Genomic DNA, 144,179 nt, shown 5'->3' with positions numbered 1-144,179 from the left:
CCAAGGACTACCCTCAGAGGATCCCTCGTCTACCGTCCTCCCGGACCTCGCGCCTCTTTCAGCGACGCCATCGCCGACTTCATCTCCCCGCACGCCCTCGCCTCACCGGACTACATCCTCCTAGGCGACCTCAACTTCCATCTGGAACAAAACAACGACCCCAACACCACCACCCTGCTCGACAACCTCGCCAACCTCGGCCTCAAACAACTGGTGAACACCGCCACCCACATCGCCGGACACACGCTCGACCCTATCTTCTCCGCCAGCAAACACGTCTTCTTCAGCCACACCTCTGCCCTACACTGGACCGACCACAGCTGCGTCCACTTCACATTCCGACGCGAGACCTCCCACCTCCGCACTCAACCCATCCCTCATCGACAGTGGAACAAGATCCCTGAAGAGCAACTCTTCTCCGCTCTCGCCGCCAACCAACCCACCCTCACCACCGACCCCAACGACGCAGCTCTCAACCTCACAAACTGGATCTCCAACTGCGCTGACAACCTTGCTCCCCTCAAACGCACGCATCGACAGACCAACACCAAAAAACCTCTCTGGTTCTCTGACACCCTCAAAGAATCAAAGAAAACTTGTCGTGCCCTTGAGAAGGCCTGGCGCAAGGACCACACCGCTGACAACATGACCGCCCTCAAGAACGCTACACGCGAACACCACCACCTGATCCGCACTGCCAAAAGGAACTTTTTCACCGACAGACTAGACAAAAACAGCCACAACAGCAGAGAACTCTTCAGCATCGTCAAAGAGTTCTCCAACCCCAGCGCCAGCGCCAACGCCGTCACGCCCTCACAGGATTTGTGCGAATCCCTCGCCACTTTCTTCCATCGCAAGATCAGCGACCTCCACGACAGCTTCGGACACCAGACCCAACCATACACCACTGAACCCGCTTCCCCGGACATCACCCTCAACAACTGGACCCACATCAACACGGAAGAAACCAAATCCATCATGAACTCTATCCACTCCGGTGCCCCTTCGGACCCCTGCCCGCACTTCATCTTTAACAAAGCCGACGACATCATCGCCCCGCACCTCCAGACCGTCATCAACTCTTCTTTTTCTTCTGCTACCTTCCCCGAATGCTGGAAGCACGCTGAAGTCAACGCCCTACTAAAGAAACCTACGGCTGACCCAAGCGACCTGAAAAACTTCCGCCCCATCTCTCTTCTACCTTTCCCAGCCAAGGTAATAGAAAAGACCGTCAACAAACAGCTGACCACCTTCCTGGAAGACAACAACCTGCTCGACCCTTCACAAACCGGATTCCGAACCAACCACAGCACGGAAACCGCCCTCATCTCAGTCACAGACGACATCAGAACCCTGATGGACAACGGTGAAACAGTCGCCCTCATTCTCCTCGACCTCTCGGCTGCCTTTGACACCGTCTGTCACCGCACCCTAATCACCCGCCTACGCTCCACCGGGATCCAAGGCCAGGCCCTGGACTGGATCGCCTCCTTCCTCGCTAACCGCTCCCAAAGAGTTTACCTCCCTCCGTTTCGCTCAGAACCCACCAAGATCATCTGCGGCGTACCTCAAGGCTCATCGCTCAGCCCGACACTCTTCAATGTCTACATGAGCCCCCTCGCCGACATCGTACGCAAGCACGACATCATCATCACCTCCTACGCCGACGACACCCAACTTGTACTCTCCCTCACCAAGGACCCCGCCAGCGCCAAGACCAACCTACAAGAGGGTATGAAGGACGTCGCAGATTGGATGAGGCTCAGCCGCCTAAAGCTGAACTCTGAAAAAACGGAAGTCCTCATCCTCGGCAACACCCCGTCCGCCTGGGACGACTCCTGGTGGCCCACGGCCCTCGGCACCGCACCGACCCCCGCAGACCACGCCTGCAACCTCGGCTTCATCTTGGACCCTCTTCTCACCATGACCAAGCAAGTCAACGCTGTGTCCTCCGCCTGCTTCCTCACTCTCCGCATGCTCCGCAAGATCTTCCGCTGGATCCCCGCCGACACCAGAAAAACCGTGACCCACGCCCTTGTCACGAGTCGCCTGGACTACGGCAACACCCTCTACGCCGGGACCACCGCCAAACTCCAAAACCGCCTGCAACGCATCCAAAACGCCTCGGCCCGCCTCATCCTCGACGTACCCCGCAACAGCCACATCTCCGCACACCTGAGACACCTGCATTGGCTCCCAGTCAGCAAAAGGATCACCTTCCGTCTTCTCACCCACGCACACAAAGCCCTCCACAACAAGGGACCGGAATACCTCAACAGACGCCTCAGCTTCTACGTCCCCACCCGCCCCCTCCGCTCCGCTGGCCTCGCACTTGCTGCCGTCCCTCGCACCCGCCGCTCCACGGCGGGTGGGAGATCTTTCTCCTTCCTGGCGGCCAAGACCTGGAACTCCCTCCCCACCAGCCTCAGGACCACCCAGGACCACTCCGCTTTCCGGAGACTCCTAAAGACTTGGCTATTCGAGCAGCGATAACCCCCCCTTTCCCCCCTAGCGCCTTGAGACCCGCACGGGTGAGTAGCGCGCTTTATAAATGTTAATGATTTGATTTGATTTGATTTGATTCTATCCGTGGTGAATTACGACTCTTTGTTAATGACTTAAATGGAAAAGCAAATTGCTGACTATATTCTATCATATGCTGCTTGAACAATATGAACCTTACCAACTTCCTCTTATTTTCTGTTGTACTGAGGTAAAATGCTCAATAAAAATCATTTAAACCAAAATATGATTGAAAATGGCACAATTTCCATTATATTTTTAGTACATTGTCAATCTTAATCTTTTTATATATTTCTTTTAAAAGTCATGTGTTTCGGGGGGGTTCAAATGATCTATCTCTAAAATTCCCCACAGCCCTATACACACTATGCACAAAAGCATCTTCACATTAACATGCCTGCCCAAGCCACGGAAAGAAGAGTGCAAAAAATGGAAGCCGGTGATAATGGCTCTGAGGCAAGCAGCACAAAACTGTAGTGCAGCCACCAGTGGTGCACATGCTCAGCATCCATGTGAGAAGATGGAACGACCACAAATTACAATGAACGAGAACACTGCATAATTCTTGCTCTCTGTCTGTGCTGTCGCACAAACTGCTGCCTAGCACCAATGCAGGCACCCTTACACCATGGTTGAAGGGTAGCTGAGTTACAGGCATGATTATTTTTGTGCAGGAAGGACAACTTCCTGCACAAAAACAATCCTCTAAGGCTTTTTCATCTTCGTACGTGTGAAGCAGAATGCAGCATATATGGAAAGAGGAGAAAACGAGGAGAAATAAAGAAATTTCTTCTCGTTATGCCTCTCCTGGGATGGTATGCATTCTGACACATTTCCAGGTCTACCAGTATTGGTAAATCTGGGAATGCTTCAAAAGCCATGGTTGGATTTGTGGAAAACACCCATGCTCCACCCACAAAGTGCCTCCATAGGGCAGGGTAACTCAAGGCAGCGGCTTGTGCTGCCTTGTATTCCTCCATATTTGCCAAGCCACACAGGATTACGCAAAGTGGCCTTACATGGCTTGGTAAATCTCATGATAGGTTTTGCATCACCCTGCACCCTCGATGCAGTGTGTGCTCTGATAGTGGGACAGTGAGACATAGTAATGACTCTGGGCCTCATTTTGAGTGTGGCAGGTGGTGGAGGCCGCCCGCCAAACTCTTTAGGATGGAAAACCACCACTCTGGTTTTTCACCCGCTAGCCCTAATATGAGTTTCCAGCTGGTCCAGCGGGAAACAGGCCACAACATTGACCCTGTCTTGTAATCGAACCGGCAGCAATGCTGCGGTGCGTCTGGTGCGACAGCACCTGTTGCGCTTTTCACTGCCAGTAAGTCAGGCAGTGAAAAGTGCGATGGGGTTGTCAATGGGGGCCTCTTCACTGCCCATGCCAAATGTATGGGCAGTGCAGGGGCCTCTATGGGACCCCCAGCAAACTGTCTCCGCCAGCCTTTGCATGGCAGTGGGACTGCCATGCAAAAGCCGGCAGAGAGGAAACTCATAATCCCCATGGCAGCACTGCTTGCTTGTAAATAGGAAGCTAGTAATGGCTTCTCAATGAGCCTCCTAAGGCTGAACCACCACTACACCAACTGGCAATTGGCATCCAAGAAACTGCTACTAAATCACCATCTTGGATGTGCCTCTGACTAAAAAAGATGACACTAGTCCCATAATGTATCATTGAGGTGAAGAGAAAACTTGCCACATGCAGTTAAGTGTCCATGTGCAAATTCAATTTTTATGAGAACTGCATTGTCAGGCCATAACTATGACATTCAACAAAGATTTTGATTGGAAAAATATATAAATGTTACATCACGGGGAACGTTTAACGTTCAAAACACTAGTAAACATATAGACGTACCTAAGATACCAGGATTTGAACCTTCAAGCTATTGAGTGACAGTCCAATAGCTTTATCTGAAGGTTACAAGTGACTCTGTTCTGCTGTGCATGGAAACGTAACTATAACTTTCGAACCAAGTATCTTGCTAGTGTGACGCTTTGAAGTCATTGTATGGAGAGGCCATTGCAATACCAACCTCTCTTTCTCTCTCTCTTCTATCCCATTATGGAGAGAAGGAGAGAGATTTATTGAGGACTGCGGTGGGAGCCTGAAAGCCCTTGTGGTCCCAACCGGCTCACAGCATCCTGAAGAAGCCAGCATTGCTCCCGCACAAAGGGAGCTGCTAGAAATGCAGTTCCCCGCATACAGGAGCAATCCCTGACTGCGGGCAGGGAAACAGATGAAAACTCTGCTTCCAGCAAGCGTGAGCATTTTGACAGCTCTCGCTTGCAGGAAGCGGAGTTAGTATTTGCTTTTGCTTGGCAGGAGCTGTCACAGCTCCCACCAAGCCAAAGCAAGCAGCTATTTACCAAGGGTGGGCACATTGGGAGGTAGCAGGAGCCGGCGCTGGTCTCCAGTGCCATCCATGGCTCAGGGGCCTCATGCCCCCCTTCACACATTATTAGAGTTTGCCCCGGGGAGGTAACGGTCCCGGGGGCCCGGAGGGTTGCATGCCCCCCTGCACAATATATAGTACTTTGCCCCTGGAAGGTGGTGGTTCCTAGGGTGCAGGGGGATGCAGTGTGGGCACCCCCACACAGTTAATAAATAGTGCCTGGGGGACCCCGGCACTGAGGCTAGGGAGTCAGGGTGCCCCTGCCCTGGCCCCTTCTCTTTTTTAAAATCTTTTTTTGTGGGACTCAGCTGAAGCAGAGTCTCAAAATGGCTGCCAACACTTCCTTGTTGAAGTGTTGGCAGCCAATCAGATATTATCCCGGAAACAGTTGGATCTGCGAAGCATCTGTGTCCCTAGATATCTATATTTTTAAAACACTAATATCTCAAAATCTACTGAATGGATTTACACCACATCACATAATCACACTTTCTGGACAAAGGGCTAGCTTTCTACCACGTTTGGTGTAATTCCGTCCAGCGGTTCAGGCTGTAGTCATGCTCAAAATCCCTCTTGGAAAGTGCATGGGGAAAAAAATGTTTTGGACCCCCTCTTTTTCTGGGCCCCCACTTGACAGATCACCCCGAAACTTTTAAAACAACAGCTGAACTGACTAAAGTGTACGTTTTGAAAATTTTATGAAGATTCGTCAAGTTGCACCAAAATTATTGGAAAAACTAAATTCTCTTCCTATGGAAACTAGGTCCTAAGTATAACTACCTACTGGCAAACCGCAATATATGCACACATGGGCAGAGCCGTCAGGCAGGATGTATAGGAAAAACCTTCTCGTACCATCTAACAGTGGTAGATGATATCTTTCTAATATAATAATCACGCAGGAGCACAACTACTGAGTTGAAACACTTGTTTTATGTTGAGTTGGAATATCAGCAATCCTCCTTTGGATATAAATGTCTCTTTTTCTGTAAGCAAATATAACATTAGTAGATTAAATATGGTCAGTATTCATTTTTGTTAGTACAGAATGCTGGAAGAGAAATTTAAAGCTTCAATGCTATACCATAATGATTACATCAGGCGGAGCGTTACAAAGTAATGATTTTGTTTATCTAGCCACAGTTTAAAATGGCTCTGCCTTTAATTTTTGAGTTTATAACCGTCCTTTATATTTTATTGTAAAACGCACCAATGAGTTTGTTTATATATCACCAATATGGCTAACAAACAATGTTGTGACAAAGGTGCAGAGCTCACCGAAACATGTTGACAATCATGTGCCGATAAATAGATTCACTGCAAAATCCAAAGAGGAGCGCGATTTCTTTACTGTCTGAAGTAATCAAATGTGGATTTTTAAAAGGTGTGAGGCGCTGCACCTTCTTCTACACCACTGGTGGTTTGGAGCCCGTAGGCAAACGTGCCAGTTGGAGAGAATATATATATGGGCGGCAGGAGCATATATACACCCTTGCACACATATACATACACGCACAATGGCATTTCAGGCATAGAGTGCTGTGTAAATTGTTCAAAAAGAGCAGGGATCCCTGGGTAGTTCCCATGTTTTAGGCAGAGAGCAGTTTATTTATTTAGAAAACTCAGTTATCTAGTAAAGAATGTGTGGTAAGCGTAAATACCCAATAAATATACTTACCTGATTGGTAAAGACTGTGGAATAAAGGTAATTTGGAGTAACGGTTGTGGTGTAAAGGCTACATACCATTCTATAAGTAGGGCAGTTTCAAAAAGCTGTGATGTACTATTGGCACATAGATCACAGGGAGGTCATTGCGATGCACTTATGCCAGAAGTTAGAATGCGCTTTATACGGATGGGGCATCAGGTCGCTTGGACATGGAGAGACAGTATTGAGTAGCTGATTGAAGACCATGTGAGACAAGCTGAAAGTTTGCTCTGTTGCAAATAATCCATATGCCTGACATCGTCCCCACATGTTGAAATAGTAACTGCAACCTGAAGTAGTGTTGCGGAATGTTTACTGCCATAGCCAGAAGAAGCACATGCGTCTTCATAATTTTTTATTGCTAGAACATGCCCTGGCTGCTGGTATATGTCCCTGTTCCTGTATCAAAGAGACATATATGTGCATGTATTTGTATTTATGTAAAGTGCAAAGCTAAGAGTGGGCCACATATATGCCTGGGATAATTAACATGTTGGAGACAGTCAGAATGTAGAATACAGAAACAGGTGTGTTTACACATAATTATTAGCTTTTGTGTTCACAAATGTATTTATTGCATGCCAAAAGTAAAATGGTGGTTGTCCATCATTGGGATGATGACTTGAAAATCAAACTCCATTCAAGTCAAAACACCACCCTCTTTGGGCGTGTGGTGCAAACAGAGCCACATTGAGTAAAGGACTATAGGAAGAGCATACTCCAACCCTCTCTCTAGCAGGCTTAACTCCCATCAAACGAGTGAGCATAGGTTTGCTGAGAAGTTCTTTGAAAGATCTGCGTAAAATGGCATTTTGGTTGGTGCTGTAATTGTATCATATAGCACTTACTACCCCTGATGGGGCATTGAAGTGCTTTTGGACGAGTAGCACGCTACTCCAGAACTCAAAAAGGATTAGTGGTGGATTAGTCTAGGGAAATATGAGTTATTTGAGTAGGATCTGTTAGTTGGATTGACTAGGATGATGGAGGGATGGAAGAGGGAAGAGTCTAGAAAGTGTTATTTGGGAGATCATAGTAGTAAGATGAGGTTTGGGATGAGCAAAAGGAAAGATGTAGGAGGGAAGAGTCTCTAGAAATGGATTAGGGAGATCATATTAGTAAAATGAAGTTTGGGTTGAGTCAAAGGAGTGATACATGAGGGAAGAATTTAGAAAGGGTTGTTTGGGAGTTCATAGTAGTAAAATGAGGTTTGCAGTGATCCAAGGAGGGATAGAGCAGGGATGAGTCTAGAAATGTTTTTTGGGAGATCATAGTAGTAGAATGAGGTTTGGGATGAGTCAGAGAGTGGAGGCAGAAGATATATTGAGAGAGGTATAGGGTGAGGCATCGGGTACTGCATTGAATGGAGGTTTTTTTCTACAGTAGGAGTGAAGTAAATATATAAATAATTACATAGAGATGGAATTCATTTATAAGGTAGAGAATATATAGAGTATTTGATAAACTTAGACTTTCAAGTTTTGCTGTACTTTAAGCTAATGTATTTGTGAATTTTCATAACTAAATTATTTTTTAATTGTATATGTTCCTCAATATTTAAATAGTGAAGCACTTGTAGAAAAAATAGTTGTGATACTATTTACATATTGTGATAGATAAATAGAACAGAGACCCATAAGCATCTATTCAAATAACTTATATAAAACTATGCAGTGACCTATACATGGTAAGCATAAAATAATATTTAACATATATACATATATATATATATATATATGTATATATATATATACACACACATATATATATACATACATACATATATATATATATATATGTATGTATGTATATATATATGTATATTAAGCATAAGTAGTAATATATCCATTTGTTAAACAGTCCTAAAGAGTATCTATGTATTTACAAAAACATAATTATTACACATATTTGGACAAGGAAATACACACCTAGATACATACATATAATCAGATTATGGATATTTAAATACACAGGGAATGCTGTACATTAGTGTTTGAGTATGGTGGCTATGTAGGAAAGAGCCAAACCTTGAGTAGTCTTTCGAAGGTAAGATAGTTATTCGTGGATCTTATGTTTTGGGATAATGAGTTCCATAGTTTGGCTGCTGGACGGAGAAAGATGTGCTGCCTAGGTTTCTTTTTCTTGTATGGCGGGATTGTATGGCGAGGTGCCAATCTGGAGCAGAGGTTTCATTGTTGAATATATTTGGTGATTTTATTCCTGATGAAAAGCAGTTCTGCTTATTCTATTCATTGGACTAAAATATTTGCACTCTTGTCATTGGATATACACACTCCTCTGCAGATAAGTACATACTTTGTTTTAGTGCATGCACACAACATTGATTTACTTATGTATACTGGTGATTTGTAAGCTGCTACATGTTGTGAGAGGGATGCTTCAGAGTGTCAAGAGAGGGAAAAGAGCAGTAAATAGGGAAACAGAAGAAGGGAATAGGAGCAATTCTCTGCATTCAGAAGGAAACACTCCATTTCCAGGTGTGGAAGGTAGATGATCATTGACTTTCGGTGAATTCTAAAGATCAGTACAGCATGAGAAAAATTCAATCCTGTCAAAAGGGAGGGGATATTTGAGAAGGCAGGAGACTATGTGATCTTGGCAGAAAGCATCTGCGAATACCTTTTGGACCAAGATGATATTGAGCTCGCTTCTGAATTTGAGGTGTTGTCTGATAGCAGTTGTCAGGTTTTTCCAAGCTTCTGGAAAACAAACACAGGTGATCACATTTTCCTTCCTTTTAAGGGAGCAGGGGTGATCCTGTTGTCAGATGATGATCTCAGGAGAGGAGAGGGCTTGTAATTAGTGTAGCTTCTAGTTAGATATGTTGGTCCTCAAGGCTAGTACAGTTTGGTAAAGATAAAAAGTATCTTAAAGGCTACCTGCTTTTAAACAGGCAGCTAGTGCAGGTGTAGAAAGAACAGATTGTATTATCTGAATTTGTGAAACGTAAGACTAGTTTTGCTGCTTGATTTTGAAATTAGTGGAGTTGGTGAAAAGTCCTTTTCTGGTGATCTTTTTACATGCTATCACAGTAGTCTACAGATATTAATACCAGTGTATGTACCTGGTCCACTTTGTATTTGAAGCAAAACATGGGTATTACTTTGCTGACAACATTAATGTGCTAGCGTGCACTCTGAGTCACTGCATTCACTTGAGGAATAAATGAGAGTTCATACTCAAAAGTGACACCCTAATGTCTCAGTTTGAGCACAGAGGGCCTCATTTACAACTTTTTGGTGCTGGCTAGCACCACAAAGCTTTTTCCTGTGCTGCCCTGTGTCAAAAGGAAAGGACAAGAATGCACCATATTAATGAAATACAGTGCATTCAATGGAGGTGTTGTCCTCTTTCTCTGTGTGCTGCAGAATGGAGCACACATAGAAAAAGGGAAAAATGAGGGAAAATCAAGATATTTCTCTTTGTTACTCCTCCCCTGGGGAGGTGTAGTTTTGATGCATTCCCAGGTTTACAGATCCTCAAAAATGTGGGAATGTGTCAAAATGCATGGGTGTTGCATGGGAAACCCCATGCAACGCCCATGGAATGTCTCTCTGGAGCAGAGTAACGCAAGGCAGCACTTTGTGCTGCCTTGCCTTGCTCCATATCTATGAGGCCATGCAAAGCCACACAGGGTGGCTTTGCGTGGCCTCATAGATATGGCTGAGAGGCCTGCGCCACCGGAGCATCATAGAAAAAAGTGATGCTCCGGCAGTACAGGCCCCTTGTAAATAAGGCCAGGGGCTTCACTCAGTGAGTTGGGCCATTGAAAAGGTAGGCATCTGGAAGCAAGCTCACCAAAAAGAGAATTTACATTTTTCAATTTTTGATCCATTGAGGAATGGTTACTTCTACTCATGCACTCCTGAGCAGGCAGAAAGTGGTGACTGTTTAGTTTCCCCTGTCTACGCCTACTCTCAGATTTCTCAATGACTGCAGTCATGGGTATTGAAGTGCAATGGGGATGATGAAGGTGCTTGGGAGACCCTGCAAGGAAGAGAGTCTTCTCTATATGTCCCCAGTGGTATTTACTGAGTGTACTCATCGAGAAATGATTTAAACCAGCCTGTGCTAGCACTCCTGGTCCTCATATGGTTTTAAGGTAATAGGCAAAGAAGTAATGCAGTGCTGCAGGTAGGATACATGAAGGATTGTCAGAATCTCGTCACTGTTGTCAAGAAGGGTTTGTTCAGTGCTTCTAGTCAGTCTAAATCTGGATTGTCATTCATGACAAACGGATCCCTCTTTGCTGTGTGTTTGCAGTGGGTAGCTGATATATTTTATGGAACTTTTGCATCGATAGGTAAGTTAGCCATAGGGTGGTAGCTGGACAGTTCATTAAGGGTGTAAGACACTTTTTAAGTGGGGGTTGATGGTCTTTTTTTCAGGTAGTCAGAGATGATGCTGAAGTGTAGGGAGGCATTCACAAAGTCCTGGCCACTGTTTAGTATATGTTTTTTACAGTTTCCTGTGGTGAGAAAATGCATCTGGGTTGCTTTGGACGTTACCTTTACTTTGTACAATCTTTGTTGATACTGTTTTGGTAGCCATCAATCTTCTCATGGTCAGCCTATTATAGCATTCTAGATTAGAACACGTGAAAATGAACATCTACGAATCGACCACCAAATTGTTTGATATCAAAGCCTGTACAGCATATTAAGCCATATTGAACAACTTATCTGACGTTTTTTGGTGCTCACTGCCCAGGTATGCAAATATAGTTTATTATAAATGGTGAATTGTTTCCCTTTCCCCTGCTCACTATGTGACAAGGCACATGACTCTGAATACAGGTATATGCATATATATATATATTCTTTGGACCAGAGTCACAAAGGGCCTCGGCACTCGTGGCAGAGGCCACACAGTCGTGGCGGGGGATGGGGCCCACACTCATTGCGGGACCTCTGTACCCATTGCTGAGGCTCCGCCACATGTGCGGTACTTTGTGAATTGGCCCCATAGTCTGATGCACTTACATGGCTCCCCTTTCATCAATAATTAACAGTTTCGATATCTTGTTAGATAATGAACATGTGGCTTTTGGAACCCATTATATGATATTTGTTTTCAGTATATGTGTACAACAGGTGTTAGGTCTTTTACATTTGTAGGCATACTTGGTGACTCCTTAGACACCACCTCTCACTAAGTACACTAAGTTTATATATATTGATACAGAGTGCAAACCTTTTTATTTGTATTGAAATAACTTATGCAGTGAAAAATGTCTACTCTCACTGAACACGTCAACACAAATAGTGCGATAGATGCAGTCCCATTTATTTGCTAGTTTATGGTGGTCTTTATGAGTCAATTGGGCAATGTTGCTGCTGTGTGTTTCATGTGTGTTTTTTGATTCACTCTGGATCTTTCACACTAGGTGATGCAATTTTACTGGCACGCATGCCCAGAGCTCTCCGACTACTGGTACATTCATCTGTGGAATTCATGTGCAACTTTGATTTTGTGACTAACTTTTTTAAGTCTTTTGTTATGGCTTGTGGACCAAAATGCATTCCGCTAACAGGCATTTCGATAGAATCATATCACCTTTCCAGTACTACTACATTTTCATACCTGGGGGTGGTTTTCAGCACCAATGGATCAAAGATACCCAATATAGTTGAGCGGGCAACAAATCTCTCCAGCGAGGTTGCATCGCGTATTAGCCTGCATTCCCTACTGGCAGTCGAGCATTTGCCCCAATGTTTCAAATATATACCATGCAATGTGTCCTGGTTGTTACTTATGGGGCCAGAGTTTGGGGTATTAGGCACCTCTTCTGAAACAGAGGAAAATTGCTTCTGCCGAAAGCTTTTATCTGTCCCCCTCTCCACCCCATATAACATTTGCCATAGTGAGTTGGGTTTAAGCTACAAAAGCGATAGCATTCAAATTAGCCCACCGTTGCTGTGGCTATCGGTTTGCAGAAATGAGGCGGCATCCCTAACAAGAGACATAATAAAGGATTGTTTGGTGTGCAATAAATGCCTGGATGTTCCATGGCTAGCATCTGTAAAAAAATCCTTAGACTCAATTGGCCTCTCTCAGGCAATCACTGACACTGAAGTATGTGCTACAAGGGGTAGGAAGCAAGTTAGAATCTTACTGTTATCTCATGCCCAAGCAAGAAGGCTAAGTAGTGAAACTTTTAAAACCTCCATCTCGACTTATCTGGTAGTGAATCATGATAATACTCTTAATAACTACTCACACACTGGGAGAGGAAGGTGGGAATGTTCACTCATGTTTCCCTTTCGTGCTGGTACAATCAAATATCTACTTTGTTTTCCGGCAGGCTTCCAGCACAATTTAGAAATACTTGTAGGCCCGTGTAACACATTTTTAAACAGTCTATGGTGCACTTTACTTTCTTTTGTGCTTTTTATCAGCAATATTTTTAAATGTTTTTGAAATCCTTGATCAAACCAAAACAATTGATGCATTGTAACCAGGAACTGTTATATTTAAACCAACACTGCGGTGATGGACCATGTTTTTATGTAGGTTTGTTTTTACGGGCTGCAGTTCGCTCAAGACAATCAATGCATTTTCATTAAAATTAGTGTACACTATCTTTGGGGGCGTCTGCCGAGAGCAATGCATTTTAGCACTGTGTTGGATGCACATAGCAATTTTGGGAGGACTTTGGAAATGTGTTTCATCTTGTATTATTTTTAAACTTGCATAAGACTAATTGCAATCAAGTGGTTCAAAGTTCTTCGTGCCGGAACTATAGCAGACATGTCCATCATTAATAATTTTGTACTTTCATGGTTGCAAAGCAACTGAATAAAGTTTCTTTGAATTAAATTAAATTAATTAATTAGTAATCGTAATTAGATTTGTATTTTTGCTATGTGGAAATGTTTTGCTATTTTATCCCAGATTACCTGCATTGGATTTTAATTATTTAAATTTTTATTCACAATATATCTGTACTTTTATGGCATTCTGCCGAATAAAGAAAATTTGACTGACTGACTGACTGACAATTAATTAACCTGCATGGAGCATGTCAAAATGACATGATGTGCTGCCCATTCCATGACATATTGCTTTATGTTCCAGATGAACACAGATATCTTGCATGAGGGGTGTTACCTCTGCATTCAGCTCCCAGGAGCCACTCCTTGGGTAACAGCTAAAACTATCAGTCAGGGCATCAATGTACAGTGGGCTGCGTGTAGCTTACAGTGTATTACATATTGAGATTGAGAGTGATGGAAGATTGTGTTCCTAGGATATATTGATTGTTGGCACAAGAGTTGGGCCCATTCCTGGGCCGACATTGGTCCTTATTTCCAGTGGAACATTCCAGTGGATGACGCATATTGCAGTTTGCAGTCTGTGTGCAGTGAACCCAGTGTATGCACCCAGCTGAACACAATTTCCATGGTATCGTTTTCGTAAGTACGTTTTTCTCTTTACTCTTATGTCTTCATTTGTCTGAATGAATTACCTTGTTGTGCTAACCCAAGAGTTGATTATCAAAACTATTCAAGAATACACTGCTGTAACGTTACGCCTACTTTTTGAGGACATTTCTATTTTATTTTTTTATAATTCACAGATAATTCCTTGAACATTCTTGGAAAACTTCGATACTTGCAGCTTGCTTGGATTTCTCTCATCTGCAAGTGTTTTACATCAGGTATTAAACCTGAGTGGGGTAAACAAAAACATTGTCCGTTTAGGCACATGTAAAGAACATGAATAAATGCATCTTCAATTTAAAATAATTTTTCTCCACATGGAAACTATATGCTGGCATTTAAACCTTTTTGCCTACACCCTCATCAGCTTTGGAGATTGTTCTCCCTCACCTCCCACTCTGCCCGCGACTGAAGCAACAATTCTAATCCAATCATGGTCTATATGTATATTATAAGTATATATATTTAGATTTCATAATGTGCTTTATGGCTATTAGCCGCAATAAAGTATTTTTGACTGACTGACAAATAATACATTTTATCTAGTGAGGGAATGTTGCTGGCATATGTTTGTGAACACTCACACATTTCCAAGTTCACCTATTTTTAGCATAACTTGGGTTCAGAAATGGCTTTGAGAAGCACGCCACGTGTGTGTATGCCCATTGCATCAATGTCGGTGAGTATTTCAGGGGAATGGAGTAGGTTGACAGATTACATATATGTCACTACATCAAACAATGTTGTGTATAGTGAGTTCTCGAGTACATCTTGTTCCGTGCTCCTGTGTTTTTAGAGTTACGCAGTGATAAGTTGACCAATGGCATTGTTTCTGCCAAGATGATACTCCTTACTCCATCAGTTCCTTTATGCGCAGTAGAAAATCCGAGGAAAACTGTACTGTGTAATTTAAAAAACCCATCAGTTGAATGAATTAGAGAAATTTTATCCGCAGCAGTTTATTACATCCAGTTGCTTAATTTGTGAAACAGTAGGTTCCAGGGCTGATGCCTCATGAATCCACCAAAAGACACTTCCTGCCTCTTTATCTGTCTTTTGCAGATTCATTTTTTAGTCCTCCTTTTCCATTTGCCACACTTTCCCGCCTTTCTCTGCTTCCTTCTGCCCCCTCTTATGCTTTTCTCTCTGAAGTCTTAAGGAAAAAGTAAGTGCCGGTCCTCAGAATTGTGTGCTGGTGCTTTCCCGCAAATACCGACTCAAATTAAACCCTTAACCCAAGCCAGTGATAGGATCCTGTAGAAAGTATTTAAAACTGGATGTTTCCCTAGAGTACCGACAGCAAGAAATTCAATAAAGTCAATGTTTGCGGAATCAGAGCTTTGCTGTCAACTCATTAGGCGATTTTTCATTTTAATGCGGAAGTAAACATTCCTTTTGCTACGTGACAAGCACACCTCACACAATATTCGTTCCGCTGACACTTTCAATAACTAGCCCATATTTATACTTTTTTAGCGCCGCATTTGCGTCATTTTTTGACGCAAAAGCGGCGCAAACGTGCAAAATAAAATTTTATTTTGTAAGTCTGCGAAGTTTTTGCGTAAAAAAGCGGAGCAGATGCGACGCTAAAAAAGTATAAATATGGGCCCTAGGTCTCTGCTTTGAGCACAGCACTTCAAGTAGCAGTTTCTGTAAAGAGGCGGGAAAACAACTCGATTATTTTTGCTTCTGGGAATATTACATCGATGACTCCCCGCCACAGCGCCTCTTGTGTTGCTGTTTATAGATCTGTTTCTAAAGTCACACACCACACGCCCAGTTCCCGAAAGTCGAGTTTTCCATTTCTTTTACAGGCATACATTTACTCGCACGGTTTCCACAAGATTGCTCATGGCACGTTTGGAGTTAGTTTCCCTCAGCTAAAAAGCACACACACTCGCTCATTTATAAGCAGACTAACAAAGAACGGTGTGTTCATGTTTTCATGAATAGCTTGCTAACTCTCAGCACATTTGGTAGCTACCTCGGTCTCCTGCAAGTAACAGTAAACCTGAGCCTCCAGCCAGGGGTATTTTAAAATATGCTTTTGAGCTCGTGTTGATATCAGCCCCCGCCCCTCCCAGAGTTTGCGACCTTCAGCAACCATTAGCCTCAGGGAGCAGTTTTCACTTTTTCTGGAAGGTCGTTTACTGGCAGGCAGCCTCTAAAATATTTCATTGGTTCAGTGGTCGAAGTTGGACGAATCTGAGGGGCACAAGGGACCCATACTTATTACTTTTAGAAAACCAGTTCCCTTATTTCTTGTGTAACTCCTCAATTGTAATGCTTCAGTTAAAGTTTAAGGCAGGGAGTGTCCTGTGCTGTGAAACTGAGGGTGTGGCAGACAGCTAAACAAGCCTTCCTGCGGAGTGCCCCCTTGTTTCATAGAAATGTAAGTGTGTGCACCTAGGCAATCTGCAGATAAAAGGGTAATTGGTTGCTGCTTTGCCTTTAATTGATGGACTCTCTTGAAACTTCCTGATAACAGTTTTATTATTTTTGAGAGGTACTGCAAAGAAGTTGCCAGGTGAGCTCTGAAGTGTATGCTTTTAAAAGACAGTTATACAAAAATGTGCTTCTTCGTGAGTTGTGAGGAAGCATTTTTTTATAACTGTCATGACACATTATTCTTTTTTAGAGGTATTAGAAGGGAGCTACCAGTTAAGCTGCAAAGTTTTTGCTTTTAAAAGACAGTAATGAAAAAAATTGCACTACGTGCAATCTGGATATATTTTGGAAGCACTTTTTTTATCCTAACCCTTTGTGGATATTTTGTAGCAGCCTATCTCATACCGTGTGTAATGCAAGTTTACAATAATGATTTACATGTTCACAGACTGGGACCTTGTAGCACTAAACATACACACGTCACTATTCTCCATTTCACCAACCAGGATTCAATTCTGTGGCAGCGCATTAACTAATAGAGGTGTGATCATGTACAATAGTGCATTTCCCACTAATTAACATAACTTGCATTTAATGTTTAATTATGCTGTGCGTTATTTGATATGTAGTTACCTAAAGGTGAAAGACTGAAAAAAGTTACTGTATATTTTCTCTTTTTTAGCCACACCTTTGATCACGCCCCCACACTCACTCACTCCACTCCCATTGCATGCAGCATCACAGCTCTCATATATTTTTAAAATGCACTTTAACCACTGCATTGGTTAGAATGTTCATGTCTGTCCTGAAAGAGTGTGTTTAAATAATTACTGAAGTAAACAGCATTTCTCTAGCAAGAAACATAAACCATAGTCTGATATCTTCTGCTGCAGAACTCTGAGAAGATGGATGGCATGTTACTTCCCGGTAGGCAGCTTTTATCAGTAGTCGAAGACCTGTTGTGAACAATGCCAAACTTATAGTGGGCTTGGGTGAGCTCATTGCTTTCATTTTCATTTTCATTTGCTTTCATCTTACTGGATGGCTTTGCTTCTCCTTCTTGTGCTTGTCCCTCCGGTGTGGCATAGCTTCTTTACCATGCTTTTGATTGCATGAGTTGTAGTCTTCCGTTGCTTATAGTCAAGGAGCTACTTTTTTTCTTTTGCTTTCAGACATCCATGGGAGAGCTTTTTTACTTTTTCTCATTGTGCTGTTTCCTCAGTTCCACCCACACTTTCCATGTTGCTCCCTCCTAATCCCCGAGCTTGTCTTCTTCTTCCTCACCCCCAACCTGCCTTGCTTTATTTTTATTAAATATCCCTTCCCACTCTACTTCTCCATTGCTCCCTGCTGCTTCTGCTGTCATCAAAGTTTACACCTTCCACCCTCTCCCCATCACTCCTACCTCCCTGTGACATTTTGCTGTTTTAGGTCAAGCCTATGAGACAGCAAAACTGTCTAGCTGTAAAAGACCTATAATCAGTTTACCCCCCAAAACATACAGTGAGCTTAAAGCATGCCCATGGATTAGCATTGGTTGGCTTTATTCTCACTCTCATTTGCTTGCTTTGTTCATCTTGTAAAAGTCACTTCCCTCCTTTGGAGCATAGCCTTTTTCTGTGTCCTTCCACTACTCACTTTGAGCTAACTACTTTTGTTTTGCTTAAGCACTCCCTCTTGTGCTTTTTCCCCCACACTTTGTATTGCTCTCTCACCTCTGTCTTTCTCTTTCACCCATACTCCACATTGATCTCACCCATGTCTTTTTACCTCATGTTATTCTCTCCCTTGTGTGCTTCTCCCTGACCCTCATTGTTGCTACCTCCTTTATGTGATTCTTTTCCTTTACTTCCCACACTGGCTACCGCAACCTGCTTTGTCATTGCCTCCTTTTACACCCATGTCCTAGAGCATCAGCAATGTACAACGTCAACAAAAGCCATTTGCCAGTGCTTTCATTAAAACAAGCTTTTCCATCATTTTTATATATTTTTAATTTACTGCTTCATGATAGGTGTCTGCCATCTTGAAACAGTAAATTAAAACAAAAGGGAAATGCCCATCACGTCATGTTCAGCACCAGCAATAACCATTTTTGGGTTTTTGTTGATGCTGACTAGCATCAGCAAAAACAAAAGCAACTGGCAAAGTCAAAAGGTCCTACTGATATTGCCAATATTTGTTCTATGTTCCTATGGATAGGGATAGAAGTGCCTTCCGCACCTCCTTTCATTACTTACTGCAACAATGCAGATCCTCCTGCTTTCTGAAGTTGTACCTCTGAAGTTAGTGATTCAGCACGAGTGGGAGAAGAATAGGGAGTTAGAAGGAACAGGGCTGAAAGAGAGAGTAAATGGAAGTCTACAAGCTTCAATGTAGCAACCCTTTTTGGTGTCTACTTTTCTTGACAAGTCCTGATAGTTCGGGAAAGTGGGACAGGTGGAAGGAGTATGAAACCAACAGAGGGAAAAATACTCATAGACTCAGTATGGAGTGCACTGATAGGGAGCTGGCCCAACATACTCTATCCGTTTCCAGGTATTGACTCACACCATTCCAGATGGAATGAAGGTATTAGGGGGGAAAGAGAGAGGGAGGAAGACCTCTGACAACATGGAGAATGGGGATGTGGAATTGAGTGTAGAGCGAGAGCAGAAGCAATGGAGTGTTACTGAAAAGACACTATGCATGCAGTGGATTAGAAAGGAGACCAAGGGCCTGATTTAGATCTTGGAGCCCGCACCACCAAGCCACGTTGACCTTGGACCCGAGAAGATCATCATGTTGACGATCTTCTGCCCGCCATATTTAGATGTTCCAGCTCTGCTAGTGGATTGACTGGTGAGTTATTGCTGATGGAGGGAGATGGCATTGGGACTCAATGGACTTTGTACAATGACAGGGGCTATGGAAGAGAGGTAAGTGACACACACACACTGTCCCTTAGCCATAGGTGTACCCACACACTACACCACACAACACAACACATTCACACAACAACCCATTGCCGCTCGGACCCAACACAACCCGTATATGCCACAAACACACATTGACATACATCCATGCCACAACATACACACATTTACACTGAGCCCGCACACCACACAACCACAACAACTGACACAACTACATCCCCAGCATCACACACATGCACAACTACACACATCACGATAATGTCCACCAACCAACAGCCACACCCAACTAAATTTGTCACACGACAACACAACATACACAACAACATTGGTCTCACATTCAAGTGACATACATACAGACACAACCACAGCACTCACTCCAGCTCCCTCCACTTCAAATCAGTCAATCCACACACATACACACATCCTTACTGTCTCACACACACAAAACTCGCAGCACAGCATAACAGATACAGGTCACCGGGGAATGTGCACACATGGACATAGTTGACAGGTGTGAATGTAAGGTCATTGTGGTGCCAGCATTTATTTGTCAATTAATACTGGCACCATAATGACAGTTGTATATGTGTGTGATATGTGTTGTGTAGCAATGAGCCCCCATGTATGTCTAACCCACTTGTGTCCCCGACATCTGAATGTCACAGTGATGAAAAAAATACTGTGACATGTATATGCCTGCAGTGGCCCGACCTCCTGTGCTGTGCCCACCAAACATATGCTGGCAATGCGGCATCCCTACCTTGGAGTCGGGCGATGGGAGGAGTCATGTTTTCTCTGTGAGTCAGTGGCAGCAGCGATGGCAAGTGTTGTCCAGTCGAAGACGGGGGGTGGATTGGGGACAAAGGTGAGTTTTTACTGGCTTTTCCCCCAATCTGCCAACTCAAACATGAAGGTCAGACCGCTACTTTTTCTTCATGGTAAGGCACATCCAAATGGGCACGTGGGAAGGGTGACTGGGGTTCTGCCATCAGCCACTTAAATATGGCAGGCGGAGCATCACAGCGGAGGACAGGTTTTCAGTTGAAACATCGCCGGCAGGACCGTTACCACCAACATCTAAATCAGGCTCTAAGGGCCTGATTTAGATTTTGACGAACGGATTACTCTGTCACAAACATGGTGGATATCCTGTCCCCTGAATTAAGATTCCCAAAGGATATAGTGGGATCATAATACAGCAGATGGGCTATCCGTCATGTTTGTGATGGAATAACCCGATCCGCCAAACTCTAAATCAGGCCCTAAGTCAGAACGAGGACAATCCAATCTATCCATTCCCTGAGTAACTGTGCAGGGAATTTTAATCTCTGACCTTCCTAATCTGATGATTCCCCATGCTTTTTAAATGTGTACCTTTTTTGCAAACCATAAACATACAAAGCAAGTTTTTTCACCTAGCAAAAGCGTATGATTCTTTCTCATGGTAAACACAGCACAGTAAATTTTGTAAGCTCAAATAATGAACATACTGATGTAATGTTGGTGAAACCACATTTGAAATAATGAGAACGTTTATCTGGCCATCAAAGATTACTGAGCTGGGACAGAATAGAATCTCTATCGGCATACTGATCACAGGGGCTATCTAGGGACTAATGGAAATGTACTACTGTATTTCCAAATGTCTACACAGCACAGACTATATTTCTCATACACAAATTGACCATGAGGGAACATCCAGTCTCATACAGGAAGAACAAGTCAAACAACAGCATAATCTCAGCTCCTAATCATTTCACAACTCCACTACCACTAATTAGTGGTTCAAAAAATAAACCCTGACAAAAAATTCCATAGGTGATCATTTTGTTCTACATGATGAATGCATGACGTAGTTACACCCATTTCCCGAATGTACTACATTACACAAAGTAGTTTGAAATTCTCCTGCCTTCCCTTACTAACCCAAATCTGTCCCCAATAAATCCTACTACAGCACACACTACACCTACACTACTCCGGATAACCCCCCTGCCTCCCACACACTCACTCTTTCTGGTTCCCTTCTCTCTCTCTCCCCCTCTCTCTCTTTCTCTGTCTGTCTCTCTACTCCAGGCTAGTAGTGTTTTCACTGTGATCAGGTGACTAGGAATCCGTTGTTTTACTAGGATTGGTCCTCCTCAAGAAACGTCAACAGTATGCTGGTTTTCTTCATGGCCTGGCAGGGGACACCTGCTGGGATGATTGGGACTGCGATCAATTGGAGGTGGAGAATGGTTAGTAGTTCTGTTGCCCTTTGAAAAGTTCTGTGTCTGGCTGACAGACATTCTCTACAGTGTAGGTCTTGCTAAGTTATGATTCACCGACTGTAGTAGAGACATTTGACCGCGTTACAGATTGTATCATGTTAAATACTCCTTGTGAGAGAACAGGGCTGATTGCAGAGGCCCCCTAACTTTTTGCCCCCATTTCCCACTTTTTGCTGGTGTTTTCCTGACTCTGATGGTGCCCTGGGTACTGCTAACCAGTCCCAGGGCCTGTGCTCTGTGTAAAATCAATATGCAAATTAGGCTAATTATAATTGGCTAAGTCAAACTACCTATAGTATATGGTAGGGCATGTAGGTTTAGGGACCACAGCATAGGTAGTGCACCCCTAGGTGCACTGCTGAGGTGTCCAGTGTAATTTTAAAGGCAGGCCTGCCTTGCTGGATGCTTTTCAATTCAAGTTATATGCAACTTCGACTTTGGAATTAAAAGTAGTTCCAAAGTCTTAAACAACCTTATTTTTACATATAAGTCACCCCTAAGGTGTGCCCTATGTGCTCCTAGGGCTGGGCGCCAAGTAACTATAAGCAGGGACCTTATAAAAATAGTATTGATTGGCCAGCCTCTGGCAGCCTGGCCAGGCTGCCTTGATGAGGTGTGAATTGGCCTGGCTTCACACAAAGAGATGTGCCTGTGGGAGTGGATCTCCCCACAGCAGATGGTGAGGCAGGAAGGGGGAGGGCTGCCAAATTGGTCTTCAAAGGCAGAGAAGGACATTTGGAGCAACCCAGCAACACCCCCACATCCTGCAGCCCCAGACAACTAGGTGCCCCCTTGATTAGATTAGGAGAGGGCAGGAAAGGGGTGTGTTTATGATTTTTAGCCACACCAATGGGTGGGCTCAGCCAGATGTAACCCCCAAAAAACACTTTCAGCCATGATGGATTTTTGAGGAATGTTGCTCCCTGGGATTGTTTTTTGCCACACTTCCCAGGAAGTAGTCATCACAGGGGGAAGGACCCTGCCCCTGATTGGAGAACCAGGACCCCCCTATTTTTCACCCAGGAACAAGGATAAAACTGGCAGACCTGAACCCACACCTCAGTTCCCTACCAGATCCCTACGGGGAAGAACTACAGAAGAAGAAGGACTGCCCTGCTGGACCCCGGGCCTGCACCTGGACCCTGCACTCTGAAGGACTGCACCAGCTGCACACTTGGGCTTCACCACAAGACGGACTTTGCCTGTCTTCAACTGGTTCAAGGAGGGACCTCCTGTTTGCTACAGGTGAAAAATTGCTAACCAGAGTCCCCTGCACCAACTCCTAAAGAAATCAACCAGCTGACCACTGTCCAGTGGCCAAAAAGGAGTTTGTGAAAGGTGCATTCTGGGAGTTGTAGTCCACCCCCCCCCCCTCCAACGATCATCTCAGAGCTTCTGGAGCTTGGGGTGAGCTGTGGACCTCAAAAGAACCTTAAAAGAACATCTGGGAGATGACCCAGAAGTTTGGAGAACTTTTGAAAAAAAGCTCCATAAAGGGACCGACCCGCCGCAGCAATTCTAGCCGGCTTGCCTGAACCATGACCCGGCCTGATTTGCAAGTTCATCCAGTGAAGAAAATCTCCAAAAAAGAGACTAAGGGGGTTATTACAACTTTGGAGGAGGTGTTAATCCGTCCCAAATGTGACGGATATACCACCAGCTGTATTACGAGTTCCAAAGGATATAATGGACTCGTAATACAGCTGGTGGTATATCCGTCACTTTACCGTCACTTTTGGGACAGATTAACACCTCCTCCAAAGTTGTAATAACCCCCTAAGTCCGAACGTAGAAAGTTGACCGGGACCTCCCAGCCAGCGTATCCGAGGAGGGCTCCAAGGACGTCGGATCAAGATCCAGGTTTACCCCGGTCGAAGGATTTTCACCTCGAAAAAACGACTAAGCCCGAAGGTAAAAATCTCCACCGAGGGCTCCCGCGACGCATATCCGGAGAAGAGTTCCAGGAGGTCAGATTGGACTGGCAGGTTCGTCCCGCTGAAGAAAATCTTCAGAAAAACGACTAAGTGCGAAGGTGAACGTTTGACCGAGGCCTCCCGTGGCCTGTAGCCGAACCGGGCTCAATCGCAGTTGGCCTTAAACTTTGACTTTGCCCCGGTCGAGGTGCGACCAGATGACCAGATTGGCGCTTTTTGTATCTAGGTGCTAGAAAACAATAATTCTTTAGAAATTCACATCTCCGGTTTCCCTTATCCAATTTTATTCATTTTTGTGTCATTTTAAAGATGAAAATATAATCAATTTTTATAAATTGATTTTGGATTTTTAAACTGTTTTCTGTGTTCTATATAATTACTGTTTTGTGATATTTGAATGCTTTACGCTTTGTCTCCTAAGTTAAGCCTTGTCGCTCGTTGCCAAGCTACCAAGGGTTGAGCTGGGTTTCATTTACTGAGACCTAACTGGACCTAAGTGGAGGTTAGTGGCCTATTGCTAAGTGTAGGTACCTACCTGCCTTTACCAATAACCCATTTTCCAACACTCCTGCAGTTTGCTTGGTCATTTTTCATAGCTGTGTTTCTTGATAGTCGAGCAGCTCACCAACACCTCCACTCCTGTATGACGTTCAGCATTGTTGATTGGCAACCTGATGTAATGTCATTATGTGCCTGAGTGTAACATTAATGTCAATGAGGGTTTGTGAGCCATTCTCCTTGTGTTGTACGACCAGTGGATCTCCAGACTGTACTTCAGAAAGTCTATGGACAATGTCTGCCAAAAGTATGTGTGATGATACAAAGTCTCATTGCAGGTGTTGCTTCTGTTCTGCTATATTCCCTGAGAGTGGCTGTGAATTCACTAGATCTGCCTTCATTTCCTCTGTTGCTGTCCTGTATATTCTGCTCTGCTATAGACACATTGACCAAATATTAATCCACTACCCTGAGTTGCCCTGGCTTGCTGACATGCTGCCTGTGCATGGCATACGGAATGTCATATTGATAGGCAGTGATGTGGTAGCAGTTGATTAGGTAGTGACAGTTATCAAGGCTGCAGAGGTGGTTGTTCCTGGTGTTGTGTGAGAGCACAAATAGTGTTAATAAATATTTCTGTGATTATATGTTAAGAATTAACATGCACTATACAAATAAAATGAAATCGAGAGTTTTGGTAAATGTGCCCACGCAGGTGGCAGCCATCACGTGTACAACATATTAATGGAAATTAATTGCTTAGAGAAATAATGTGCACATATATAGGTGAATGTTTTAGGGACTTATATTAACAAGATTTAATGATATGTTTTGCTTACAAATTTTAACAAACATAGACAATTATTAAATAAAGGGCCTACTCGAGAAGGCCTCATGTTAAGTTTCATGTACTAGAAATTGTTTGTGAATGTTTTTCTCTGTCTCAGCAAAAATTCTCACTTTTTCATTGTTCCATGTTCACACAGTGCTGACCTAATGTAATATTGCAATGTTAAACAAATTGATTCTTCAAGATTTCCTGTGAGAACCATGTGCTGTAATATTATGTTCAAACCATCGTTACAAATGTATCTTTCGTGCATGAGAAACTGCTATTCCCAGGACCTGACAACGGTTCTACAGAATGAAGTTATGATTTGCAACAATAATGTCACCGGACGGAACTAGTGATGGGAGTGAGAGAAGAAGATCCAATTATAAACTTTTGAAAGACTGTCAAACGTTTATCACATATGGGAAATTAAAACCTATTGGTTCTGACATGAACACCGCATGGGACTAACCAATGGAAAGCTTACTAATTACTTTTTGGGGTTTCAATATATCAAGACTGATACTTCGGAAAGTGGCCAGATGCTCAGAATTTCCTGTTTGGATGCTGTTGCTGCTGTCTCCCTTAGCCTCCTGCCCTTGCTTAATTGGTTTGGTTAACTTAAGCCCAACTTTGGCTGAACCAATTCTTCTCATTCTCCCTTGCCTAATGAACACCGACAAAGATGATTCTGCCTGCTGATCCATTTAGGAGAGGTATAACAAATATGCATATGTATTTTTGTTCTTTTCTTTTAGATTCCAACCACTATTTTTATTAGAGCCTTAGCTAGATGATTTCTAAATTAGATTTTTGTCAATTTTTCTCTTTTGCATGAAGTCCAAACATGCTTTTCGAATTTGAGGATTGGTTAGTGTGTCACTGTCCAAACAAATGTTATTAACAAAGGATTGATTTTATTCATCTGTTGATTCTAAATTTACACCATTTCTATTGTTCAGTTATTGTTGTTATTAATTTGTATGGTAACTCCTGAATGTTTATGATGAAAGCTTTGTCTAAGTTGAGATTCTTCTGCGGTTTTGGTCAGCCTGTGTTGTTCTTATATGCTTATCATTTAGTATTGAGATTGACTTACGTGATATTAGCATTGTTAATCTAGGGAAATACAATTTTAACTTTTCTAAAAGGTATGGTTATTAATGGCCACATGCATCATAGTATGTTAAATTTACTGACTCCCAATTGCTAAAAATAATAATTTGTTGATAATAATGTGCTGTTGCAGTTTAGATCATGAGTAAATTTGGTGTCTATGGTAAATCACTCTTAGCGGAGTCCAAAGGTCCATTTGACCTCTAACGCGCAATCTTATAAATAAATTATCAAAGCCAAATAAGTCCAGATGTGCTCACAGTTTTTGGCAGCAGAGGTTACCATGGCTTCATTGTAGGGATAACGTTTGATGATTTTCCCCAAAATCTGGATTTGCCAATGCTTGATGAAATTTGAAAATTTTGGAATTTGGGTTTGCCAATGCTTGATGGAAGGTGTTCTCAGCGGTTTCACGGTGGTCTGTGATTGAAATAGGGTTTGCGCTTGCACTGCTTAAGCAAAATTTGCAGGTGAATTGTGAAGTCTGTGAGAATTAGGGTGTTTGCATACTCCAACGCAGTGGTTTAGGGAGTGTGAGTACTCCAAAGGGTATATGTAGGGAAGTCATCGAACTTCAATTGTGTGTGGCTGTAGGAGGCTGGACTGGCTTGTAGTGAGAACCAAGGGGTACTTGCACCTTGCACCAGGCCCAGTTATCCCTTATTAGTGTATAGGGTGTCTAGCAGCTTAGGCTGATAGATAATGGTAGCTTAGCAGAGCAGCTCAGGCTGAACTAGGAGACGTGTGAAGCTACTACAGTACCACTTAGTGTCATATGCACAATATCATAAGAAAACACAATACACAGTTATACTAAAAATAAAGGTACTTTATTGTTATGACAATATGCCAAAGTATCTTAGAGTGTACCCTCAGTGAGAGGATAGGAAATATACACAAGATATATATACACAATAGCAAAAATATGCAGTATAGTCTTAGAAAACAGTGCAAACAATGTATAGTTACAATAGGATGCAATGGGGAAACATAGGGATAGGGGCAACACAAACCATATACTCCAAAAGTGGAATGCGAACCACGAATGGACCCCAAACCTATGTGACCTTGTAGAGGGTCGCTGGGACTATTAGAAAATAGTGAGAGTTAGAAAAATAACCCTCCCCAAGACCCTGAAAAGTGAGTGCAAAGTGCACCAAAGTTCCCCTAAGGACAAAATAGTCGTGTTAGAGGGAAAATGCAAGGAAAACACAAATCAGCAATGCAACAACGATGGATTCCTGACTGAGGGTACCTGTGGAACAAGGGGACCAAGTCCAAAAGTCACAAGCAGCTCGGAGATGGGCAGATGCCCAAGAAATGCCAGCGGTTGGTGCAAAGAAGCTCTTACTAGGCTGAAGAACTGTGAATACTGCAGGAACGACAAGGGCTAGAGACTTCCCCTTTGGAGGATGGATCCCCCACGCCTTGGAGAGTCGTGCAGAAGTGTTTTCCCGCCGGATGGACGCCAACAAGCCTTGCTACACGCAAATCGTGCGTTTGGCGTTTTTGGACGCTGCTGGGGCCCAGGAGGGACCAGGAGGTCGCAAATTGGACCTGCAGAGAGAGGGGACGTCGAGCAAGACAAAGAGCCCTCACTAAAGCAGGTAGCACCCGAAGAAGTGCCAGAAACAGGCACTACGGGGATGCGTGAAACGGTGCTCGCCGAAGTTGCACAAAGGAGTCCCACGTCGCCGGAGACCAACTTAGAAAGTCGTGCAATGCAGGTTAGAGTGCCGTGGACCCAGGCTTGGCTGTGCACGAAGGATTTCCGCCGGAAGTGCACAGGGGCCGGAGTAGCTTGCAAAGTCGCGGTTCCCAGCAATGCAGCCCAGCGAGGTGAGGCAAGGACTTACCTCCACCAAACTTGGGCTGAAGAGTCACTGGACTGTGGGGGTCACTTGGACGGTGTCGCTGGATTCGAGGGACCTCGCTCGTCGTGCTGAGAGGAGACCCAAGGGACCGGTAATGCAGCTTTTTGGTGCCTGCGGTTGCAGGGGGAAGATTCCGTCGACCCACGGGAGATTTCTTCGAGCTTCTGGTGCAGAGAGGAGGCAGACTACCCCCACAGCATGCACAAGCAGGAAAACAGTCGAGAAGGCGGCAGGATCAGCGTTACAGAGTTGCAGTAGTCGTCTTTGCTACTATGTTGCAGGTTTGCAGGCTTCCAGCGCGGTCAGCGGTCGATTCCTTATCAGAAGGTGAAGAGGGAGATGCAGAGGAACTCGGATGAGCTCTTGCATTCGTTATCTAAAGTTTCCCCAGAGACAGAGACCCTAAATAGCCAGAAAAGAGGGTTTGGCTACCTAGGAGAGAGGAAAGGCTACTAACACCTGAAGGAGCCTATCAGCAGGAGTCTCTGACGTCACCTGGTGGCACTGGCCACTCAGAGCAGTCCAGTGTGCCAGCAGCACCTCTGTTTTCAAGATGGCAGAGGTCTGGAGCACACTGGAGGAGCTCTGGACACCTCCCAGGGGAGGTGCAGGTCAGGGGAGTGGTCACTCCCCTTTCCTTTGTCCAGTTTCGCGCCAGAGCAGGGGCTAAGGGGTCCCTGAACCGGTGTAGACTAGCTTATGCAGAATTGGGCACATCTGTGCCCAACAAAGCATTTCCAGAGGCTGGGGGAGGCTACTCCTCCCCTGCCTTCACACCATTTTCCAAAGGGAGAGGGTGTCACACCCTCTCTCAGAGGAAGTTCTTTGTTCTGCCATCCTGGGCCAGGCCTGGCTGGACCCCAGGAGGGCAGATGCCTGTCTGAGGGGTTGGCAGCAGCAGCAGCTGCAGTGAAACCCCAGGAAGGGCAGTTTGGCAGTACCAGGGTCTGTGCTACAGACCACTGGGATCATGGAATTGTACCAACAATGCCAGGATGGCATAGAGGGGGCAATTCCATGATCTTAGACATGTTACATGGCCATATTCGGAGTTACCATTGTGAAGCTACATATAGGTAGTGACCTATATGTAGTGCACGCGTGTAATGGTGTCCCCGCACTCACAAAGTTCAGGGAATTGGCTCTGAACAATGTGGGGGCACCTTGGCTAGTGCCAGGGTGCCCTCACACTAAGTAACTTTGCACCTAACCTTTACCAGGTAAAGGTTAGACATATAGGTGACTTATAAGTTACTTAAGTGCAGTGTAAAATGGCTGTGAAATAACGTGGACGTTATTTCACTCAGGCTGCAGTGGCAGGCCTGTGTAAGAATTGTCAGAGCTCCCTATGGGTGGCAAAAGAAATGCTGCAGCCCATAGGGATCTCCTGGAACCCCAATACCCTGGGTACCTCAGTACCATATACTAGGGAATTATAAGGGTGTTCCAGTAAGCCAATGTAAATTGGTAAAATTGGTCACTAGCCTGTTAGTGACAATTTGAAAGTAATGAGAGAGCATAACCACTGAGGTTCTGGTTAGCAGAGCCTCAGTGAGACAGTTAGGCACCACACAGGGAACATATACATGCACACCTATGAGCACTGGGGCCCTGTGTGACAGGGTCCCAGTGACACATACATATAGGCCACAAACCTATGAGCACTGGGGTCCTGACTAGCAGGATCCCAGTGACACATAACAACCATACTGAAAACATAGTGTTTTCACTATGAGCACTGAGGCCTGGCTATCAGGATCCCAGTGAGACAGTGAAAACAGTGACAAACACCCTGACATACACTCACAAACAGGCCAAAAGTGGGGGTAACAAGGCTAGAAAGAGGCTACATTCTCACACAACCCCCCCCCAAACGAAGGACAATAAGGCTAACCTTGGCCAGTTGAGACTTTATTGTCTAAGTGGTGATAAGTAGAGAGTAGCTCTGCAATAGACTGGTTACTCCCTTTATCATCCACTATATGGTTACTTCCCTGTGGGGATGTAAACCACCCTGTTTGAAGTTTTTTAGCTAAGCAACAATGTGAAGATGTATTTTCAGAGTTTCTATCAGTAAGTTTTAGTTTAGAGCAGTGGGAATTGTCCACTGAACCTATTTGTAGTGATGGAAATGCCAGACAGGGATGCTGTCTCAGAAAAGCCATAGCTGGGCAAAAACTTTGTCCATCTGGCTGGAAGAGAGAACAGGGATGCTGTTTCTCTTGAGTTGGAGCAGGGCAGGGATGCTGTCCTATCAGCTCCACACTAGGGCAGGGATGCTGTCCTAAGTGTTGTGAGGCAGTGCAGAGTTTCTGCACTAAAGTTTCTCTGGGAGGGTTGGAGGGATGCTCCATGTTAACTAAAATGGTGCTCTTTTTCTCACCAATGTTAGTTATCCCACAGAGAGGTACTTCTACCTCAGGGAGTCCAGCTTTGCCAGCTGATGATTCCCTTGGAACAGGTGCCACCCCAGGAGAGGTTTCTCCCACCACAGGAATAGTATCCTGAATGGTAGGGTGGTTAGGGGATACTGTGATACCCTTTTTACCTGTTGATGGAGAGGGATCCTGAGTTTTCAGGCCTTCTCTCCTTTGCTTTTTCATTTCACTTGAAATGAGAGGGAACAATTCCTCAGGGATGCCCAGCATGGCTGCATGGGCATAAAACTCTACATCAGCCCAACCTGAGGCCTCTAGGTCATTACCTAAGAGACAGTCTACAGGTAAGCTAGGTGATACCACCACCTGCTTAGGGCCAGTAACTCCACCCCAACTAAACTGAATTATAGCTAAGGGAAGAAACTTAGTGGAGTTATGGACATCAATAATCTTATACTGTTGTCCAATGATGTGTTGTTCAGGAGGCACTAGGTTTTCAGTCACCAAAGTGAAACTGGCACCTGTGTCCCTGTAGGCCAAGGCCTCAACACCATTTATTGAAACTGTCTGCCTGTACTTATCCATTGTAAGGGGACAAGCAGCCAGTGTGGCAAGGCCAATGCCACTAGGTGTGACAGAAACTGTCTTGGGACTGATTACATCAGTTTCCACTATGGACCCATAAGTGAACCCAACTACACCCTTTGCTTGACTGTTGCCAGCAGTCCCACCACTAGTACCACTACTGCTAGGGGCACTAGAGCTTGATGTATTAGTGGTGGTGGGCTCAGGGGGTTTACCTGGACAGGACTTATCCCCTGGCCTATGGCCTCTGTTTTTACACACAAAGCACCAAGGCTTTTTAATGTGTGCAGGTTGGGAAGAAGAGGAAGAATTTGTTTTATCCCCACCCTCTGAAGAGTGTTTAAGATTTGAAGTGGGATCTTTGGTTTTACCCTTATCCCCATGCTTATCTTGAGATTTTTCACCATCTTTCTTCTTATTGCCATCTTTGTCACCCCCTGTATGAACTTTTCTGTTCACCCTTGTTCTGACCCATTTGTCTGCCTTCTTTCTCAATTCTTGGGGAGAGGTCAGATCAGAGTCTACCAGGTACTGGTGCAACAAATCAGACACACAATTATTAAGTATATGCTCTCTCAGGATTGTGTTATACAGGCTTTCATAATCAGTAACTTTACTGCCATGTAACCACCCCTCCAAGGCCTTCACTGAATGGTCAATGAAATCAACCCAGTCTTGTGAAGACTCCTTTTTGGTCTCTCTGAACTTTATCCTGTACTGTTCAGTGGTTAAGCCATAACCATCCAGGAGTGCATTCTTAAGAACTGTAAAATTATTGGCATCATTTTCTTTCACAGTAAGTAGCCTATCCCTACCTTTTCCACTAAATGATAGCCATAGGATAGCAGCCCACTGCCTTTGAGGGACATCCTGTACAACACAGGCCCTCTCAAGTGCAGCAAACCACTTGTTAATGTCATCCCCCTCCTTATAAGGGGGAACTATCTTGTGCAGAATCCTGGAATCATGCTCTTTTGCAGGATGACTATGGGGAATACTGCTGCTGCCACCATGGGTATCTAAACCCAACTTCTGTCTTTCCCTCTCTACTTCTAAAGACTGTCTATCCAAATCCAGCTGTTGCTTCTTGAGCTTCAGTCTGGTTTGTTCCACTCTCAATCTATTGAGCTCCCTTTCTAACAATCTGTCATCAGGGTGGGTGGGAGGGACATTTCTAGATACAGAGGTATGATGGGAATGAACAGAAGGAGACCTGTCCCTTACAGAGGGCACCCTAACAGCTTGGCTACCAGTATAATGTGAGAGCACACCATTAGTATGGTGTGATTCAACCTCTGTACCAACTATGCTAGACTGTCTAGTAATGGGCAGGCTGAGAAGTTTCTTTCCTGAACCTTTTCCTGGGGGAGTCCCTGGATCAGATTGAGAACCATTAGCTACTTTTTCTACAGATTGGGCACTTATGGCCTTATCCTGTACTCTAAGCATATTAATTAACAGTTCTAAAGAAGGATTCTTCCCTACACTCAAACCTCTCTCTATGCAGAGACTCCTTGCTCCTTTCCAGCTAAGGTGATCATATGCAAGTTTGGACAGTTCAACATTTTGGCCTGTGCCAGACATTTTTAGAGAGAGTTAAAGTGATAGACAAAGAGAAAAAAGTTTTCAGAACTTTTTGGAAAGACAGAAAAAAACTTTTTAAACTTTTAAGAACTTTTTGAAAGTTTAGAAGTACTTTTCAGCACTTAGAAAAGAGTGAAAAGAGGAAATGCAAAACTTTTTGGCTATGTGTATATACACTGACCTTGTTTTGTATATTTTTCTCTTATGAAAAGTACAATGACAAGAGTGGTAAGTAGTCTCAAGCACTTATCCCACCGCTGCACAACCAATGTAGGAGGCTGGACTGGCTTGTAGTGAGAACCAAGGGGTACTTGCACCTTGCACCAGGCCCAGTTATCCCTTATTAGTGTATAGGGTGTCTAGCAGCTTAGGCTGATAGATAATGGTAGCTTAGCAGAGCAGCTCAGGCTGAACTAGGAGACGTGTGAAGCTACTACAGTACCACTTAGTGTCATATGCACAATATCATAAGAAAACACAATACACAGTTATACTAAAAATAAAGGTACTTTATTGTTATGACAATATGCCAAAGTATCTTAGAGTGTACCCTCAGTGAGAGGATAGGAAATATACACAAGATATATATACACAATAGCAAAAATATGCAGTATAGTCTTAGAAAACAGTGCAAACAATGTATAGTTACAATAGGATGCAATGGGGAAACATAGGGATAGGGGCAACACAAACCATATACTCCAAAAGTGGAATGCGAACCACGAATGGACCCCAAACCTATGTGACCTTGTAGAGGGTCGCTGGGACTATTAGAAAATAGTGAGAGTTAGAAAAATAACCCTCCCCAAGACCCTGAAAAGTGAGTGCAAAGTGCACCAAAGTTCCCCTAAGGACAAAATAGTCGTGTTAGAGGGAAAATGCAAGGAAAACACAAATCAGCAATGCAACAACGATGGATTCCTGACTGAGGGTACCTGTGGAACAAGGGGACCAAGTCCAAAAGTCACAAGCAGCTCGGAGATGGGCAGATGCCCAAGAAATGCCAGCGGTTGGTGCAAAGAAGCTCTTACTAGGCTGAAGAACTGTGAATACTGCAGGAACGACAAGGGCTAGAGACTTCCCCTTTGGAGGATGGATCCCCCACGCCTTGGAGAGTCGTGCAGAAGTGTTTTCCCGCCGGATGGACGCCAACAAGCCTTGCTACACGCAAATCGTGCGTTTGGCGTTTTTGGACGCTGCTGGGGCCCAGGAGGGACCAGGAGGTCGCAAATTGGACCTGCAGAGAGAGGGGACGTCGAGCAAGACAAAGAGCCCTCACTAAAGCAGGTAGCACCCGAAGAAGTGCCAGAAACAGGCACTACGGGGATGCGTGAAACGGTGCTCGCCGAAGTTGCACAAAGGAGTCCCACGTCGCCGGAGACCAACTTAGAAAGTCGTGCAATGCAGGTTAGAGTGCCGTGGACCCAGGCTTGGCTGTGCACGAAGGATTTCCGCCGGAAGTGCACAGGGGCCGGAGTAGCTTGCAAAGTCGCGGTTCCCAGCAATGCAGCCCAGCGAGGTGAGGCAAGGACTTACCTCCACCAAACTTGGGCTGAAGAGTCACTGGACTGTGGGGGTCACTTGGACGGTGTCGCTGGATTCGAGGGACCTCGCTCGTCGTGCTGAGAGGAGACCCAAGGGACCGGTAATGCAGCTTTTTGGTGCCTGCGGTTGCAGGGGGAAGATTCCGTCGACCCACGGGAGATTTCTTCGGAGCTTCTGGTGCAGAGAGGAGGCAGACTACCCCCACAGCATGCACAAGCAGGAAAACAGTCGAGAAGGCGGCAGGATCAGCGTTACAGAGTTGCAGTAGTCGTCTTTGCTACTATGTTGCAGGTTTGCAGGCTTCCAGCGCGGTCAGCGGTCGATTCCTTATCAGAAGGTGAAGAGGGAGATGCAGAGGAACTCGGATGAGCTCTTGCATTCGTTATCTAAAGTTTCCCCAGAGACAGAGACCCTAAATAGCCAGAAAAGAGGGTTTGGCTACCTAGGAGAGAGGAAAGGCTACTAACACCTGAAGGAGCCTATCAGCAGGAGTCTCTGACGTCACCTGGTGGCACTGGCCACTCAGAGCAGTCCAGTGTGCCAGCAGCACCTCTGTTTTCAAGATGGCAGAGGTCTGGAGCACACTGGAGGAGCTCTGGACACCTCCCAGGGGAGGTGCAGGTCAGGGGAGTGGTCACTCCCCTTTCCTTTGTCCAGTTTCGCGCCAGAGCAGGGGCTAAGGGGTCCCTGAACCGGTGTAGACTAGCTTATGCAGAATTGGGCACATCTGTGCCCAACAAAGCATTTCCAGAGGCTGGGGGAGGCTACTCCTCCCCTGCCTTCACACCATTTTCCAAAGGGAGAGGGTGTCACACCCTCTCTCAGAGGAAGTTCTTTGTTCTGCCATCCTGGGCCAGGCCTGGCTGGACCCCAGGAGTGCAGATGCCTGTCTGAGGGGTTGGCAGCAGCAGCAGCTGCAGTGAAACCCCAGGAAGGGCAGTTTGGCAGTACCAGGGTCTGTGCTACAGACCACTGGGATCATGGAATTGTACCAACAATGCCAGGATGGCATAGAGGGGGCAATTCCATGATCTTAGACATGTTACATGGGCATATTCGGAGTTACCATTGTGAAGCTACATATAGGTAGTGACCTATATGTAGTGCACGCGTGTAATGGTGTCCCCGCACTCACAAAGTTCAGGGAATTGGCTCTGAACAATGTGGGGGCACCTTGGCTAGTGCCAGGGTACCCTCACACTAAGTAACTTTGCACCTAACCTTTACCAGGTAAAGGTTAGACATATAGGTGACTTATAAGTTACTTAAGTGCAGTGTAAAATGGCTGTGAAATAACGTGGACGTTATTTCACTCAGGCTGCAGTGGCAGGCCTGTGTAAGAATTGTCAGAGCTCCCTATGGGTGGCAAAAGAAATGCTGCAGCCCATAGGGATCTCCTGGAACCCCAATACCCTGGGTACCTCAGTACCATATACTAGGGAATTATAAGGGTGTTCCAGTAAGCCAATGTAAATTGGTAAAATTGGTCACTAGCCTGTTAGTGACAATTTGAAAGTAATGAGAGAGCATAACCACTGAGGTTCTGGTTAGCAGAGCCTCAGTGAGACAGTTAGGCACCACACAGGGAACATATACATGCACACCTATGAGCACTGGGGCCCTGTGTGACAGGGTCCCAGTGACACATACATATAGGCCACAAACCTATGAGCACTGGGGTCCTGACTAGCAGGATCCCAGTGACACATAACAACCATACTGAAAACATAGTGTTTTCACTATGAGCACTGAGGCCTGGCTATCAGGATCCCAGTGAGACAGTGAAAACAGTGACAAACACCCTGACATACACTCACAAACAGGCCAAAAGTGGGGGTAACAAGGCTAGAAAGAGGCTACATTCTCACAGTGGCACTTTGAGCAAAACAATTGCCCACATGGTTGTTGGTATACGGACCATGCGTTGTCTAAGACTCCGGACTATTGAGTATTGTACAAGTGTAGGATTCACTTGGTTATTGTTGTAACTTGTCTGTTTAGTGTCAATGCGGCATGGCTAACAAATAGTATACCTAGAGTAAGTGTTAGAAAGGAGTGTCAGTTTGCCGGACATTTGGTGATTCCTCAGTGCACAAGGAGGATCTAAGATCAGTCATGGGTAGACTTTGCGGGTCAAATTTTACTTGCGAGTTAAATAAAACAGAGAAAACTGAGGTTAAACGAGTAGCTGTCAGAGCTAAAAGCTGCAGTTGAAAATTCAGTAAGGTTTCAAAAGTGATTGTGCTCCCTGCCTGTAGTAAGCAGACAAGTTGGTGTGTTGATTTTTCTTTAGTGCTCTCTATATTTTGCATTAGCTTTGGGTGGATCGGGTTTGAGGAGAACAAGCCCGTTAGCTCTTAAATTTATAATATTCATGTATTTCGAGTGTTGATTTTGCATAGATAATGAATTATTGTAAAGAAAACTAATGCACGCATTGAAGGTGTGCCCACAAGAGTGGCCACCAATGTTCACAAAGTTTACTTATTAGCAGCGTATTAATATAAAATGTTGAGTAAATGTTTGATTAAAGTAGAAATCTGTTATATTGAAGGTTATGTGTTATCTTTATTATTCATAGGCCTTAATTTAGCAAGGTCTTGGGCTTAGTTGCACAGCCTCATGTCAAGCTACATTTCTTGAGCGATTAATAAAATGGCCAGCTAAAGAATTATATTTTGATTTTCCACTGTACTGACCAAGTGCTTGTAGCTGAAATCTTTTCTCATGAGAACTGCTTGCTAGGAGATGGTGTACTAGCTAGTGAAACGATGTTTAATGTAGTATTTATGAGACTGACCTTCACAGGAGAAGACAATGAATACACTGACTGGAGTATAAGCTGCAACAATATTGTTACCAGGCGAGCGCAATGACATGAACGGAAGAAAAGGGAACCAATCAACGACTAGTGAGCCATATGCTGGTAGAAACATTAGATATGGGGTCTAACCTCATTGGCCTGAAGAGGAAACAGGAGATCCCCTGACTAATAGGGACTTGGGAAGTAGTTTTAGAAAATCTAACTTAGCCAGACTGCACAGAGAAGAGATGTGCCACTCTCCCATCTTTCTCCTCAAACCCGATCCTCCCATCTTTCTTGAGAGTTTAGCTTGTTTTCCTGATTATTCTTTTCAATCTGCATGGAGAGATTTAGCTTATTCTGAACTTTAAATGCTGATGCCTTGCTGATTAGACTGATGTCCTATTTAAGAAAACTGTCATAGCTTGCTGAACCATATTGAGGACAGGTATTGCAACCATGATACTGTTTGTGATGTCTATTTGCATTTGTTTCTAGGTACCAACCTCTAATTTTGAGAGAGTCATAATTAGATGTTTTTCCAAATTTGTGTGACTAAAATGTTTGCATGAAGTCCAAACATGTTATTCTAATCTCATGCTAGGTAGGGTCATCATTGATGAACCTTGCCACATGTAATAACAGCTGATGTCCTCTTTTTGCTAAATCTAAATGTATGTTATATTGTTTGCTCAGTTATACGTGATATTGATTTGTACTGTAACCTTAGAATGTATAGCGGCTCAAGCTTTAATTAGATTGCGATTCTTTCGTCGCTTTGGGCAGCCAGTATTCTATATGCTTCTCATTTGAATTTGAGATTAAGTTATGACATTAACATTGCTAATATATGGAAATAAACATTTTAATTTTCCATAAAGGTGTGGTTATTCACGGCCGTAAGGTCATGGTGTGTGGAATTTACTCACTCCTATTGATCATTAATGTTGTTGATTATTAATGCTATTGATTGTTAATGATATTGATTCATATTGATACTGGGCTGTATGGTGGGAACTACTCGAAGCACAGTCAAAAGGACAGTCGGCCTATACACGTCTCCTTATTAGTTTACTTATTAAGGTCCAACTCGCTAACAGAGATGGTAGCAGACTGATGGTTAGTCTCCTTAAGAGCTCATCATAAAGGCCCAGTATATGATTTGTCTTTTAAGAGCCCATTTGTCTATTTTGATTCAGTGATACAAATTGGAGACCCTAAGTACTTAAAATGACTTACCCAGAATCTTGGAGCTCGCCAATGATTGTTTGAAGATGTTCTCGGCCTTCTAGTGATAGTGTAAAATAAGTAGATTCCACGCTTGCACAGCTTATGCGAATCGCAGATGAAGTGTGATGTTTGTGAGGGTTTAGGGAGTTTGCATACTCCAAATTATGTTGTAGAGGAGTGTCCGTACTCTGAAGTGTGAGAGTAGGGAAGTCGTCAAACTTCACATGTGTGCGGTGCTTTGTGCTCTAAAATTGTCCACGTGGTGTTGGTATACGGGCCCTGCATGGTCTAGGACCCTGTAGTATATTGAAAAGTGTAGCAGACACTTGTTTTTTGTTGTAATTTGTCTGGTTTAGTAGGTCGATCTGGCGTGGTCGACGAGTCAGGGCGTGAGTCAAAGTGAGCTAAATAATTTTCTACTGAGATATGGCGGGTCCCATGTGCACCAGGACAGACTTACTGTTCAGTTGAGAGTGAAATTTGCAGGTAAAAGTTTGTCTGTGAATCAGGGGAACTGAGAAAGAAAGAGTAGCTGCTAGAGTGAAAGCCATCAGTGAAAAATCTGAAGCGATTGTGTTACATTATCTGTATTAAATGGACAAATTGGGTTTTGATTTTGTTTAGTGCTCACAATAAATTGCATTAGTTTCATGTGAATATGAGATTGGGAAAACAAGCCGCAAGACTTTATCAGCCGCAGTACGTGTGAGTGTGATGTCATTAGAGCCACGCTGTGATAGGTCAGTTAGTGAGAAAGGTCGCGCACAGATTGGCAGACAAACGTGAGGCGCAATTGGTCGAGAAGGTGGGTGAAGAGAATTCTGGGATTAAAAGTCACTTCCTGAATTGATTTAGAACAAAATAAGGGTTGAAAAGATTAGGTTTTTCGAAGCTGAAAAAGTGGTATATGGGGAGATACGTGCATTACAACGAGCATAGGGGATGCTGCACCACCAGGAGATATACCAGCCTACCTTGCAATCCAAGGAAATGGTGTTGTGCCATGTCTTTGGCTGAAACAGTGATGCAAAGTGACAGAAAAAGACAGGAGTTTTGCGTTTCCTGTCCAGGGAACATTTAATTTGAGGAGCTTAGAGAATCTGAGGAGTGTGCTATATGATCTGAAACCCACTAGAGACCAGCACAGTTCGAGGCATTAGCAATCTGGGAGTTAGTAGCAAGACAGCAACAGCAACAGAAATTTGAGAGGAGGATGAGAAAGGCAGAGAAGGCACTAGCGGAGGATAGATGGGACGTTGGTCAGAAATTATGGAGAACCGAGACTCTACAGGGGATTAAAATGTTTCCGGCGATTACACATGAGAGTGAGAGAGAATTAAGGAAAGCCACTAGAAAGACAAACAGAAGCGCTCCCAAGAGAAGGGAGGGGAGGTCGAAGGAGTCTAGGAGATCTTTGACATGTGAGGAACAGTCAGATGATGATGAGTTTATCTTGCTGTTATTGAGAAACTGTCACCACCTTATGCAGCACGAGAGAGTGATCTAAGCACCAGTGTAAATCCATCAGCTCTGACACAGGTTAATGTGACATCGAATCCAGTGCAGGTTGATCCGAGTATAGCAACAAGCCCAATGCAGAGCAGTCTTAATGCACCTACTGCTTCGATAGTACAAATCCAGGTGCCACAACCAAATGTCCCGACAGTTTACCCTGATGTACCTACAGTGGAAACCTCCGCAAATCTAATTGTGCAACAGGACAGGTTTTCACAAAGCCGAAATTGGTCCAGACAGAGCCAACTCCACGTTTACTGCCTCAAGTGGAGTCACAAACAATGCCGAAGTACACTCGGATAACAGGGACACAGTCAGATATGTTTGTACTGATGAACCAGAATATGGGAATTACACACCCACAAAACCTGAATGTTAGACCAAGCCCAGATGCTGTATCTGTATCGGTTACCATTGGTCCAATTGTACCATTGTTTGCACAAGAAAATAACGGAGCAGGCGGACAGGGAGTCCTGAGTCAGAATTTAATGAGGGGAAGCCTCAATGAGAATATTCAAGTGGTCACACCTGTGGGACAGACCTTTGACGGGACGAGATCATTGCTAGACCTTAGTTCACTCGGACTTCCTCCGGATAGTGTATTAGGGTCAAACGGTGGTCATAACCTGAAGTTATTGACACCACAGTCTCCAAATGCAGTTGCACAACCCATGCCACAGGTCCAGGTTAACAATATTTCGCTGCACGGTTTGACTGCCGGGCAATTGACAGAATGGTTAGACAAGTTGAATACCCCGCAGAGTTTCCCTAAGGGAGAGGAGTACTTGAACTATACGAGACTATGGATGGAAGCGGGTGAACTCATTGAAGGGACTATGGGTGTGAACAGACTAGAATCCTACACAGAAGCACAATTGAGATATCTGTGCCCAAAGATTACAAAGGAAGTTAGCAATGTACATCAGGAACTAGCAGACTTGGCAGAGAAGTATGACATAGACAGGGAAAACAAAACATTTGAAAAGAAGTTACAGGTTAGATTTTGACGCAAAGGATTTTGAACACATGAGGTCTGCAGGAATGAGAGCACACCTTAAGGAATTGCTCCAAAGTGTCCAGACATGAGGAGCATTGGAAAAGTGGGAAGGCAGATGGGTAAAGAAAAGAGATAAAAGGAAGAGAGATTCTGCAAAGCTGACCACAAATGGACAGCCGAGCAAGGATCCAGTGAAAATTTTACCGATGAGAGAAATACAAGGAGGGAATTTTGTGCATGTCCCATTGAGTAGAGGAGACATTCTGTCCTTTATGAATAACTATCCCAGGTTGAGAGAGAAACCAGTAGAATGGTATCAGCAGACAGACAGGTTCGTGAAACTTGCAAAATGCCTGTGGGAAGACTTGAACACTTTATTAGAGATAGTAGTTCCAGCTGATTTGTGGATGGAATGTAAGAGGAGTATAGATTGGTCGACACAGGAACCACAAAGAGATCTGAGTATGGGTGCACCGTCTCCTGAGGTGATGAAATATTATTACAAAGTAATACATTTTTTTAAAACTAGAATTTCACCCAAAAACATTGACTGTCAATAGACAGGACAGCTCAGGAAGCAAGAGCCAATACATGCATATTACAAAAGATTGTTGCAGGCATTCAAGCATTACAGTGGTACAGAGACAATTGAGCCAAAAGACATGATTCATTTCGTGTTCAGATTTGTGGAAGGATTGAGATTTTAAATTAGCCAGATGATTAAAAGTCATTTGATTTGCTGGCAAGCAAAACAGATTGATGAGGTATTGCAGCATGCAAAATACTGTAGTGATGAGATTGAGTTGAAGCAGAGAAAGCTTAAAGAAAAAGCAATGGTGATGCAGATCAAAGCGGCTCAAGCATTGATACAGGGACATTTTGTACAGCAGCAACAACAGCAGCAGCAGGGAAATGTGTTCTTTTGGAATCAGATGAGAGGCGGAGGTCACAGAGGTTTTGGCAATATAAATCTAAATTCTGAATTGGGTACTGTAGTGGTTCAGAATCATCTCCAGGGAATGAAGAAATTGTTGCCTTGTCACGCTTGTGGAGCGGATGGACATTGGAAGCAGGAGTGTCCGATGCTGGCACAGGAAGGTGTTGTTAAGCAAACAGGTGACATCAGCTTGTTCCAGAACATGAGTGGACCAAGAATGAGAGGTTATAATCAGAATTTTAATAATAATGCGAATCAAATGCAAAGTTTTCAACCCATGCAACAGGTGCAAATGCCACGTGTTCAAATGAACAGCAGGGTCAAATGATACCTACACAGCAAATTCAAATACCTCAAGCCCCAATGGAACAGCAGCAGGTGATACTTCCTCAACAGGTCACAGGTCAGAAGCTTATACAAAGTAATAACACAGTACACCAATTCCTGTTGCACAGTGAGAATGGAAAAAACGATGATTGGGCGAGCGAGAATTCAGATGAAGAAGAATGTGTGCTTGCAGCCTCGTTAGATGTAGATCAGAAAGGTCCATATGTAAAGGGAAAGGTAATGGGTCATAAGGTTTCATTATTGGTTGACACAGGAGCAGCACGCTCTACAGAGCGAACTGCAGAAGTTCCAGATTTGCCCCTTTAAGGAAAAACTGTCCGAATTGTTGGAGTAGCAAATCAGTATTTGACCAATCCAATCACAGAACCAGTTTGGGTTAAAATTGGCAATTTTGAAGGATTGCACAAATTCATAGTCTGTGACTCAAGTCCAGTACCCCTTTTGGCAAGAGACTTGCTATGTAAAACCAGATGGTCGATTACTTGTTCAAATGACGGAATCAAGATACAGACAAATAGTGATGATGAGGATGAACCAGTTCCAGAGAGAGAGTGTGAGACTATAAATGTGGAGTAGTCTCTGATTGATTTCTTTCCAGTATTCACAGTGAAGGAGCTTCCTCCTGATTTACAGGGAACAGTTGAAGAGAGAGTCTGGGATTTGACAGGGAAAGAGATTGACCTGATAAAGGGAGTTGAGCCAGTTAAAATACCTGTAAAGCCGAACGCAATCTTTCCCCAGATTCCCCAGTACCACATGCCACAGGACATCCTTATGAAGGTTGCTCACATAATGGCAGAATTTGTAAACCAAGGGGTCTTGAAAGCAGTGTTGAGCAGCCCATGTAATTCACGAATAATGGGATTGAGAAAGCCCTGTGGGAAAGTTCGAATTGTCCAGGATCTGAGAAAAATAAATTACATTGTGATCAAATGTTGCCCGTGGTACCAAATCCAGCTGTGATAATGTTCCAGATTCCATGCGATGCTGAATGGTTCACTGCCATAGACTTGTCACAAGCTTTCTTTTCTGTGCCTCTTCATGAGGATAGTCAATTTCTCTTTTGTTTCAAATTTTTAGATTGAGTTTATTGCTGGTGTAGAATTCCTCAAAGGTTTTCAGAATCACCTTCCATATTCAATCAGATCTTAAAAAAGAATTTGGAATTGCCTTTCCAGTCGACCTTGGAACAGTACATTGACGACTTGCTGATTGCATCGAAAACGAGGGAAGAGTGCAAGTATGACACGATTGCCTTACTGAACCATTTGGGAAAGAGTGGTCATAAAGTGTCCCCACTTAAATTACAGTACTGTCAGAAAGAGGTGAAATATTTCGGTCACCAGATTGAGAAGGGATCAAGACAAATTTCCAGCGAAAGGGTCACAGCCATACTGCAGATGAATCCCCCAGCCACCCAAAGAGATGCCAGGATGTTTTTAGGGATGGTAGGCTACTGTCGCCAGTTGATTCCAAATGTTTCAGTAATTTTCAAACCCTTGCAGAAGCTGACCCACAAAGAGGTCGCCGATCCCCTAGTGTTAGATCAGGCTTGCTTGAAAGCATTTTCTGAGTTGAGATAGAGTTTGTGTAAAGCTCCGGCTTTGGGTGTGCCTGACAACACTAAGGGGGTCATTCTGACCCTGGCGGTAAAAACTGCTGGCGGTGCTCCCTTGGGCATTCTGACCTCAGAAACGGAAAAGCCGGCGGTGTACCTGGGGAATCCTCCATGGCGGCGCAGCTTGCTGCGCTGCCATGGGGATTCCGACCCCCATACCGCCATCCTGTTCCTGGCGGTTTTGGCTGCCAGGAACAGGATGGCGGTATGGGGTGTCGTGGGGCCCTGGGGGCCCCTGCAGTGCCCATGCCAATGGCATGGGCACTGCAGAGGCCCCCGTAACAGGGCCCCACCAAGATTTTCAGTGTTTCAGTGTCTGCCATGCAGACACTCAAAATTGCGACGGGTGCAACTGCACCCGTCGCACCCCTTCCACTCCGCCGGCTCCATTCGGAGCCGGCATCCTCATGGAAGGGTGTTTCCCGCTGGGCTGGCGGGCGGCCTTCTGGCGGTCGCCCGCCAGCCCAGCGGGAAACCCAGAATACCCGCGGCTGTCTTTTGACCGCGCAGCAGTATTCTGGCGGTCCCAGCCAGGCCGGTGTGAATCCAATGTAGCCCTAAGTCCTTCACATTGTTTTGTCATGAGCATGATGCATGTTCTTTGTCTGTCTTGACGCACGTCCATGGAGGTGTAAACCGCCCAGTAGCATTTTTTCAGCATCTTTGGACCCAGTCGCAGCAGCTTTACCAGGCTGTTTGCGTGCAGTTGCAGCGGTAGGACAGAGACTCACACAGTGTGAAGCTATAGTGATGGGACACTCACTTACCATAATGGTCTCTCACTCTATTGAAGTTTTACTTACTCGAACCAAAGCCCAGTACCTAACAGGTGCCAGATTGACTCGCTATGAGACGAGTATTTTGGGATCACCAAATGTGTCATTGAAAAGATATACAGTGCTTTACCCAGCAACCTTACTTCTGAATGAAATGTTGAAATTTAAAAATTGGAAGACATTGAGCATGATTGTCTCGAAGTAACTGATTTGTGCACAGAACAAAGACTTGATATTAGAGGCACCTGACCAAATTATCTTTTTTGATGGTTCCTGTCTAAGAGACAATACGAGAATACTGAGAGCAGGATATGCTGTGTGCACAATTTCTGGTATACTGGAAGTGTCTTGGCTTCGAGGAGTAAACTCTGCACAGGTAGTCCTTACTAAGGCGTGCCAGGTTTCTGCCCTCCTTAAAGTTACCATCTATACGGATAGACAGTATGGATTTGGAATAGACCATGACTTTGGCCAGCTGTGATCACAGAGAGGTTTCATGACCTCTTCTGGTTTTACCAGTGAGAAATGGTGAGAGAATTCAGGAGCTGTTGCAAGCTATCCAAATCCCTCAAAAGATTGCGGTGGTGAAGTGCAGTGCACATCTGAAATCGCAAGATTTTGTTTTGATGGGAAATGGATATGTGGATCAAGTCGCAAGGTTTTGTGCATTGAACTGTATTTTGTTCAAGGATAAGTGGGAATTATTACCTGAAGAAGATGAAACATGTCCAAGTTTTGCATTACGTGCCCCAGACACATTGGAAAACACTGCAAAATAATGTTGACAGAGAGGAATAACGATCATGGAGCAAAGTGAAATGTGGACAGCCACAGGATGAACTGTGGGTTTCAGAAGAGGGTAAATTTGTGCTGCCAAACAGTTTATTGACACAAATGGCTAGGTATTATCATGGTCAAGCACATGTTGGGAGGGACGCCATGATTCCTTTTTTAAGCATAATTGGTTCAATCTGAAGTTTAAACAAGTTGCTGATGAGGTTTGCAACCATTGTGTCATTTGTCAACAAATGAATGTGGGAAAAGGGACAGTGGTTAATTTGAGCCACATTAGAAGAGCAGGAGGTCCATTCAGCAGAATGCAAATGGATTTTATTGAAATGCCTGTGTGTGGAGGTATGAGATATGTGTTGGTGATTGCATGCCTCTTTAGTTACTGGATCGAAGAGTACCCTACATGAAAAAAATGATAGCCTCCCAGTAGCAAAACTACTGCTTAGGGAACTGATACCACGTTTAAGGTTTCTGATCTCCTTAGAATCAGATAGAGGAAATCACTTCAACAATGAAGTAAATAAATTGATATGTTCAGCCCTAAACATTGAGCAGAAGTTGCATTGTATTTACCGCCCTCAAGTATCAGGACTAGTAGAACAGATAAATGGTACCTTGAAATCAAGAATGTCGAAAATGTGTGTGTCCACAAATCTGAAATGGCCAGACTCCCTGCTGTTAGTTCTGATGACAATGAGAAACACACCCGACAGAAAAACAGGATTGTCACCACATGAAATCCTCATGGGCAGACAATGAGGTTTCCATCGGTTCCTGCAAATGCTCTAGTGAACAGAACAGATGAGATGGTGGACTACTGCAAAGGTTTGGCTGATGTGGTTCGCTCTTTCTCTCAGCAGGTGGAAGCCACCACACTGCCACCAATCTGTGACCCAGGACACAACCTGAGAGCTGGTGACTGGGTTGTGGTCTGGAAACACGTGAGGTAAACGTGTTTGGAACCTCAGTGGAAAGGCCCTTTCCAGGTAGTTTTGATCACTACCATAGCTCTGAAGGGTGCTGGAGTTCCGAACTGGATACACACCAGCCACACAAGAAAAGTGGCATGTCCTCTGGAAGATGGAGAAGAGTTGTTGAGAGTAACAACAACGACCAGACAAGCCTCAGTACCGGAAAGAAGAGAAAGAGGAACTGAGATCGGTTCGGAGCACGTTGAGAACGGTTAAGGCACTCCTGTGAGAGATGAAGGAGAAGGAGGGTGACAGTGAACCACTATCGATTGAAACAGCAGAAGAGTCTAGTCAAAGGAGGACTCTCCCAGAAGTAGACAATTTTGAGAGACTAACAGAGCAAACGCCAGACCCCGAGGGGGAAGGAGTTGAGGCAGATCAAAGAATGTGGTCTGACTTTTCCTGGACCAGTTGCAGGTCCATCAAGAGAAAATCCTGCAGAGCAAGAAGAAGTTTCAGGTTCAACACTGAAAAGAGCATTGACCAAAGGTCCACTGAACCACACTGACAAGTGGCCGGAGTCACAAGCAAAGAGAAAGGAAGTAATTGTTGAGACAACAATCAAGGAAGAAGTAGACACGACACAGAAAGAAGAACTCAGTGAGGGAGAATTGACTGGAGATCGAAAGTTGAAAAGAAAGAGAATTGCAAGTTGAGGATACACAAGTCCTGAATGGGCGTATGTAACAACAAGTGAATGAGAAAAGGAGTTTTTGTCTTTTTGTTTTGATCGAGACATTCCAGGTCAATATTTTGGCACTCGAAGGAAAACACTGAACTGAACTGTTGAGACAAATTGAAAGAGTGCAAAGAAAAAGAGACTGTTGAAAATAACCGGAAAAGCCTTTGAGAACCTGATTTGACAAGCTGCTAAACTGATTTTTGACAACTATGCCGATTTTGAGAAAAGGATCCTGGAAGTGAGACTGAAAGCTGTAAACTGCTGAAAGAAGATTTAAGATTTTTGTTTTTGATTTTTGCTGCATAATTTCTAAATGTTCTCTTCTACTTTCTGATTTGTTTACCGATCATGAGTAACATTAGCCAGCAAGGTAGGAAGAACAGGTGCTGTAAATACATAAGTATGGCAATTGTGTGTGATATTGTCCGTGATATTGATTGTGGGAATGACTGTTCTTGACAAGAGTAAAGCCAACCATACTTCAGCTTTGGAGACAACTACTGCGTTAACTGCAATAGACAAGTTTAGGTTAGATGAGAAGTATTTACACGTAAATAATGCACAAGAGGAACTTTCTTCTAATGTTTTCTTTCGCTTATTGAGTGAGTATGTTGAGACAATAGATGTGAAGAATTGTTATGTGTGCACGCAGATTCCTTCATCACTCAAAGAAGGAGTTACCGATCATAGTTTGCATCTCACTTGCGGGATAAGTTGTAGTCTTTTACTAACAAGATTCTATACCAGGAGTACATTCAGTATTTCTACTCCAATCATGATGTTGTGTTTTCGTTTGTCCCCATAATTAGATACCTGAATAGAGTAGCTAAGGATAATGACATAGTATTTGTCCCCATAATTAGATACCTGAATAGAGTAGCTAAGGATAATGACATAGTATTAGTTAGGGGTTTCTTTGAGCCTACCTTAACTTTTGGCACAGCTTATGCACACAGAAACAACCTGACCTGCTTGCTTACACCGTTAGAAAAAAGCTTTTTGGATCAGACAGGTGATAGGAGAAAAACATTGACGAAAAAAATTGAAAATGGCTTAGAGAAAATGACGTTTAGAAATGATTATGCTTTTAGTGGAATAAAAACACAAGGGAAATTAGATTGAGATGCGCAACACGTAGGAAAGCTTTGCATAAAGAGACCTAAATCTCGCACTGACACTATATTTGTGGTAATGAGTGAATGTAGACATGTGTTTTTGGTTCAGAGTAAATGGACATTTTTTGTTGAATGGACAGGATCCAACGATTCCTGGAATTTATTACATCTGTGGACTTCTTCCAAGAGGATGGTATGGTACTTGTTACCTGGGGATAGTTTTCCCAAAGATATTCCAACTTGAGGACTTAAAGAAATTTCCGAACGTGACTGAGTTACATCACATTAGACAAAAGAGACAGAATTGGCTGTGTAACGATCTTTGACTCTTCAGAACCGCCTTGCGTTAGACATTCTTTAAGCAAAAGATTGCGGAGTTTGTAAAATGCTTGATTCTTGGCATTGCTGCTCACATATTCCTGATAATAGTAAATAAATTAGAAGCTTACTTACTAATCTGACTAATGAAAGTTCTGATTTGAAAGAGTTAAAAGAACCAGGTGTTTGGGAAGATGTTGGCAAAGGATTTGCTTCAGTGGGAAATTGGCTCAGCAACATTGGGAAAGGGATAATATTGAAAATAATACAAGGAATATTGAATGTCGTGATTTGCCTAATTGGAGCATGGGAATATGTAAATTATGTAGAAATATTAAATTAAAGAGGACGAAAAATGATCAGAGGAGGGAAGAAAAAGAAAGGGAAAGTTTGTTTAGGGAAAATTCGAGGAAAGAACGGAAAAATAATGAGATTGAAATGACAACATTTTAAGATGAATCAAAAAGAAAATTTGTGTGGGAAGATTTAGGGGGTCAATCTGACCCCGGCCGGCGGCGGAAGCCGCCGGCCTGGCTGGAACCGCCAGAATACCGCTGCGCGGTCAAAAGACCACCGCGGGTATTCTGGGTTTCCCGCTGGGCTGGCGGGCGACCGCCAGAAGGCCGCCCGCCAGCCCAGCGGGAAACACCCTTCCATGAGGATGCCGGCTCCGAATGGAGCCGGTGGAGTGGAAGGGGTGCGACGGGTGCAGTAGCACCCGTCGCGATTTTCAGTGTCTGCCTGGCAGACACTGAAAATCTTGGTGGGGCCCTGTTACGGGGGCCTCTGCAGTGCAGGAGCCCCCAAGGGCCCCACGACACCCCATACCGCCATCCTGTTCCTGGCGGCCAAAACCGCCAGGAACAGGATGGCGGTATGGGGGTCGGAATCCCCATGGAGGATTCCCCAGGGCAGCGGAAAACCGGCGGTACACCGCCGGTTTTCCGTTTCTGACCGCGGCTGTACCGCTGTGGTCAGAATGCCCAAGGGAGCACCGCCAGCCTGTTGCCGGTGCTCCCGCGGTCGTTGGCCCTGGCGGATTTTACCGCCAGGGTCAGAATGACCCCCTTAGTGTGATGACACATTTAGTCATCAGAGGACGGATTGTTAACGCTTACATTTATTAATGAATATTCATGTATTTCGAGTGTTGATTTTGGATGGATAATGGATTAATATTAAAAAAACTAATGCACGCATTGCAGGTGTGCCCACAAGAGTGCCCACCAATGTGCACGAAGTGTACTTATGAACAGCGTGTTAATGTAAAATGTTGAGCAAATGTTTGCTTAAAGTAGTAATCTGTCACATTAAAGGTTATGTACTATGTATTAGCTTTAATATTCATTGGCCTTAATTTAGCAAGGTCTTGGGCCCAGTTGCACGGCCTCATGTCAAGCTGCATTTCTTGAGCGATTAATAAAATGGCTGGCTAAAGAATTAAATTGTGGTTTTCCACTGTACTGACCAAGTGCTTGTAGCTGAAATATTTTCTCATGAGAACTGCTTGCTAGGAGATGATGCACTAGCTAGTGAAACAATGTTTAATGTAGTATGTGTGAGACTAACCTTCACAGAAGAAGACAATGAATACACTGACTGGAGAATAAGCTACAACAATATTATTACCGGATGAGCGCAACGATGAGAACGGAAGAAAAGGGAACCAGTCATCGATATGTGAACCATATACTGGTAGAAACTTTAGATATGGGGTCTAACATCATTGGACTAAAGAGCAAACATGCGATCCCTGGACCAATGGGGACCTGGGAAGTAGTTTTAGGAACTCTAACTCTGGCTGGACTGCACAGAGAGGAAATGCGCCATTCTCCCATCTTTCTTGAGAGTTTAGCTTGTTTACTGATTATTGTTTTCGAACTGAATGGAGAGATTTTGCTTATTCTGAACTTTAAATGCTGAATCCTGATGCCTTACTGACCAGACTGATGTCCTATTGACGAAGACTATCATAGCTTGCTGAACCATATTGAGGACAGGTATTAAGACCATGATACTGTTTGGGATGTCTATTTGCTTTTGTTTCTAGGTACCAACCGCTAATTTTGATATAGCCATAATTAGATGTTTTTCCAAATTTGTGTGACTAAAATGTTTGCATGAATTCCAAACATGCTATTCTAATCTGATGCTAGATAGGGTCATCATTGTAATAACAGCTGATGTTCTCTTTTTGCTAAATCTAAATGTATATTATATTGTTTGAACAGTTATTCGTGATATTGATTTGTACCGTAACCTTAGAATGTACAAGCTTTAATTAGATTGTGATTCTCTTGTCACTTTGGCCAGCCAGTATTGTTTCTATATGCTTATCATTTAATTTTGACATTAAGTTACGTGACATTAGTATTGTTATTATAGGGAAATAAACATGCTAACTTTACATAAAGGTGTGGTTATTCATTGCCGTAAGGTCATGGTGTGTGGAAATTACTCACTCCTATTGATCATTAATGTTATTGATTATTAATGCTATTGATTGTTAATGATATTGATCCATATTGATACTGGACTATATGGTGGGAACTACTCGAAGCGCAATCAGAAGGTCAGACGGCCTATACGCGTCTCCTTGTAAGTTTACTTATTATGGTCCGACGTGCTAATAAGCCTTAAGACTTTGTCAGCCACTGTGTGTGTGAGTATGACGTCACTAAGTCTGCGCGGAGAAAAGTCAGTTAGTGATAAAAGCCACAAACAACAAACAACAATGAATCGTTATTGGTTGAGAGAGGCAAGTGAAAGGGATTTTGGGATTGAAAATTACTTCCTGGTTTGGATTAAATCGTAGTTTAAGCCCAAAAACAAAATTCTTCAAAGCATTGAAGAGTTCACTTAGGAGAGATGTGTTAATTCCAGTTACGGTAAGATAAATTGCCCCGCCAGAAGGTACACCCGCATACATTGTATTTAAGGAAAAATATGCTGTACCATGTATTTGGTTAAACAGTGGTTCAAAATTACAGTAAAAGAAGGGAGCTTAGCATTTCCTGCCCATAGAACCTTTAATTTGAGAATTGTAGGGAATTTGAGGAGAGTACTGTATGATTCAAAACCTCCTCTGAGACCAGCACAATTTGAAGCATTAGCGATTTGGGAGTTGGGGCCAGACCACAACAGTAACAGAAATTTGAGAGGAGAATGAGGAAAACATTGAAAACATTAACTGAGGCAAGATGTAGAATATTTCTGACAGGACAAGCTTCCCAAATGAGACAGGTTTATCAGAAGCCAGCATTGATTCAAATGGAACCTACACCTAGCTTGATATCCCCAATGCAAGCTCAGACAATGCCAAGATACACCCCCATAACAATGTCACAGACAAATACATCTGCCTTGACAGGCCAGAATACATGAGTAATATACTCTAGAGATCAAAATGTCCAACCAAGTCCTGACGCTTTGTCCGTACCTGTTACTATTGATGCTGTTGTACCATTGTTTGCCCAAGGAAACAAGAGCAATATACAGAATATTTTAAATTCAAATGCAGAGATGGAGGTATTCAATCTAAATAAAGGAGTCATAACTCCAATGAATCAAACATTTGACATGACAGGTCCATTAATTGAGTTGAGTTATTTCAGGACTCTACAGAATAATTCTGGAAGACCAGACATCAGTCCTAATCCATTTTTGATGACTCCTGAGACTCCACGTTTAGCCTTACAACAAATGCCCAATGCAAGTAACAACAATATCTCATTGCAAGATTTGTCAGCCCAGAAATTAACTGAATGGCTGGAAAAGCTGATTGGCGCAAATGGAGATGCCAATAAAGGAAGTCCATTAAATTTGACAAGGCTTAAATCAGAAGTAGATGAATTAATTGAGGGAGCAATTGAATTAAACAGAATTGACTCATATAATGAGGGTCAATTGCGCTTCGTGAGCAAAATAGTTACCAACAAAGCAGGATTGGTACACCAAAAATTAGCAGACCTGGCAGAGAAATATGACGTAGAGATTGAGAGAATGAAGCATTTGAGCAGAAGTTATAGGTTAGAATTTGACTCCAAAGGTACTGAGAACATGAGAATCCCGGGAATGAAAATTCACATTAGGGAATTAATCCAGTGCATTCAGACATGAGGAGCATTAGATAAATGGGAAGGAAGATGGGTAAAGAAACGAGACAAGAAGAAAAAGAAGTCTGCAAATTTAACTGCTGGTGTGCAGGAGACTGACAATCCAGTAAAGATATTACCAGTGAGAGAAATTCCTGGAGGGTATTTTGTTCATGTCCCTTGTTATTTACAAATGATTACCCGAGATTGAGAGAGAAGTTATTATAATGGTACCAGCAAACAGATAGGTTTGTGAAGCTCACCAAATGCCTGAGGGAGGATTTGAATACCCTGTTAGAAATAGTGGTTCCAGCTGATTTATGGGGGGAATGCAAAAGAAGTGTGGATTGGCCAACGAGAGAGCCCCAACGAGATCCAGTTACAGGTGCACCATCTCCTGATGTAATGAAATATTATTATAAAGAGATTGAATTTCTGAAAACAAGAATGTATCCTAAAAATATCGAATGGCAGAGAATCGATATGACAGCTCAAGAAGCAAGAGTCCATACATGCATATTATGAGAGGTTGTTGCAAGCATTCAAACATTACAGTGGTACAGAAACAATTGAGCGCAAGGACATGATTCATTTTGTGTTCAGATTTGTTGAAGGATTGAGACCTGAAATTAGCCAGATGATTAAGAGTCATTTGATTTGCCTGCAAGCAAAGCCGATTGATGAGGTATTGAAATATGCCAAGTACTGTAGTAACAAGATTGAATTGAAGCAGAGAAAGTTGAAAGAGAAGGCAATGGTGATGCAGATTAATGCAGCACAATCAAGAATTCAGGGAGTTTTTCCGCAATTGCAGGGAAATATGCAAGTGTTTCAGAATCAGGCAAGAAGTATAGGATGTGGTGGAAATGGAAATGGGAACCGTGTCATCGATTTCAATACTGTAGTTACTCAAAATGATATGCAGTCTATGAAGAGGATAATAGCTTGTCATGCTTGTGGCAGCCTCAGACATTGAAATCAGGAGTGTCCGATGTTAGCACAGGAAGGTGTTGTCACACAGACGAATAAAAACAATTCTTTTTCAAACATGAGAGGACCAAGAATGAGAGGTCAAACTTTGAATTTCCAGAATAATTTGAATCAAGTGCAAAGTTATCAGCCCATGCAACAAATGCAAATGCCACATTTTCATGTGCTACAGTCACAGCAAACACAGCCCCAGGTCCAAATGGTACCTAAGCAACAAATTCAGAACCATCAACAAAAATAATGTGGTCATTTTCTTCCAATCGGGTATCTCGAATGAGAGGTCTGGGTTTTGTGCACAATTCAGTAACTTCCAGACAGTCATGCTCAATGTCTTCCTATTTCAGCAGTTTCATTCGGAAGTAAGGTTGCCGGGTTAAGCACTGTACATCATTTCAGTGACACATTTGGTGATCCCAAAATACTCTTCTCGTAGTGAGTCAATCTGGCACCTGTTAGGTACTGGATTTTGGTTTGAGTAAGTAAAATTTTAATAGAATGAGGGACCATTATGGTAAGTGCCATCACTATACCTTCACACTCTGGCTGACAAAGAGAAATGAGAGAAACTATAAGTCCAGCCCTGGAAAGAACATTGACAAGAGGAACATTGAGAGAAGATAAGTGGCCAAGATCGCAAATTAAGAAAAAGGACTCAGTCATACTGTCAACAATCGAAGAAGAAGTAGACACCACAAGAAATGAAGATTTGAGTGATGGAGAAATAAGTGGAGATGAAAGATTGAAAAGAAAGAGAGCTCCAAATCGCAGCTACACAGGCCCTGAATGGGCATATGCTACAAGCAGTGATTGGTAACGTGAATTTTTGTCATTTTGTTTTGATCGTGAAGTTCTAGGTCAATACTTTGGCAAGTGAAGTTCTTCCATGAACTGAACTTTGATAAAGATTTCGTGAAACATAGAAAACGAAAGAGACATTTCAATATATTGAAAATACTTTAGAAACTGATTTTGACAAGCTGCTAAACCAATTTTTGACAACAGTTCCAGAGAAAGAAATTTGCTGTACATTATTGCAAGGAAGATTGAAGAATTGTTTTTTAGTTTTATCTGCATAGTTGATTTTTTTTTCCTTCTACTTTCTGATTCGATCATGAGTAGCCACCACAATCAGGTTAGAAGTAATAGGTTTTAAATATCTGGGTATTGGCGTAGCAATTGTATGCATGATAGTATCTTTGCTATCGATTGTGAGTATGAACATTCACAATAAAGCTGAGACTTATTATGCATCTTCTTTAGAGACTACTAAACCTACAGAGTTAGATGAATTTAAGCAGGATGAAAAATATTTACACATAGATAACTCACAAGGAGGCCTTTCTTCTAATGTTTTTTTTATCCCCTGTTGTATGAACATGTTGAAACAATGAATGTGAGAGAATGTTATTGTTGAACAAAATTCCTTCATCAGTGCAAGAAGGAATAACTTACCACAGTTTGCCACTAACGTATGGAATTAGTTGCAGCCTTTTACTAACAAGGCTTAAAAAAGAGTACATACATTACTTCTATTTGAATTAAGATGTGGTGTTCTCTTTTGTTCCTATTATCAAACATCTAAATATTGAATTAGTGAGAGGCTTCTTTGAACCTACAGTAACATTTGGCACAGTTTATGCTCATAGGAACAACCTAACGTGCTTGCTTACACTAGTAGAAAAATCCTTTCTAGATCATACTGAAGACAGGAGAAGAGCAGTGAAGGAGAAGATAGAAAAGGGCATAGGGGGAGGAACATTTAAGAATGATTATGTATTTAGCGACACTAAAACTATTTTAGATTACAAACATGTAGGGGAGCTTTGTTTTCACAGACCTGTGAATGCAGGTCGAGTGAATGCAGAGGTATTTCTTTTCAAGAATACATGGACCTTTATGCTGAATGGACAAGACCCACTGATTCCTGGGGTTTATTATATCTGTGGACAGAATGCCTATTACCGTCTTCCAAAAGGATGGTATGGCACATGTTATTTAGGAATTGTCTTCCCAAAGATTTATCAACTTGAGAAACTGGATGAGACACCTAGAATTAATTAAATATAACGAGCTAGATCAAAGAGGTTATCTTATTCTGGAATAATTGGAGACATATTTGAAGCAATTATTCCCTTAGTGGGAGTTGTTCTGAATTTGTTGAAAATCTGAAAGTTATCTACCATTGTGGGTGACATGCTGACTGGTTTTTGCTGGAGCCATTGTCTTAATGGACACTGAAATGTCTGAGGTGCGTTCTATGGTTCTTCAAAACCGTTTTGCGTTAGACATCCTTTTAGCAAAGGAGAACGGAGTTTGCAAAGTGCTAAATGTGTTACATTGTGATACTTGTAATATAGATAACATTAAAGGGATTAAAAGCTTTATTAAAAACCTGACTAACACTAACTCTGACTTAAAAGTCCTAAAAGCACCAGGAGTGGGGGAAAAAGTTGGAAAATGTGTCACCTCGCAGAAAAATTGGCTGGGCAACTTGGGAGAAAGTATAATTGGGAAATTATTGAAACCACTATTGATTATTGTGATTTGTGCTATTTGCGTAATGGAAGTTTATAAATTATACACACTGATTAAAGGACAAGGTATGAAAAATGAACAGAGGAGGGGGGAAATTAAAATGGAAAAATGGAGAAGCAGACACTTTAATGATTTGATAAAACCTGCAAATTGGAGAAACCGGGAAAACGTCAGACGTTTTGAAGAAACAAAATTTTAGACTAATTTAAGAATTAATGCTATGTATTATTGAGTTTTTTGTTATGACAAATTTAGTCATCAGAGGAGGGATTGTGAGAGCACAAATAGTACTAATAAATATTACAATTATTATATGTTAAGAATTAATATGCACTATACAAATAAAATGAAATTGAGAGTTTTGGAAAATGTGCCCACGCAGGTGGCCGCCATGACCTGTACAACATATTAATGGAAGTTAACTGCTTAGAGAAATAATGTGCATATATATGTATATAACTGAATGCATTAGGGACTTATATTAACAAGCTTTAATGATATGTTTTGCTTATAAATTTTAATAAACATAGACAATTGTGACATAAGGGGCCTACTCAAGAAGGCCTCATTTTAAGTTTCATGTACTAGAAATTGTTTGTGAATGTTTTTCTCCAACTCAGCAAACATTCACACTTGTTCATTGTTCCTTGTTCACACAGTGCTGGCCTAATGCAATATTGCAATGTTAAACAAACTGATTCTTCAAGTTTTCCTGTGAGAACCATGTGCTGGAATATTATATTCTAACCATTGTTACAAATGTAACTTTCGTGCATGAGAAACTGGTGTTCCCAGGACATGACAATGGTCGCACTGAATGAAGTTATGGTTTGCAACAATAATGTCGCTGGACGGAACTGGTGATGGGAGCAAGAGAAGAAGATCCAATCATAAATATGTGAAGACTGTTGAACTTTTATCACATATGGAAAGTTAAATCTATTGGTTCTGACATGAACACCCCATGGTACTGACCAATGGAAAGCTTACTAATTACTTTTTGGGGTTTCAATATGTCAAGACTGACACTTTTGAAAGTGGCCAGATGCTCAGAATTTCGTGTTCAGGTGCTGTTGCTGTTGTCTCCTTTAGCTTCATGACCTTGCTTAATTGGTTTGGTTACCTTAAACCCAACTTTGGCTAAACCAATTCCCCTCATCCTCCCTTGCCTAATGAAGGCCAGGAGGCGCCCCACCGGTGAAGACGACTGTACTTGCTGTTCCATTTAGGAGATGTATAACAAATATGCATTTGTATTTTTGTTCTTTTCTTTTAGGTACCAACCACTACTTCTAATAGAGCCTTAGCTAGATGTTTTCTAAATTAGATTTTTGTCTATTTTTCTCTTTTGCATGAAGTCCAAACATACTTTTCGAATTGGAGGGTTAGTTAGTGTGTCACTGTCCAACCAAATGTTATTAACAAAGGATTGATTTTATTCACCTGTTGATTCTAAATTTCCACCATTCCTATTGCTCAGTTATTGTTGTTATTAAATTGTATAGTAACTCCTAAATGTTTGATGATGAATGCTTTGTCTAAGTTGAGATTCTTCTGTAGTTTAGGTCAGCCTGTGTTGTTCTTATAAGCTTATCATTTAATATTGAGATTGATTTACATGATATTAGCATTGTTAATCTAGGGAAATACAATTTTAACTTTACTAAAAGGTGTGGTTATTCAGGGCCACATGGATCATTTTACTGTCAATTTACTGACTCCTAATTGATAATAATGATTTGTTGATAATAATGTGCTATTGCAGTTTAGGTCATGAGTAACTTTGTTGTCTATGGTAAATCACTCTTAGCGGAGTCCAAAGGTCCATTTGACCTCTAATGCATCCTCTTATAAATGATTTATCAAAGCCAAATAAGGCAAGACACACGCACAGTTGCAGCAATAGAAGTGGCAGCACAGTCACAGTGGAGATGCTGGGGACACTGGCGTGGTACAGCATTTGTGAAGAATACTATGTATGAACTATAGTGGAAGATATTGTTTGCTTGAAACTAATCGTAGGTCTTGTTTCTGTAATGTCATCTTCGGCGTAAGGGTTAGTTTATGGTATATATCTGTGGCAGTGCTAGAGATAGACTTCGTTATTGACATGTTCATTACGCATTTACATGTTTTATGTACCTAGGTGATGTTCTTCCTTGAGACTGGGGGCAATGACATTACATAATGCAGGTTGACCTCTGATATGCCATCTATGCACGTTGTGGAATTAGTCGAGTTACTCAGATATACAAGGCGGCTGGTGCATGTATTTCAATGAGACAAGCAGTGTAAGCAAGTCTTGTGCCCCATGTAACAGTCAATTGACAAGGGGGCAGCGGTGTTGACTTGCATACACTGCGTGGCCTTCGGTGTACCTCGAACTTTGATGGCATCTGTGATGCCCTTGATGCAGCCAAGGTCAATGATGGTTAATAACAACAAAAACAATGGTCCATCCGCAAAATTATTGTAGAGAATATTTTATGTAATTATGTATATTGAGTAATTAGTATGTATCCAGTAGGCAAATGATGTGATAAGTTAAGATGTGCTCTGCCTTTACTGATGTCTTGACAGCATTCCAGATCAAAAGTTAAAGCAATAAGTAGAAATAAATAAATGTATGATGGAACAATGCATGGTGGAATCACACATGCCTTAATGAGGTCAGAATAACGACCGCATTGTTTCCAAGCATGCCTTTACCACGCCTTTACAATGATTCTTTGATGGGAACGGCATGCATGGTTCTATCATGCCACCCCCCACCCACTCTAAGGCCCAAAGGTACCCCATCCCTAGTACTTGATCTACCCCAACCCCACTACCCACCCTAAAAACAAAACTATCCTGATCCCCCATTCCCCACCCCTAAAAACAAAACGACCCCGATCCCCCACCCGCCCTAAAAACAAAACTAGCCTGACTCCCCACCCACCCTAAAAACAAAACTACCCCCAACTCCCCATACCCACCCCTAAAAACTGAACTACCCTGACACCTCCACCCACCCTGATCCCTAAAACCTTCCTCAACCCCCACCCGCCCTATAAAGAACCAACCCCCAGCTCTAAAAACAAACCTACCCTCACCCCCACTTCCCTCTAAAAACAAAACGTCCTTGACCCCGACCTGCCCATGAAAACAAAACTACCCCGACCCCCATCCCCCTAAACCAAAACTACTCTGACCCTCCCACCCCGCCCATAAAAACAAAACTACCCTGATACCCCCACCCCTAAAAACTGAACCACCCAGACACCCCCTACCCACCCTGAGCTCTAAAACCTTCTCCGACCCCTCTACCCGCCCTAAAAACAACCGACCACCCCACCCGCCCTAAAAACAAAACTACACTGACCCCACCCCTAAAAACAAAACTACCCTGATACCCCCACCGTTTCCCCTAAAAGAAAATAACCCAACCCCCCCACCCCACCCCAAACCCTTAATCCAGCCCCACCCCTAAAAACTACCCCCTACCCTGCCCCAGCCCTACTTACCTGACTGCGCCCTCTTCTGACCCACCCTAAAAAAAAAAAAAAACATCCCCCACCCCTCCCCTAAAAAAAAATAACCCAACCCGAGCTATTTATCCACCCCACCTCTAAAAACTACCCCCAACCCGGCGTGACACTCACCCTAAGCCCCACCCTTAAGAAAAAATCCCAAACACCCCCCACCCCACCCCTAAAAAAATACGCTCAAGTGAAATGATCAGCCTGAGAACAGGTGGTATTTCTTGTACACTCATTGTGCAAAATCTTACTGGGGACACACACAGCAGGGGTAAGGTCTGACTGTCAGTAGGCAGTGTTGAACTGGCCATCTTTCTAAGGTGCCTGCCAGTCCTTCCCTGCATGGGTCTGCTGCCCTTTCACATCCAAGCCTGTGGAAGTGAACAGTGCCAAAGGCCAAGAAAGATTACGTAGGTTTATGACCCTTACTACCTTAGAGTCTATAGCTGTGTTGAGGTCATGCCATGTTGCAATCGGTGATGCCTCATTCCTCAACCAGGCACAATATATTTTGTAGATCGATATTAGGTTAATATATCCACTACATGCCAATGTTTGTTTGTTAGCAGCTCTTTCAATCAGTTTGCCTTAAAAGGGGACATTTGTTGTTGGTGAACTGTTATTAGAGTGCCCAGTTTCAGAGACCCGTTTTTTAAAAATATAGAATTGGTATATGTTGTTTTGAGTTCATTTGGGATAGCCCCAGGCACTAAAGAGTCTCCCATTTGATTGCATTGGGTGCCAGCATGGTTATGCAAGTGGAAAATGAGAGAGGAGTTTGAGGTTAGTGACTAAAGGTGGGCAGAACTTGCAGATTTTCAATCTATGGAATTCCGCAGAGTTACAAAAAACACTCCGTCAACAGGTTGAAAATATGCTGCTCGCACTGCACGTGCTGCGATTTAGCACCTGTAGCGCAAGCAGAGCAGAAAATCAGTGCAATTCCACCATGCGTTGCGCAAGAGCGTGCGGCCGTTGGAGTTGATTTTTCTGCAACTTGAGTAGAAAATCTACTCCAGCAGCAGCAAATTTACTCGAACTGCAGCCCTCTCTGACGACAACCGCTTGCGTACACTGGCGTTAGAAAATGGTGCCAGAAGGCTTCTTAGTGACTGGAAATAGCACCAGGAAACAGCAAATCTCACTTAAGCACACAAGCGCACATTGTGGAGCCTCACATTGTTCCTGCGAGGAGTAATTCCACCGTGCATTACAAGCATACTCCAAGTTACAAGCATAATGCAGAGTTACCTAATTCCACGAGTGGAATTACAATTCCACCTGGGCCTATTAGTGACACATTCATGTATCAGAAGAAAGACATTTTAAAACATAGCTAGCAGTTAGTTCAAGAGACACGAGTCTTTGTTCTTTTGGAAGCTTAGCAACAGTGGAATCTAAAGTGAGTAGCTAAAGTCAGAGAACTTCAACAGACTAGCAACCAAGATTGTTAGAAAGGTAGTACTTGACTCCGACCCCTCTACCCGCCCTAAAAACAACCGACCACTCCACCCGCCCTAAAAACAAAACTACACTGACACCCACCCCTAAATACAATACTACCCTGATACCCCCACCGTTTCCCCTAACCTAAAAGAAAATAACCCGACCCACCCACCCCCACCCCAAGCCCTTAATCCAGCCCCACCCCTGAAAACTACCCCCAACCCTGCCCCAGCCCTACTTACCTGACTGCGCCATCTCCTGACCCACCCTAAAAAAAAAAATCCCCCCACCCCTCCCCTAAAAAAAAATAACCCAACCCGAGCCCTTTATCCACCCCACCTCTAAAAACTACCCCCAACCCGGCGTGACACCCACCCTAAGCCCCACCCTTAAGAAGAAATCCCAAACACCCCCCACCCCGCCCCTAAAAAAATAGTCTACCCCCTCCACCTCCACCCCCACCCCAAGCCCTTTATCCACCCTTAACAACTACCCCCAACCCTGCCCCAGCCCCACTTACCTGACCGCGTCTTCTCCCAATCCACTCTGCCATTTTCTTTGCCTTAACCAAGCGTATGTGTAGTTCAGCACATGCATGGTTAAGGCAGAGAAAAAGCCATGCGTTGTTCCGGCAAGGGAAACGGCCGCGTTGTTCCCAATGCGTTGTTCAGGACGTTTCTTGAAATAAATACAGCATAAAGATCAATACCTATATGAATTAATATCTTCTATATTGTAATTTTCAAATTATTTTTCAAATTGCATAATGTTATAATTTACGTAAGTGGGGTTCAGTGCAGTGCTCAAATTGTATTTCTGCAGAAGAGGAAAGGACACTCGCTGGGCACCTACAACAGTTTACAAGTGTTCAATGTAGATATTATGTACAGAAGAACAAATACAAAAATGTTGGGGAACTGTTACCAATGAATGTTTCAATCATGTTGGAGAAATCCATGGATTATCATCAGGACTAGCTGACATTCACCGAGCATAGGGAAGATATTGCAGTATTACAGGGATGAGCCACACATCCCAAAACAGACTGGAACTACATTTGTAGACGTGAAAGAGGAAGGAAGGTAATCCACGTGAGCTGTTTCAGGAATCACAAAGAATTCTAACTTTGTGGAATTAAGGGATCTGTGATCTCCTTAAACTAATGAATTGTGTCCTTAAAATCCGTGAATGAGAGAGCATCCGACAGTGCCAGTGTCAGATGTGGTTTTGTTCTTGAAGGTATCAGGAGTTATTGACTGCTGGCGTTTCACATGCGGAGTTATCCGCTGTCTAAAGAAGATGAAGTTAAAGATAGCTGCATATCCCTTTCCTCTCTTTCCAGTTGGGAGGACATTGGTGGAATACCCTTACTAAGGAAGCTGGAAGGCCCCTCAGCTTTGATGTTTGTCTGGAGGCTGATGAAGCCACTTTCCCGATAACAATTGATAGTGTTCACATCGAATGGCAATCCCACCTTCACATCGAATGGCAATCCCACCTTATTTGATAATAGCTCTTCTGATTTACAATAGTAATTGGCTGCGCACACATAGCACCTTTCTGTGCGCTACACAGCTGCCGCAAGTGTTATTGCCAGACTGCTGAGAATCAGAGAAACAGCCTGCTGTCAGTCGACCTGGGTTGTATCGAAGGTGAGGGAAAAATATATGCAACTACACGGGAAGCAGCCGGCTTGATTCACGTTCATGCTGCAGAGAGAGCTCGTCTGATCTCGCAATTGATGACATGAGGCTGAGGAGCTACCCATGGTATCCGGATGGTGGAAGGGAGGGAGGGTGTAGCTTTTAAAGTCTACGTTGATTAATTCTCCACCAAGCTATGTATCCTTGAAACACTCACTGAAAACATAACCATTCCAGTACTGCATATAGATTGCCTTTGTTTATTAGTCTATGTACCATGAGTAAACATTTTTGTATGTAATACATTTCTCCAATGCTGCAATGAGGTTCATGAACAAGAAACGCTTTTTTCCACTCACCCTCACAGTTAACCTTGGGGGTACCTCAGATGGCCTCTTGATAATTAGCCAAATCATCCTCAGACTTTGCGATGGACTTTATATTACATGGTCATGCATTTGTGTTCATAGTGGACTAGGGGGTAGTAAGTAGCAATTCGAAATGGACTGTCTCTATTGTGGTGGGACCAACACTAATTGGCGTATAGGTAGTCACTGTCTATTGTTGCATAGTGAGGAACAAAATGATGAACTGGAATGTGGTCCAAAGTAATTTCCAGTATCTGAGATTTGTGGTCAAGTCTGAATCAGGGAGAAAGATGAGATGTCTTGGATGGGAAACTAAACAACACTGGTCTATGGTAGAATAATGCAAACTCTTCATATTGCCATCAGAATGGTCTTTGATGGAATGGTAGCCAAGCCTTCGCTTCATCATTCGCTGCTGACATTGACACAATAGGGGGTTTTCATCATGCCCTGCTATTCAGCTTTGGCAATTTATTCTTGGGGCGGGCATGGTCCTCGCTTTCTGGGCCAGACACATTCTAACCAAGGTCTGCTGCGGGCGGCCTTTTAGCAATCGGGGAAAGCGCATGCATCCTTCACTTAAATGGACTTCTTGTCTCATTTCAGAAACACCTCTCTAGTATCCTAATTGCCAGTTCTTGTGAGCCACAAGTGACATATTTTGATGCATTTTATATTGCGAGGGATTTTACAATGGACATGGGACTGGGCGATACTGTTTGGCAGGATCACAAGATTATAGTGGCCGTGATCTATAAAAGTAAAAAAAGGACATTTATTTTATAGGCACCCCAGGCAACATTTTACAAGTACGAAACGCAAGTCTTAAATTCGTCAATGAAAAAAGTGCTCCTCCGTTTTTTTTTGCCGCTGTTACCAATTTTAAGCAAGCACAGTTGCTCTAGATATTCCGGCACGCGGTAAAAGTGTATTTCGAACAACTTTAGTACACATTTAATACAGTAGGAATCTCTTGCGTTTTATTACAAGTATGTTTTTAAAAAGGCCAACTATCACCATTACTTGTGTCTAACAGTTAAATCGGGTCCACCAGTGCTAGAGGAAACAATGGGAAAATTGTGTGTGTAATGAGCATTCTAAACTTTAATTGTATTCAAATAGCGCTTATTATCCCTGATGAGGCGTGGAACGTTCAAGTGAAATGATCAGCCTGAGAACAGGTGGTATTTCTTGTACACTCATGTTGCAAAATCTTACTTGGGACACACGCAGCAGGGGTAAGGTCTGACTGTCAGTAGGCAGTGTTGAACTGGCCATCTTTCTGAGGTGCCTGCCAGTCCTTCCCTGCATGGGTCTGCTGCCCTTTCACATCCAAGCCTGTGGAAGTGAACAGTGCCAAAGGCCAAGAAAGATTACGTAGGTTTATGACCCTTACAAACTTAGGGCCATATGTACCAACAAATTTTCCCATAGACGCAGATTGTGTAAAACCCTTTCCTACATCTGGCTCTAGAGTCTATAGCTGTGTTGAGGTCATGCCATGTTGCAATCGGTGATGCCTCATTCCTCAACCAGGCACAATATATTTTGTAGATCGATATTAGGTTAATATATCCAATACATGCCAATGTTTGTTTGTTTGCAGCTCTTTCAATCAGTTTGCCTTAAAAGGGGACATTTGTTGTTGGTGAACTGTTATAAGAGTGCCCAGTTTCAGAGACCCGTTTTTTTAATATAGAATTGGCATATGTTGTTTTGAGTTCATTTGGGATAGCCCCAGGCACTAAAGAGTCTCCCATTTGATTGCATTGGGTGCCAGCATGGTTATGCAAGTGGAAAATGAGAGAGGAGTTTGAGGTTAGTGACTAAAGGTGGGCAGAACTTGCAGAGTTTCACTCTACGGAATTCCGCAGAGTTACAAAAAACACTCCATCAACACTTAAAAATATGCTGCTCGCACTGCTCGGGCTGTGATTTAGCACCGGTGGTGCAAGCAGAGCAGAAAATCAGTGCAATTCCAACATCCGTTGCGCAAGAGCGTGCGGCCATTGGAGTTGATTTTTCTGCAACTTGAGTAGAAAATCTACTCCAGCAGCAGCAAATTTACTCGAACTGCAGCCCTCTCTGACGACAACCGCTTGCGTACACTGGCATTAGAAAATGGTGCCAGAAGGCTCCATAGTGACTGGAAATAGCACCAGGAAACAGCAAATCTCACTTAAGCACACAAGCGCACATTGTGGAGCCTCACATTGTTCCTGCGAGGAGTAATTCCACCGTGCATTACAAGCATACTCCAAGTTACAAGCATAATGCAGAGTTACCTAATTCCACGAGTGGAATTACAATTCCACCCGGGCTTATTAGTGACACTTTCATGTATCAGAAGAAAGACATTTTAAAACATAGCTAGCAGTTGTTAGTTCAAGAGACAAAAGTATTTGTTCTTTTGGAAGCTTAGCAACAGTGAAATCTAAAGTGAGTAGCTAAAGTCAGAGAACTTCAACAGAATAGCAACCAAGATGGTTAGAAAGATGGTACCTCTGATAACCAAAGTGTTCAGAAATAATTTCCAGCACACAAAATGTTTCTAGTAGCGCTGTCAAGATTCACAGAAATTTGTGAAGGTCACATTTGCCTGCAAAGTAATCTTTACTGCTTTCTGCAGGGGCGTAGCTTCAGGAGGGGCTTTGGGGTGTTACACCCCCCAATAAATGCATTTTCTGATGAATTGTTCAGTCGGGTATGTGAGATGTCTGTCGGATTTCACCTGGGAAATATGTACCCACACTGACACATACACACTCTCTCCCTCTCATCTCTGTTTTGAAAGCCCTGAAAATGTTATTTTACAAAATGTGTTTCTCTCACTCAGTACTACTACCTGTCTATATACCTCTCCCTTTGCATTACCTCTTAAACTTCTCTCATACGCCCTGTTTCTCATATAATGTGCTTTCCCCTTCCCCCCAATCTTACTGACCAAGCTATGCCCCTGGCTTTCGTTACCTGTTAAGGGATAGTGTATGTTGCTGTGTGCTGTTTCCTTTTTTAAGTTGTTCAGTTTTGTTTTTTTAGATGGATTATGCCTCGGGCCATAGTGTTAGGTTTTGGCCTTTTGTTGGGTATCTGTGTTGATCACTGTTGAAGTTAATTTATAACTGTCCCTTATGGAATCTGAAATGTGTAGTATTTAACTGCTTTAGAAAAAATTGCAAGTCTTATTTGGTGCTGTGGAAATGTGACACCTTCTGCTCTATGTGGTTTAATTAAATGCTTTCTTTCCAACGTCATCCTTGTTAACACCTAATAAGGGACAAAGGAATGCTATGGACCTAGGAAATTAAAAGAGGCAAGTTGATTTGTAGCTATAATTTATTAGTGGATAAAGTCTGATTGATAAACTTCGAGATCCTTAAGTTGTAAATTTTACAAAAATATCCCAAATACATCTCATGTTTCGACAACACACTTAGGCCCTAATTCTGAGTCTGACGGGCGGCGGAGGCCGCCCGCCAGACTTCCCCCCTCCGAAATACCGCTCCGCGGTAGAAAGACCGCGGAGGGTATTCCGAGTTTTCCCCTGGGCTGGCGGGCGGTCTTCGCAAGACCGCCCGCCAGCCCAGGGGAAAACTCCCTTCCCACGATGACGCCGGCTCGTAATAGAGCCGGCGGAGTGGGAAGGTGCGACGGGTGCAGTTGCACCCGTCGCGTATTTCAGTGTCTGCTTTGCAGACACTGAAATACTTTTAGGGGCCCTCTTACGGGGGCCCCTGCCGTGCCCATGCCATAGGCATGGGCACGGCAGGGGCCCCCAGGGGCCCCGTGACTCCCCCTCCCGCCATCCGGTTCCCGGCGGGAGAACCGCCAGGAACTGGATGGCGGGAGGGGGAGTCGGAATCCTCCATGGCTGCGGAGCGCGCTCCGCAGCCATGGAGGATTCCTACGAGCGGCGGAAAGTCAGCGGGAGACCGCTGGCTTTCCGCGTCTGACTGCGGCTAAACCGCCGCGGTCAGAATGCTCGTAGGAGCACCGCCAGCCTGTTGGCGGTGCTCCCGTGGTCGGTGGCCCTGGCGGCCACCGACCGCCAGGGTCGGAATGACCCGCTTAGTCCAAGGTTTCACCCAATCATTGGAAAACCCATTTAAAATTCTACAATCGATATAGGTGTTATAAATCAGTTTAGTTTTTTCCTGCCACTAGTTTGATAATGTTGCCCATGCTTCAATGATATATCATAAGCAAGCCAGTGTGGGAGCCTGAACCCCAATATTTCGACCACCCCAAAATTGACCTCAGGCAGCTCGGCTCCAGCACCTCTAGTCTTGTGATTTGAATCACCACCCCACAACATCAGGCCCAACAAAATTAGCAGACTAAATGAAATAATAACTGGAACCACTCATTAACCGCGCTTTAGATCGAAAAAAAGTTAAAGAATTTTGGGCCAGATGTAGGAAGCCAAAATATTGCGAGTCGGAAATTGCGAGTCGTGACTCGCAATTTCCGAGTCGCAAAATGGTATCCAACAAGAAAAAGCAACTTCATTTTACGACTCGCAAATGAAGTCGCACCGCAGATTGCGAGTCCGCTGTTAGCGAGGTCGCTATTTGCGACCTCGCTAAAAACGGACTCGCAAATTGCGAGTGGGTGTCGCAAATTGCGACTGTGCCGCAAATTGCATGCAGGTGCAGCAAAACAGTTGGAAAAACACTTCCTGGCTCTTGCTGATGACATCACAACCAGGAAGATATCAAATACACCTGGGAGGAGGGAGGACCACACCCTTTTCTAACTGCTGAGCAACCACCTGGAGGAACAGCAGCAAGAATGGAAGACTCAGGCAGTGCAGGCAGGAAGAGAAAACTGAAGTTGTCTGAAAAGGAACTTGAGGTGCTGACAGAGGAATGCTGCCAGCACCATGACCAGCTGTTTGGAAGGGCTGCCCTGAGTGTTCCAGACACGGAAAAGACGAGAATCTGGCAAGACATCCAGGAGAGGGTCAACGCCATAGGGGTGAGCCACAGAAGTATAGAAGAAATAAAAAAACGGTGGTATGACCTGCGCTCCAGGACAAAGGAGAGGGTGGCAGAGCGCCTCAGGGAGATGAGGGGCACAGGAGGATGCCCATCCACCATCCCACCACCCACAGCCATGGAGGAACTGGTGGAACAGACCCATGAGCCTGAGGCAGTGTCAGGAATGGGAGTACTGGACACGTCAGCGCCAGGGACATCAAAAAGTGAGTACCATGAAACATGCATGTACACCCATAACTGCCATACCCACACCCACCCAGTACACAGCAGCATGCACAACCAAACTAGCTCCATTCCAGACTTGCAACCACCAGAATGGTGCATTATGGGCAATGTGGTACAGTAGTCAGCTTATAGGCAACTGTTTATTAGGAGGCATACAACAGATGTTAGATACTGACAGTGTGTTCTCTATGTCCCACAGGTCTCCCACAAGGCACCCCCACCAGCCACACCATCCAGGGTGCAGAAAGCAGCCAACAGAAAGCGCAGGAGTCTGAAGCAGCCACTACAGGGCCCAGCAGCCACACTACCACAGTTCCCTCCAGCTGAACAAATGGACATGGTGGAAATAGACACAGCACCTGGTCCCAGCCACAGTGTCAGACAGCAGGACCCTGAAGCGCCACTGCGTCGCAGACGCAGACTCCATGTCCAAGCAGTGTCCCAGGAGGATGTAGGTGACTCATCCATATCTGCAGCTGAAGCAGCCCTCATATCTGGTCAGCGCCTGCAAACAAGGCAGATGAGAATCATTTCTGGGGCAATGCAACGGATGGAGCATAATTTCACCAATTGGCTGGCAAAAGTGAACACACAGTTCACAAGTTTGAACGATAATGTCGGTGGCCTTGCTCTCTCCATACGGCAACTGGTGACAGAACTAGTGTCAGAGAGACAGAGTGCAAGGCGCCGCGAGCGGCAACTGGTACACAGATTGGCCTGCATGGCTGCATCCATTGTCCGTCTCGCAGTGAACACCACAGGGCTGTCACGCCGTACTGTGAGTTTGCAGGTGGACTTGGGCCACTTTGCAGGGGATGTGGTTCGGGGACAGGGTCGCATTAGCCATGCTGTGGACATGCTGGAGGCTAGACAGGTGGCTAGGGGCACGACAGAGACACCTCAGGATAGTGAGGAGGGGTCCACCATCAGCAGCGCATCTGCCACAGCAACTCGTGTCTTGAGGAGTGGCAGTGCACGTCAGGGGTTTGCTGACACACCTAGCACTAGCCATGCTGGGCGTCCAGGCGGAGGTGTTAGGCCCATGCACTGCAGGACACATGAGGCACATGAAGTGAATGTGTCCTCATTGCAGGTGGACATTTACAGCCCCTTAACAAAAGTTCAGTTCTTCACTTATTAGGTTCACGTAATAAAACGTATTGTTTGTTCCACTTCACAACTGGGCTCTTTGTGTGTGACATAAGTGTGTGTGGTGAGAGTTACCATGTACCTTCCAAAGTATTGGTTTGCAATGTGGTCCCGTCTCTGTCTGCCTTTATTTGCAATGCTTCTATCCCCAGGATGGCGATGTGGTAGCTCTTGCTCTTCATCCTCCGAATCTGGGTCTTCAGGGGTGAGATGTAGCCCACGTCTGGTGGCAATGTTGTGCAGTATAGTGCATGCGCCAACTATCTTGAATGCTGTTATTGGGGCATACTGGAGCGCACCTCCACTTCTGTGGAGGCATCGGAATCTTGCCTTTAACCGTCCAAAGGTCCTCTCTATGACATTTCTGGTCCTCCTATGTGCACTGTTATTTCGCCTCTCATTTTCATTGCTGGGTGTTAGGTACGGGGTAAGTATCCATGGTCTTAGCGCATATGCACTGTCACCTGTTTGGCAAAAATGAACAATGTTAGCAGGGCATGGATGGTTTCTACAGTGACCTGTGTGTATGTCGTCAGGGTGTCTGCAGCAATACCTAATAGATATCCGTCTCCAAACTCCCCACGTTCTAGGCGTTGGTGTATCCCACTGTGCCTGAAAATGTATGAGTCATGTGTACTCCCTGGAAATTTGGCTACCATGTCAGTAATGACATAATGGGCGTCACATACCACCTGGATGTTCAGTGAGTGGGTACACTTCCGGTTGAGGAACAGATATTCCAGATTTGCAGGAGGGCATATTTGTATATGTGTCCTGTCTACACACCCTATTACATGAGAGAAGTTGGCAATTCTGTAGAATTCTAACTTGGTGCTGTTGATTTCTGCCTCATTCCTGGGTAGGCATATGTATCTGGACATGTGTGTGAGTATGGCATCTAAGAAACATCTGAAGAACCGTGAGAGTGCACTTTGAGATACCCCACCTGCCACTGCAATGACCCCCTGATAGCTACCCGAGGCCAAGAGGTGCAGTGAGCATAGCACTTGCACTTGTGTGGGGATGGTGCTGCCGCGCACAGTCTGGCGTTGAAGCTGCGGATTGAGTAGATCTATTAATTCTAATATAGCTGCACTGCTGAGTCTGTATTTATCGTAAATCTCCTCCTCAGTTTGTTGGAAAAGTGTCTGCCTGGTTCTGTATATCCTCTCCTGTCTCTGGCTCCTCCTCTGCTGGACGGCGTGGACTCTCCTCCTCCTTGCTATCACATATATTTCAGCCATCTTGTGTAACCCAGATGCCTTCTGGGTCTCCTTTTATACTTTGGTTATGGTTACCACCTGCTCTGAGTTAGTGGTAATTTGGGTGTGCAAAATGGGCTTTTTGCGACTAGTCGCAATTTGCGAGTGGCTTTTTCATATGGTTTGCGACTCGCAAATTGCGTCTCCCTATTTGCATGTCGCACAATGGGGTCGCAGAATTTGCGAGTCGTAATGGCTCACGTCGCAATTTGCGATTCGGAAATGGGGTTTTTGCATCCCATTTCCGATTTTGCGGGGTCGCAAATTGCGATTCGGGCCATTTGCGACTCGCAAATTTTTGCTCCATCTGGCCCTTTATTACAAAAATCTCAACATAGGCAGTCAGAGAAATGTAGTAAATGACTTGAAGGCTCAGATACAGAATTAATAGAAATCAGAATTTAAATCAAGTCCCAATAAACAGCAACAATCACAAATGGAACTGTCAGAATTCCTAAAAGAAAAAAGGAAAGTTCCTTTAATTCAATAGTCATAATCATAAAGAAACCAATAGCATCTCTGGTAGAAAAGAGAAGTCAGTCTCTAAATGAACAGAGTTTAGTGAAGAAAATGAAAATGTTTCTCTAATTCTAACTGTCAGATTCACAAGGAACAATGGCAGTACCTCAAGAGAGCAGAGAAAAGTCTCTCCCTTACCTCCAAAACCAGAGGGTTTTAAACACATTTTACACATGTACAATGAGCAAAAACTGCAGAATCAGGATGGCATGACTAGCGATAGCACATATTGGAGAAATCAGAAGTAAGGTTATCATTAAAAGTTTTAGAACACAGACCTATTTCTATAGTAGTCAGGATTCTTCCTTTAACTTCCGCGGGGGAAACAGCACTAATAATGCGGTGAATGCAATGATATGCATTGACCACGCCATCGTTACCACGCATATGCGTTTACTACGCATGTGTTAATGGCGACCAGAGGAGAGAGATAAGTGGGGCCTGGGTTGAGGAGGGAGGGTTGTGGTAGTTTTTAGGCATGGTGGAGGATCGGGGTATGTTTTAGACAGGGCAGGGTAGGTTTTATGGTTTAGGATGGGGCGGTGGGATTGGGTAGTATTTAGTACAGGGCGGGGTAGGTTTTAGGACAGAGCAGGTTTTAGAATTTAGGGTGAAGGCGGGGGATCGGACCGTTTTTAGGACAGGGTGGGGTAGGTTTTAGAACACGAGTAGGGTAGGTTTTAGGGTGAAGGCAGGGGTCAGGGTAGTTGTTAGGACAGGGTGGGGTTGGTTTTAGGACAGCGTAGGTTTTAGGGTTTAGAGCATAGGTCGGGTAGTTTTTAGGACAGAACGGGGTAGGTGTTTGGACAGTGGAAGGGTAGGTTTTAGGGCAGGGTAGGTTTTAGGGTTTAGAATGGAGTCAGGTAGTTTTTAGGACAGAGCAGGGTTGGTTTTAGGACAGGGCAGGGTAGGTTTTAGGCTAAGGCAGGGGTCCGGGGTAGTTTTTGGACAGGACAGTGTAGGTTTTAGGGTTTAGGGCAGGGGGTCAGGTACTTTTTAGGACAGGGGGGGTAGGTTTTAGGACAGGGTAGGTTTTAGGGTTTAGGGCAGGGGTTAGGGTAGTTTTTAGGACAGCGTGGGGTAGGTTTTAGGACAGGAGTAGGGTAGGGTTTAGGGTGAAGGCAGGGGTTGGGGAAGTTTTTAGGACTGGGTGGGGTAGGTTTTAGGACAGTGTAGGTTTTAGGGTTTAGAGTGGGAGTCGGGTAGATTTTAGGACAGAGTGGGGTGGGTTTTAGGACAGGGGAAGGGTAGATTTTAGCATTTAGGGTGACGGCGGGGTCAGGGTAGTTTTTAGGACAGGGTGGAGTAGGTTTTAGGGTTCAGCGTGGGGTGGGGAAAGGGTAGTTTGTAGAACAGGGTTGAGTAGGTTTTAGGACAGGGTAGGTTTAGGGTTTAGAGCGGGGTCGGGTAGTTTTTAGGGCAGGGCATGGTAGATTTTAGGGTGGGGTGGGGGGTTGAAGTAGTTTTTAGGTTAGGACAGTGTAGGTTTTAGGGTTTAGGACAGAGGGTCAGGTAGTTTTTAGGACAGAGCGGGGTAGGTTTTAGGACAGGAGTTGGGTAGTGTTTAGGGTGAAGGTGGGGGGTGGGTTAGTATTTGAGACAGGGTGGGGTAGGTTTTAGGACAGGGTAGGTTTTAGGGTTTAGAGCATGGGTCGGGTAGTTTTTAGAACAGAGCGGGTCGGTTTTTGGACAGTGGAAGGGTAGGTTTTAGTGTTTAGTGCGGGGCGGTGGGATGGGGTCGTTTTTAGGACAGGGCGGGGTAGGTTTTAGGACAGGGTAGGTTTTAGGATTTAGGGTGAAGGCGGAGTTGGGGTAGTTTTTAGGACAGGGTGGGGTAGGTTTTAGGACCGGGTATGTTTTAGGGTTTAGAGCAGGGTCAGGTAGTTTTTAGGACAGAACAGGGTAGGTTTTAGGACAGGGCATGGTAGAGTTAGGGTGAAGGTGGGGGTCAGGGTAGTTTTTAAGACAGGGTGGGGTAGGTTTTAGGTCAGTATAGGTTTTAGGGTTTAGAGCGGGAGTCGTATAGTTTTTAGGAGAGAGCGGGGTAGGTTTTAGAACAGGGGAAGGGTAGGTTTTAGCGTTTAGGGTGATGGCGGGGGTCGGGGGAGTTTTTAGGACAGGGTGGGGTAGGTTTTAGGATTCAGGGTGGGGCGGGGGACAGGGTAGTTTTTAGGACAGGGTGGGGTAAGTTTTAGGACAGGGTAGGTTTAGGGTTTAGAGCGGGGTCGGATCGTTTTAAGGACAGAGCAGGGTAGGTTTTAGGACAGTCCTGGGTAGGTTTTAGGGTGAGGCAGGGGGTTGGGTAGTTCTTAGGACAGGACTGTGTAGGTTTTGGGGTTTAGGGCAGGGTGTCAGGTAGTTTTTAGGACAGGGCAGGGTAGGTTTTAGGACAGGGTAGATTTTAGGGTTTAGGGTGGTTTTTAGGTCAGCGTGGGGTAGGTTTTAGGACAGGAATAGGGTAGGGTTTAGGGTGAAGGCAAGGGTTGGGGTCGTTTTTAGGACAGGGTAGGTTTTAGGGTTTAGAGTGTGGGTCGGTCATTTTTAAGACAGAGCAGGGTAGGTTTTAGGACAGGGGAAGGGTAGGTATTAGGGTTTAGGGTGAAGTCTTGGGGTCAGGTAGTTTTTAGGACAGTGTGGGGTAAGTTTTAGGATTCAGGGTGGGGTGGGGGAAGGGGCAGTTTTTAGGACAGGGTGGGGTAGGTTGTAGGGCAGGGTAGGTTTTAGGGTTCAGAGCATGGTTGGGTAGTTTTTAGGACAGAGCTGTGAAGGTTTTAGGACAGGGCAAGGTCGGTTGTAGGGTTTAAGGTGGGGCGAGGGTTGGGGTAGTTTTTTGGACTGGACAGTGTAGGTTTTAGGGTTTAGGGCGGGTCGTTTTTAGGACAGGGCGGGGTAGGTTTTGGGACAGGGCAAGGTAGCTTTTAGGGCTTAGGGTGAAGGCAAACATTGGGGTAATTTTTAGGACCGGGCAGGGTAGGTTTTAGGGTTCATGATGGGGGCTTGGGTAGTTGAAAGGGTGGGGTAGTTTTTAGGACAGGGTAGGTTTTAGGATGTAGGGTGGGGGCCGGGTAGTTTTTAGGACAGGGTGGGGTAGGTTTTAGAACAGGGTAGCTTTTAGGGTATGGGGTGGGGGAGGTGTAGTTTTTAGGACAGGGCAGGGTAGGTTTTAAGACAGGGAATATTTTAGGGTTTAGGGCAGGGGGTGGGCTACTTTTCAGGGCAGGGCGGGGTAGGTTTTATGGTTTAGGGCGGGGGTCAGAGGTCAGGGTATTTTTTTGGGCAGGTGGGGTCGTTTTTAGACGGGGTAGGTTTTAGAGTTTAGGGCAGGGTGGGTGACCGGGTAGTTTTTAATAAAGGTTGGGGTAGTTTTTAGGACAGGGTGAGGTAGGTTTTAGGACAGTGTAGGTTTTAGGGTTTAGAGCGGGAGTCGGGTAGTTTTTACGAGAGAGAGGGGTAGGTTTTAGGACAGGGGAAGGGTAGGTTTTAGCGTTTAGGGTGACCGTGGGGGTCGGGGTAATTTTTAGGACAGGGCAGGTTAGGTTTTAGGGTTTAGGACAGGGGGTCGGGTAGTTTTTAGGACAGGGCAAGGTAGGTTTTTGAGACAGGGAAGATTTTAGGGTTTAGGACAGGGGGTCGGGCTACTTTTTAGGGCAGGGCGGGGTAGGTTTTACGGTTCAGGGCAGGGTGGGGGCCAGGTAGTTTTTAGGAAAGGTTGGGACAGGTTTTAGGACAGGGCAGGGTAGGCCTGGGGGTTAGGGCTCTGGGCAGGGGTGGACAGGGGCAGTTTTAAGGGCTTGGGCAGGTGGAGAATGATGTTAGGTTTAGGGGGCAGGGCGGGGGAGAATTTACCATGCATGTTACTTTACCAAACATGCTTTTACTTCTAAATCTGTTGTAAAGGCATGCATGGTAAAGATGCAGTCATTGTAAAGACCGTGTTGTAAATGCATTCGTTGTTCCATCATACATCCCTTCCACGGCAAAGGTAGTCCGGAGATGTAAAATGCAATATGAAACATTCACAAAGAAGGGCTAATCCACTAGAGTGTTAGCAAGCATACATGGTAGCTTCCAGCGGAAGTGTCCTTCAGAAAGATCCATCAGGAACACAATGGAAAGTTTTGTTTACTATACATGTTCTCTAAGGAAAATAACTAATTGCCTCAGAGTGTGCTGTACTCCTCTGAAACTGTGGGAGAGAAGACCCCCAGCGGGCATTGACTGGTGGGGGGTATGATCAGGAGCAGGATGAGCAAAACACTAGAAACTACATCAATCTTAATAAAATGGTGTTTCTAAGAACATGTGGCATGACTAAACTTCAATAGTAATCACACTTCTAAACATTTTAATTACATTGTTTCCAGTGCAAGAATATTAATTGGTTACAACTATATTATAAAAATCGTTAATACACACGAATGATTTGTTACCGAAAATTACGCATTAAAAAAAAAAATGTAAAAGCAGCATATCAACAGATTAATGGTGGACTACCCAGCTCCCAGCTCCCAGCAGAATGTCGCTCTTGCAGACCTGCTCGCTATGAATGTGAGGTATGTAGAGGTGCCTATGAGGTGAGTTTATATAGATGCTAAATCTGAGCAAGAAACGACAGCACAGGAGGTGGCCTTAAAGCTTTAGAGATGCCAAGAAGGTACAATGTGAACCCCTTCTGTGAAGTAGTCCTGAACCAGAAGAGGACAACCCGAAATTAGGAGGATTGTATCCCTAAGCAACCACAGTACCAATCTAATTGGTATTAGCCGAATTGAGTTCATTGTCAGTCCCTCCGTGGCTTACCGAAACCCTAAATCATCATGTGCATTTAACGCCAAATTGTCCTGATACTAGTTATGTTGTTTCCTTTCTTCTAATGAGCACCATCTAAATTGCTCCCAAAAATAAAGTGCAAGCAAAGTGTAGAATAATGATTTCCTCAGCTCCAAGGCATGACATTTTTTTCTGAGTCATATTCACAAGAAACAGGTATTATTCTTTTTAAGAAAGAAGTAAAAATAGCCTTTTTTGCAAATGGTCTTTGTTTTGATTTCCTTGTTTTATGTAGCTCTAAGAAGAAGCGATTAAACCCTGGGTGTGCAATCTAAGTACATTTATAATTAATAAATGAATGATTTCCATTATGACTTGCATGACTTTGAACTGATTATGAAGAATCTGAGGCTTGCCCACATAGGGTTTGCAGACTTGCAGACAGCACAAGAGTGATTATCAATTTGGAAATTACTTGTACTTTTTACCAAACAGAACGTTTTAGTTCAGAAAAAAATTGGGCAGATTCACAAGCTATTTACTCATGAGATTGACTTACATGAACAAATATCTTCTTTTTTGAGTGCAAAACAACATTTGCACTAAACAAAAGTTGTTTTATATTTGTAAATAATTTTCTTTTTTAACTGAGGTTATCCGGTAAGTAAATCTCCTCCTTTTGGGGGGGAGTGGGCGTTCCAGGGTAGAGATGCAATGGCAGTTTGTGAAAACACAAAAAACATACACATTTGTTGGTATTCAGAAACTCTTCTTTGAGCCCACAGACCCCTGGTTCAGGATGCACTGCAGGGAATGTAATGTGCAATATTCTTGAAAATATGTTTCCCTGTGAAGAAACTCCTTTCACCATATTTCCTCCAATTCTGGAGGTGATCTTTTCTCCTTTCCAAAGTGGAAGGAGAATTACTTCAGCACTTTGCTGCAGTAAAACTCTGACTGTATCCAGGGTTCCAAAAGGTTGGAGCTGAGTTTTTGAATTACCAGAAATGGACACTTTTGAGGGCATGCTCAGACGTATGAGGCTTGTAGGAAAGTAGCATCTTTCTGGCACAGTTGCCCCCACTTTTTGCCTGGTGTCAGTATGTTTAGACTGTAGTACACTGAGATCCTGCTAACCAGGACCCTAGAGTCAGTGTTCTCTCCCCTAAATTGAGTTGGTAAGTAACTTTTACACCCCACAATTGGCATACTGATGCACCCTTGTAATACCCTAGTAAATTGTCCTCAGGTACCCAGAGTATTGTTACACCAGGGGTCCCCCATGGGCTGCAGCATATATTGTGCCACCCATGGGGGCCCATGCACACTGTGATTACAACCCTGCAATTGCAGCCTGTGTGAAATGGTGCATACACCTTTCACCCCAGATATAAGGTTTGCCTTATATCAGGGGGGCCTCAAGTGATCCCGGGGGGCGCCAGGCTCTGGACAAAAGATGCATTACACATATAACAGTGTTTTGTTGTTAAACAAAAACATGTTATTGCATTTTTAAAAAGGTAACAGTACTTAACTGCAATGTTTAAATCTGTCTAGACACATTTCAACATTGCAATCTTTATAAAATATTTGTGAAAAGTTCTGAGGGGAGGCCCAATGATTTTTATTTTTCAACTGGGGAGGCACGGCATTAAAAAGTTTGGAGACCACTGCCTTATGTCACTACACTCTGACCCACTAAGGTAGGCCCTTCAGCCCAAGGGCAGGTGCATGGTTCTCAGTGTGAGGGCACCCCTGCATGAGCAGAGGTGCCCCTACAAACCCCAGACTATATTTTCTGGGCTTTGTAAGTGTGGCGAAGACATCTTAAGGTATGTAGTGAATACTGGTCAATACAAGATGTCCAATTACATAAAGGCTTTACCAAACATAGGCATGTTTGGTAACAAACATGTTGGTATCATGCAACTATACCGGTTCCAGTGTTAGTTGAATGTTCCCATGTACTTTGGGGGTTCCCTAGGGGATACCCCATATCTGCCTGTACAGCTTTGCAGGGTCTGCATGCCAGTCCGTGCTGCTGCTGCTGACCCCAGACACTGTTCTTCCCTCCTGCTGCTGAGCGTAACTCGGGCAGGGGAAGGCAGAACAAAGTATTTACGGTAAAGGAGAGGTGTGACCACCACTCCTTTAGAAATAGGTGTCACTGGGCTGGGGTGAGTGTGCCACATAGCACCACGAGACTGCTTTAAAGGGCACATTTGGTGCCCTCCTTGCATAAACCGGTTTGCTCAAGTGTGATACCCTGGTTCCTACTCTGGTGCAAAATCACACAAAGTACAGGGGTGACCACCCCCCTGTTCAGCTCCTCCCCTAGGAAGGTGTCCAGAGATCTATCAGGTGGCCACTTGAATCTGCCATCTAGGAAATAAGATGAACAGAGGTCCCTGTGAGCATATGTCTGGTTAGTCCAGCTGGTTGACTTCCCTGACCCCTCCTGGTAGGTGGGTCTCTGCAGAAAGTGTCCTCCCTGCCCCGGGTTACCCAACGGTTTCTCTGAGAGTGGGACCCTAGACTCATCTGCAAGACTTCAGGAACCTTCTGCAAGTCTTCTCTGCAAGACACTTCAGCAACATGGACACCGGAACCGCTGCAAGACTGTAACCAGTAGGAGGGCTCTTACTGCAAATTTGTTTCCAAGTTCTGCAAGACTTTTGCAAACCCCGTGGCTGTGCATCCTCCAGAGTCACAGGGACTCTGCCTGCACTTAGGAAAACAAGAAGGAATCTCCCTTGAAGTGAAGGAGTCACTCCCCAGCCTCACCAGGCACCTCAACGACGATGAAAGGTTTGTGGATCCTGCTGGCCCAGGGACTCTTCGAGGCTCTACAACAGAGGTGGTGGTTCTGTGGCTCTCCAGAGATCTGACCTATCTTCCTTGCAACTGGGAAGTTTGTGGTCCCTCGCTGGAGCTGCTTGGCCAGAACTCCTGTGCACCATGTCTGTTTGCCTTTGCCATGGCTTGTTGACTGTCCAGTCCGGAGACCTCCTAGCGCCAAGAAGCCCAATCCTCCAGCACTACACAGCTCCAAGAATGACGTCTTCTCTATAACTCCTGTGACATGGGCACCCCTCTTTGCTGTGCTGCTGAGGCCTCCCTGCGACTCCCTATGCTGCCTGCCAGAGGGTACACCCGGGGCTCCAACAATTCCTGCTGGCTTTCCTGCTTGCTGATGGCTGGCCCTGACCTACCTGTCAAGGTTGGGTCACCTGGACTTTGCTGGTCCCCACAAAACTTGCAAACCCAGTGCAGCACTTCCCTGCATTTTCCAAGGCTTGTTGGTGGACCCGCTGACGACTGACTGCTCTGCAAGTTGACGACCGGCAATGGACAGCTTGTAGATGACTTCTGGGATTTTTCTGCATTGCCTGGACTCCACACCTGCACTTCTTCATCCACTGTCCAACACGAAAGCATCTCAGAGAAGGCATTGCCCTCCTGCACCGCATGGACACATCTGGGTGGTCTGGACTCTGTCCCCTTTTTCCTTAGGTCCTCTTCTTCAAGACTCCATGCCTGGGTTCTTCCGACCTGGTCTACGGTTCATGACAGCAGCTGGACAAACAAGGTGCCCATTGCCTTCAAGGGGAGGTTCCAATACGACCTCAAGCCTATGCACATGGGCTCCTTGGTGTAGGTACTCCACTGTTCTGGGTATCTACTGGTGGGGGCACTATCCAACCACCCTTTTCCCAATGGGTTTCCTCATCGTCCTGTGCGAAGGGTCGTAAAACGTGAAAACTCCCAACCACTACTTCCCCATGTTATCCTATAGAGACTGACCCGGGGTTACAACTCTTCACACGGGTGACTTGGGAATCCCAACTACTCCCCTTTGGGTAGTACTTCCCCAGGCCAAAGGATCCTTGGGTGGTAGTGTGGGTTGGGATTGATTTTCACATTTCATTTTTTTAGTATATTGTTTGCCCCCCCATCATAGTGGCCCATGTTATAATATGCCTTTACTTACCTGTTGCTAAATATATGTTTATATGTTCATATCACCGGTTAGAAGATATACCAAAGTTAGTTCTGGAATGTGTGTTACAATAAATATAACATATGTTTCTAACACTGGTGTAGTTCTTTCCTGGATGTACATCACTGACTGACCTGTGTGGTATCTGCAACCGCTCTACACCCTCCTGGATAAGCCTAAGCTGTTCTCCACAGTTACTCTTTTAAGAGCTCTGGTTATCTAAAACCTCCTATACTATATCCAAGGGTTGCCTTGAAAGGCTGATGCCCTGGGCTACAGCCCACTTTGCCCATGCCTTAAACTATCTCTGACAGGGAGGCTTAAAGACAGAGAGAGAGGAAGGGGGGGGAGAGGGGAAAATATAGAGCATGCTATCAGAGAAAAAGAGGAGAGAAGGAGAGAGAATAGATGATGGGAAGAAGGAGGTAGAGCGAGCAGAGGAAAGAATTTGTTTTGAGCATTTTTGCCATTTCTACTTTTGGTTCTCCAGTCCGGCCATGTTTATACGGCTACAGTTTCTTTTGTGAATTCCTAGCAGACATGACTGAAGGCATTTTCAGCCGTGTTACTTTTAGGCCCATTAACAGGGGCGTAGCTTCAGGGGGGTAGTACACCCCCCAGTAAATGAATTTTCTGAGAAATAGTTGGGTACAGGTGCTTTCAGTCGGGCTGTTGTGAGATGTCAGTTTCCGCAGGAATTCGGATTTCAGCTGCACTTTTTACATACACACAGATGTAAACACACACACACTCACTCTCTGCTTTGAAGGTCCTCAAAAATATTGGTTATTTGCAAAATATTGTGTTTTCTCTCTTAGTACTCCTAACAATCCGAATTCCTCTCCCTATTGGCCCATCTCGTGACCCTGCTTGTTATATAATGTATTCAAGCATTATATGCCAGTCTGATTGGGCTAAAATCTAAACCTCATCCCCTCCAATCTGATACATCACTTACTACAGCGTCTGAGTGTGCATTTCCATTAAGAAGAGACTGTGGATTCCTAGCATAAAAAAGTGTTTAATACACCATAAAAATAACTTGATTTCTTCTTTCAACCCTAGCCTGTGTCAACAGCATTGAGCCTTTAGATGTGGCACCACGGCTACTGTAATGGTACGGTACCTGGCAGAGGAATGTGTGATCACTGTTTACAGTGGGCTGATAACCTTTGATGCAGGAAGCACACACACAGGGTGACATTATACCACCCAGGAAAGGACAGGTGGCAAGTTCAAAACCTGTTTTAATTATCACTGTCGAGTGAGAATCAGTAGTGCTGGCAACACTGCTGAGTGCTGGTTTCTCCATAAAGTCAACTATCTTCAGAGTAAACATGTAACTTTGGATGGAAAGGACAATACCACTTAAAGCGCTTTTTCATGTTATTGTGTCATGAAAGAAAATTAAGTAATTACCAAATTTATAGGTAAAACATCTTTTGGTCCATGTTCCTAAAGACAATCCTAAATAAAAGTATGCTTCTGGCTAGAATTAGTGACAGAGAGCTCTGTAGACTATAATTCAAAAGATGCTGATAAACGTACTCTCTGTTAACTGTAATTTAGGGCCAGGGGCCATATGTACCAACGCATTTTCCATAGACAAAGAATGGGTAAAATCCTTTGTTACATCTCGCCCCAGATATACAAAAATCTAGAATTGTGATTTCTTAATTGCAATTCCAACTGAATCTCAATTAGGAAGCCACAATTCCTGACATAGGAAAACTTACAACTTTGAAATAGCAATTCCTTGTTGGTCGCAAATCGACCTTCCTCATGAATATTAGTGAGGTAGGTCACAATTTGCGACCCATTAGGAATAGCAACCATCACAGGGATGGTGGCTTGCTGAGGTCAGACCATCATGTCTGTTGTTGTTTCTTCTGTGATTGCTTTTTATTAAAGCACGCTTTTTCTAAAAGGCAGCCCATTTTCCTTAAAGTAAAATGGAATGCATTTAAAAAGAAAAAATGAAACTTTACTGTTTCATTTTTTAACATTCTCAAAGGAGAAAGGGTCTGGAAAATCTGTTACCCTTTGCGAATGGGCTTCCACCAGTTTTAAACTGGTAGTAAAGTATTACTGTTTTGCGACCAAAATTCAGTCACCAAACAGTAATACATACCATACCGATTCAGTATTTGGAAGAGAAGCCCTTAACACTCGCTTCCCAATATCGAATCACTAAAACAAATTGCGATTCGGTACTGGGGTACCAAATCAGTTTGTGCTTTTGTACATTAGAAAAAGTATTTTTGTGGTTACAAGTGTTCTGTGAATCAGACTGTTTCTGACTGAAAAAATGCTTTGTACATCTGGCCCATAGTTCTGCGGATTAATGCACTTGCTGCAGAAAACCGTGTTCCACCTGTAGTTCAAAGGTTATCATGCAGCCATTCACCCAATAGAAGACAGTAAAATGAGTAGCGCTTCAAACTCACATGACTGTAGGAGCAGCACTAGATAAAATGAGGGTATTCATTGTATTGTCATTATTTGGAAAGAACAGTTAATATGGTGTGGTATTTCACTAATGCTTGGACTAGCTTACTCTATTGCCTTTCTCCTTTCCGTCATGAATTAAGAATATTACCAGCATATGCTTGTGCAGTACAATGAGACAGAAAGATTCCCTCTCCCAATACGGAGAGAACGCTTCATGGTTGCCCCATATCCTGACCTATTCTCCTTCTCGAACCTCTGGCATTGGCAATTAGACAGGACGTAGGCATTACTCCACCAGTTGCCAGTGCCCCAAAACTGAAACTGATCACAGACGATATTATCTTCCATTTAGGTGCCATATTCTTAGAGCCCTGGTCAAAATCCAAGCCTTTTCCGATATAGGGGGTTTGTAAAATGAATCAGTCTAAAACTGAAACCTTATTATTCCATTGCACATCGCATGTTTTGCCCCAGGAAATGCGAGCTACATATTATGATACTCAGCCAATTAGGTACCTTGGTATATTAGTGACATCACTTTTCTGAACTATTTGAATTGAATTATTCGGCCACTTTGAGGGAAGCAACAGCTATTTTGGCTACCTGTCAGCGCTTGCCGCTATAAATTATAGGGCACATCTCAGTCATTAAAATGTCTATCCTACCTCTATTCACATTCCTATTTTCCGAAGTATTGATTATAGCAAAACAAGCTTTTTTTGCCAAATTTGGTCAAATGGGAAACCTCTTACAAAACTGACTACTCTTCAATTGTCAGTAGAAGATGGTGGGTGGGTGCTTCCTCATATGTGTAAATAATACCAAACCGCCTACCTAGATTGGCTGAACAGGATGGCCATTCAAGAAGACGAATCAAACTACTTCTGTTTACAACTCATGCTTTTAGAGACAGGATTTCAATGCCAGTATTCCTCAAAATACCTAAGCTACCCAAGAAATTAAGATACAAATACCTTAAGGTTTTGGTCAAAACTTTTGCGCTAATACAAGAGAGCTATAATTTTTCTCTAACTCACCCTTAAATCTCCCTGAAAGATGCCAGAATAGTTGGATTGAATTTATCTTCAAATATTATAAGGAAATGGGCAAGCTTGCTGTACAAATAAAAACATGACAACGGATAGGTTTAGCTCAGGTAGGAGTACAGGTAGGACTTACGTTTTCATACCTACAGATTTCGCCACATCTCGGTAAATATAAGGATGTGGCCAGTGTAACTTCTGATCATATCAGGAAGGCCCACTTTGCTAAGAATCTTATTGGGCTGGGGAACTGGTACCATCAACTCTATCTGTATACACACGATGCCACTGCATGCACAGAGTTTGATTCTATATCTCTGTACATTGAAAGGAAAGTTAGATGTAGCGGGCTGGATCAGATTCAACCGTATGTCGTATAAAGCTCTTAATGGTGACAACTTTAAGCATATGGCATTTTTTTTCAAAATGGGATCTCTAATATACCCCAAAACATATTCAGCAGATGTATCCAACAGCATCAGCGAGATGCAATCACTCTTGTGGGGACTGGGCCAGTATGAGTTTCCTTTGCCCCAAACTGTTCAGCTTTTTCGAGAAAAGCTATGGCTTTCTTAGCAATAAAACTCATGTCAAGATTAAACCAGATATACGAAGGGCTCTGATCACGAGTCCCCCAGCAAATTGCCAGTTAGATTTACATGAGCAACAGTTCTTTTCTATTGGCTCACTTGTGGCTAACGCACTAAGGGGCAGATTTATGAAAAGTGGAGCTTCACATAGTGCAGCGCCACTTTTCCTGAGCCCCTTAGCGCCCCACCTAATGCCACCATGTGTGCGCCGTATTTAAAATACGGTGCACTATGGCAGTAGTTAGGAGTACTAGTGTCATAAATGTTTACGGTAATCCTGCAAAGCACCCAGAGGCCCATTGAAACCAATGGAAGCCTCCTTTTAATGCCTGCTCTGAGCAGACATTACAAGTGCTGAAAAAAATGGTGCAAGGAAATCTTTTACATTTCCTTGCACCATTTTATTGCCCCCCCCTAACAGGGGAACGCCCCATTGCACATAATATGCCTGGAGCAGGCATAATGTAGCACAAAGGGTTACAAAGTGGCACAATGCATACATTGTGCCACTTTGTAAATATGGCACCGTTTTCTTGGCCTTATAACGCCACATCAGTGTAAAACAAATGACACTAAGGTGGCGTTTGAATGGCGCAAAACCTTCTTAAATCTCGGCCTAATTTTACAAAAATGGAAATCTCCAGCTGCCCCTATATACGAGACCTGGATTGGTCTGATGCACCAAGTTCAGACACTTACGAGAGGCATATTCACAAAAATGAAGGATTCCTTGAGCAATCCCATTTTCTCATCCGTAATACACAAAGCCACACAAAGGATTGGTTTGAAGTAGTATACGTGGATAAGAGGGCACTTGCCATTTTAAATCACTGATGGCTTAGAACAGTGATTCCTAAACGTTTGAATTCTGTGAATCACTTCTGAAAGCTGAAGACACTAACATAAGCAATTTCTACTAATTGAACCTCAAAGCAATATACAAAATCTGTAACGCAAATACACAAATTATGAAGTATTTTATTTAATTGCAAACAAAAAAATATACAATAATCAATATTTTAATTTAAATCAAAAGGCTAGAGCATTAAAAATGTGGTTTTATTTATTAATATATAATAAAAGATGAAGAAATATGCTAGACTCTTGCATATCACTTTGGGGATGATTTAGAGTTTGACTGGCAAAGGTAAGTCTGTCAATGTGGTGGAGTACCTTACTTCTGCCATACTGAGGGTCCTCCGCTCACCAAATTTAGAGTTGTCTGCCAGCCCTACGGGCAACTCTAAACACTGGCAGGAACCACTGTCACAGCAGTTGCTGCCAATGTATTAAAGGTTTGATGGATGATACTGTCTAAAGGATAGTACTGTCTGGGATTTTGTTTTTGAAAAAACAAAAACTAATAACCCCCCACACAATAAGACTTATTTTAGCCATGGTTTGGAGGTCATTTAAATGTTTTTACTGTTCATTGTCACCATGTTTTTCATGGAAGTTATGGAGAATAAAAGTGGCTATTTTGACTGTTTACTCTCAATCGTACGATGGCCCAATGGAGTAAGGGAGTATGTCAGAGACAGAGAAGGTGTTGTCTCCATTTCTGACATGTGTCAGTAAAACAGGCATACTGCCCTTCAGGTTTTGCAGAAAGGGTACTTGGTCGGGATTGTGATGGAGTACCCTCTCTGCCAAACTCTAGATTAGTCCATTTGTCTTTTTTTCGCTTCTAATGCATTGCCCCCTTTTTTGTCACTGCATAAAAGTGTTCTAATTGAGGCCACCAATCGTCCATATTTAGATTCTGTTTGCTGTATTTCCGCTGCTCTCATGAATCAAGCTAAGGATGCAAACTTAATTTTTAGCTTCCAATTTCAAATTATTTCACAATTACAGAGCTTTTTAAAGATTTTTACATTAGTATGCATAGATGCTTTATTAATGTATTGCACGTACATGCTTCAGTGTTAACTTCTGCTGTCAGCTTTCCTGACTCTAAGTTCATTATCTCTGGTTTTGTTTACAGTTTGGGGATTCCTGATCTTGACCACTCTTAGCAACTCAAGGATGGTGAACTTCACACTGAGTTTTGACATGCAGGACACACAGCACTTTCAATGTCTGAACATTTTGTAGCCAAGCCAGAGGGCCAACATATTCAATTGAGAACCTCAATCTCCTATACACCTGTTGTGATATCGTGATAATATTATATGACATAATTATCCCAATGATCTTATTAATAGAAAGGTTATACCACACAAGAAGATGTGAATAAAGACTATGGGCATCATTACGAGTCTGGCGGTCAACAGACTGCCAGGCTCGTGGTGGCAGTCATGTTCTCCACTGGTTTGGTGGCCCAACCACCAAATTAAGAGTTTGGTGGTCAGACCGCAAAACAGCCACGATCTCCACTGGGAACAATGTTGCAGACGTTCTGACGGTGGTGCACGTTGGAATCAATCAGGGCAGCGGTGAACTCAGCGCCGCCCTGCTGATTACGACCTAGTTCTCCACCAGCCTTTTCATGACGGTTTTACTGCCATGAAAAGGCTGGCAGAGAGCAGGTGCAGGGGGCCACAGGGGGACCCCTGCACTGCCCCTGCCCATCCTCCTCCTAATGAGCACTGTCTGCTGTGTAGACAGTGCAAATTACAAGGGTGCTGGTGCCCCCAGAAGGTGGCAGCATTGTAGCCGGCTCGATTACGAGCCGGTGACAATGTTGCCGCCACTTACCCGCTGAGCTGATGGGCAGAAACCTTGGTTTCTGTCCATCAGCCCAGCGGGAAAGTCGTAATGGGGCCAGCGGTGAGGTCGTCAGTAAGGAGGCAACATCCCCTTTCGGCAGATAGGTCTTCCTGTCCACCGAGCTCGTAATAGGGCCCTACATTTCTTAATATGTTATTGTGACACACAACAAGTTTTGTGTTTTTTGATGCAGTTCTAATGTACAATATGGAAAATGTAGTGTCTTCAATGTTTTTGTGCGTGTATGTGATAAAATAGCTGAAAGGAATTTTGTACTGTTATTACTGTCAGCTGCCATGAAGGTCGTGATCAATGAGGTGATTCTAGGATTAAAGTCAATGTACCATCTCTTTCAGTCTCCCCATCTCATTGCTGTGTTATCTCATTCTAGGAGGAATGCTATTCTACACTGGTGTTGAATTTTTAAAATGCATGGGAGCACCACAATGCCTTTCAATGTGGCCACCAAGATTTTCTACCTTGAATGTTGCAGCACTGAAGTCTCTTTGTCTGTTCATATTTGTGTATCAAGGGCAACTTTAGATACTTTGGTGCATTTGGCACATGTTTTTTTCCTTCTATGCACTGATCACATCATCACGCATCAGTGAATCACAAAGGCTTTGTCAATGCCCCTACTCTGTCTGGTGGCTGTTCTCATCATCACATCAAGAGTATCAGCATTTCCTGGTTCCTTTGGGTTTTACTTGCTGATTTGCAATGTCAGCGCGTTGACCTTCAAGCAGGCAACAGCTGTTACTTAGCAACTGGGAACAATAATCCTGACATCAGCTCAGAGTGATGTGCATGAGTGTGTGTCTGATTATTAATAAAAACTTTTAGCGTTTAATCTCACTATAGTTACTGCTTTTACTATGTCGTTCTCTCTAAGGCCCTCATTAGCATCTGGCGGTCACTAGACTTGCTGTGGCGGTCAGGACCACCGCTGCTGTGCCGGTCCAATCTCTACATTACAACCCTGGTGGTCAGCCTGCCAGGGTACCGCCGTCTCCACTGGGATCAGTGATCCCGACGGGTTAACAGCAGGTCGCAATCAGCCAGGGCGGCGCTGCATGCAGCACCGCCCTGCTGATTAAGAACCTGGTTCTCTGCCAGCCTTTTCATGGTGGTTTCACCGCCACGAAAAGGCTGGTGGAGAACAGGTGCAGGGGGTTGACTGGGGGGGAGGCCTACAATGCCCACGCACTTGGCATGGGCAGTGCAGGGTTTCCCCTACCCAGCACACTCGCAATGCTCACTGTCTGCTCTGCAGACAGTGACCATTGAGAAGATGCTGGTGGCCCCCCTGCGCACGGCAGCATTGTTGTTGCTCAATTACGAGCCGGCGACAATGCTGTCATCACTTTCCCACTGGGCTGACGGGTGGAAACCTTGGTTTCCACCCGTCAGCCCAGTGGGAAAGTCGTAATGGGCCTGGTAGGAAGGTAGCCAGTAAGGCGGTGACCTCCCCTTCTGAGATTCGGCGAATGGGTCTTCCTGTCCGCCTATGTTGTAATGAGGCCCTAAGTGTTTTCAGGTACCAGTTCTAATTCTATAGATTTATATCTGTGTGCCAAAGGTTAAGTCATGCAGAATCTCACAGCACTGCCTTTTATAAACATCTTTAGGTGCACCCTTTATAAAGCGATCTGTACAGAAAAAGGCCAGTACACATTATACAAACATGTTTAGTATTACCCTAACTGCAGAATGCCACACTTCATTACTGAGGCATTGTCAGGGTTTGGAAAGCCAATAGATCTTTGATAAGTTAGCACATTTAATTGATTTTGAGGCTGAGAGTTTACACTAATAAGATAGGCTTATCGCATGTATGATAGGCACCATTTTGGCATATGTGTGCACAGGGAGGGTAATAACGTGGAAGAGTTTGTTAATGCCTTAAGAAAGTTTGCATCTTTAGGAAAACTTGGTGCAAGCATGAATGAAAATAATAGGGATCAAAATATGTTGAATGAAGGTGACCATAGTGACTGGAATATCGATCCATCCTCTGCTTACACGCTCCAGTGTTAACTTCTGCTGTGAGTCTTGCTGACTGACTCTAGGGGCCACATGTATGAACATTTAGAATTTCAATTTCAATTTCCAAATGTAAGAAACTCCATTGAATTTCTTTTGCAATTCCCGCTGGATCGCAATAGACCTACTTCACTAATATTAATAAGGTGGGTCGCAATTTGCGACCCATTGGGAATCACAAAAATCACAGGGATGGTGTCCTGCTGGGGGTTGCAGACAATCATGTCTGTGATTGCTTTTAAATAAAGCAATCTCTTTTGTTTCCACAAGGGAAAACGGGATGTGTTTAAAAAAGAAAATAATGAAATGTTTCAGTTTCATTTTAAGCTCTTAAAAAACGTTTTTGTATGCATTCACATGGAGGACGGAGTACTTTGGAGACCTCTTCTGTTTTGCAAATGGGTTAGCACCAATTTGAAATTGGTGTTAACTGTGATTGTTTTGCAAACGCATTCACGGTCATAAAACACTCATACATACCAATCAGATTTGGTATTAGAAAGGGATGCCCTGAACACGCCCCTTTCTAATACCGAATCACAAAACTCAAATTGGGATTCGGTAACAAGTTACCGAATAGCAATTTCAGCTTTGTACAAGCCAAAAAGTATTTTTCCAGGCGCAAACGGACAGAGTCTTGGAATTGGCCCGTTTGCAACTAGAAAAATGCTTTGTACATGAGGCCCTAAGTTCATTATCTCTGGTTTTGTTTGCAGTTTGGCAAGGTGAGAGTGAAGACAGCCCCATTTTCTATGAAATGTTAGTTATTGTAAAAAGGTTGGAATATTCCCTAATATGTGTAGAATACATTACAAAATAAAATGTTTGCAGATTGTCTCTGCAAGTTGTAGATGTGACTCATAAAGAAATCACTAACATGAGAAAAGCCAAAACATTTAACTGTGTAAGTATGACAGATCTAGGCACATGGATTTTAACATATTAGATTGTCCTTCCTTGAAAATGGTGTGTAAGAGCTATAATGGGAAAGGACATTTCTCAAAATGTTGAAGAGGAATTTATGCTGGTAAAGTGTTTAAGATGAAGGTAGAATGTTATGATGTCATATTACATTTCATAGGTGGCTAATATACAGGTCATCCTGTGCATTATTGTAAAGTTGAATAACACTGACATAGAGACAATGATGGACTGGTGGACAGTTGGCATTGCTGTCAGATGAAGAAGTTGATAGGAGGTTCAAGTAGAAGACCAATCTCAAAAAAGCTAATGTTAGACCTGGAGGTTACAGGAGCAAACCCATTGGATTGAAAGGTTACTCTACTTCTAAAATTGAGTTTTGTGACAGATGTCAAAAGCTAAAGTGTATATTCCAGTACAAGGTATGTTAACTTGATCCCATCAAAAGATGTTGGGAATTGTGCATAATCATACAGTGATCCACCTGTAAAAGCAAGTGTGTTTGATCAGTGAGGGTCTGTATCACTTTGATGAGTTTGCTTAAGAACAAAATTGGGTTTTAAGTGGTTATGTACATAAAATCAAAATAAGGGGGTGGGGGAATTTGAGGCAACAAAGTAGTTGCCTAAAATATTTGTAACATGTAAACCCTGTTGGGGTGAAAGATTGTGCAAAGATTTTAGACCATTAAATAGCTGTGATGTTGTACAGATGGTTACCCTACCAAACATTACAGAGAAGGTTTGTATGTTGGTAGGGGCTAGTGTGTTCTCAACATAAAACCCTTCACCTGCATATCTCCTGCCCCACATATACGATCGCTCAAAGGATTGTACTGCCTTCGGTACTTCATTTGAGTTTTTTAGATTTGTCTGTATGCCCTTTGAATTAATTTTGACTGCTTCATAGATTCAAAAAGTAATAAATGGATAGTTAGGTGATATAGATGGGGCAAAATTAGTTGAAACCATTGAGAATTGAATTGCTTTGTGGTATTCTATAGTGAGTTTGTTGAAAAGCTTGCAAATAAGGAGTTTGCTGAAGAAAGAAACATTTTAATTGGAACTGTGAATGCAAGCAGAACTTTAATAACCTTAAGCAAGAATTGGCAGCTTGGAGAGTAATAGGGCTGGCGTTAGATGCAGCACCACTGCAGACGCTAAAGCAAAGAGGATGGATGTTGTGCTCATACACACTGTGGATGGTGTTGTAAATACCAATAACTTAGCATTGTTTTGGATCATTAAATGTGTAGTTTAATTTTACAGTGAGCTATATTCCATTGTTTGATAACACAATGGCACATTGTCTAGGTTGATGAAGAGGATAATAGTTTAGCACAAGATATGGAGGATGTAAATGCCAGGGTACATATAATGACAGGAGATGCATTCTCCCAAGAGGAATGGGAGAATGAAATGTTCAATGATTCAGCATTATGAGAAATCAACAGCTGAGGTATGAGTGGTCAATTAAAGTGTAGGGATGTATAAGTAAAAAGGCATTTTGGGTAGTGAAAGATAAATTGTCAGCACATGAAGGAATTCTGTTTAGAGAAGCGGGATACGTACTGCCCAGTTGTTCTCTTGTCAGCCTTAGGGGGGTCTTCCCCCTAATATTTTGTCTTTCTCCTCCATTTTTCTGACCTCATTTGTGCTCATAGTAGGATTCTGCACACTTTTTCACTGCTAACCAGTTGTAAAGTGCTTGCGCTATCTCCTCAAAAAGATGGAAATATTGGCTTACATCCACTTGGCATATTTAATTTACCTATACGTCCTGGAGAGGCATGCTGCATATGCTTAAGGCCTGTGAGTTAAATATTACCATTGAGCCTGCAGCACTGATTGTGCCAACACCTTAAGAAGTCCTTTACGCATTTCTTAAGCCTGTCATTGCAGAGCCTGTGTGTGCAGTATAAACTGCCATTTCAACCTGGCAAAATGAACCTTTTGCCAGGACCAAACCTTCATTTTAAAACTTACAAGTCACCCATAGGGTAGGCCTTGGACAGCCCAGAGATCATGGTGCAATGGATTTCAAAAGTAGGACATTGTACCTTTTAGCTTTACATGTCCTGGTAGTGAAACACTCTTAAATTGGCTCTTCACTACTGCAAGGCCTATCTCTCCCATAGGATAACATTGGAGTTGCCTTATTATAAGTGTAATTTCCAAATGGAAGAGATAATTCCTTCAAGTTTAGTTTCTCTGGAATCACAATTTAAATCCTAACTTATGGTGAAGTTTAAAGTGCAATTCTAAAAATGTCACTTTTAGAAAGTTGTCTTTTTTACCTTACTCATTTGATGCCTTTAGCCTGTCTCTGGTCACATGACTGGATGTAGCTGGCAGTTGGGCTCCTAGGTAGCCACACCCAATGGGAGCTTAGGTGCAACTCAATGGGCCATCTGGGGCAAGGGAGGACCTGGACAAAGCTTTACTTACATATGAATCTGCTGTGTCGTGTACACACACAAAGGGCCTTATGACCCTGTGTTGTCACTCCAGCCAGCTTGAAGCCAGGGCAGGAGAGGTAGAGAACTCCTAGCATTTTAAAGCCACTGTCTAGATGTTTCTCCCACCTTCCAGAACCAAGAAACCAGGGTATAAAGGATGGACCTCAAACACCACCACTTCAGTAAACTTCTGGACCTGTGGATACTTTGCCAGGAAGAAGGACTGGTGTTCTGCTACAAGGACTGCCACTCTGTTGAACTGCTACTTTGCTGCCTGACCTGCTGCCTGCTGTACTTGTGCCTGGGTGAGAAAATGTGTTCTTTGCATCCATAGCACACCATTGTTGTACCCACAATGCCCTGCAAACCTAAAAAGACATATTTTCCTTACATTTCTGTGATGCAAACTTTTGGAATCTGTAGGAAATCACAAAATTCCTATGACCCAGCATTGCCCCACTTCTGCTGATAACATTGCTGTGCCACTTGTGTGGTTGGGCCTAGTGCTAGTGAGAGGAACAAATCCATCCAATGTCAATAGAAGTCCTCATCAAGGGCTCCCACTGTCCTTGGTTTGATGGGTTCCTGTCACTGGCATTAGGCCCAGCCACACAAGTGATGCAGCACTTGGGGCAATGCTGGGTGCTAGGAGTTTTGTGGATTCCTGCGGATTCCAGAAGTTCTATCACAGAAATGTAAGGAAAATGTATTATTTCACGCAAAGTTAGTAGTTTGCAGGGCATTGTGGGTAAAAAAACCCTCATGGGATCCATGTAAATCATCTTATCCCAAATTCCCCTAGCTGTTTAGTTTAACAAATGTACAGGTTTACTCTGTTTCCTTAGGTGCCTGGCTGAGCTAGGGCCCAAAACCACAGCTACATACTTTGCAAAAAAAGAATCAGTTTTGCGTGGAAAAAAATTAATGTATTCATGTTGCATTTTGGGCGGTTTCTTGGCACGGGCACTAGGTCTACCTACACAAGTCAGGTACCATTTTTATCAGAAGACTTAGGAAAATGCTGGGTGGAAGAACGTTTGTGGCTCTGTGCAGATTACAGAACATTCCATCACAGAAATGTGAGGAAAATATGTTTTTTTTTAGTCATAGTTTCAGGTTTGCATGGGATTCTGGGTAAAACAGCCTGGTAAGAGTCATACAAGTCACCCCTCCCTGGATTGCCGTAGGTGTCTAGTTATAACAAATGTACAGATTTGCTAGGTTTCCCTGGGTGCCAGCTGAGCTAGGGCCCAAAAACCACAGCTTCCCACTTTGCAAAAAACAGTCAGTTTTGTATGGAAACATTTGATGTATTCTTGTTGCGTTTTGGGCCATTTCCTGTTGTGGGCACTAGGCCGACCCACACTACTGAGGTACCATTTTTATTCGGAGACTTAGGGGGAATACAGAATGATAGAATAAGTGTTATTACCGATTGTATTTCTCTGCATTTGCACCTTCCAAATATAAGACAATGTGCAAGAAAAAAGTAAATTTGAGAAATACCTTATAAGTCACATGCTAATATGAGTACCCACAAATTCATAAAAATGTAAATAACCCCTGCTTCTAAACTCCATATAGAGTGCCTTTTTCAGAAATGCATATGTTTACTTGATACCTATTTTTCACTATTTATATTTTACCATATTTTTTGCTCTATACCCGGTACACAATAAAAAAACATTTTGCAAGGTGCAGCTCAGTTACTGGCTCTGGGTACCTTGAATTCTTGGAAGCCCCACAAACCCTATATATCCCCACAACCATAAGGGTTTAGCAGATGTAATGGTATGTTGCTTTTGTAAATCGGCCATCATGATGAGAAGTTACAAATAATCAGCAATGGGAGAACTTACTCCACATCAGCAGGACCTGTCCGTGCTAGCAACCAAATTGAAGCTCTAATGACAACCCGCTCTTTGCCTTACAGCAATGACGATTCATGATACACAATCTGTTCCTTGCGTCCCAACCAATGCAAAAAGGAACTTCACGCAGACTTTGAGAAGATAAGTCTTCAGCAGGACTAAACTGATCTCTGTATCCAACCCACATTCCATCATGGTCAGCCTAAACTTGTGAATTTACCCTATTCCAGCGCAACCAGATAATCGCGGGTGGCATTTTGTGCGACTTGGTGCTATTTTCACCTAAAACTTAAAAAAAGAATATGTCTAGTTTTACCACTTAGATTGTGATGGTTTTGATGTTGTTTTAAATATTAAAATGTACGCTATGTTTCTGTATTGGTTTTTGATGTTTTTTGTGTTGTGTTTCCACCTCATAGCAGTTTCAATGCTGCATAAATACTTTACACATTGTCTCTAAGTTACTCCTAACTGCTTGGTGCTAAGCTACTAGAGGATTAAGCAGCAATTAATTTAGTGACATTTGTGTTTCACCATCACAAGGATTGTGTTTATTATTTGAGTAGGGCTTCCACCCCTTTCAACTAATCACACAATTTCTTACATTATTTGTTTTACTTCATTTACTTTACTGTGCTATCAACTCTTTTCTTCTCTTTTTGTTAAAAATTAATATGTATCATTTTCTGAGTTTTCCTGGGTAGGGTAAGGTAGAGAATGTAGAGTATGGAATGTGTAGTGTCTTCAGAATAGGAGTGCATGTGTGTGTGTGTGTGTGTGTGGTTACAGCTGAGTTGATGAGATGATTCTATTACTGTTATTAGTGTCACATCCCCTGAATACGTTGGTGGGTGGACTAGGTCACATGATAACATCCACCTCACAGCCTCATTCTCTATCTTTATCACATGGGTGTGTCCCTTCACCCTAGGAAGAATGTCATTTTACACTGTAACAACAAGCCACTGCTTGCAGGATCCTATGCTCCTTCAATGGGTGTCATCTCCTTGTGCCAACTACTGGATCTTTTTTAACTGGACAGATCTTCTGCAGTGCTTTTAATTCACACCCTGATGCACCCAGCAGCTACTTAAACTGGTTCATACGTACCTCAACACAGGCAACCTTGTTAGGCACATGAGTTTATTTATTGTTTCACATGAATCCTGCTCTCAGTGTGAACACTTAAGCTAGAGATTATCTTCTCATCAGTCGCCTTCTTATGCGTCTCTATCTCATCTTAATGACTCCAGCCTCCCTAATGTTTTAGACAGCACCCATACTATTATTGGCCTATGCAATGTTAGGTCAACAGTGAATAAATGACATGTAATAAGTGAATTTGAGCTTTATTTAGAGCTTGGCGGATGTGGATGGGCCATCAAAATCTGTCCGTTTATCCATCTGCCACCACAGAGGTCTGTCCATATGGTTTAGAATATGCCAGTTTGACAGACGTAAGTCAGTCAACTGTCCGCCACCTTCGACTCATTTTCCATCATCCGTAGACAGTGGTATATCCTAAAAATGATGGGTGGAGCAACCACAAAACCTATTCAAACAACATGTCCCTGCTACTCCAACTCCTGGCTTCTAACTGGAGGTGCTGGGTGAACAACAGCACAACCTGCTACAAAATAGTAGGTAAAGAAAACTTTTACATTCCTTTTAAATGCCATATGTCACCTATTTCTAAAATCAATTTACCCATTATCTCTGTTTGGCTCCATGTCTCACACTACATATCCTCATTAGTTAATCATCTAAAACAATCTTATTATCTCCTCCACACCTCAAATCAGTAAACAAATGCACATTTGTTTTTACAAATGTACATGGTCAGACAAGCATATAACACTGACGCTCTATAACTAAGCTATTTTAAATGTTAACAAAAATACAGGTATACTAGTACTATTTCACATTTTAAGCCTTTAAAACAAAACACAAAACTAGTGAGAGTCTAATCTAATACAGTAAGTATAGAGGTCCACTACTCAGTCAATAGTTTTTTATGCCTAAAAGTTGGCACATGATATTAGGGCTGCACACACACTAACCTGACAGACATTGCACTTATATCCCTAACGTAGGAGTAGGCATACATAATGCATGGTTCAACTATATGTGAACCAAACAATCTCAAGCTAGTCCTACTTTTATTTTGAAAAATATTGGTGTTAAATGTAGTCACACACACTACCACCCTGAATGCAATTGACACTAAGCCCTCACAACACTACCACTTCCTTCAACACATGGGAAATTGAATGAACTATATCTTCCACAGCGCAACACAAGATAAATCTCAAGACCTGAAAATGCTAGTAAATGTTTAACCTATGCCACAGATTGAAATATGCAATGACATGACAAATGCAATGACATATGACTAAGAACATTTCAATATCAAACCAAAATCTACCTTCAACTAACAGCAGATACAAAGCTTCAAAATTGATTATTTATATCATAAAAAGCTAAAGGGGCAATACAAATCTTCCTCCTCAGGTTACTCTAATGTATTATACAAAAATGAATACAAATACATTTGTAGGTGACTTAGGAAAATATTGTGTTGAATCACAGTCTTGCCGGTTTGCCTCCAGGCATTTGTCTTGCTTTTCCACCGGTTGCAGAAATCTCCTCCTCAGGATGCTCGCCATCCACCTGGAGATAGTATTATTCCAGGCACCTACTCCTTGGGATAGGGTGGGGTTTTAAGGATTTTTAGTGGGGCTGGGCCAGGTGTTTCTGGGGAGGAAGAATGATGGAAACTATGAGGTCTTGGGGGTTTGGAGTAGTTGTGTGTATGGGGATGTGTTGGAGTTTTGGGTGTGGTCGGGAAAGGTGAGATGGTGGTGGGAGGTAGAGGAATTGGATCTAAAGGAGAAATTGGGGTGGGCTTTGGAGTGGGATAAGGGCTTTGATTGGGTCTGGGTGGTGGATTGGGATCATGGCTTTGGATGGAGACAGGAGTTTGAATGGTGTTAGAGTCGAATGGGAGATGAAGGAGGAACAGAGGCAGATTTGCCAGAGGCACTGGTGCCAGCCTAAGGCACTTGCAGAGAACCTCTCTGTAAATCATGCATGTCAGAGTGTACACCATCCAGATTGTCTATGTCCTGTGTGAGTTGCTGAGTGACATCTCAAATGCCATGCAACAATGAAGTCTGCCCCACAGAGAGATTCTTAAGAACTTCTAGTTTCTCTCTGACACCTGTGCTGGTGGGAGGGGGCAGGGGAAAAGGTGCCTAGACAAAGTAGTCCTCAGCCCCTTCTGGACTGGTTGGTCTTTTTTTGGGGGGGGGGGGGCAGAAGTGAGGGTGCTGATCACTGTAGTGGGGGGTGCAGATCCAAAAACAGATGGCTAAAATATAACATGGCTAAATTTGTTTAAAACTTGTGAGAGAACATAGAGAATTGACACATTGTACATATATGTTGCTGATATGTCAATCCACCAGCCCAGGGAAGACAGCAAGGAAACATCAACAGAGTAAAACAAAGTGTACAAACCATACCCAGATTTGGAAACCATGCAGGAAGGACACATCATTAAGAAGTACAGGCTGAAACGTGACACTGTTGACTCCCTAGTACTACAATGTCAATCTGAATAGTTGCCTGACATCAGAATTCAAATTGGCCTCCCAGCTAGTGTGAAGATTGCTGTTCTACTGGCTCCTACCAGTTCACAGTGAGTGACTCCAGTAGGATGTTGAAGTCAACTTTTTCAGCTGCCCTCAGCCAGGTTCTGGATGTTATTCTTGGATGTATGAATGACGGCATTCAATTTTCAATCGATAATGCTACACTCAACATTAGCAAAGGTGTGTTGTACAGCTTGAGAGGCACACCATGTTATTTTGATGCCATAGATGGAACCCATTTTGCATTGGTGCAACCTCATGACCTTGAGCAATTGTACTTTAATACGAAGCATTTCTACTCTATCAATATGTAAGTGGTTTGCCTAACAGATCTCTACATCACCAGTGTGTGCACTATTTCTAACTTCCACACATGACCTCCTAATGCTATACAACAGCTCCATCCCACAACAGATGGCAGACCTTGCATCAAGATGACCCGGGCTTGTTGTGTTATTTTTTGGAAACTTGGATCCTTCCATATATATTTTGACTTTTGTGATTCCGTTTTACAGGAGACTCAGCTTAACTTAGCCCACATGACTTTGACCACCACTGAGAAACCCAACAGTGCCAGGGGACATCCACTTCAATGAGACCAATGTACAAACAAAGGGGCATGTATGGTAAGGTATGCAAGATTTCTGTGTTATGTTCTATGCTTCACAACATTGCCCCACATAGAAACATACCCACTATCTCAGGTGATGATTCATCAAGGGTGATGTTGGTGAGATGCATCAGCAAAATGACAGTGATGAGTACTAAGGCAATGAGTTCAAACGTGAATTCCCTGAAAATATCTTTGTCTGATGTTAAGAGACTTGAAGGAAAATGTAATTTGAAACAAATCCATCATGAACATATCTTTTTCAGTGCATGCTACTAATTCACTAACTACTTTTCAGGTTCCTATTATATTCAAAGTGTATTTTTTGAGGAAACATTTTATGAAAGTACAATAGTATATAGTCTAAGGGCATGATATAGGTCTTGGCAGAGAGAAATACTCTGTCACAAATGTGACGGATATCCCATCCGCCGTATTACAATCCCATTATCTCCTACGGGATCGTAATACGGTGGGCAGAATATCCGTCACATTTGTGACAAAGTATTTCCCTCCGCCAAGACCTATATCAGGCCCTGAATCTGTCAAATAATGATGAGGAAGCCATGTAAGATTGTATATGTTCCAGCGCTTGATGTTTTTTCTCAGAAGAAATGTAAATATTTGAATATAAAAACTAAGAGTAATAAACCTGTAACTATGTCTGCTTAACCGATCCTAGATCATGTCAATCTGCCATTCTGTCATCTGCTGGGGCACTAATGGAGCTTTGCACAGATATTAGTGATGGAGAGATCTGCAGTGTAAATTGCCTGAACATTGGTGGGATATTTCTGAAAAGAATATTGGTACACTTAACTTTGGAATGATGACAGTGTAACTGAGTTTCATATGAGGTACCTGATGCATGTTGTATGTGTCTCAAAGTCTAGAACTTGTGACTGGTGAAGTAATCTGTAGCTTATCTGCTACATTGTGTGTATTTTATGACCACATCTGAATAAAACTGAGTAAAATATGAGGACAGTCCAACGTGTGGCTGACTACTTCCATGTGTGTTGCTAATGTATTTGGAGGAGCAGTTGATAACATAGTGTAACACTTACTTTATATCTTCACATTACTTGAATTTGTTATATATATATATATATATATATACACACAATAAATATGACTGTAAAAGTTATATTTTCCTTTCCATTAGGCCTCATGATTTTTTTTTTTATTGTGTACTTGATAATGTTGTTTCTTCTGTCCATGGCTTCCATGTGGTCACGTATGTGTACACATTGTTGACATATCCTTGTCACTTGCTGGGCTTTTATGAAAACAGTTTTTGGATTACACAAAAAAATATAAACCAATCAACCTAGATGAACTTCTGTTTACTGAAATGGTAGTCATTTAAGTTTTAAGTTTTGATGAACTACTTATTGTGTGTATCAAATAAAAGTGTGCTAAATTTGTATACATAAGATACATGTTTTCCTTACGTAGTAGTGCATCATTTAATTTATTTTATGTAAATAAGGTCAGAACACTATTTTCTTCATTTTTGTTAATTTCTAAAAAAAAACACAAATTCAAATTTCAGATTCTCGAAACATGAGTTAACTTGTATGTTGTTCAAAATAAAAGATTGGCCAACCATTACTTTTCCAGATAATAGTCAAGGGTGGATTGGAAATGTGTGGACAACAGGTGGAAAAGGTGAATAGTTCAGAAGTTCACATTGAGACATCACTTTTTGAGTATCATGGTGGTGGCTTGTTGGGTGTTATCTTCCACTGTGACAGATAAATGACCGTATTAACGGTCACTGAGGTAGCCTTAGTGTCAACACGGAAAGACATGACAGGTGGTTCTGTGGGCAATAATATTGCACTTTCCATGGTGCTGCTAATGGGCAGTGTTTCTGGGACCAAGCTGGCACCAGATGTTGCTTGACCATGTGTGAGAAAAGGTGTTGTGTGACCCTGCTAACCAGGTTCCCTTGGCCAGATCTCTTTTCCCAAAACTGTTGTGATGCATTGGTACAATTGGAGACACCCTTAGCTGCCACAATAAGTCCCTAGTAAATGGTACTTTGGTACCCAGGGCAGAGGGTACTAAGAGTAGGCCCTTGAGGGCAGCAGCACAGATTGTGCCACCCTCTAGTGCCATGCATTCAGGTGCACGCAAAACTGCCATTGCAGGCTGAGTGTCCTCTTGCAAACTCAAAAGGCAAACTCGACATGGCACACAGCCTGTGTGCCCTGTCCACCATACACTTCATGCCCTATAGGTAAGTCATTCCTCTGGCAGGCTTTCCAGCCTTAAGGCAGGGTGCACTACATGGTATGTGTGGGCATAGGTGCATGAGCAATATGTCCCCACTGTGTCCTTGCCAAACCTGGGACATAGTGAAGTGAACAGAGCAGCCATTTTTAGGTGCATGTGCTGGGCACTGATCAATACAAGTTTCAGGGTTACAGGGTCTCTGAACCCTGGGTTGTTTGGTATCAAACAACTCAGAATGAAACATCCTACCTGGTACCAGTATTGAATTTATTGCAAAATGTATCCAGGGGTCACCTTAGAGGTGCCCCCTGCAAAAGCTAACTACCCTGTCATGGTTGCTGTCCAGTCACAACCAGCCTGCCACCACCAGACAAGAGTCTGAATCCCTGGAGTGAGAGATCCTGCTCTCTGGGATTCAGAACAAAGCTCTTTCTGGGAGGAAGTGCCAACACCCGCTCCCTCAGGAATGTGCACTGCCCTGCTAGTGAGCTTCAAAGGGCTTAAAGGCCTCGAAACACTGCCCCCAGGCCTGCTGCCAGCAGCAGATGGCCACCCCTGCTGCAAATCCTCAATTTTGGCAGGAGCAATGGTGAGAAACCAGACAATGGACAGGAGGAGTGGTCAGTCCTGGCTTGCACTACCCCTAAAGTGTTGCATGTGATGTGACCTCTCCATTTCATTTTCCTCCATCTTGTTTGGAAGGACAATAGGCAATCAGGTGTAGAGAAGTGACCTCTGCTCACAGGAAGTGGTCACTTAGCTACCCTAAGGTAGATGACTTGTTGGACATCGCACGAACCCACCACATCAACATAGTTTCCTACGCAGACGACACTCAGCTCATCCTCTCCCTCACGAAAGACCCTACAACTGCAAAGAACAACCTCCACAACAGACTTCACGCCATCGCCAGCTGGATGGAATCAAGCCACCTCAAGTTAAACAAAGGCAAGACAGAAATCCTCATCTTTGGCACCAACCCCTCAACTTGGAATGACTCCTGGTGGCCCACCTCCCGAGGAACCGCGCCCTCACCCACCATCCACGCACGCAACCTAGGCTTCATCTTGGACTCCACACTCAGCATGACTCAGCAGGTCAATGCCATCTCCTCTTCCTGCTACAACACTCTCCGCATGCTCCGCAAAATCTTCAAGTGGATTCCCGTCGAAACCAGCAAAACTGTCACCCACGCCCTGGTCAACAGCCGTTTGGACTACGGAAACGCCCTATATGCAGGAATGACAACCAAACTCCTAACAAAACTACAAAGAATCCAGAACGCATCTGCCCGCCTCATTTTGGACATCCCACGCCATGACCACATTTCACCCCACCTCAGAGACCTTCACTGGCTACCAGTATCAAAGAGGATCACCTTCAAACTCCTCATCCACGCACACAAGGCCCTCCACAACACAGGCCCAGCCTACCTCAACGACAGACTCACCTTCCATACCCCCACCCGCAATCTTCGCTCCGCCAGCCTCGCCCTCGCCTCCATCCCCTGCATCTGTCGCACCACCGCCGGAGGAAGATCCTTCTCTCACCTAGCCGCCAAGACTTGGAACTCCCTACCGCTCCACCTTCGCCAGACCCAAGACCTCTTGACATTCAGGAAACGCCTCAAGACATGGCTCTACGACCAGTAGCTCCACCCCTAGCGCCTTGAGACCCTAACGGGTGATTAGTGCGCTCTATAAATCCTTGATTGATTGATTGATTGGTCACTACTATGTTCCCCCATTAAACACTCACTAAATACAGTATTTAGTGAGCATCCCCAGACCAAGAAATCAGATTCCATGAATAAAAGAAGACCAGCAACAAAGAAGACCCAAAGCTCGAGAACAGAAGTCCTGCTGCACCAAGAAAAGGTGCCAAACCCTGCCTGATGTACCCAGGACTCGACAATTGCCACGAGGAGTTGGTTGGAAGTCGGACGGACTCTACAAACCCCCAAAGGACCTCCACTCTTTAAAAATCACCAAAGATCTCACTCCAAAGTGAACGCATCACTTTACAAATCCAAGGAACCAAAGAGTCAGTGAAGGCCACTTCATTGACCGGCTGCTGACCAAGGAACCAGATGCTGCAGCAAAACCAAACTTCACCCGTTGGACCATGAGGAAAAACCCTACCTCTGTGCCAAGCTTGGTGGCACTGCAACTTACAGTGGCCAGACTGTGGTATAGCCTCAGGTAGTGGTCCCCTCACATAGGACACCCAAAAGGACAGTCCATTCTGGACTGAAAAAGGACCAGGAGGAAGACCCAATCAAGCTACGTTCTGCTTCAAAGGGCACCTTTGAGCACAGCTCCTGGCTCACTGATTCGCTTTGCACCCGGCCGCCCTGTGCCCTGCACCGAAGATCCAGCTATGCCCTAATGGTCGCACACCCCTTGCGACCTTGGCACTCCACAGGGACCCACTGGACTTACCCTTAAGTCCGCCTGTGTAGTGCTTTTCCAAGTGGTCCCCTGTAATGGCCTGGCACCAGCTCCAACGACTTTCTGTAGCTGCTCCTGTCACCCGAACTTCTCTAGCTGGTCCAGGGTACCCAAAGATAATCTTGACCTATCTGCGAAAGAAGACATTGTTAAACGCATGACCTGTTTTATGGTGAATTTTCAAAGTATTACTCCATTGATTCGTATGGTGCGTAATTATGCACAAAAATACTTACTTTATTAAAACTTTAACAATTCATAACTTAAAAAGTACTTACCCAATTTTTATTATATTTGTCTTAAAATTGTATACAAAATCTGAAGTATTTTTGTAAATAGGTCTCAAGTTATTATTTTGAGTGTGTGCCTCGATTTATTGATACTGTGAGTGCAACAAATGCTTTGTACTTCTCTAAGATTAGCCTAACTACTCAACCAAGCTACCATAAAAATGAGAACATTAGGTGATCTAGTTTTTACCTTTATAAAAACAACATGTGGTTGTCTGAACCCCCTGCACAGTGTGCCTTGCTTTGCACACTACATAGAGGGCCAGCCTCCTACACCATGGAAAACAGTAGTTAAATTAGGCATTGCTGTAGACAAAGTTATGAAGCCATCCTGCGCCATCCCTGTGTATAAAATGTGGACACTCCGGTGACATTCGAGGAGATCATTTTGGGCCCTCCGGGTCTCATTCTGTGTCCTTAGAAGTTCAATGAACCATCCCACATGATGATATTGTGCGTAAAGGTAAAGTGTTACTTGTTAAATCGAATGGGAAAACACCATTATGACCCAATTTTTCCATTCCTTACCTTTTAATTATTAATAAAAAATAAGTTTGTTCAAACAACATGCTAATAAATGAATATAAGTAATTTCCCACAATGCAGTGATATGCGATTTCCAAAACCAGAACCGGAAGATTGTAGTCCTAGTAACATGGATTCATCTTCAAACTTCTACTACCACACATTACTAGTTCTATGTGGTATGATGTTAGAAAGGATAGTATGTGGTTTGGTATGTGCTACAATTATGTCCAGCATTCAGAGAGGCTAGAATACATTTTTTAAAATACATTACTTGCACATTTTAACATTAGAATGCATTATGAATTGATTCAATTATTAATGTAGTTTCTGAATTAACACGTAGCAATCCAGGTGTTTTAGTTATGACCAGATGTAATACATTGTAGACATCTGAAACTTGAAACTTGGTGTGTGAAAGAGATCATAGTGGACAGAGTTTACATTGTTAGGAGTAAACGGTTAGATGGTGGTTTTACATAGGGGAGGGTGTGACTTGTGCTCAAAATGTGATGTTACAGCTGTATGAAAGGACCTCTAATATGAGTTATCTTAAGGACAGCGGTGTAACAGTGTGAGGAAATATGGATTGTGATTAGGAATGGGATTTTGTGAGTTGTGACAGACATTATTTAGCACACTTATGTGAACAGTTTGTCACTAGTAGAGATTTGATTTATCAAATATGGGTGCCAGCATGTGGAGAGGGTGAATTCGTAGTGATGGAGAATTATTGTTTGTCTTAATAGCTTTCGCAGTCTTCGCTCTTCCTGAAATTTCTACAATGCCTTCAGAGTGGAGTCATGACCATGCCCTAAAAAAGGTGAATGAAAAACTGTCAGCCAGGAGGTGGGATCTTCATAAAGGAGGAATGAAGGCCATCCACCAAACTGTAAATCAGGCCGTTAATCACTAATTGAAACCTAAGTTTCTTTTTGTGATGGAGGCATAGCTTGGTGATGATTGTGGCTCTCTACCAGAGAGTTTAGTGCTGCCTTCTTATAAAATTCTACACCAAGAGAACGTCAGAAGAGACTGATGGTGGTGTCACTGTAATCCATAAAGATACAGTAAATACAGCGGTTCAAACCTTGTTTTTGACTTAGGAAAATCTATTGCCTCCTTCCTGTTATATTGACTACAATAGTCTTCTATTGAATTTTTTCAAGGTTAGAGGAGATGATTTTGCTCTTGCAGATCAATTACCAACAGATTTTGATACCGCTGGATTAGAGTGTGTGGGATGATATCCCTTATAATCATTCTGTTAAATCCCCTTTCAAAGTATGGATACTTTTAATCTTGTCCAGCAAGTTGTGAGCCATACTCACAAAGCCAGCTATCAGTTTGCCATGATTTGTTTGCCTGATGGACTTCTTGATTTTCTTGACCATTTAGAAATGACTTGGTCTGACCATATATTTACCTTCTTTTCAATCAGCCTTGGAGTCACTGAAAACACGGCTAAGCCAAGCTATCTTTATATAGTCAGCAGATTTTGGTCACGCTCCAATATTAGGGCGACCAGGTGTCCCGAATTTGCCCAGACAGTCCAAGTTTTTCAGCAGCTGTCCTGGCAGATTTCGGGAAATTTAGCTCATGTCCCGGTTTGTAGAGAGGGGTGACTAAAAACTGTGGGAGATGCGTTTTCATGTTTTCTAAAGTAGGGGTAGTTAGCAACTGTTATTAGAAACCAATTTAATTAAAAGGCATCACACTGCCTTTAAAAATTGCATTTTATTTATGTTCTTAGTGCCTCTTCTGTAATTCTATGCTGATGAGCACCGTCATTATGTGCCCTCTGTTGATGCAAAATTGTAGTCCTTCTTCTATTTTTATGAAATGTCCTAGTGTTAGGCATTAAAATTCTGGTCACCCTATCCAATATAGCACATCCAGTCACTCTCTTACTAATTTATGTTGCTGCTGCTGCTGCTCCTTGGAACTCCAGAAATTATTCTGCCTGAGCTGAGTCATTCTATAGCCATTTTTTGATGGTCTTCGATCAGACATGTCTGTATTATACTAAAACAAATCATCACTAGTGTGCCTTTTGTATATGTTTACCTCTGCTTTGAGAGAAGAAAAGTCTATTTTTCATAAGCTAGAAAGAACATGGTGTAAAGAACATAGTAATTACCCCAGAATCTCTTACTGCTTGCAGTTAAGGAAATATTGTTACTTAATAGGAATTGCTAAGAAATTCTTCTCCACTGAGAAAACCATGCATACTACAAATTCCATTCCACTTAAGACCTGTTCCTTACTATTAACCAGCTTGTATATCCTGCAGCTGACTCAAGGTCCATGCCTCCTTTAGAATTATTTGACTGTCAGATTACGTTTTGATGAGATTCAAACAATTTGGATTGTCTTTACAGATCAGGATCTTAATATTTCTATTGCTTCAAATAAATTTAATCTGGTAACATGTCCTTACCTCTCTATCACTTGTACATCAGGTGCCTCTAGGATGGCCTTCTCTTTTAATGCTTTCAGGCTTATTCCACCAGATGAGTACATCTCGCTTGTCAACACTATTAAGCCATCAAGCTATTCAGATGACTGTATCCCTGGGTCAGTCTGCAAACACATCATAGATCCTCCTGTCCCATTTCTAACTGATGTCATCAATTTCTCACTTACCTTGGGTAACATCCCTGAGCTGTATATGCATCCCATTGTCCATCCTCGAGGATTCGTCTGCCCCCAAAAGCTTTCATCCTATTTCTCTTCTTACCAACCAAAATTATTGAGAGAATTGTTGCTAACAAGCATTGAGTATTTTGAGAACTCATGTGTTCTACAAGACCGCCAGGCCAGCTTTCAGCCTGGCTGTAATACAGAACTTGTGGTAATTTCTGATCTGAATGATCTTTGAATAATGGTGGCCAAAGGTGAGGCTCACCCTTATTATTTTGGCCCTCTTTGCTTCCTTTAACACCATAGCATCCTTTTTCAACATATTTTAACTTTTTGTGTTGCTGACCCTGACTGTTTAGAATCTTTTCTAATTGAGGATATTCGTTGCTCCCCTATTTCACTTCATTGAATGGTCTCTCAAGTTGCAATCATATTCCCTTTTCTCTTTAATCTGCATCTTAGGCCACTTGCTTTGCTACTACAGCAGTTTACATTTGTTTCGCATTTTTATGCAGATGACAACCAACTAGTTTGCTGCCTTACTCCAATTTGGGTGACAATCCTCCTGACCTGTGTTTGACTTTATTGATTACCCATCATTGGATGAAAGCTAATTTATTGAAACTTAACCCTGGAAAGACTAACATTTTTCCAGTAGGCAACACACTCAGTAGATGGGACACTTACCTTCGGCCTGAGGAATAGGGTCAATGCCCTACTCACAATGAGTGATCCCACAATTTAGGAATTATTCTGGATAGCAAGATGTGCTTTGAATAATAGATCACTGCTATTACTAATCTTGTCTTTTCCTCTTCAAACAGGTAAAGAGAATTATTTATTTCCTTTCCTTCTAGCACAGGGTAGCATCAGACTAGATTGGTCAATGGTAATTCTGCCTACCTAGGGATCCCTAAAAACAGTTTGGATCACCTCCAAAAAATCCTAAATGCCATAGTGATTTTTTTTTATCAACTCTATTTATTGACATTAACATAGACGGCAGAGACATTGTGTAATAGTGCATTGATGATACATTGGTAAAGATCAACATATGGGGCCTGATTATGATTTCGGCGGATGGAAAAACCCGACGGGTAGGTTGCTGCCAGTGTGTCAGCCTCCCCGCCAGGCCCCTTACGGGTTTCCCATTGGTTCAGTGGGCATAACCTCAGTTTACACCCGCTGGCCCAGAGGGAAACAGCCTACAGCATTGTCTCTGGCTCGTAATAGAGCTGGCTGCAATGTTGTAGAGCGTAGGGTGCACCAGCAAATCAGACAGTGAACATTGCGATGGTGCTGGCCAGGGGGCCCTGCGCTGCCCATGTCAAGTGCATGGGCAGTGCAGGGCCCCCCGAAGCCCCTTGCACCCCATCTCTGCCAGCCTTTTCATGGCAGTGTTACTGCCATGAAATCGCTGGCGGAGAAGGGGGCGTAATCCCAGGGCAGCACTGCTTGCAGCTCTGCCTTGGCGGATTAAAACCGCCATGACCGCCAGACCACCTCCACCGCGAGTCTGGTGGTCTGTAGACCACCAGACTTGTAACGATGCCCATGGTGTTCAGGCATCCCTCCCGACAAGTCAGAATTATATATTGGTCGACCAGCCGTCATGTTTGGTCTGGGTGCACCCCATGTTGTTGCTGAGAGTGATATTCACTTTTAAGCTCGACCAAGTTTCCTTCTTCGATGTCCAGCTGCACAGGCTCTCAACACTGTATCATATTCACTTAATACAAGGTCTCTGGAGCATAAAGTCTTCCATGAGCAGTTCCATCTTTTCTGTCAAAGCCAGGAAATATGCTCCGTCTTTACAATTGCTATGTTCTTCCAAACTCAGGTTTCCAATCCCAAAATTAAATTTTTGCAACTTGGGTGGAAGATCCTTTCTGGTTCAGGGTCTTTCCCTTATGGCACACCCTTTCTTTTCACGTGCATGTGGAAGCTGATCTGCTATAATTCTGAGAGCTTCTCAAAACCTGTTTTTTCACATTAGTAAGTTGCCCCCTGTATACACTGCTTTAATTTCCTGCATTTTTAGTGCAAAAAGATTACACACATTAGTTTATTCAGTTTTAAGTGTCCACAACACGAAATACTCACACACTCAAAATACCTCGTTTCTCACCCGGGCACTAACCTGCTCACTCACCCCTTCAATCATGAAAAGGTTGCCTGCTTCTTGCTCATTCATCCAGTCACTCACTCACTGCTCACTTCAGAAGTCATACTCAGCTGCTATTAATCACTAACAGTTAAAAAGCTCTATAGAAAAAAATTATGCATTCGAATTTAAAAGGGTCAAAAAGTATGCTGGTGGGGTGCAAAAAACATATATATGACCCCACACTACCTCAGAACTGCTATTTATTGCAATAACACCAACATTCTAAATGAATACGTATGTATAGGGAACGCTTAATAAAATGAGAAACAGCCTTTTAAAAGATGTGCGCTGGTTCCACTCAGTAAACATGTGGTTGTTTGAAGACAGTGTGGGAAGTGCTTTTTTAATGCATTAGCACATTTGAGAGGGTGACAAAGCGCTTCGGTCTATCGTTGCTTGGAGGGAAGACGTTAGGTTGTTTTGTTCGTTTCCATGAATAATGGATGAAGCACATTGATTTCTGTTACTAGTTACAGCTCGCTCTTCCAGTTTCAGAAGGTGTGATCCCAAGCTGCTGCAAAGCTACTTTATATTAATGACATAGGCGTGGAGGCAATCAGCGTGGCATAATTGAGCACACAAAGAAGCAGTTCATTGCTGCGTTTCTTCGCTTTTTCAGATGAGATAGTCTGTAATGGATAAGAGAATGGTAGTCTTTTGTTGTAAAAATTGCCTACACTTCCTGAGGGCACTGAAGTGCTCAGTGAAAGCCTTTTCTGAACAGAGGATGATGCACAAAAACATATTAACCTAGGAAACATAGAATAGCTCATGCTGCGCCATTTTAAGTACTGAAGGTTCCCACAAATAAGTCCGCTCCAGCTCGGGGAACAGTCGAGATTTTGGTGATGAAAAAGTAGTTTCAAAGCTAATCAGCATCAAACCCTGAGGCCAAACTTATCCAGGATGGACACAATACCTGGCTCTATCGGTGTTATAGGAAGGGCAGCACAAGCATCTGGGGTCCCTTCTGTAATACTGCAGTGGACTGGGGGCACAGAAAACTGATGCACATGCATGTTGTCCCCCGGAGCGCTACGTGTAATACAGACCCTAGTGTGTAGAAACATGCAGAAATAAATGTTTCTGCATCGATTCTCACATCTATTTTCACCGGGAGATATCAGATGCTTCCAGCAGCTGAAGTTTCAGGGAGAAGCACCACATATGGGTCCCAATGGTGCCAGCAAATCCTGTTACTGGTTGCGTCAGAATTTCCAGGTGCACTTGTGTATGCGGCCCTCAGTAGGCAGGGGAGAGCACTACTATTCTAGATAGTCACCAAGCCAGTAAGTGACTCTGACAAAATCAGAATCCCATTGCAGTGACAGGATAGTTAAGGAGCCGCACATTGCTTGTCCTAACCTAGCCTGTCAACATTCCCAGCAGCGGCGGTTTCTCGTCGAGGGCGTCGGGGCTCCGCCCCCTTTACTTTCACCCCCATCGCCATCACCAAAATAAAAGCAAAGTAAGTTGTTAAATTGCCAAAAATCCCACACTGCACTTGCGTACAAGCATCATTATTTTTTCTTGCTTGTGCCAGGACTGCTATACACTGCCAGTCTTCCAGTCAACGTGAGTCAATGACGCTGAGTGACGCTTCTCGCCTGGGTGGACTTAAAGTCTGCAGAGTTTGCCAAGCTGACAATCTCACAGCCCTGAAGTCTGTGAGGTCATCAGCTTGGCAAACACATAGCCTTTAGGACCAGTCTACACCCCCTGATGACGTGGGGGTGTAGTTAGCCCCGGGCGCTTCAGGCTGAAGCCCTGCAGCACCAAGCGTTTCACGTCAGTCAGAGAATAGGGGGGAAGCCACCCCACCCTTTCACAACTCGTCACAGGGGAGTTGTCCCACCCTGTGACGAGTTGGAAAAGGGTTGGGTAGAAACAGATGGGAGAGTTTGAGTCTGCTCAGTTTGTCATCAGGACTATCAAAGACATACTGCACAGACTCGAGTTTTCTTAGCTGCAGTGCTTCACAGCAACTGTCTGGCTAAGGTGTTGCTGATGCGTACTGCAGTTGTGTGTGAATTGGCCGGCCGGGCTCACTAGCTTGGAAACTCCAGACAGTGCCTTGCAGCCCCCAATTCTGTGGACCACGAGGTTAGATGTTTATACTTTAGGTCTGCATCTGTTACTGAAAAAAGTTTGATCAACAATTGTGTGTGTGCTTTGGTTTTGTGCATTCTCTGCAATTTTTCTATAGCGACTGGGAGACCTGGGCCTGAAGGCAGCGCTAATGTATTTTGTACAACTGAAATTCATGCACACATTTGGTAGTGCTTTCAGAAGCGATAATGATCTTTTCACAACTGGCATTTTGAACGCACATATATGAAAGTGCTTTTGTACGCATATGATAATGGTTTTTGTTTTCTGAAGAGTTTTGGTGGGATTAAATGTTTGCCTACGATCACACAATTTAAGTTAGTAAGCCCCGTTTTATCCATGTTCTCTGGTTTTATTTTATAAAGCAGCCAGTATTTGAGTACCTATTAGACGTTCCTTGTGTTAAGGCTTTGATTTGTACCTTTGCATTTATCTGCAGTTTTTATATAGCAACTGCAAGAACTCGACCTGAAGGCAGCGCTAATGGTTTTTGTACAATTGGGAGTCTGAGCGCACATATTTAATTGAAAGTACTTTCATACGCAAAAATAAAGAAAAAGAGATAAAATATTTGCCTAAAATCACATATTTAAGTGGGGAAGCCCTGATTTATCCATGTTGTCTGGTTTCACTTTGTACAAATCAGCCAGTAATTACAGTTTTTATATAGTGACTGCGAGAAATTGACCTGAAGGTATTCCTAATGTTGCTCAGACCATGCTCTATAGTAATCTGGGCCGCTTACAGGGTTTACATGCCAACTGTCTTACCTCTTAGTTAGAGCACTAAGGGTTCATGTTTAAAAATGATCAATTCAATAACTACTTCTCAGTGCAGTGGTATAAAGCCAAAGGTAAGAGCAGGGAAATTCCATAGTGGTACAACACATAGGGAAATGAACCGACTTTATGGGACAGGTGGTCCCCCTTGTGCATGGTGAATGCATTTTTAGCTATGAATGTCATAGGGCCTAGTACCACCGAGAAGTATAGCTCCCTGCTAACCTATGGGCACTAGAAGACTGCCCTAACTGGAGGAGTGGAAAATGCATAGTGTTATCCTATTTGTAATAAGAGTTGCAAAGAAAATGGTGACTGGCCTCCCCAAAAATGCTGTTGTGTCGCTCCAATGTGCCCCCACCTAACCCCCCTTCAAAGGCGAACCCCAGCCCCCCAACTCTCACACTTCACCAGCCGCCACTGATTCCCAGGGCCTGTGATTTTGTAGCTGAGGCTCTTTGTGCCCAAGGTTGCTCACTTCATTGAGTGAAATTCCAAATCCCACATAGCTCTGGTCAACTGATTTAAGATATCCTCCTTTCTACCCTTTCATTGCATTTGGTCAAAACCAGTAGTTCATTTTAGAACTTTTCCTATGTACTTAGGAATATATTTGAAATTGTAGTGATTTATGTGCTACTTTTCTTTTCTTTTATCCAATGATTAATTTGGAAAAGGATAAGTGCTGGGGTCCAAACTTTGATCCAGAAGCCCACTTCCGGAGCTATAGAAGATCAGGTGTGCCAAATACCAAAGCTGTTTAGTCTTGATTCCACCTCGTACCTCTTTTGTCCATCTCCCTTCCCTTTTACGTCCCTCTTGCATGTTCTTTTTCATCCCTGCTTTCTCCCTTTTGTGACTTTTTTTAGTCTTTCTCTTTGTTTTTCTTTCCCCCTTTTGGGTTTTTCTCTCTCTTTCTCTTGTTCAAAGTCAGATGAGGAAAAGTAAGTGCTATTCGCCAAAAATGAGTGCCAGTGGGCCCCATCTATAACCCCTGACCCTAAGTAAGCATTAGTTTTACTGCAGTTTTTCTGTTTCAGATAATTGCTGCATTAATCAAAATTGTATATTTTTTTGCAATTCACAAAGCAATTTTACAAATAAAATGTTCTCTCTGCTTAGAAAGTCCCAACCAATAAAATATTGGTTATTTTACAGAATATTGTGTTTTCTCTCTTCCTATCCCTTTCCACTGCCCCTTAGGCCCCGCTCAGGCACTCAGCATGCTGTATAATGTGTTTAAACACTATATGCAGTCTGATTGTCAGTAAATCTGAAACTTTCACCCCCAATCTTACTGACCAAGATACACCCCTGGGTATCTAGTGGGGGCTGATGGAAATTGCAAAGTTTACCAATATTGCACAATAAAAACATAAAAAAGGAGTCCCATGTAACAGTATCACAATATTTCTAGTAAAACTTTAGGATTTCACTTAAAATAAGTTGTACAGTCATTGTAGACTGCATGAGCTACAAGCAGTGCTTTGTACGAAATATGTTCACCAAATAGCACTACTGCCCATGTGGGCCCCTTATTACTTATAAATGCCACTTTTAGAAAGTGGGCATTTTCTCTGTGTTTATGACTCTTGTGCTTTGCAGCCTGACTTCAATCCATGTCTGGGTTGGGGTGGCAGCTGGGCTTTGTGCTTACTTTCCAGACAGTCATTACACAAGAAGTGTGGAGGTGTAATAGGACTACATTTGCATACTGAATGGACATCCTGGGCTGGGAGAGGGAGCGGCAGAGCGACCTTACATTTGTAGAGGCCTCACACAAAAGGGCTCGTTTACCTCCTACTGATGTCTGGAGCCAGGGCTGGGGCTGAAGGGGGGCATTGGGCACTTCTAAAGGTTCTTTGAAGTGTCCCCTGAGAACAAAGAGAAACATAAATATAAGTACAGGGGTTGTTCCACATTTTTAAGGACACTGATGGACCAGGAACCAGATGCTGCTGGAAGGGGACTGGTGTGCTGCAAGGAACTGCCATTGGGACTGTCCTGCTGATGTGTTTACTTGTGACCTGCCAGGTCACCCAAGAGGATTACCACTTTCCTATCAGGACCCTATTGTGCTGGCCTGTTGCCTCCTCCTCAGCCTGTGTGATCTGGGGATCTCCCAGGAGTCAACAAAGGATTCCTCCTGTTGGCAGTGGTGCCCCTAGATCCCCCAACGCTAGCGTCTGGGGAGCTCTTTGTTTGGCACTGGAGAAAGCACGTGGTGAGTGCTTGTTTCAGTATTGGCCCTTTCTTTCTCTGTCGAAGATCCTGCCACCGGCAGAACCTGCCCAGGGGGACCTGAATTGGCCCAGAAGGATGGAGACACGCCATCCTCTTCATCAGCAGGCAGCTGGGTTATCTGTGTGGGCGATAAGAATAACACTGGAGAAACGGAGAAGCGAGAAACAGCTGCGCCTCTGGCCCAGAGTGTGAGGTCATCCGTGGCTCACTGGTGGAGACCCTGACAATGGGGAAGACCGAACAATGTCCCCCCACAGGAGTCTACCATCCTGTGAATTTGCCCCTGGGCCGTCACCACCTGTAAGAACAGAGGAATGTTGTTGCCCCTGCCTCCGGGCGGATCCAGGGAAGGTTGCTGTGACCGCACCGGAGGAAGTCCTGAGATGCGCCACTGGCTGTGAGTGGCTTCAGGGCCTGGAGGCTTGTCGTTGGCTACCGTATTACTTCTAGTGAGGGCGCCCACAGTAGCCACAGCGGCCAATCTGTTTTTTTATGCAGGGGAGATTGGTAGAGATTTCCTCAATGCACTGGATAGTGTGTGTGACCTCCTCCAGTTTGGGACATACTTTCGGGGCATTCATAACGCGGACAACAGAATGGGAGGGGAACCCTTGACAGAGGCCCGTTCCTGTTGAGTTTTCTTTGTTCAGCATTCATGAGAATAAGAACGTGAGAGCTCCTGTGCTAGTCGTAGAATATTTCTAAGCATTGGATGAATCGTCCAAGTATGTGCAGATGCTCCACAACCTTCAGGTAGAGGGTGGTGCTGGTGATGCTTGTCGAGGCTAGATTTCCCCATGATGTTCTTGCCCTCATTTTATTGCTGCATTTCGTTCTATGGCCTGCTTCATACTACATGTCGTGCTTGCCATATGGGGCGGGGACATGCCTGTTCTCAGGACTTAGTTGGTATGCTGGGAGAGGGTAAGGTTTATGAAAGATCTATGCTATCTAAAAATGTTTCTCTTGATTTTGCATCCATACTGATGATGATCTGACCACTGCTTGCTTAGCAGGGTAGTACTGATTTGTGTCGTTTCTGGCCTAATGTTTTATGTGCAATACAGTTATTTTTATATAACATACAGTGAAGTCTCTTTTAGTGGTATGTTTATTGTGTCACTGGGTTGTATGTGTTGAGCAAATGCTTTACACATTGCCTTTGGGATAAGTCTGACAGCTCATGCCAAACTACCAAGGGGTGAGCAGAGGTTATCTTGGGTATGCAGCTCACTTGCCCTGACTAGACTGGCTATTCCTGCCTGGCTTAGGTGCCTACCCTAGCCAACCAGGAACCCCATTACTAACAGGTTGCTTTCAATCCTCTTCTGAGAGGACCTGGATTGGCAGATCAGGTTGGACTGTCCTCATTTTAGCAGAACCAAGAGTGATTTGCATAGCTGGGTCTAATCTGAGGTGGCATGGTTGGCAAAGGAATGATGGGTTGCAATGCTACCCTGAGAGATCGCCCATGGTTAGACTTGTTGCAGGCATCCTCCCATCACCTTCTGTGTGTTTCATGTAATTTTTATAGGAGGACAAGGGTATGCCCAGATGTAGGTCCCTTACAAACTGTGTTACTGGAACCAAGCTACACCTTACTGAAGGGCCCCAGTCTGGGTGAAACCGGTTTTGGGTTGCTTATTTTTCATTTTGGAAAGGACCTCACTTGGAAATATGACTGGACTGTTCACATTAGAGCAGACCTAAGACTGATTTGCATAGAACTGGGTATAATCTGATGTGGCATGGTGTGCCAAAGAATGATGGGTTGAAATGCTACCCTGAGTGGTTGCTAGTGGTTGGACATTGTTGCAAGCATTCCCCCATTATCTTTAATGTGTTTAGCATAAATCAAGATGTAAGTATATTTTGTTTAATTCACTTGTTAGCAAGACTGCTTTTCAGTGATGGGTTTTACACATTTTATCAGTGGCTCACAAAATGCTAACGTGTTGTCAGTTCAGGGGCCAGCTTCCACCTTAAAGACACAGAATTACATCAGAATTGTGGTCCCAATATAGCATGGGTCATTATATAAACTATACACTGTGGGTTTTGAGGTTTGGGTGAGGCATATTGAGCTAGCCAGAAGTTAAGCCAACAGCTGCTAAAGGTGGGGGTTGCACTCAGTTGCATAACAACCTCATGTGCTCTGACCCTTTAAATGGTGTATGTTGAATTGGCTATCCCTACTTGACATAGGTTAACTTACTCATACGTTCCTAGTATGTGGTACCAGGGGTACTTGGAGCATGTAAGTTAAAGTGTCCACTCATGGATTTAGCACTGGTTCTGACACCTTGAGTTTGACAAAACCCAACATGGCAACCAGCTTGGTATTGCAGACTGAAAGAGCTGTTAGTCTGACTTTGCCATTTAAACTTAAGGCAAAGCCCAAACCTCCCTTAGTTAGTATATGTAAAGAAGATCTATCCAGCCCTCAGGCATGGTGCTGTATATGAAAATATATGCCCTAACAGTACAAGTCTCAAATTGTGTTTTTTGCTGTGTAAAGGCTAGTAGCCCCATTGGCAAGCACAGAGTTACAGACTGACATCTCAGCCCTTGTAACTTCTAAATGGGACTACTGAAGTTGGTACTTGAAGGTATCAAATCAATCATGGCATCAACCCTAACTTGATGAACAAGTTGGATTCAATTTCACTTTTAAGAAAAGTCAACTTTTAGACAGTACCCAATCTGTTGGCTAGTTATTCTAGTGGCCATTCATAGATGCTGTCCACCAGACAGCCTTCTACCCTCCTGGGTAGGAGTGTGAATGATTCTCAAGCACAGGAGCAAAAAAGGCCTGCTGCAGAGAGAGGTGTTATGTCCCCCTCTCAGGAAGCAACATATGATGTTGGCCCAAAAGACGAGCTTCAAAGAAGAAGCTGCGTTTGACTGGTAAATGACAACCACACTCGAGTGGGGCTGCTCCTTTTTTCAGGTAGACAGGCTGGCAGTGGGAACAGTGAGGGGAAACCAGTTGCAAAACCATTTTTTTCTGTGGGCTTGTAGCCCTCAGGCAGCCACACCTCTAGGGCGAGCTGCCAAGCTCCTCTCAACAAGTGAGGGCTTCAGAGACCTTGAGAGTGGGTATAATAGTGAACTCTGAGATAGCTAAGGTGCCACACCTAGCCAGAAGTCCTCATATGGTGTGAGGGAACGTGGTAACCCATTGCCTATTGACTGCTTCATCCCTTGAGGACACTTATTCGGCATACATATGCACCCCTGACATCCAGACCTCAGATCACACGTGACCTGGAAACAGGACTTAAGAAGAACTACCCTGTTGACCCCGTGCCTGGCAGGAGAGGCTGTAGTATCCACTAGACGGTACCCCCCTGCTTCTTCGGGTAGCAAGAGTGGACTGTAACTGTGTTGTATGGCTCGTGGAAGAGACACTCCACAGCTCCAGACAAAAAAAGTGAACTTCAAGGGGCAGTCTGCTAAGTCCTGTTCCAGCACCAGGCCCACAAATGCTGAAGTAGCCCGTTCTGGCCAGTCAGTAACCATATTCATCGAATCACATCTGACTGCCAACGTGCAGCCAAGAAGACCACGCCTCGCCACTCAAAGGTTGCACGTGGATCTGTCAGACCCAGGAAAGTCATCAGAGTGCATATTGGTCACCAATTATGAACACTAGCCCCTGCCAAAGGAAACTGCTGGACATAAAGTGATTGGAGACCAGTTGCCCGGTTGCAACTGGACTCCTGCTGGACCAAAGAGGATGACAGGGACACCCCCTCCTGTTGCCAAAGTCTCCCCACTTGAACAGTGGACTGAGCAATAAACCCAGGAAGACCCTCATTGATCGCACAGCACTGACAACATCTTACAGCATCCTCAGCACCCTGTATCTTCACCATCAGGACCACTCACTCCATTGAAGTCTATGACGATCTGTGCATAAAGTGTGGAACTGAACTTGAGACTGCTATGGTGACCAAGTAGCTATCCTAATACTCCTTATTTGCCCCCTGACCTTCTCCCTGTTGGAACTGGTCACCTAGTTCAGGCCATAGTATTGAGACACAACTCTCAAAAATTGTTTTAGAAAGTTTTTAAACTTTGCAGTTACCAATCCTTGTTTGCCGTTTGGACTGAAAAGTTGAGATTTACGTTTCACTTAAAAATCTACATCTCTGCAATTCTCTGGTGGATTTTCTTTATTTTAAGGTCTAAAAATTAAAACAAATACAATCTGTTTTTATAAATTATTGTGAGCTTCACCTTGTGTTTTATAACTTTCTTATTATGTTCTTTGGTGCATCTAAATGCTATTCACTAGTTAGGCCCTGCTGTACGAAGTCACAGCTACCCAGGGTTGAGCTAGAGGTTTTACAAATGAGCCTGATAGGAACCAAGACAATTTTGTAAGTGTGTTACATGGTGAGATTTCCTAACCACACCATGTAACACACCTCAATCCTCGCAACCATCCACCCTAAATGATGTCCTATCTGTTATTCCCGGTGTAAAGTCCTTCCGCCAGTGATTCATACTCTTTCAGGCCACCAGTGGAAGCTTTCTCTAAATAGAACAACAAGGGTTCTGTTGACAGCAAAAGTAAGGTCTGCTGTCTCTAAATGAGGAAGGCAGACCAAGGGTTTGGCAGACATGGGGCTCTGTCTCGTTTGTGAGGGAGTACCTTGTCCACCGCACTCTAAATCGGGTCCTTAGTCTGTTTTTAGTGTGTGAAAAGGGAGTGTACACTGCCCAAAATTGGTGTGTAGGTGAAGGGGCTTTACAATGACTAAAACATTTTCATTGAGGAGATGCAAAATAAAATAAGTTATGAGGTGCAAACTAACTGATGGATTACACCTAGACATTTATTAACATACAATTGCTACATTTATGAATATGTAAATATTAACACCTAAGTTCTTCTTAGTAGCTTGGGCAGTCAGAACTAACGAAGAGTACTATTAGAATTGCCAGAATATTGCAAGCAAATCAAAAATGATCTGAATGTTGTTCTATTGCCACAGGAAAAAATAGCAGTTTTACATTTTTTATTCAGTCCCAGAATTGTATTTTTTGTATTTCCATGTGTAAGTCTAATGTATATGCGTAAAGAAGTTTGTGAGGTGTTCCTATAAGTGTGGGCTGTACAGATCACATTGAGTAAAAATGAATGTTTGGGCATCAAAGCCTTTTAGCCCCTCATCTTCTCATATTCAGTTTCACTTGGTAAACTGCTGCGAGCCACGAGAGTTGACTGCAGTCCACTCTAGCATATCTTCAGTAGTTATACTCATGTTACTGCAACAGCTCTGTGAGGGCAGGGTTAATTGCTTCTCATGAAGAATTGTCACAAAGACTGCAGTACGTCCTTTCAATTTGTCACTTCTTTTTTTTTAAGTTTTATAATTAGTTCTGAGAATTGTATTATCAACTTTACTGGCTACCTTTACACACAAATGTCAAGGGTAATTGTGAATAAATGTTTAATATTCAGCATATGGTAAGCTGACAACTGTCTTAAAGCTATATTTCCAAGCCAGGTTCTTTCTGCTTTTGTCGTATTAAATGTCACACACCGTATCCATGGCAATTGCATATTGTATTTCCCAGTATAATGTGCTTGCCTGGGGAGATGTTGCGCTCCTAAAATGTGTTTACATTGGAGAGGGATAGAAACAGTGGGATTGGCAAGCCATGCTGGGGAGAGACAACAGAAATGGAAAAAAGTTCACTACAGTTTCCTAGGAAACCATTTCACCCCTGGAATATTTCATGTCTAGCACAGGCAATAAACGTGGATATCTATTAAACAGAATGTTCTGCAATTCATATATTATTTTGCATATCGATATTCATATGCATAGAAACAAAATGAATTGTCATTTGCATATATCCTGACATTAATTGATTGATTATCACTGAAAATTCATAAATTAGCTCTGGGGGATTGTTTCTTACAATGAAGATGAATGCTAGGTAACCTTGATCAATGAGAACAGAAATGTCATCATCAATTTGAAAAATGTGAAAACAAAATTTTAAATTTCATATAGTTTGTATAGATGATTGTAAGAAAGTGCCCTTTGTGGCTGCTTGATGCTGTAGTTTTAGATCTGAAAGTGCACTGAGGCCTGCTAATGAGACCCAAGTGACTGCACACTCCTTTAAATTGTACTGTGATTTGGTAAACCTAATTGGCAAGGACTTTATTCCCCCTGTAAGGCCTAGTATATGGTGCCAGTTGTACTCAGGGCTGGAATGGTAAAGGGGTCATCACGGCTGCAGCATTGATTGTGCCACCCTGCTTAACCTACGTAAAACCAAAGCCTGCAGAGCTACTGTGTCAGCCTGCACGAGCAGCTTGTCTGCTTGAGTTCAACTCTGCCCACACCAGGTGCCAGCAGAGTCCCTTCATTGCCCATAGCACAGGCCGTTCACCCACAAGGCAGGCATCCCATAGCCCAGGAGGCAGGGTGTACTATGTTATGAGTGTGGAAAGGTATGCATGAGCATATATGGCCCTTTGATACCATTTAAAAGTTAATGCTACCGCAAGTGGCCGGCAGTCCGTAGGATAACATGGGCTGGCACCCGGGCAAACCCAGATGTCCAGCTCCATGATGGCCTGGCTGATTCCCCCATGTTTGGTGTCAAACACCATGCTTTTTAACCCTGAACACAATTCTCATGCCCAGGATTACCTAGCATGTACCCAGGTGACATCCTCAGAGGATGCCCACAGAGTTGCCAGCTTTCTCCTGTCTTGGCGGGCTCCCCTGAGCCATTTGCCACCAAGACAAGAGTCTGCCCTCTTGCTGGTTGTGCTAGCACTTCCCCAGGATGGAGCTAAAGGACTTGGGCATGAAGAAGGTCACACCTCCTCCCTCCCAGGATGGCTAGTGTTTTCAGTGATCAAGGCGGTGAGCCTCAAAGGCTTTCACAACCCTTGATGTGTAATCCATTGTCTCCCAATTGAGGACCAACCCATCTCGCTCTGTCCAAGCTGAAAGGCAGAAAAATTAGATATTCAAGAGTCGTACACCCCAAAAAGGCTAGCCACAGCTTTAGGGTGGGCTCGGAGGTCTGTACAGCCAAGGAAGGGTTCTACCATTTTGGCAGACCCGGAATTAGAGGCTTCTGGGTAGAAACGTGAAGTGCTCCCACAGGAAGTCATCACTTCAGGGGCAAATTAGCCACAGGGACTAGTAACCCATAGGCCACCCACACCTTTAACACCACCTAAACTTAGATTTAAGGGGCTCCTCTGGCACTGGAACCTCAGTTCTGATTTTGAATCCGAGACGTGGCAGAGAGAAGATGCCGTTACCGACAACAGGACATTAAACTCTGCCGCAGCGCAAAGATAGGACACAAGTGCCCTGAAGAGACCATATACTGGAACTGTGTAATCATCATGTGCATGTGGCAAAAGGTCATTGCTCCCAGCAAGAGGGACTGCAGTGGATGCCAGAAACTGAAGCAGACTCCCCTGACAGGTGCAACCCGTCCCCTGCATCCTGCAGAAGAATCAACATGCTGTGTCACAAGAAGTGCAACCTGTCGTGCCCCTCATGAGTGAGCACAAAGAGAAATAGTCAGCTGCACTCCAGAAGTTGTAGTGAGGCTCCCACCAATTTTCGAGCTGCTACACCACTCTTGTCAGCCTTCAGCCAATGAAGTACCCGTGGATTTCTTTTGCATCTGCCTAAGCTTGTTGGTCTCCAGCCTGGTAACTGACCCCTTCCTGGACATTACTGACTCCAGCTCAACTCCCAGCAATGGTAACTGATGTTGGCCATGACCCCATTGCTGAGATCCTGCATCATGAAGAAGGTGACTTTGACCAAGTGGCAAAGCATCTTTGGCGTGACCCTCCCGTGATTGACAGCTGCACGGCCACATTTGCACCCAGAGCCACAGGACATGGTAGTGAAGTTTCAGCTGTGGAATTTAGGTCCTGGGACCCCAAAGGCCTCTACTGTCCGGGGTGTAGAGTGTAGATCCACCTCCAAGTGTTTTTGATAAGTGCTGTAATGTTGACAGTGCCCGTGGATTCATGAACACCAAGGACATCCAGAGGACCTCTGTACTCAGTCTCCTTGGGCAAGGTAACAAGATACTGTCTTTTGAGACTTGGTCTACGAACCCACAAGAACTTAACTCCAGGTGGGTTCCACAGAACTCACCCTACAATTGACCGATTGCATACTATGTTTCCTGCCATTGACCGCAATGATAGAGTTTGACAGCTCTGCGAAGTACTGATTTATTTAATAATCTAAAATCAATAACTCCAGTTATCTGCAACATATTGACTTTATTTTGGTGTTTAAGTTATTATAAAAATCTGCTTTATTTTTCAAAATTGATGTCAGATTTTCTTTTGAGTTGTGTCAATTACTTATCGTCCATGTTGGTGTTGTGAAATGCTTAGCACCTCGAAGTAGCTTGACTGCACTTTGCCACTCTACAAGGACTGAGCTAAAGTTTACTCGTGTGAATTAGATGTCCACTTCTCTGTAACGTGCTAGTACATGGTAAGACCCCCAGTCATACCACATAATAGTGCCACCTTGCACAATGATCATTGTCCAGAGCAAACTTGAATTTTTTAAATGTACAACAATATGTACAATTCAACCAGTCTCTACACTGCGTGTGTCCTGAACATGCAAAACAACATCAACAGCTTTTAAAATTTGAGAATATAATGGAGCTATCTCCAAAACCCTTGAAGAAGATTCCTCAAAATGTATGGTTCTTACATTGAAATGTGGCTGTTTGAATGCATTCTAGTTTCTTTCTAATTTCGTTAAAAAACCAAAGGGTCTTGTTGGAATTCTAAGAAACATTCAGTTCACTGAAGATCAAACTCAATGACGCATTAACCATCAACAGTGGAAGAGGGAATTCCCCAACAATTAGGACATACAGACATTTAATGGCATCATGTACCACATATTACTTTAAATGGAAGGGTCTCTGTAACAGTGTCAGGCAAAAGTCAAAGCAAATTATGTTTTGTAAGAATTCCACCAAGAAAATGAGGGGTGGTGGATTGTTAACACTAATAGCAGATAGCAAGGTTTCTTACAAGAATGAGCAGAAAATAAGACATGTCTGAAGAAGTCTGGGTCTTTAAATCTTAGATAAGTCCCAATGAACATCAATGGTTTTTACCCTTGAGGAAAGAACTTCTTTTTGCGGGCCCCTCCACACTCCATCCAATTTGTTTCTGACTGGATGTACTTGGATATGGGCTCTGTGCACTGCAAAACTGCTAAACATATTCTTTGAGCCCTGCAATTAGGGACAATTGGCTCACATCAATAGGTTTGTCTGTCTTTCATAGGAAGGCCACCGTAAAGTGGTGGAGAATAACATCAGCGGCATGAAAGTTATTGTTATCGCAAAACATGTGATCATTATCAGGTTACATAAATGTTTTTGTTTACTGCCTTCCTTATGAATTTATTATTAATCTTATTTTTTAATAAAATTAATTGCCAGCATCCTCAGATTATTATTTCACTGTCAACTTCTAGCAATGCAGCAAATAATTTATTTCAATTTGCCTCAATGCATTTCAAGCCTTAGGTGACCTATCAGAACATTATCATCACAACTTCATATATTGCAAATGTATGATAATGCTTTGTAAATAATAGCAAATAAACAAATATAACCGAAGACCCTAAATTGCATACATGCTTAAAGCAATATCAACATCAATATCAGCTTGGCTATTACCCTAATGCACATCATTTAGTAACACATAAACCTCCATGGCATGCATTGAGCTTAGGCCAACTATGAGCATTACCTCACATATTCTGTTCTGTCTATCACAATTCCTAAACTCAACAAGGAAGGCATCTCCATTACATTAGTAGTACACTCCTGAGTCAGTCAGTCACAACAACTTTATTTTGTCAGTAAGCCATAAAAAGCAAGGTGGTACAGCACACAACATAAAGTTCATATGAATAATACCAAAAGTCAATAAAACATATAAATCACTGTCAATAAAATTCCCCAAAAACAGGAGGGAATTACTGCACTGTCACATTAAAATCTCTGGTTAGATTTACAAGCTCATACCAATCTCCGATTCAAACTGCACTCTTCATAAAATTTAACACAGCATGGCACAAATCAACCGTAGTTAATTTCTGTAGAAATTCCATTGCAGGATGGTATTGTCTAAACTCCCTCTGACGCATCAATGGAATCAGAAAGGTCCTTCATGGACCTGCATAAAGTGGACAAAATGAAATAAAGTGACAAGTGCTTTGTTTGGTGACATGATCACAATAACAAGGAGATAGGTCCTGCAGCCAAACATATTGCAACGGGAAAGCTACTTTAAAACGAATCAGATTGAGTCTAAAATATGTTAAAAGGAGCCAGTGGTTTGCGTTCTCTATCCATCCCTAATATGGCTCAAGGGCTTTAAAAGTGACAGTCTGCAAATAAAGATCCAAATAAAGATGCAAATAAAGAGCACCTCTTAACCTCTCCTTCCGGCAGCAGAGTGCATACCTAGATTTCACAATCAGCTTGACATTCTTTGGAAGACATGTAGGGGAGTTAAGCCAATCAATTAAACCTCAATTCTGAAGGCCCAATTTTACATACATCAACCACAGTATCTTATTCATATTTTCTAAAGGTAGGTAATCCAACATGCAGGCCCTGACTAATGCTGCTTCTGGGTTTTACCAACACTTAATCCACAATAAGAATGGCAAGATTTTTATTTGCTCGGTTATATGAAGGAGGCAAACCTCCACATGGCATATAAAATTTGCAGTATTTTTTGGGAGTGCAAGCAACCTATGGGTGAAGGCATTCTCAATGTATTTGAGATTATCTGATTTTTAGTAACCCCAAACCCCTGCCCCATACATAGCTGCAGCAATACATTTAGCTTCATACAAAGTGATCATCTCTGCCAGAAGTTTGTGGCCTAATGACCTAGCGAATCGAAAGATGCCCTCCACATTTCTTTCCAGTTGTTGTGCTGTTGCAAGAATGTGTGGTTTCCACCCTAGGGAAAAGCTAAAAACAATACCTAAATAGCTAAAATCCTTTGTACATTTCAAAATGGTACCTCCCATTTGAAAGTGCATAGATTTCATGCATAATGGCCCCCAAGTCATGGTGTATGATTTTGAATGGTTTACTTTTAGGTCCATCCCTTCCATATATTCAGTAAAAAGACCTAATAGTTTCTGCAGTGCAATTGGGGTACAAGTTATCAGAACCGCGTCATCCGCATACAAGAGTATTGGCACGGAATGATCTCCCACCTTTGGGACGTCCACGCCTACCCAAGATAAATGATCTGTTATACCATTATTATAAATTAAAAACAAAAAGCAAATCAAAGGCGCTTGACAGATCAATAAATGCCACATGAATGGTGCCTCCCTTAGCCTTACTCCTAAGTCTTTTTACTATGTTCAATGTAGGATCTCCATCACTTCATAGAAACCAAATAGATCCTATTAACTATGCCTGTTGTAATACTCTTTTATTTTATCATAACATTTGTGTTCATTTTTCTGATCTGATGAATGTATATGATCCAATAAAATGATGAGTCAGCCTTCTAAGTCTCTTAAATGTCTCTGATGAAACTGAAGTATGCTATCAAGTTTCATTACATATAGGATCCTTAAAATGCATTCTTCCTCATATTTCACCACACATGCATGCTGCGAGCAACCAATGTAGACACTTGCTATGAGAAATCCTTCAAATCTTCACAACTTGAAACAACTATTATATAATCCAAATATATGTTTGTACATACAGCATGTCACTTTAAAATGTTCAAAGGTATGAAGCGATGCGTAGATCCGGTCTGCTCTCTTGGGCCCGGGCAGGCCTTGCGTTGTTTTTCCATGCCCAGCAGTACTTGAGTCAGAAATCTAGCCACACGATGATCTGAAAACCCAACAGCGTGGGTGGTGATTTCCCAGCCTCCGTCAGCGATGCTGCGCGTTGTTTCTCATGCTCCGTGAGTTGATTCTTCTGTCGCGTTTCCTGCGAGCGTCGATTCTCAGCTGCGGACCCAGCGGCGCGTCGTTTTTTCAGCCACAGATTGGAATTGCGTCAATCTTTTCCCCGCATGTCGCCCTGTGCGTGGATTTCCTTGTCTTTAGGCTGCCAGCTTCTCCTTTCAGGGTCCCAGGAACTGGATGGGCACCACAGGGCAGAGTAGGAGTCTCTCGAGAGACACCAGGTGCTGGCAGAGGGAAGTCTTTGCTGTCCCTGAGACTTCAAACAGGAGGCAAGCTCTAAATCAAGCCCTTTCAGATTTCTTCTCAAGATGAAAGGCACACAAAGTCCAGTCTTTGCCCTCTTACTGTGGCAGAAGCAGCAACTGCAGGATAGCTCCACAAAGCACAGTCACAGGCAGGGCAGCTCTTCTTCCTCAGCTCTTCAGCTCTTCTCCAGGCAGAGGTTCCTCTTGTTTCCAGAAGGGTTTCTAAGGTCTGTGGTTTTTGGTGCCCTTCTTATACCCAATTTCTCCTTTGAAGTAGGCCTACTTCAAAGTAAAGTTTCTTTTGAATGTGAAATCCTGCCTTGCCCAGGCCAGGCCCAAGACACTCACCAGGGGGTTGGAGACTGCATTGTGTGAGGACAGGCACAGCTCTTTTAGGTGTGAGTGACCACTCCTCCCCTCCCTCCTAGCACAGATGGCTCATCAGGAAATGCAGACTACACCCCAGCTTCCTTTGTTTCACTGTCTAGTGCGAGGTGCAACCAGCCCAACTGTCAAACTGACCCAGACAGGGAGTACACAAACAGGCAGAGTCACAGAAATGGTATAAGCAAGAAAATTCTCACTTTCTAAAAGTGACATTTTCAAACACACAATCTTAAAATTAACTTTACTAAAAGATATATTTTTAAATTGTGAGCTCAGAGACCCCAAACTCCACGTCCATCGGCTCCCAAAGGCAATCTACACTTTAATCAGATTTAAAGGTAGCCCCCATGTTAACCTATGAGAGGGACAGGCCTTGCAACAGTGAAAAACGAATTTATCACTATCTCACTGTCAGGACATATAAAACACATTACTATATGTCCTACCTTAACCATACACTGCACTCTGCCCTTGGGGCCACCTAGGGCCTACCTTAGGGGCGTCTTACATGTAAGAAAAGGGAAGGTTTATGCCTGGCAAGTGGGTACACTTGGAAAGTTGAATTTACAGTTAGAACTGTACACACAGACACTGCAATGGCGGGTATGAGACATGATTACAGAGCTACTCATGTGGGTGGCACAACCAGTGCTGCAGGCCCACTAGTAGCATTTGATTTACAGGCCCTGGAACCTCTAGTGCACTTTACTAGGGACCTACTAGTAAATCAAATATGCCAATCATGGAAAAACCAATCAACAATACAATTTACACAGAGAGCATATGCACTTTAGCACTGGTTAGCAGTGGTAAAGTGCTCAGAGTTCAAAAGCCAACATCAACAGGTCATAAAAATAGGAGGCAGGAGGCAAAAAGTGTGGGGATGACCCTGCATAAGCAAAAAAAGTCCAACACATACCGTGAAGTTCCATGTCATGAACTAGCGTAGAAAAAGCTGTGACTTGAAGAAAAAAACACATACACAGCACGGCAGTCAAGAGTAAATATATCAGCAATGTTGCAAGTATGATAAATGAGGAACACGATAACATTGAGAAAGTTCTATATAAGACTTGCTATTGAATACCAGAAACTTTGTAAAAAGCTGCGCTTATTATTCAAGAGGAAACAAACAAGTAGGGTCTTAATGAGATGTTTGCCTGAAAACACTTAGCCTGACGCACTGTTTGGGGGAGATCTTGATCTAAGGGACAGGATTGTCACCATAATAGAGTGAGGATACCAGGACTGATACAAACAAGCAATGGTAAAGCCAATACGTCTTTCCTTTGAGACCTATTGACTTTGCCAATGGTTTTTAGCCATATTCTGCACCATCCCCAAAGTTTTAAACCAAGAAAAAAGCCTTTGACTTGGCCACCTGTTACATTTTGTAGAGATGCACACCACGCACACCACGCATGCACCACGCACATGCCTAGAAATTATGTAGAGGCTTTTTTTTCTTTCTTAGTTAGTGGTCTGATTTGGATTGTTAACTCAAAAGGAAATAAAACGTGCTGAAGCCTTTTTTTGTTTTTTTCTAAAAGCGGACAGAGGAGTGGAAGCAATAAGTGATGGAAGCAACAGGGGCTGAAGCAACACAGGACGTAAAAACAACATGGGGAGGGCAGGAGGACACAGATGCAGCACGGGGCTCAAAAGCAACAGAGGTAAGCTGGGGGTTACCAGAAGCAACACAGGATGCAGAAGCAACAGAAGAGAGGGAAAGGGTCAGAAGCAACACTGGGGTTGTGGAACAGGAAAATAGAAGGCACGGTGGGGGAATCAACAACAGGAAGTGAGGAGGAGGGAGCAGTTTGAGGGAAGCAACACAGAGGGTAGATCAGTGGTGTAACACAAAACCCCCAAGTGGTGCGGGGGACCTAAGCTCCAGGGGGCCCCCATAAGCAAAAGTAGTAGGTGGCAGTCCTGGTAGGGGGGTGTTATGTAATATGCTGTACAATGTAACTTATAGAATGTTTATTTATGGTCTGCACTGGTGTGCTGGAAGGATTCGAGGCATCGACAGTTGATGATTGTCAGTGCTTTGAGAGGCTGTGAGGACACCGGTGCTGACGGGGTTTGGAAAAATAAAGCTTTTCCTGGCATTTCTTTGTCGTGAAGCCTCTTCATGTTACTTACCAATACAACATAATTTGGTGACAGGCTTTAGTCAGCACCGTTCAGTGAACCTGCATGTGAACTTCTTTTGTCTGACTACTGTTACGTCCTCACCAGCCGATTGGATTCTCAACTAAACTACTTTGGTGCAGTAAGACTTCCTACTCACTTTGTAAACCTTTGGCTTTGTTCCGACTACAATTTACAAACTCTTTCTCAGATATTCTCTTACAGATTAAGGTGGTCATTACAACCCTGGCGGACGGTGTAAAAGGTGCGGTAATACCGCAAACAGGCCGACGGACAAAAAAAGGGAATTATGACCCTGGCGGAAACTGCCAACAAAGACAGCCACTTTAACACACCGCCCGCCACGGCGGTACAGACAAGCAGCGCGGCTGTTACCGCCAACAGACAGGCGGAAGACAATGTACCGCCCACACCATTACAACCCGCCAATCCGCCACCTTTTCCGGGGGGCGGATTCACCGTGGATAAAAACACGGAAGAAACAGCTTTTGGTATGGGAAAACGCTCATCTGAACACATCCCACGAGGAACGAGGACTCCATGGACCCGGAACTCCAAATACTCCCTGCCCTTGTCTTTCTGCTCCTTTACGACCAACAGCGACGTAGGCGCAGAAGATACCGGTGAGTACTGCATCTACGACACGGGGGAGGGGGGAGGCAAAAGTTAGGGGGACACCCACCAAAAACCCCCACCCCCACCCTCACATATTACAACATACACACCAATGCAGTCAAAAATATCACATTAACAACCCACAATCCCCCCGGAAGAATGCAAAGACAAAGCGAATTTCGGTCAAACATTGTAATGTGCCAATATACATGTCATACAAAAATATACAGATATATATCTCTAAAGCACTCATAATTATATATACAATACAAGAAGTAGTGCAGATATGTACACAACAATGTCCGTGCACCAACAGTCCAAAAATGCATGGGCGAGGCCCACAATAGATACCTGACCAAAATCGGAGAGAACACTGCCGGGGCATCAGATAGAAACACTACAGGCACCTCAGGGGGAAGGGAAGGGGGGGCACCTCAGCCATATGAATGCGGAGCCAGATCAACGACGGGGCTCCATGCCCATTGATGTATCCTGGGGAGTGTAAAGCCACAGTCTCTCAAGTCTCTACAGTGGGTGGGTTGCCCACTGTTACATCCTGGGGAGTGCAAAGCCACAGTCTCTCAAGTCTTTACAGTGGGTGGTTTGCCCACTGTGCCATCCTGGGGAGTGCAAAGCCACAGTCTCTCAAATAGATGCAGGTCTCCACTGGTTCTGGAGGGGGTCTGGTGCCCAGACTGGATGTGTCTCCCCGTGAAAGTTCCTGTCCTGTCACTGTCCCAGCTGCACATGGGATAAGGATGCCTGATGTGGCGGTCCATTCATTCCTACACGGTCTTTGCCCTGTTCAGCGGTGCTTTGACATGGCGGTCTTTGCCCTGTTCAGCGGTGCTTTGACATGGCGGTCTTTGCCCTGTTCAGCGGTGCTTTGCCATGGCGGTTCAGGACTGTGTAGCGGTGCTTTGCCATGGCGGTCTTTGCCCTGTTCAGCGGTGCTTTGCCATGGCGGTTCAGGACTGTTCAGCGGTGCTTTGCCATGGCGGTCTTTGCCCTGTTCAGCGGTGCTTTGCCATGGCGGTTCAGGACTGTTCAGCGGTGCTTTGCCATGGCGGTCCTTGCCCTGTTCAGCGGTGCTTTGCCATGGCGGTTCAGGACTGTTCAGCGGTGCTTTGCCATGGCGGTCTTTGCCCTGTTCAGCAGTGCTTTGCCATGGCGGTCTTTGCCCTGTTCAGTGGTGCTTTGCCATGGCGGTTCAGGACTGTTCAGCGGTTCTTTGACATGGCGGTTCTGATACTGACATTGGTGTGTGGCATGACGATATCCACACTGGACATTGGTGTGTGGCATGACGATCTCAACACTGGACATTGGTGTGTGGCATGACGATCTCCATACTGGACATTGGTGTGTGGCATGACGATATCCACACTGGACATTGGTGTGTGGCATGACGTTCCATCATTGGCCAGCGGGGCTGTGGTATCCTGTCCCCTCCTGGGCTGTGACTCCGGCGGTGGTCTCCTGACCAGTAACGATACTTGGGCCCTCCTGGGCTGTGACTCCGGCGGTGGTCTCCTGACCAGTGACGATACTTGGGCCCTCCTGGGCTGTGACTCCGGCGGTGGTCTCCTAACAAGTAACGATACTTGGGCCCTCCTGGGCTGTGACTCCGGCGGTGGTCTCCTGACCAGTAACGATACTTGGGCCCTCCTGGGCTGTGACTCCGGCGGTGGTCTCCTGACCAGTAACGATACTTGGGCCCTCCTGGGCTGTGACTCCGGCGGTGGTCTCCTGACCAGTGATGACGGTGCTGGCTGTTGTGTCTGGACCGCCGGAAATGATGGCGCACTTCTGACACTCACAACAGGCTGGGGAGACTTCCTCTGGACCTTCCCCACCTTTTTTGGAGTTACAGCTGACTCACCAATCGCCTTCGATCCCATTTCACTTGTTGTCCCACCAGGAGTCTTGGCACGGTCCCGTCGTCCACTCTCCAATTTCAGAGCCTTTACAGGGGGTGGGCTACCAGTGCCTTGGCTCCGGGTCCTACTGCCTGCCCTGGTGGACGGTGCACTCCAAAAACCTGGAACACGCACCACTGGTACTGGAGGCTTTTTGGCTGAGGCGCTACGACGGGACTGATGAATTGGAGGGGGGGGTGGGTGCAAAAAGGTCAATTTGACATAGGGACAGTTTCTGACGGACACTGGGATGGGTAGCTGGAGGGGGTCTGGGAGTGGAGGAAGAGGAGGTGGTTGTAGGAGGTGTCACTTTAGGTGTTTTGGGTGCAGGTGCAGGTACTGGAGGCTGTCGTGAGGTGGATGGATGTTGGGTGAGTGATTGCCGGCGTTCTGGGTACTTTGGGAGGGGGCGTCACAGACACACTGGGAGAGGACACAGGGGACGTGTAAATGGCAGTGGAGGTGGTGAGTGCAGGTGAGCGGCTTGTGGTGCTGGGTGTCCTGGTGCGAGTCCTAGTGCCTGTAGATGTGGTGAATGCAGGTGTGTGTGTAGACGAGACTGGGAGGGAGGAGGGAGAAGAGGAGGAGGGGGACACAGTGGAGACAGTGGATGTTGCTGTGTCTGTATGGGTGTGATGCTTGTGTGAGTGCCTGTGGTGTGTGTGGTGCCTATGTTTGCTTGAGCTACTTGTGTGTGTTGACTTGTGTGCATGCTGGTCTGTAGGTGTGCTTGGGATGGGCTGGGGTACAGGGGATTGGGTCTGGGTGGAAGAAGTTGGAGGGGGGAGGCTAGACACAGGGACAATGGCTGCCATCAGTGCTGAGGCCAGAGATTGCAGGGTTCGCTGAAGGGCAGCCTGACCAGAATGAATGCCCTCCAGGAATGCATTACTCTGTTGCAACTCTCGTTCTACACCCTGGATGGCATTCACAATGGTAGACTGCCCAACAGTGACTGACCTGAGGAGGTCAATGGCCTCCTCACTGAGGGCAGCGGGGGTGACTGGGGCAGGGCCTGAGGTGCCTTGGGCAAAGGTGATGCCCACCCTCCTGGGTGAGCGGGCAAGGGGCGAACGCTGAGGGGGGTGCTGGTAGGGGAGGTGGCGGCTGTACCTGTAAAAGTGGGGCGCACAGATGGTGCCGCCACCACAGGGGAGCTCCCATCGGCGTACGAGTCCGTGTCGCTGGTTGGTGATCCGGTAGCCGACGTGAAGCTCCCCTCGCCCTCCGTCCCACTGGTGCATTCAGAGTCTGTGGTGTGGCCCTCCATGGCCATGTGGGATGCAGCTCCCTCGTGCTCCGGTGCCACTGTACCTCCGCCTGATGATGCTGATGTACAAAAGGACAGGGAGAGCAGGAAAAGGGGGGGGAGACAGAAGAGAGAGAGTTTTAGTGCATGGCATACCGCTGCCGTTGGCGGACAAGACAGACGCAGCAGCCCCATGCATAATGCCGTGCTCCTGGCCTCTGCACATGCAATTTCTGGGATATGGCCTACATGGCAATGGTGGAAATCTGCGCACATGGATGCCACAGGGGCAACTATACCTCAACTTGCCACTCTTCTGAGGTGGGGTAGAGTGCCACATTGCCTACATTACAAACCCCGAAACCGGTCCCAGGATGCTTGTTTCCAGTCCAGGGAAGACCTGGCCTAGCAGTTCGGGCTGGACTGTTCCCATGGGGAACAGGGTCAAGACTGATTTGCATATGGCTGGGTCCAAACTGGAATGGCATGGGCAGCAAAAAAACGATGGATTTAGGCCCAGATCACTGTACTGGGGGTGAATGTTTGACAATGTTCAGCATTCCGTCCATCACTTGTTGTTTTTGCTACATTACGGAGGGGCCTTGCCTACCGAAATCGCCCTGGCCTAGGGACACCCACAGCCCACCTCCCCCACCCTGACCCCTCCACTGCACGCAAAGTCCACAGAATGAGGTTGTACTCACCCCCTTGTGTCTGCTGTGATGTCCTTAAGCGCCCATCCAACTCCGGGTAGGCCACCGCCAGGATCTGGAACATCAGGGGGGTCATGGTGCGACGGGCACTCCTCCCACGTTGGGAGGCCATCCCCAGCTGAGCCTCCGCCATCTTCTTGCTGCAGCGGCGAATGTCCTCCCATCTCTTCCGGCAGTGGGTGCCCCGTCTCTGGTGGGCCCCCAGGGTCCGGACTTCCTTGGCAATGGCACGCCAAATGTCCCTCTTCTGGTGGGCGCTGACCTACATGACATGCACAAGGGAAGAGGAACAGTCATTACCAACTGCACCATCAATGTGAGTGGCCCCCTCCCTACTCTGACCATGTGGCCCATTTATTCCCATGCTTTACTGTAGTATGAACTCTGCCCCCTTCCCTCTTCCACCCAGCCCTGTCCACCCAGGCCTAGCCCATACAACGTGCTCTCTGTGTATTAACCTGTTGGTCTGGAGGACCGTAGAGTAGCATGTACTGCGGGAGGACCCCATCCACAAGTTTCTCCAACTCCTGTGCAGTGAAGGCAGGGGCCCTTTCCCCAGACGCAGCAGCCATCATCGCTTCCAGACCGAGGTCACAGCAGCACTAGCAGTGTAGGTCCTCTCCTGTCGAAGGTCAGGTATCTAGTGATTCAACAGATAGAAAATGGCGGTGACGTCCGCAGCGGTGACGTCCGCGGCGGGGCGCATCATCACCGCCGGCGCACCTGTTCATTGGCTCCTGGGACCCATAGGGTCCAATGTTAACCAATGCAGCATTGCGCCGCGGTCTACGACCGCCTACCGCGATGGTGTGCAACGCCAGCGCAGTTACCCCACAATCCCATTGTCCCAGTTTAGAGGTCAGGCAGCCGCCATTTCAGGGGCCCACATGGCTTCATTTACTACTGCGTCACACATAGCTAGGCCTATACTCAACACACATACAGGAAGGGTTTATTGTCTGGTGTAGTCTTGTGTGTGACTGTGGGTACATACCTGGAGGAATAGTGACTGTTTCTTCGCTGTTGTCCGAGAGGCACCGTCAGCTGGGACATATGAGAAGATGGCGGAATCCTCCGGTGTACCGACCACTGGTGGACCTTTTGACAATGGAAGAGAGACATTTAATCGTCACCTACAGGTTTGACCGTGCCACAATCCAGGAACTATGTACCCAGTAGGAGTCAGACCTGATGTCACCAATCCGCCATCCGACTGGAATTCCCCCTGACGTGCAGGTGCTGTCAGTGCTCCATTTCCTTGCAAGTGGGTCTTTTCAGACAACAGTGGCCATGGCATCAGGGATGTCCCAGCCTATGTTTTCCAACGTGTTGTCCAGAGTGTTGTCTGCCCTGCTGAAACACGTAAGGAGATACATCATTTTCCCTGAGGTGGAGGATTTGCCTACAGTGAAAGGTGACTTCTATGCCCGTGGACATATCCCCAACGTCATAGGTGCCATTGATGGGACCCATGTAGCTCTGGTCCCCCACCGCAGGAGTGAACAGGTGTACAGGAACAGGAAGAGTTATCATTCGATTAATGTCCAGATGGTCTGTTTGGCAGACCAGTACATCTCGCTGGTAAATGCTATGTTCCCTGGCTCTGTTCATGACGCCTACATCCTGCGCAATAGCAGCATCCCTGATATGATGGGTCAACTCCAGAGGCACTGTGTATGGCTATTGGGGGACTCTGGTTACCCCAACCTTTCCTGGTTATTGACCCCAGTGAGGAATCCCAGGACCAGGGCAGAGGAACGGTACAATGATGCCCATGGGCGGACTAGGAGGGTTATCGAACGCACCTTCGGCCTCCTTAAGGCCAGGTTCAGGTGCCTACATATGACAGGTGGGTCCCTATTCTACTCACCGAAGAAGGTGTGCGACATCATGATCGCCTGCTCCATGCTCCATAATTTGGCATTGCAAAGCCAGGTTCCTTTTCTGCAGGAGGATGATCCAGATGACGGTGTTGTAGCAGCTGTGGAGCCTGTGGAGCCTGTGGACAGTGATGAGGATGAAGCTGAGGAAGAAGAAAACGACAACAGGGAGTCAGTCATACAGCAATATTTCCAGTGAAACACAGGTGAGTACATTTTCAGGGTTTAACATTACATTAACTTTCACACGTCTACCTCTATCCTGTACCGACATTTCACTCACTATTTGTTAACTGAGTTGTCCCCTTCCATTTCAGTTTCACAAATGTGGTAACCTACGTGTCAACTGCTTGCATCCTTGAAGGGCTTGTGATGTGTGACATTGGTATGTTAGCCTTCCAATGGGTAACCCATTATGACACTGTAATTGATAATACAAAATTACAAATCATAGACTGACTCCAGTTTTTTTAGTGTTTCAAGGGTGTTTATTTAAGTGCTAAAAAATGAAGGGGGGTTGTAAAATGGTGATGGGTGATGGTGGAGGAATATCCATGACAGAGTCCAGTCTATTAGTCTCACAGGTACATTGCACATCTGGGCATTGGAAGTGGAGCTGGGGCAGTTCCGATTTGGACAGGGTAACAAAGTGGGACAGTGGGGGGACAATCAGGGTGGTCTTATTTCCTGGCGGTGGTCTTGCCATCTTGCTCTGTCCTGTTCCTGGATCTCAGGGCCCGCTTGCGTGGTGTTTGTCCGTCTGCAGGGGCTGGGGTGCTGGTGTGGTGGTCCTGTGGCGGGCGTCCTGTCAACTAGCGCCGGCGGAGGTGGTGGGCAGTTCATCGTCGTGGCTAGTGTCAGGGGCCCCCTGGAGTGCCACGGTGTCCCTCAAGGTCTTTTGAATGTCCGTCATCACCCCTACGATGGTGCCCAGGGCGGAGCCGACGGTCCTGAGCTCCTCCCTGAACCCCAAATACTGCTCCTCCTGCAGACGCAGGGTCTCCTGCAACTTATCCAGGACCGTCGCCATCATCTCCTGGGAGTGGTGGTATGCTCCCATGATGGAGGATAGGGCCTCGTGGAGAGTGGGTTCCCTTGGCCTGTCCGCCCCCTGTCGCACAGCAGCCCTCCCAGTTCCCCTGTGTTCCTGTGCCTCCGTCCCCTGGACCGTGTGCCCACTACCACTGCCCCCAGGTCCCTGTTGTTGTTGGGGTGGTGGGTTACCCTGGGTGCCCTGTAGTGGTGGACACACCAGCTGATTGACCTGTCCTGGGTAGGGAGGTTTGGGCCCGCTGGGTGGGTGCTGTGCTGGTGTTACCAGAGAGTGGAAGTTCGGTGTTGGGCTGTGGCTGGGCAAGGGGAACCGACTGTCCTGAGGCCCACGATGGTCCGGGCTGGTCATCAAGATCCAGTAGGGCAGAGCTGCTATCGTCACTGTGGGCCTCTTCTGGGGGTGGAGTGGTGTTGTCTGGACCCTCTGGTGTGGTGAAGTTCCTTCGGGTTCCTGTGGGGTATAAGTACATGATTATTGCATGTGTATGTTTCATGGTGTGCAATGGTTGGGTGTGCGTGAACCCCAGTGCAAGCATTCCTGTGTGGGGGCTTGTGTGCTGATGGTTGGGGGGTGTTCTGGGTATGTGCAGTGGGCATGCTTTAGTGATGGGTGTCCATGCTTAGTTGTGTCATGCAGGTCTTGGGGTTGGGATGTGTAGTTTGTGTTATTAGTACATTAGTGTGGAGTTTGGGTGATAGGGGAGGGTGTGAGGGTGGGGGTGTGTGATAGCATGCAGGTAGGGTGGGGGATGTGATAGTTAAGATTTGACTTACCAGTGTCCGTTCCTCCAACGACTCCTCCGAGACCCTCAGGATGCAAGATGGTCAAGACTTGCTCCTCCCATGTTGTTAGTTTTGGGGGAGGACGTGGGGGTCCGCCGCCAGTCCGCTGTACAGCGATGTGGTGCCTGGAGACCGTGGAACGCACCTTCCCCCGTAGATCATTCCACCTCTTCCTGATGTCCTCCCTATTTCTTGGGTGCTGTCCCACTGCGTTCACCCTGTCCACTATTCTTTGCCATAGCTCCATCTTCCTGGCTATGGATGTGTGCTGTACCTGTGAGCCAAATAGCTGTGGCTCTACCCGTAGGATTTCCTCCACCATGACCCTGAGCTCCTCCTCGGAGAAGCGGGGGTGTCTTTGGCGTGCCATGGGGTGGTGTGTGTGATGTGTGGGGTGGTGTATGTGGTGATGAGTGTGGTGAGTGTAGTGGTATGTGGTGTTTTGTGCTTGGATGTTGTGTGGGTGATGGTGTTGTGTGCCTCTGTGTGATGGGGTTGTCTATTCTGTGCTCTCTCTCTCGCCTTCTCTCAGAATTTCAGGTTGTAGGGGTTTGTGGGTGATGTGGGTGTGTGTTTTATATTGTATTGGATGTGTGGGCGTGGTGTGTGTATGTGTATCAGGTGTGTGTATTTTGAATTGTCCAATGTGGCGGTGTATTGTAAATGTGTGTGTATTTTGAGCGCGGCGGTGTGTACCGCCAATGGAATACTGCGGTTGAAAGACCGCTGCGTGGATTCGTGGGTCGTAATGGCATGGGCGTGTTTCTGTTGGCGTGGAGGTGGAGGATTTGTTTCCGCATGTTTATCGCTGACCTTTGGTGTGGCGGTATTGTGTGGGTGTCTGAATTTCGGCGGATTCCGTGATGTGTGTCATAATAGCTGTGGTGGTCTACCGCCGACGCGGCGGTGTATTGGCCGTCTTCTGCACGGCGGTAAGCGCCTTATACCACCAATGTTGTAATGACCCCCTAAGTGCTCTCATGCTGCTGGTGTGAGTCATCTGGTTAAGCGCTCTCGTGCTGCTGGTGTGAGTCATCCATTGCGCCATACCTTTCAGCAGGGAGTGAGAATCGTCTCGGTGTGCGCATGCACATAAAATACAAGCCCTATCACCAATAAACGCTCATGCTCAATGACATTTTGTCAGCCATTTTAAGAAGTTGGTCAACAAAATCCGGACCAAGGTTTAAACAGCGACAGGCACGCTATGAGTTGCCTGTGTCACAATGACGTTTTATTTGCCATAATAAAATTGGACAATAACTTCTGGAGCAAGATACATACAGCACACTATCCCCCTGGGGAGCCAAATTATTTTTAATCAATTTCTGCCCACCCCCGGGACAGATCAGTCTATTTTTGTTAGGCCCATCTGCCCCCACCACTAGACACCAGGGATTGGTGTGTGTATGTGTGTGTTCTGTTTGGGGGGGCAGCCCCTTGGGCAAAGGTCGCTCCCCATGGGGGCACATTACTGTTGGCCATATCTGCCCCATTGGGGGCAGAGCAGCCTATTTTGGGAAGGCCCATCTGCCCCAAGGGGGGCAGAAAGCCCACCAGAGACCAGAGAAGAATTTTCTTCAAAATAAGAGGGTGGGGTGTGGCCACACCCCCACCCCAAGTAAATTGCTCCAAAGTTGTTCTTCCTACCAGTGGGCAGATTGGGCAGCTATCCCCGATCCACACCCTGGGGGGGGAGGAAGAAGTCTATTAGATGCCAGGGAATTAAAAAATAAATAAAATGTGGGGTGGTGGTTACCAACCAGTATGGGCCTGGTTATGCCCCCACCCGAACTGAAGGGGGCAACAGTCTTTCAGCTCTCCCCCGCACTCTAAAACATCTTATCCCACAGCAGGCAAGAGGACATTTGATTATTTTGGGTTTTGGATTTAGATTTGGGCCATGAGAGGTTGGTAACTCTCAAAATCATCCCACTTGGAATCGTGAGGGCTGCACTTTTTTGACTTTGGGACGCTGCCATGTTGAAAAATCCACAAGACCTAGACACATCTGAAAACTAAACATCTGGTTGATTCCAGGATGGTGTGCTTCACATGCACCTCGCAGCCTTTTCTTACCCACAATCCCCTGCAAACCTCAAACTTTGCTGGAAATCACAAATTCTTCCCACATTTTTGTGATGGAACCTTCCAGAATCTGCAGGAATCCACAAAATTCCTACCACCCAACATTGTCTGGTCTATACCGATAAAGATTCTGCTGCTCTTGTCAACCTAAAATGTTTTTTTTTTTTCAAACTGCCCTTTTGGACCCGCTTTGGTTCCCCCTCAATTTTGTCATGTTTTTGGCTCTTCCCTGTCACAGGCACTTGGCCCACCTACACAAGTGAGGTGTAATTTTTACAGGGAGACTGAGGATTCTGGGTATGAAAACATTGGGTGATCCACGCAAGTCACACCTCCGTGGACTCCCTCAGGTGTCTAGTTTTTAGAAATGTCTGGGTTTGGTAGGTTTCCCTGGATGGCTGCTGAGCCCAGGACCAAAAACGCAGGTGCCCCCGCAAAAACAGGTAATTTTGTATTTTATAATTTTGATGTGTCCAGATAGTGTTTTGGGGCATTTACTGTCGCGAGGATTAGGTCTACCCACACAAGTGAGGTACCATTTGTATCGGGAGACCTGGAAATTTGTGGCTCCTCTCAGATACCAGAACTTTCTGTCACCGAAATGTGAGGAAAAGGTGCTTTTTTGGCCATATTTGGAGGTTTGCAAAGGATTCTGGATAACAGAACCTGGGGAGAGCCCCGCAAGTCACCCCATCTTGGATTCCCCTAAGTGTCTAGTTTTCATAAATGCACAAGTTTGCTAGGTTTCCCTAGGTGTGTGCTGAGCTAGAGGCCAAAATCCACAGATAGGCACTTGGCAAAAAACAGGTCTGTTTTCTTTGGGAAAATGTGATATGTCCACATTGTGTTTTGGGGCATTTCCTGTCGCGGGCGCTAGGCCTACCTACACAAGCAAGGTACCATTTTTATTGGGAGACTTGGGGAAACGCTGGGTGGAAGGACATTTGTGGCTCCTCTCAGATTCCAGAACTTTCTGTCACCAAAATGTGAGGAAAAAGTGTTTTTTAGGGCCGAATTTTGAGGTTTGCAAAGGATTCATGGTAACAGAACCTGGTGAGAGCCCCACAAGTCACCCTATCTTGGATTCCCCTAGGTGTCTACCTTTTAAAAATGCACAGGTTTAGTAGGTTTCCCTAGGCACCAGCTGAGCTAGAGGCCAAAATCTACAGTTAGGCACTTCGCAAAAACACATCAGATTTCAATGTAAAAATGTGATGTGTCCTTGTTGCATTTCCTGTCACAAGCATTAGGCCTACCCACGCAAGTGAGGTACCATTTGTATTGGGAGACCTGGGGAAACACAGAATAGCAAAACAAGTGTTATTGCCCCTTGTCCTTCTCTAAATTTTTTCCTTCCAAATGTAAGACAGTGTGTAAAAAAGACGTCTATTTGAGAAATGCCCTGTAATTCACATGCTAGTATGGGCACCCCGGAATTCAGAGATGTGCAAATAACCACTGGTCCTCAACACCTTATCTTTTGCCCATTTTGGAAATACAAAGGTTTTCTTGATATCTATTTCTCACGCTTTATATTTCAGCAAATGAATTGCTGCATACCTGGTATAGAATGAAAACCCATTGCAAGGTGCAGCTCATTTATTTGCCCTGGGTACCTAGAGTTCTTGATGAACCTACAAACCCTATACATCCCCGCAACCAGAAGAGTCCAGCAGACGTAACGGTATATTGCTTTAAAAAATCTGACATTGCAGGAAATAGTTACAGAGTAAAACGTGGAGAAAAATGGCTGTTTTTTTACCTCAATTTCAATATTTTTTCTTTTCAGTTGTTATTTTCTGTAGGAAACCCTTGTACGATCTACACAAATTACCCCTTGATGAATTCATAATTTTGTCTACTTTTCAGAAATGTTTAGCTTTCTGGGATCCAGCATTGGTTTTACACCAATTTCTGTCACTAACTGGAAGGAGGCTGAAAGCACAAAGTCTGCCTGTTCCTGAAAGGTGGGAAGATGGTGAAGTTAGCACCGCAAACCTTTTGTTGATGCAAATGTTTTTTTTTTTTTATGACATTTTTGCTGTATTTTGGCTAATTTCTTGGTCTCCTTCAGGGGCACCCACAAACTCTGGGTACCTCTAGAATCCCTAGGATATTGGAAAAGAAGGCCGCAAATTTGGCATGGGTAGCTTTTGTGGACAAAAAGTTATGCGCGAACTGCCCCAAATAGCCAAAAAAAGGGCTGGCACCTGAAGGGGAAAAGGCCTGGCAGTGAAGGGGTTAAGAAGCAAGTTTTACTAAGTGATGAGCACATTTACTGCTTGTTATTTGTCTATCAGTATACAGCGATAGGCACGCTTTTCCAGCATTCAGTTTTAACAGTAGACATAGGGCCTCATTACAACCCTGGCAGTTGTTTTGGCGATTGTACCGCCAACAGGCTGGCAGTACAATCTGCCTCATTACAACCATGGCGGAAGCGCCGCGGTCGCACCGCCAGTTTACCGCCATGGTTGTCCCGGCGGTTTTAATCCTCCAGGGAGCGCTGCTTGCAGCGCTGCCCAGGGGATTACAAGTCCCCTTCCCGCCAGCCTGTCCATGGCGGTAGAGACAGCCATGAAAAGGCTGGCGGGAAAGGGAGTCGCGGGGCCCCTGAGTTCCCTGCACTGCCCATGCACTTGGCATGGGCAGTGCAGGGGCCCCCAGGCACAGCCCCATCCTGCTTTTCACTGTTTGCACAGCAGCTGCACCCGTCGCACGGCCGCAACACTGCCGGCTGCATTAGGAGCCGGCTCCCATGTTACGGCCGACATCAGCGGGGATGTAAAAAAGGGGGCCGACCGGAGTGCGGCTGCATTGGTGGTCGCTCGGCGGTTAAACCTTGGCAGGCGGCGGAGAGGGCCATACTGTCTTATTACCATACTTATGCAAAATAGCTTGTTACATAAAGGTACATTTTTTTAAAAATGACTACGTTTTATGTACAGAGTAAAATGCAAATTTCTAATCTCCTGTTACCTTTTTTTTTCTGAGCCAGGTGTACCTAGATTAAAGTAGCTTCATTGGGTTAGAACATTTGAAAGTTACTTGGTGGCCATTGATGGGTTAACTTTCCCAGCTTCAAGGAAGAAGACAATTTTGTATAATTGTCTTGGGGCAGAAGTTCAAAGAATTTTTGATCATCAACCACAATTATATCCTTCATCATCTATTCAATGGGATGTATTCACGGAAGCAATGAAAAGACTTGAAAACCATCTTAAAGATGATTTAAGTGTCATAGTAGAGAGACATCATTTTTTCACAAGGAAACAGTTTCAACATGAAGATTTCTTAGCAGAATGAAGAATTGTAGCCTTGGGAGTCAAATATAGCGACCGGAGTGGGAGCCTAAATCGGAGCTCTGCAACTGGCCGCTTGATTATCCTGAATAAAATCGGCATTTGGCATCCTTGATCTGCTCCCTGCTGCCCGAGTGGCACCGGAAGCGAGAGCCGGTCAAACGTTGCGGCAACGACAGCTGCGGCGGGAAAAATGGTGACAGAGGCCTCGCTGTGGTCGAGTGGGCCTAAAGCGAAAAGTACAGACGCGACGAGGGTCTGCTGCATCGAGTCTGCCCACACACCTCACCGGGGCTGTTGGTGTGCCCCAGGGGTGAATCTACAGCCGGCGGGAGTGGAGCAGGATAGCGGAACAGGCGGAGCAGCCCGATGATTGTGGGCATGGTACAGGCGTGAAGGTACGACCGCAGGGGGAAGGAGAGGCAGAGTGCGGTGGCTCTGCGGCCTGGGCGTGTCTGAGGCACTCTGGGGTGCCCCTGGAAACTGCAGCTATGACCCTACAATGGTGCCGTGTGCAGTGCGAGGACCTGAGGGGGGGATTCACCAGTGGCCCCTTTGGAGAACTGCCCAGTAAGTGAAGCAGGAGTGCTGGAAAAGTGAGCGAGTTCCCTTGGTACTGGAGCGCACGATTCCTACTCGTCTGAGACTGTAAATTGTGAACTGGTAGGAATTCTATTTAACAAAGGCACATCATGATTATAAAATGACCACCTAACAAAGCACCAGTTTGCTAACACCAGTAGCGCCATGGTAGGCAAGACTGTGGAATAACGGGACACTTGCTTATTAAAGCATGTGGCTGCAGTGTAATATATGACCAGAATTTACTCAATACTAATGGCTATTTCTACAATATATGCCCTGAGCCCACACTAAGATACCAAACCACTGGTTAAATGAAAGATTGAACCTGCCCACACTTCTTCTACTATCTAGAATGTTCGGGATTGATGTTCATTTCTTAGACGGTACGACTTCGACAAGGGTGCATGCACATGAATTGACCACTAGCCAGTAAATTGTAACAGATTTGGGATTGGGGTTTACGCCTCTTAGCTGTAGTCACTGTGGTGAATGTCTCCTTTCCGGACTAGTGCGATCACCACACTTGGAGTAGACCAGATAAGGGAACGTAAAAGCACGCAGCCCACCGCCCTGGCGGCAGACAGTTCGGTGACGCAATCGCTACCCTCAAATGACACTACTCATGCCCTCCAGCGTCTAGATGCCACCCTTCACGGCCACTCCACCCAATTTGCGAAAATTCTACAGGCCATGCTAGAGACTAAAACATCCCTGGAAGCCAGGATTGATGCGATGGCGCAAGATGTGAACTTACTTCGGGCGGATCATGGCAAATTAGCAGATAGGGTGGAGGAGACAGAATCAGGGATGCGACGCTGCGACGCTCAGTCCAGAATCTCCAAAAGCAGATGATGCAATTAACTACGGAAATAGCAATACTACAACTGAGGTTGGAGGATGCAGAGGGGCGCTCGAGATGCAATAATGTCCATTTCATGGGGTTCCCGGAGGGAGTAGAGGACCCCAATGTGGAGCTATTTCTGGAACAATGGTTAACATCCACAGTGTTTCACGGCAAAATCCTGAAACTCTTTTCAATAGAATGGGCCCACAGAGTCCCAGGACGACCACCGGGTGCCCCTCCTTGACCACCTCGCCCTCGCCACAGTCCCCCGCATCCGAAAAACCACCGCCGGCGGAAGATCCTTCTCCTACCTCGCCGCCAAGACCTGGAACACTCTCCCCACCATCCTACGACAGACCCAGGACCTGCTGGCCTTCAGAAGACTCCTCAAGACCTGACTCTTCGACCAGTAGCAATCCCCCCCTCCCAAGCGCCTAGAGACCCTCGCGGGTATGTAGCACGCTTTACAAATGCAGTGATTGATTGATTGGTTGATTGAGACACTGTGACATGACCCCATGGACGGCTGTCAACCTTGTTACGTGGGGGATTTTTTTTCAGACGGTACACCGTTGACGTTTGAGGAACTTAGAGAATTCAGTAAACTCCACGCAGGATTATTCCTGTCATATTGCAAGATTAACCAATTTATACATAGCACATGAAGGAATGGCGACTTGGAACCCCATAACCTCACAAGTACTTACAATGCTATTGTCCGACCGAGGGACCAGTAAAGCCATCTTTGTACTATATACCACCTTGAACACAGCACACTGCACAGGGGTGGGAAATGCCACGACCGATAGAATGAGGTACTGCCTCAGCCCCTATCCTAGGGCTCATGGGAGTCTGCATTAGCTGGGCTTATGGGGGTATCACGTAACCCCAGGCTTCGTTTTACCCAATTTA

This window comes from Pleurodeles waltl, chromosome 1_1 (assembly GCF_031143425.1).
Source record: "Pleurodeles waltl isolate 20211129_DDA chromosome 1_1, aPleWal1.hap1.20221129, whole genome shotgun sequence".
Taxonomy (NCBI): domain Eukaryota; kingdom Metazoa; phylum Chordata; class Amphibia; order Caudata; family Salamandridae; genus Pleurodeles; species Pleurodeles waltl.
The sequence above is the reverse complement of the archived record's forward strand: the minus strand, read 5'-3'. Positions refer to the sequence as shown.